Source organism: Cinclus cinclus, chromosome 5, assembly GCF_963662255.1.
Source record: "Cinclus cinclus chromosome 5, bCinCin1.1, whole genome shotgun sequence".
In the NCBI taxonomy this organism is placed as follows: domain Eukaryota; kingdom Metazoa; phylum Chordata; class Aves; order Passeriformes; family Cinclidae; genus Cinclus; species Cinclus cinclus.
The window spans coordinates 59,275,093-59,377,435 of record NC_085050.1 but is presented as its reverse complement, the minus strand read 5'-3'; the positions used below and the strand labels follow the sequence as shown (position 1 = coordinate 59,377,435).

General features: G+C 38.9%; 1 protein-coding gene across 5 annotated transcripts; it reads right to left on the bottom strand.

Moving 5' to 3' along the window:
* Positions 1–18,189: 18,189 nt before the first annotated feature.
* On the bottom strand, positions 18,190–91,307 carry MAPK10 (mitogen-activated protein kinase 10). 5 transcript variants are annotated; one of them, XM_062493860.1, is made up of 12 exons: positions 91,236–91,307; positions 81,597–81,766; positions 64,818–64,947; positions 62,901–62,959; positions 61,783–61,921; positions 60,655–60,820; positions 57,344–57,415; positions 36,099–36,281; positions 33,709–33,833; positions 24,052–24,115; positions 23,470–23,547; positions 18,190–18,468 (listed from the first exon to the last, which is right to left on the bottom strand). In XM_062493860.1, exons 1-12 carry the CDS (start codon positions 91,299–91,301, stop codon positions 18,326–18,328), a joined length of 1,395 nt encoding a protein of 464 aa, XP_062349844.1. In that variant the 5' UTR covers positions 91,302–91,307; the 3' UTR covers positions 18,190–18,325. The 5 variants fall into 5 exon arrangements, with proteins under 5 accessions (XP_062349844.1, XP_062349845.1, XP_062349846.1 ...); XM_062493861.1 differs by having other exon boundaries at positions 81,597–81,822; positions 91,232–91,301; XM_062493862.1 differs by lacking the exon at positions 57,344–57,415 and adding an exon at positions 47,775–47,846 and having other exon boundaries at positions 91,236–91,301.
* Between the last annotated feature and the right edge of the window lie 11,036 nt (positions 91,308–102,343).

The following is a 102,343-nucleotide window of genomic DNA, read 5'->3' as shown; positions in this document are numbered from 1 at the left end:
TTTGAGTGTCACTATACATAAAATGTTACTGAGAAGAGAGGTACTTACCAAAAGAAAACCAGGGAGGACCAGGGCAGTCTATGATGTAGTTTGGAAAGGGCAAAAAAAGGAATCACTTTCAAGATTCCACTTTGTGGGCAGGTATTATTTAATTCTCAAATCCTTTATGGTTTTATCCTTTCTCCTTCTCGAGCAAAATTTAAGGAAAAAAGCAACCTGTGTGGGGATCTTAAACACTAAATACATTAGTCATCAGTAAATCAGCAGTTATTTGAGTTGTACACATTAACTCCCTCCCAACCCACTCCAGCCTGCAGCAGGGGTTTCCCATTACATCCCCGCACCTCAGCCTCCTTCCCTGGTGTAAATCGATACGGTGCAGGAGACTTCTCTGGAGATAAAGGACTCCTAGTGGTGCCCCACACGCAGCGTCCATGAGATCTGCTCTTGGAACCTAAGCATTCCCAGATCCAGGGAGGTTAAGTTCTGTGGCTTGTCCACACTCTTTCTCCAGGGTGCAGATGAGATGACTTCACTCTTGGTTGCCTTCTCAAGCCATTTCTTTGCCCAAGTAATTCTTGCTGCTCATGGGTTTGCAATTCTCTGCAGACTTGTTTCATCTTTTGACTTGACACATTCTGTATATTTCCATCCACTGGCTCATCTCTTTCCATCTCTCTTCTGTCCTTCTGGGGCTGGGAGTTGCTTTCACCAATGGTGCAGCATCCACTTTATTTTATACAGAGAAAATATAATTTTAAAGCAGTTTTTTTTGTTTGTTTGTTTTTTTGAAGTGCATTAGTCTACTCCAATGCCAGTGTCATTTGTCTTTCTCTGTAATACTTCTGATGTTCAAATATGGTATGAAGTGTAGGAAATATTCTAAGAGTTATTCTGTTTTAGAGGATGGAATTCAACGTGAATTTTCTCTGAAAGGAGATATCCCAAGTAAGTTAATTTACTGATACTGCCACAAATACACTGAAGGCAATGGAGCTGCACTGATTAACTACGCCTGCTAAAATTCTGATTGACATCCTTGTTACCATTGGTTGTGTAATTATTACCCAAGAGGATATTTTTTATGACACTGCTGGAAAGCCTTCTATTAGGGAATGCTAGCAAAACAGCAATCCAAAAGCAGGTGTCTTAATGTACTTGCCCACTTGTAACTGGCTTAACACTGCAGACATTCTTTTCTGCCTCAGAAACATACTTTACTGCAAACCTGTTCCACAGACACTTCAAGTCAAGTAGTTAAATGTTCAGAAAAAGAAATCTGAAACTCTGCTGATTTTGTTCATTTTGTCTTGGGAATGCTGCAGACTGCAATGTATTTCTTTACACAGAGGACTGCAGCATCTGATGTGCATCTGTTCTGGTCTGAAGGAAACAAAGCAGCTCCCTTTTCACGTTGTTAATCTTTTTCATTGCTAAAGCAAATAATTAACAAAAGCAGACAGTTTCACAGATGCATTTGAAATTAGCATGCTATTTAATCTTTCAGTCTAATATTTTGCTGTCTCCATGGCTGGGTGTTAAGCCTGTTTTATATTCTATGTAATGTGCTTCAAGTACTTGCAGTGAAGCTGCACTTTGTTGGCACAGGTAGCACACCATTAACATGGATGCTGTGACCAAAACCTTGGTCTCCTTCCAACTCCAGAAGAGGCAGCTTTCTGCAATGACCCCATGGTTCTGTAATGATGTTTAAATAAACAGAACGGTGGGGCTGAAATTCCAGTACTATTCATACAAAATATTTTCATGGATGTATTTCCTCTGCACCCTCTTTTATTTTCCTTGTAGTTAAATTTACCTGCAGTCTCTTGCTAGTTCCTGCGTGCTTTGGCATTCATGAATGAGTTAATAGCAAATCCCTTACCTCCACTTCTCCATTCTGTAGGCATGCAAGCTAACTTTTTATAATTTATAATGAGTTCATGTCTGACTTTACCGATTCTTAAATGCAGGGATGTCCAGGCAAATTTATTTCAGACTATGTGTGGGATAATAAAAGATGTATTTGCATTATCAGCATAAAAGAGTACTTTAATGTACATCTTAGTGTTGTTATTTGCAACCCCTTTGACAATTTCTTATTGCTGATAAAAACAGGTAGGGAAGAGGGAGGTTATTGCTTTCCTGAACATGATTTAAGTGGAGTTGTAGGCATCTTGGGAATTTTAGCTCCAAATGTTGGCGACTGAATTTGCAACTTGTTTAAGATAGTGCTCACAGACATACCTGTTCTGATTTGCAGCACTTCTAACTAAGAGAAGTGGGGCATCACAGGGTGCTGTGGATAACAGAGCCATTATACAAATGTACAACCTTAAAGTTGTGCTGCCTGCACCAATAATTTTGTAAAAATCTAATGCTGATACAGAATGAGTTTCAGATTTCCCTTAATAAAACCTGGTTTAATATCCTGGTGGTGTTGAAACTTCAGTGAACTGTTGGAAATGCTAAGTATTTCATTTATATCTAGTTTCCTAACCAAAATTACAAGAAAAAAAATGACCAAGATAAAATATGGAAATAACATTTTTTCCCCTTTTTTTACATTAGAGTATCTACTATTTTCATTCTAATCAAATCTACCATTGAAAGTCACAGCTTTGTATAAAAAGTATTTATGAAGAATGTTGGGAGGAAAACCAAAGTGAGTTGTTGTTGTAAATGGATTTCAGTAATTGAAAAGCCCCAGCTGTAATCAAAGTGCTGTAGTAAGTATAGGCAATATTTTTATGCCATTCCTCAATATCAAAGTATTTGAAAATAAACAAAATAGAGTTGATCCTGGCAGTAAATTGTTTTATTCTTCAGTATATTACTTGATCTTCATTTATCTTGTAAAGGAAGTGGCTGAAAATATGGTCTCATGTCAAATTTTTTACCACAAGCCAGAGTATTCCCACAGCACGAAACTGACAATATCCAGTATATCTACTTTGGAAGACAAAGTCTTTTCTATTTGCTTCTCTGTTTTCCAGAGGGCAATTGCCAAACACGGCTGCACTTTACTTGATTATAATGATACTCTTGAAAAGCAGGACTTGAGAGGTGAAAGTGCATGAGGGTCCACACTATGACTGATTTCAAAGACTTGCTTTTATTTTAAGTCACATACAGAGTTATTCATACAGAGCAATTTTAAAATTTCAAGTATCTTTTTGGTTCTTCCTTCTAAAAAAATATAATTAGTTCAGGATAGAAGACACATCTAAGTAATTTCCTGAAATTATTATACTTTTCTGAAAATCTGGTGGTGGTTGGATTGCAGGGATCACAGAAAAAGATGGAGCTGTCAGACTTTTGCAACATACTACTGTAGAAAAACTGCATTTAACTCCTCACACCAGAAAAAAATCAGTCACTAGAGGTAAAAAAGAAAAATGAACCAAAACCATTTGAGCTGCTATTTATTTAGTTACATTACAGAAAATAATTACACTTAAGTCTCACCAGATAAGGAGTTTCTTTCTCAGCCTTTGTCTCTATATAAGGTTTGACCTTGATTCTGACCTTGTTCAGCCAAATCTCCTCCTAGACAATGAAGGAGGAGTTTTTGTTTGGAGAAGGGAGCCTGTGTGAGTGGTGCTAGTGAAGGAGAATGTACACATGAGGTCTGAGGTACAGAAACGACTGCAGCAAGTACTTGAATTTCCCTTTCTTACTGAGGTTTTAGCTCTGTTCTGCTGTGCCATCTGTGACTGAGATGAGGAGGAGACTGTAATGCATCTCACTAGTGAACACTGCTCCTACAACATTTCATCCTGAAAGGGCAAGACAAGATTTTAGTGCATCAAGAACATGGAGGGAAAGAGTAAAACTTCAAAGGGTACTTTATAGGATACACCTCTCATATTTTTTCACTGTCACATCAGTCCTTTTAAGTGCTATTTTAAGTCCAGCTCTGTTGAAGAATAGTAACTTTTTTTCCCAGCTTTAAGAGCTGCCTGCCTTAGTCTTTGAATTTTGAAACCCTCTGAATGGGTAGGTCAGAACCATGTGAATTTGTTAGGACTCCCACAGGGAAACCATGGACTAGTTCTTAGCCTGTGTGACAACAAACATTGCCGTTCCCACTACTGAACCTCAGGGAAAATATTATGTGCTAATTGAAACAAAACCTACAAGTCAAATTATTTGGCATCAAAGGCCACAACCCCCAAACCAGCAATTGCTCTCAGAGCACGCTACAGAATCAGAGAGCTCCTCTTGGCATGGAGAGGAATGATGGGGAATCCACTGCCTCTCTGCAGTGCAAAGCTATCACACCTGTATTCACACAGTGGAATAATGCTTTGGCCACTCCCAGCTCTCTCTTTTTCCCTAGCCTGATGTGCATTCCTGTGTGTAGCTGTTTTTAGGGGTAATCTTATACATGGTTACAAAAGCCTAAAGCTCCAAAAACACATGTGGAATTTAACCAACTTTTGACCTGGGCTGAAGGTGAAGTTCTGATTTGGTGTTATTGACAACCATTTCCCTACAGGGAGACTGTTTCCCATTAGCAGGTGTTGTTTTGTTCCATTATGCTCATTAAACTTAGTATTTCCTAAAAGAGTGATGACTGAAACCAGCATGGCTGTCAGGTATTTATTCATCAGTTCAAAATGCTGAACACAGCATCAGCAACCAAATTGCCTGTAGTGTCAGAGCTGTTTCAACCAGCTGCTCATCAGTCCAGTAGTGCATCAGTTCATTTGGCTTGATTCTTGCAAAAAAAATGCCATGGTGGTAGATTCATTTCTTAATACTACTGAGAAAATTGTTGTCCTCAGCAGTTAAAAAGAGTGGAAGAAAAAGAACATAAAATATCCTCTGAATTGCAGTGACCTGGGGCCAAGTTTACACCCTTATATCAGTGTTGTGTTGTAAGGGGAAAAAAAAAAAAAGCAAAAGCTATTGTGCCAAAATGTTTCCAAGGATATTTTCTCCAAACACCACACTAATTATAATGAACTTCTGCCCACCTACAATGTCATTTACTTTTCTAACTTGCCTTTGAACATACTAAGCACTGTGATACAACTAACTCACACACACATAGCACAGATAAGAGGTAATTCCTGCTTAAAGAAACACCTGACAGAAACTCGCTGCCTTAGACAGGCCTTGCTGGATTCTATTTTACGAAAAATTTGGTAAAGAAATATTTTTCATTTGGCTTTTCAAATGAATTACACTTTTCCAGTTAGTGGCTATGTCATTATTACTCTCACTGTTCTTCTTAATGTTCTTCTGTGAAGAAAAACAGAGAGTGCTCTTGTGTGCATTTACTGTGTTATGTACCTGTTCCCTGTATATTAACTCTAGACCACCTCAAACATCAAATCAATGACAACATGAATTTCTTGCATGGACTTCACTAGTTAGTGCAAATCATTAGCTCCCACAGCAAAATTGCAGTGTTGATCTTGTAACATTTTTTTTCTTTAGTTGTAATATACTTCTTAGAGGCAATGTAGTGAGAATCTGCATGTGATCATAATTTCAAATGGCTTCTCTGACATGGTGAAATGAGAGATGTGATAATTACTGAATGCTATTACCTTTAAGAGAACTCATTTCCTGAGCTGATGGAGTAGCCCCTAATAAATAAATAAATAAATAAATGCGCTAGAGCATAAAACAGAAGATAAAAAGCTGTATCACTTTGCAAAATGTGTGATTTTTAAAATGTTGCAATGTTTGCTCTATGTGGGAGCAGCAGGTTCAATTGTACAGAGCTAAACGAAAGTTTAGCCTATTTCTAGTAGTCATGGACTGTTTCCACTGCTAAAGAGATTGTTATAGAGGTAAGGAATAATTAATAATTAATTAATGTTAGGATAAGGTTGATCTCTGTAGCTTAGTGGTACTGGTGAGACCCCACCTGGAGTGCTGCATCCAGCTTGGGAGTCCTCAGTGCAGAACCTGTTGGAGAGAGTCCAGGGAAGCCATGAAGGTGAGCAGAGGGCTGGAGCACCCCTCCTATGCAGACAGGCTGAGGGAGCTGGAGCTGTTCAGCCTGGAGAAGAGAAGGCTCTGGGGAGACCTTAGAGCCCCTTCCAGTACCTAAAGAGCCCTACAAAAGAGTTGGAGAGGGACTTTTTACCACATAGTGCAGTGATAGGGTAAGGGGGAGTGGCTTTAAACTGAAAAAGGGCAGGTTCAGATCAGATATTGGGAAGAAATTCTTCACTGTGGGGGTGATGAGGCACTGGCAAAAATTGCCCAAAGAATGCCTTTGTGTTAAAGTGGACATAAAAACAAAAAAGAAAACAAATGGAGCATAGATTTGAAAATAGCTCAACACAAAGAAATTTCCCAAAATGCTAGTGTTGTCCAACTGTCTTGCTGCCTGATGCTGAGCTCTCTAAAGGGAATAGAAACATGCTAACATAAATTGTCTATTTGGATGTTGCTTTGCCTGCTCTGTTGAAGAAGTTTTCACTATGTAATTTCTAGTTGCTCACAGACCATAAAAGGCAATTGTCTGAATTATTTTGGCCTCTTACTTTCAGGACTCCAAACAGTTTTGAGGAGACTGAGGGTGGATAAATCTACCCACACCCCCAGCTGGTTTAGCACTACTCTCTTCTACCTCTCAGTTCTGCTCACTTGACCATCTTTCTTGTTATCCCTGTGCTACAGAGAGCCCTTTACACTCAATCATACAGAAAAACTACTGGAAAGGGAAGAAAAAAAACCAACAAAAACACACTGAAAAAGCAGAATTATGTGTTGCCCCTTAACCTGGAGCATTTAAGAAATGCTTCAGACGATTAAGTAGACAATGAGCTGTCCAGAGTCCACCTGGCTGCCGAAGAAATCCAACAAACAGATGATTTACAGGCTGAAGAGCCCGCTGAAGTTTGCCCTTGCTGGAGCCTAGAGTACATTTGTGCCTTTAGGTGTCACTGTTCACCTGTACCCTGCATCCTCCTCACTGACGGGAGCTGTGTCTGTGCCACACCAGCCGAGTGAAGAAAAATCCCAAGGCTGCTCTGCTGCTGCAGCTCCACAATGCCACATTCAGAGGAGCAAGACGAGTGCAACGCAAACCTGAGATGAGGGATCTCATCTAACACAGAACAGAAGTTAGGACAATCAAGCTGGTTCAGTAATACCGCACATTCTGAATTTTACTTTTTTTTTCCCCCTTCCCAGTTGCTGGATGCTCCTGTGAATTGGCTGCAACACAGTGCAAACTTGATGTACAGTCACAGTCCTGCTGGATTTAGTGTCACACAGCAGTGGAAGTAAATATTTTGCAGCACGTGTGTGTGATAACTGCTTAGAAATCCAACACCAAAAGTGAAGGATGGCTTGGTGGTCCTTTCAGTTTGTTCATTCTCATAATTATGGCCAAGAAGGGAAATTAAAACAGCCTTCATGTATTTCAGAAAACGGATGACAGTGTTGTCAGATGAATTATTTTAGCATGTTGTAATTTGTTGTGTCCACTAACCCTCTCTTTTGCTTGTGACAAAATGACAGAAAGCAAAAATTGATGAGTACAACTGTGCTGAAACTTGACCAGCAATCATTCCACTGACCCACCTACAGCATGGTCTTGTGTTGCAGTGTTTTTCAAGATGTTACTTTTCTCTTTTATGATGAAAAACATGGGAGTTCTGCACTTTGCCAAAAATTAGTGTTTTCCTTTATGTAGAGAGTCACAATAATCCTTCAACAAGCTGGCACTGCAGAAAGCCATGCACTAAAACCCTCAGAGTACTCAAGATTTGATAACATAGCTGTACTTTCTGTTGCATGGCGTTTGGCTTTTGAAGACGAATTTGGGCAATGTTCTAACTGCTTAGAACTCTGAAATCAGTGGTATTTAGACATTAGGTTTGACTCCTGGACTATTTCTCATAATGCTTTTTGATTTTAAAACCAGAGCTTCATCCTTTAATCCCCTCAGTGACATGCTGGACCCTACAGTACTTTCAATTTTACTGAAAAGAGCTTTTGCCCATACTCTGAATTTATCTGTGTTCAAACCCTGTTAAGTCTGAATTGAGGATGACATTAAGAAAGAGTCTCCATTCCCCCTGAACACCCATACCCACAAATTTTCCCTGACAGACAAACTGCTCCCTGGAAAACAGATGTGGGTTAGGCACATTTAACAGCACCTTGTGCTGAGATATTTCCAGGATTTTCACTATTAAGGCACCTAAAAATATATAATATATAATAAATATATAATATATAATAAATATATAATATACAATAAATATATAATCTATAATATATAATATATAATATATAATATATAATATATAATAAATATATAATATATAATATATAATATATATCATATGATATATTATATATAATAGATGATATGATATGATATGATATGATATGATATGATATGATATGATATTTATAACATATTGGAAAATTATTAATATTTTAAAAAATAAGAAAACAAAAAAATGAACATTTATTCTAGCTGTGATTTAGCATTCTGATGATACACTTAAAACATATCCTTTTCTTTCTAAGATGATGCAACTGAATTGAAAAAATAAGATTTTTTTTATAAGATTATATCCCGATAGCAGGGTTATCATCTAGAGGATGCCGAGGACAAACCCATCAAAGCACAGGCATAAATGTATCTTAGAAGGCAAAAAATTCCAGAGGTAATCTTTCTGAACATTTGTTGATGGCAAATCAAGACACAAAGACATTTTCATAGGATCTGCCATCAATTTGCTAATTACTATCAGCTTAATCTTGTAACATCAGACATGTCTGCCTAGTTGGCATTAACAGCAGAAGGGGTCTTTGTACAGTTTTTTACCTCATCTACACCTTAAGCAATTAACTGCTCTGGAAAATAGAAAGGGTATTTTGCTGCATCAGCTACTTCTTTGTAATTTCTTCCTCATGGGTTCGTAAGTATCAAAAATAATTTCCCTTTTTTTTTTCCACTGGTAGATGTGGAGTAGAGTAGGGAATAACTTCACACATTTTAAATTTAGCCTGGAGGAATGTTAAATGTCCCCCATTGTTAGTACCAGGCTTATGATGCAAGAAAAGCTAAAATCTTCCAGACAGCAACAATCAACCATTCCCCATAATGGGACTTAGCAAAAGCTCAAGTCTATCCATTAAATACACATATTCAGAAAGAGAACTATTTTATCCAGGACCCTAATTCCTATTTCATATATAAGTGCTCCTGGATTGGGGCAGAATATCATACGGAAGAATGAGGAGACAAACAACATTTCTTCCCAACAGTTGATTTCAAAATAAGACAAATACATTAGGAAATTGGAATTAATTCACCAGCTAAACTTTCTCCCCGGCTTCTTCCATTGTGTAGGAAATCACATCTTCTTGGAGGCCAAGCAGTTTTGCAATTCAGGCTGTAAGCTATGCCATTAGCAGAGGGGCTGGGAGAGCATGTTGAAAAGCAGCAGGTGTCTCTGTATTTACTTGGAGAGAGCAGCGGATGGAGAATCATTGCTTTCTGAGCATCAGCACACAGGAACCATAAAAAACTGAACAGCCTTCAGCAGAGGGGTCCACAGGAGAAGCAGAACTCCACCTCTGCCATCAAGCCAGGAAGCCAAGTGCCATGTGCAGGTGACAAACACACACACACACACACGCACACACACGCACACGCACAGTCCCACTCGCCATGAGCTGCTGTGGGCTGCTCTCAGCACCGTGGTGAGTGTTCATCAGCCACGTCAGGGCTGGTCACTGACCTTCATCCCCTTGGTTTGCCTCAAGCACAGAGGGAGGGGGTGTTAGCAGAGGCACTTTGATCTCCTTCCACACCGACGATTCCACGGATCTGCCGCGGGCCTCGCACCGCACGCGGGGTGTCCAGGCCAGCACACGAGCTTGTGGGGAGCTAAATCACACTCACAGCTCCAGATCTGGATTTGGTGATGTACAAATCACTGAAATGTGGCCATAAAAGTTGTGGCTCCTGAAAAGGGCAAACCCCTCAAAAAAGGATGACCCTTCAGTTGTTTCAAAGGGTACACAGTAAAACAAAAAAGTTGGTCCCTATATGAAATGGGTTCCCCCCCTCCCACCCCCCATTTTGCAGCAAGAATCACAGAGCCAAAATTCCCCAGCCACTGCAAACCAGAGGTTTCTGTTAGATGGTGCAGCTTGGCCAATCTCTGTACATATGAACTGGGATAAGAATAGCAAGTCAGAACAAGAGTACTACTGTGCATAGTAGGCTTGAAACAACATTCAAGTACCAACAGCTGTAAGATTTTCTTTCCTTACACCTCTTACAAGGTGCTTTAATTCACCCTTTTCTGCAGCTCCTGCCTTCAAATTGTTTTGGCAGAAGGCTGTTTGGGATTTTAATTTTCATCTCTATACATGATAAATCCAAACAAAAAAATTTCCTTTGTGCATTATGGTTTGACTTGCTTGGAAATGTTACGGACATAGCTTGCCCATGCAAGAATTGAAAAATCAGGAATGTTTTCCAAATGATAGCATCTCTCTCCTATTTGTTTCTTTTATCATCTAAAGGGAAGTGTGTTCAAATTTGTGAAAAATCAATCTCCAAATACTAACTCTGCAATTGGTATGGGGGTTTAGGGATTTTTTTTGTTTTTTGTTTGTTTTTCTTCTGGGTTTGTTGTTGTTGGCTTGATTTTGGTTTACATTTTTTAATGGGGGAAGAGCTGGGAGAGGGACTAGGTTTTACTTGGCAGATTTGCTTCATTCGGACCAGTTGTGTCAGAATGAAATTTCCCCCACTCCCTCCAATATTCTTAGGCAGTCAGCCAGAGGAATAGACTCCAGAGCTACTCAAAGACAAAATGTCTGAGTCTCATATGTCTTAAGATACCTTTACATTTCTGTAGTGCTGTAGATGCTTCTTAAATAAAATCCACCCAAAGAAGCACTGAATTCAGAAACCCTGGCAACATTAATGTGTTTACTGCTTTATCTGTGTCCCCTAGAAAGGGCTGAAGGAAAAGAAACGAAGCCAGGAGAACTGTAGGAGCATTCTTTCCACCTTCTTCATTGATAGCCTTCATGCCATTCAAATAGACTCCGAAATACACTACTTTAATTAGCAAAGCTTGTTTTAAAGTAAACAACACAAACACTCCTTATAGGACAGTCACAGTCTCCCCTGCTAGACATACAGGCTTTTTGGCAAGATCACATTCAAACAGCATGAAATTCACCCATGGGCACAGTCCCAAGAAGGCCCTTGCACCTCTTTAACTTCCATTTAGCTGCTCTGGATAGGAGCGAGTGGTTTGTGGGATAAGGACAGTTTTCCTCCAAAAAAAAACCAAAAAACAAACAGATGGTCCAAATCCACATCTGTTAAGATCATCAGTTTTACCACTATAAGGTCATAAAGGTGTAATATAGGCGTCATGCATAGAGAGAGTACATACCATATTTCAATTGAGTCCTGTCCCTGAGTGACTTTGAGCCCCCATGAACGCACAACGAGCCCGCAGCGGAACCCTCGGTCGCTGCCTCTGCCGCGTTGTGCTCTTCCCTGGGAATGCTGCAAAGTCATTCAACAGACAGGAGTCAGGACAGCAGTGAGAAGAGTATCCTCATGAGGAAGCTCTGACAGGATTCCTTTTGACACATGGGAGAACATGAGAGTCCCATCTTCGTTCAGTAATTGCTAAACAAACAGAAATCGGAAATCATTAATGGGACATTGACCCATAAAACACTGATCACCGAGGCCCTGTTCTGCCCTGTGCCACACACAGGGAACAACAGACGCTCAAAGTAAACAGGGTAAGAACAAAACCATATGGAAATAATGTTGGTTCCTTAACAAATGTCTTACTGTAGTCCATTTATGCTGACTGACACTGGTTGTTCTTTTCAGTTATAACTGTGCAACAAAATCAGACATGTCTCATCTTCCAGTCTTGATAATGAGCTGTTGCTGTTGTTGATTTTCTTTTGTTGGTCAAGTTATTTAATTTTTCTTTTATTTTTCTTTGTTTTTTTTTCTTTTTTTTTGTTTTGTTTTTTTTTTTCTTCTTGTTTACATCTACGTTTATCAACACTGATACATTACAGATCTTGTTAGTTATATTTTGAAGTCTGATCATGCAGAACTACAGGCAGGTGCAACTTAGATCTTATTACAGGATGGACATGGCAAGGTGAACAGTTGTTTTTGCTAGTTAAGTTCTGGAGCTTTGTTACTGTTGTGGCTTAATGTATACTGGCCATAAGTCCCACTTACCCAATTTACTAAATATACATGATTCTATATGTACACTGAAACTTCCAGCACCCTCCTTTATCAGCATGTGACTGACTCAGGAGAAGGTCAGAGGTCAACCATATTTAGGCAAACAGCAGCCTTAATGTAGAAGTTTTTAACAGAAATAGTGTGTTGGATTATTACATATTAGTTACAGTGGAAGGAAAAAAAAAAAACATACAACTATTTACATTATAAATATCTTGCTTTCCAGAAGACAAGAATGGCCCTGTTCAGTGAAAATTAGCAAAAGAGACCTGTCTGAAATGATAAGTATGGTAAGGATAGATCTATTTACCAAATTGACTGTATCTTCTTTTAATATGTGCTTTTCAGCTTTTCCCTCTCAGGTAAAAAGGCACCATTAGCCTCCGTTGAAATTTTTCAACATTCTTTTGTCAAATCAAATCCTCTTTAAAACTCAAACTTGCCATAAGCCAACGAGCCTGAACATGCATTAAGTTAAACATTTCACTTCTTGCAATTAATAGTTGATTAAAAAGCTCAAACCAAGAACAAAAATGAAAGAAAAATCAGGCCACACTGGCAAGTTTCTAATACATGAAGCAGATTCCACTAAATTCCACTGGACAGGTCGGTTTTCCAGCTCACTGGTGAAGATGACACATTCACCATTCCCCTGCATACCTCAAGCATCTTACCAATTAAGACAATTACATATTCATGTAATATTTAAACCTACTGCACAATTATTTTCTTTTGTGTGTGTGTGTGTTTGTATGTGAAAAAGATCACCTTGAGCTTGCAAATAGTTAACTGTGTCCTTTGTAAAGTGGTGGAAGTTCAAATAAGCACAGCCATCAGATTCTTGAAGATGTGTGATTATGTTACAATTCCTCTCACTATCCACACTGGGAACCTGGATCAAGCACGAGTAGAACAGAGGTTCTAAAAATCCGTATATAAACCCTCTTTTCCCTACACACACATTCAGAAGTAAAGAAAAAGAAAAGTCTAAATATAAATTGAACCACCAGGTCAGACTTTTAAAAGAAAACTAATTGGTCCCTGCAGGTTTTTTTTCTTATTGCTCTCCCTGGAAGCACAGACTTTGTTGCAAAATGCCTTTCATGTTTGTTTTTGCATGTTTGAATTCACACAAAATTTTAAACTCTCAATAAGCATGAGGGAAGAAATATAAATAGATCTGAATAGAAACAAATAGATCTGAAATGAAAATAGTTTTTGATCCTTTGAACTACTGTGAAGCTTGTAATATATATGTTTGCATTGGTTACTAGAAATTACTTTGAATTAAAATATTCCAATTCCATTTTACAATAATTCCAGCATATTCAAAACACTTTCAATAAAAGTTTGGGAGGTTTTCCAAAAGTGACTCTGTCAGGCAGTTCTAAAAATTACTATTAGCATGTTTTTCATAAGAAAATAAATTGGTGGGAAAGAAATCACTGGTGCTCACTGAAAAATTTAGAATACAATCCAAATCAGTTAAGTACTATGACTTTGGGAAAAGTCCCTAAAGGCACTGCAACAGGTCTAATTTCTTCAGTATTGTTATCCCAGAATTAGAAAGTAAAGCAGTGTATATGAAGACAAAGGAATACATAGTAACCAAATTGCTTATAAATTTGGAGGAGTGAAATAGTGACATGATCATCTGTCTTGTGTAACCTTGGGAGGCCAATGCTGTGAAAGAACTGGTGATTTCCAGAGGAAAATCATCAGTGCATTAGGGCTTAGAAAACCTCATCAGGCTTTCTGTAGCTTTGTTGTTTGGGATTCTTTGTGGTTTTTTTATGGTTTTTTTTTTTTTTTTTTTGACACACTACCATACTTGCACTCCAAGTTAAGTCTGTTTTATGTAACGCAAACTTGCTATGATTCATGGATCTATTTGTGCCATGGAATTCTAGATAGGAGGAGGGAACATCAACCACAATACAATTTGCATAAATCACAGTGATCAACTCAAATATCTGAACTCTCTGAAGATATATTGTAATGGAATATAGTCAAAACTCACAAAATGCTATTGCAGCTACCAAGTCAGTATCTGAAGACTGTTTTTAAAAAATTACCAAAAATTTTGGATTGAAAATATACATAACCTTGCATCATCTTGTAATAAATCAATGTCTCATCTTCATTTAAACTCAGCAGTGAGAAAGAAAATGGGAGGGTCTTTTAAGAGCTGTTCTGACTGATTCCTTTTCTTTTTTTCCCTCATACTACCCCAAAGTTCTCCATCTGAAAAAAAATAGCAGGGATGTTTTGCAGCAACTTTCCTCTCTACGATCTCAATGCAGCTAGTGCTCTGAGCAGCCACTGACAGATAATGCTTGTGCCATCCTTCTCACCCTGCTGATGCCTACATACATGACTTAGGTGAGCCACTTGGGACAGAATTTCCTTGGGTATTGAGGCATTTATGATACCAAGAGGCTCTTAGGCATATTTTCAGAAATGCCAAGGTGTCCAGCTGCCATTCAGGATGATGTAGGTTGTGCCATTTCTGGCACAGGCTCTCTGATAGCCCCTTTGGTGCCTAAATACCTTGGAACACCTGTCATAGATCTTTGGTTTCCCAATTTCCTTCACTTCTTGCAGTGGTGGCAATAATGCTTACAACAGCAAACCTCAGAGAATTAAGTGAAAATTGTTTCTGAAGTATTATATTTAGTAATATGTTAAGAAGGTCTAAAAGATCAATGGCAAAATTAAGGAGAGCATCTATCATTATCAAGCTGAATAAAATTTTGGAATACAGGGGAACAGACTTTAAGATGACAGTATCACAACTTCTAGAATCAGGGAAAAAAAAGTGGTTTCCCTTAAAACAGCCTCAGAACATCATCACTATGATCCTTTCTTCAGGAGTACATGTGATTGTAAGGTATCAGCTGACAGCACCAAATTCCTGGCACAAAGCAAAACAAAGGATGCTATTCCTGCTTGATGGTCGCTACTTCAATTTGGACATAGAAGGACTGGAATTGTAAAGAACTAATGCTTTTCTTCATCGATTTTTTGTTTTCTCTAGTGTCCAATGTGGACAGCTCCAAGTCTCCTCCCCCAGACAGAGCTTCTCATGAAGGAGACAAATTTGAGAACAAAAAGAGATGCAGCAATTCTTTCAGGCCCCATTTCAGCAAGGCACTTAAGCACATGCTGATGTCGATCACTACTGAGCAAAGGACAAAAGCACACGCTAGTTAAATTTTTGTAAGCATCCTACAGTCTCCATGATATGTTTGAACAAGCTCTGGTGCTTAGCAGAATCAGGTTAAAGCTGATTATGTGACTCCTGTGCTGTGAGTCCATTCAGTGCTGACCTAAGGACACCTTCTGTGGTGACTGTTTCTCCACCCTGCACTCATGAACCCAAACAGGACTGAATTGTGCCATGGGACTAAGATTACAGATTTGCCTTCAAGAGATGAAACATGGGAGGTCTGCAGGTCTCCATCTGCTATAAATGGCTTCTCTGCTATTGCCTATGCCACATCTCCACAATATCACTGACAATGAACTGGAATTGCTCCAAGTTTCTACAGTCTACACTGGTGATATTTTTGCAGTTTTGCCTTGATGAAACTTAGCTTTGCTTAACTAATACACCCAAATGGTGCACACTAAGGAATGTAAAGTAGATAATAGTTACCTGAATATTATTAATATGTATCTATGGTGAATTAAATCTGGAGGTGATATATTTAATTATTGCTAAGAAGTCACCCTTGGTGATATTGCCTACATACCTACAGAACTTTGCTGTTAACCTTTCAATACTTTTATGATCATTGGCTTTGGAGTGAGAGTTACATCACTCAATAATGACCTGATGTTTCATGGCTTAAGAGAGAATATTGCTAAATATATGTAGCAGTAGTAAATTATTGCTTTTAAATTACTGCTCTGAGTTTTTAGAACACTACCAACCTAATTTTATTCTCAAAAAAAAATTGATAAAAATCTACCAAAAATATAACCACAGAAAGACCCCCACTTCCTAAAGCAATTCTGATACAGCTCAGACTTACCAAGTCTGATTTTAGTTTGTATCCTCTTAATTTTTATCTCGCCTCCTCCTCACCCTGGTGAGAAGTATTTTTCTTCTCTTTCTCCCCTTTGAACAAAATCTGTCTTGATACTAATCTTTTTTCCTATCACAGAATGGCAGGCTTGTAAGCCACCCAATGGAACTGTCCTATTTTGGTAGAATTTTGAATACAAAGGAATTAGTGAATTTAAAATATCCACTAACATAGTCTAAACAGTTTCTCTCTCTGTCATTTGGAAAAGCATTAGAGTAGGATTTAGCTCATTTTAGTTTAGATGGCATATATTGGTGAAAGGACAGATGACTTGGATTTTAGTTAATTTCCAACTCAGATAATGACCTTGGCAGTGGAAAATGTCAATTGTTGTTTTGGATGGAAAACTATTTGGTTGTTCTGAAATTCTGTGTGGAATTTTGTCATTCTCTACTAAAACCACTTGCTGTTACTTATCACGGGAAATCCTCTGCTTTATTACCTGGCAAATTCAGTTTGATATTCAGTCACTGTTGGGTTCTTCCGAACTTGTCCAAGCTGCCCAAGACTCCTGGCTGCGACCCTTCCAGCCCAGCACATGAGCTGATTGACCTTTGATTAACCTTAGCTGTCAGAATATAGGAAAATGAGACCCATGCACTCTGTGGTTCTTTTCCATGTAACACAGGTGCTAAAACTTCCTGGGGAGTCCAATGATCTGTCACGAGGAAATGAACAGCCAAAAGCACCCAGCAAATGTCTGTTCTCTGAGTAGCAGAAGTGCCTGCAAGGGAATGGTGAAAAGGGAAAACAACCTCTAAGCTGCAAACACACACTAAGAGGGAGTGGGCTGCAAATATCCTTTCTCTAGCTAACCTAATAAAGATCTAGACATAAAAAAACCAAGTTGGTGCATGTCCTTTTGATCATAGTCTGCTCAATCCTCAATCCTGTCATACCCTCTAATTTACAAACATACATGTACTTCAAAATAGCGAGCCTATCTATGACCTAAGATGATAAGTCACTTAATATTGACAGAAAAAGTTGCTTACTGATACCTTTCTGGGCTTAGACATGCATGAAACCCCTTCATTTTTGTTCCCTGTAGCTTGCAAAGATACATGTGCTTCCTTCTAACCCAGTCTTATCTTGGCATATCTGCTCTAAAAATCAGAACAACAAGTCTTAACATTCACAAACTAGCATTTTTTTCTATGAAGCTTTGTGGCTTCTTCTTTCAATAAAACTGGTAATTATTCCAAAATATATATACAACTCTCAGCAGAAATTTGGTGCTACATCTTCAAGTGTCTGAGGGAGCCACAGTTCTTTGTGGTTATTTACACTTCCACAAGTCCTCATCCAGTATATGCAACCTCATCAACGAGCAAACAGATAGAATATGTACTGTAAGATCCCATATGTAGTTAAGCAGTTCGCCTGGAATGGGCTATTTATAGTTGTGGAATGCACACTAAGTGCCTGTGCAGATGTGCAGGCACACAGCTGCATGCACTGCCAGGATTCTGTTGGCACGTGTCTGTGTGTGTGTGTGTGTGTATGTGCTGTTTGTGTGTGAGGAAAAATGCATGGAGAACCCTGCCTGCCTCACTGGGCAGATGGCAGAACAGAGAGTGAAGGCAGACACACACTCGTAGGGTGGAGCGTGGATACTGCACACCTTGTCATGCCAGTGTGAAAAAGACAGTTGCAGGTTGCTGGTTTTGCAGCCATTCGTTTAACATCTTGTGGGGAGGGGGGGTAAAAAAAGGATTTTTTCAGTTCCTTTTTTCCTTTCCCCCCCCAGTAAGCATCACTGGAAGAAGACCAAAGCAGAGCAACTATAAGTTAAATACACACTTGAGCTTAGCTGCATTACATAACTCTGTAGGAGAAGCAGGCTGAAAAGATTTTTTTTGTTTGTTTGTTTGTTTTGCTTAAATCTTTGTATTTTATTTCTCTTTCTTTTCATCTCTTAGCTCCCATATTTTTTTCCTCCTAGGTTCCATCATCCTCTGAAGAACGCTGGGTTTCGCAGGCAGGCGGCTAGTCACCTGCAACAACCGAGGGGTCCCGCAGAAGCTTCCAGGCTGCTGTCCGTGTCAGACGCCAGGGTTTGATCCGTGGACATGGATGAGATGTCGTTGACAGATGAGGATGGAGGGAGGCTCTCACTGCTGTTCACTGCTGCACCTGTGCTACGGAAACGAGCACCAACGTGATTAAACCCGAAACCCCAGAAGGTGTCACGTGTTAAAAAGCAAAGGGGGCTTAGCTGGTGGTACACAGACTATTTTATACAGTGGCAAACCTCAGCAGAGAATGGGACATACAAACTTTAGACATTGGATAATATTAAATATCTTACCAGGAAATTCTGTCCCTCACCAGTCTGCTTTGGAAAGTTTACAGCTCATATGGTGTTTGACACCCTGCTTCATTCTAGCCTGCTTGGAGTTCCGAAACACCCAACAGACAGAGGCATGCCAGGATCATGCAATGTGTGATCAAAACAAAACCAGACCCCACCTATTCCTCCATATTCTTCTCATAAAACTCCAGTTTTCTTAGTGGCAGTTTAATAGAGTGGGTGGGATTAAATCACCCAGTGGAAATGCAGAAGTGGTTGCTTTCTCTTTGCTAAGGATTAGGTGACTAAACCCAGGATTTCAGCTGTGACTGTATTTTTGTACATCCAAGTTTACCTCGCCTCTCTAAAATGAGGATGGTACCAAATATTACACAAAAATAACTTTGACTTTATGAAATGAAGAATTAACCTTCCTGAGTTTATCATTAATGCAACTGAACATTCATCACAACCCTGAATAATATCAGAAGTTATCTGTCTGATAAATTCAGACAACTGAATGACAAATACAAAGCCATGTAAAGAATGTATTTATTTTACACCTATGACTGCTCAGCTGTTACTGCTTATTAACCTCAGCTCAAACTAAAGTTCTCAGAGTAGCAAAAATCTGTTTGGTTTTTCTTTTTCCACTGACCTTCAGGTGACTTTTTCTTTTTTTTGTGCTCTCTATACCAAAATCATCACTGTCTTCAGTTTGAGAGGGATACATTAATTCCATTAAATATTCATGACAATAAAATGTGTAATTTTGTATGATCTTGCATAACTGGAAACTACAGCTATGCAGGTGACACAGGTCTTTGTTCTGCAGATAGACGTCATTTCATACTTATGTCTGAAAAGTGTGCTCAGCCAACTTTTACAGACTTTCATTTTCATCAAAAGGCTAGAAACTAACATCTATTATCTAGTAAAACTACACAACTCATATATTCCTAATACAGAGATTAAAAGTTATCTCTGCAACCTAGGCAAAACATATGCTGCTGTGGGCAAAAGGAAAATATTTTTGTCACTTTCCGTTTGCAATGAAAACATTACTTTGAGAAGACAAGCCACCTTACCACGTATCCAATCACTATTCTATATTCCTCAGCTTTTTCTTCCCTTTATACACATCCACTGTAAATATGCACAAAACAGAGACAGATGTGCTCACATTTAGAGCTCCAGATGGACACTGCTTTCTGCTGTTCTAGTAGTATATTATGGCATCAGAACCAACCTTAAATTAATTTACTTTCCTGATACATTTGGAAAATAAAATAATTAAGTTTTTAAGTGCTACAAAAAGACAGAGCAATCTTAATGAAGTCTGACTGGTGACTGCAGACTGCAATCCTCTGCCAGAAAACGTGTTTTTCGAAGGGTTATTCACATGGACCTTATCATCCAGTACAATACTGTTACTTCATGTTTACATATTATCTAGTCATGTGGCATTTTGTGAAAATACTAATCAGTCAAGACAAGTTCATTTATGTGTTGTCAAAATATGACTGAATTAATTTATATTAATGACTAAACAATATCTTACCTTTCTAAATGGTTACCATGCTGGGCAGAAGCCTGCCATTAAGTCATGGAAACCATCCCAAGAATTAAATAGAAAGAATTCCAGTAGATTCAATCAAGTTTTGATCAAACTATTGCTGTGCAGTTTTCTTTGATGAATGTGCACTCAGCTAGGCAAAGTAACTGAAGAAATAGCTGCAGAAACTCTATGGGTAAAGGTTTTGTTACATTCTGTCCGATTCAGCACCACTGAAATTCAATAAACCCTGCTATGCTCTTCTCAGCAAGTATCAGTGCAGCCCACAAGTTTCTGGAAATTGCATTTTTATGGCTATTCCCAGCTTTCAGCACAATTCCACATGACACAACACACAGATGTCATAGTTGCTGCTGCAGCCCCAAAGCACCCAGACTCAGAGAGTATCCACAAAAACAAATTAAACCACCCTAAACCCCAAAGACAGGGGGTAAAGAGCTCAGGCAGCACAAACCAGCACCTGGGCAGTAACACTCAGAAGCCCAAACAAAACTGTCCCAGTCAGTAAGGAATGCTCCATTTGCTGTGCTCAGCACCTGCCTGGTGCTACAGCAGCTTGCTGCTGGAGGGATGTGTGCCAGGTGAGACAGTGCAGATATGACAGAGGTGCACTCAAAAGAGATTTTTCTCTTTTGAGCCCCATTTATGAAGTTTTTGTTTGGCAGGATCTTCTCACTGGCTGCGGGATTGAGGAAAAGTGCTAAAGGTTAGAGCAGGTGAGGAACAGCTCCTGAGATCTGTTCCTGGCTTTGCTATTGCCTTTACAGCTTCTCCTTTAAAGCATACATCAGCTTGTTTGCTTATGTAAAGAAGAGATTCTTTCCTCAGAGGGCTCCTGGGTAGAGCTATTAAATAGCACCAATGGACATACCTGTGAAACTTCAGCTGTAAGGTGGTACAGATCTGGGGGTAAAAAAACTGAAAGGAGAACTACAGCTTTTGCAGTTTTCAAAAAAGCCCAGAATCTGTTTTGGGGATCTGCTCAGCTTCTCATAAATTATGTAAATAGCAACTCTTGGTATTGAGTGTCACAGTGCTTGGCAAGTCCACCAGCTGCTTAATTTAGAGTCTGCACATGACAGAAGAGGGCTGGTAAAGGTAGTTCCAGTAGTTCCTGGGTGATGGCAAATCAGACAGCAAGTAAAAGCCAGGAAAGGAAGAATAAAAGCTCCATTTTCACCTAGAAAGGGGAGGCTAAAAATAAGCTGCACTAAGATCTGTGCTATTTACTATATTCCATACTCAGAAAGGACAAGACAGTTGAAAATGTTATGTATGAAACTACAGCTGGGTAGTGAAGGCTATGGGAGAGTGTGAGAGGAAGTTAGCATGGACAGAATTTAAGTTTAAATAATCTACAGCTTTGTATTAAACTTTTTTTTTTTATGCTGCTGTTTGATAATAACAGAAACACTTTTTTTGCAACGGCAGAAGTAGCCTCTGCTGGGAACAATTTTTGACACTGCTGATTTTGTTCATTGAACATAAGCATAAAGGGCAAGTACTTGAGTTTCCAAGCTGATACGTTGTACTAACCAGTTCTTCACATCAAAAGAGATTGACACCCTGATACACAGGCACTCTAAGTGGCCCCATCAATGAGCAATTATAATCCCTGGTGCTGTCAGCTTCAGCAGCCTCCCCTAAAACTGTGATCAAGTAATCATGGAAACTAATCTCCAGCTTGCTTGCTCTGATTATTGATAGAGCACTAAATCTCAGCTTTCTGAATTCTTGCCAAGAACACCAGCCAATGAGTAGAGTCTCTGTCATTTTCCTTATGCTCAGAACTGGTGTTTTACCTCTTTCTTCCATTGTTTCATTCTGCTGAAAATTTAAGTCAGGCACACAAAGTGGAGAAAACCAGGAAATCTACCGTTTCATGAAACAGCCTAGTCTGAGAGCAGTTTTTAAATATTTTCTGAACTTGTTGGTGCCTAAAATTGAAAAACAGTCAAAGGGAGAGAGCAGAAGAAATAGTAGGTAAAAAATGAGATATTCGTATGTTTGAAAATGTTTTACATAAACAATAAAAGCCTTCCACATGGCAAAAACAGATTATGAAATAGATAAAGAAATCTCCGTGTAGCTAATTCCTGAAACAAGCAACTACAGTGTTTCTTAAATCAACCTACAACCACAATTCTGTGAGGGAGAAAAATTTCAGAATGAAGATTCATGAGATAATTTTAGGGCCCCAGATTTCTTTTCAGTGGTGGCACCGTAGTTCGGTAAATTAAATCTGCAAGTTCAGTTCTTTGTTTGCTACTTGGCAAGAACACAGCGGATTGTTTCCAATATATTACTTCATCCCTGTCAAAATCCAGGTGCAGGGCTTGTGCTCCAACATCACCACGCAACACTTTATTAACTCCCTCCATTATCGCCATGTTTCCCCTTGTCCTGTCAGTTACCAGCGATGCATTCTTGTTCTAACATTACCTTGGCTCAGCAGCAAGTGAAAAATGAGGGAGAAAAAAAAACCAACCAAACAAACAAACAAAAAAACCAGCAGAGGACACTGAGTTAAATGACTGTACTTTGAGGAAAGGCAGTTTTACTTGTAAATACTGCTGGAATGCTGTGCTCAAAAATCTGGGCATTTCAAATTTGCCAGTGAAACTGTACCTTCACAAATATGTATTTCTGTGTACTATACAGTTTGCATTTCTGTGAAAAGACTGCTGATGGGAATTTTACTCAGAAAACATTTAGTTGTGATTTCTTGTGATATTTTGTGACAGGACTTTAAGGGCCAGTGGCTGAAGACAACTTTCCCTTTTCACTGAAGTGTCAACAAACCTTGTCAGCCAGCTGCTCTAATGTGACTGGACTTCTGAGAGGATAGACTACCAGATTAGTACCAGACACCTACATGGGGCAGGTGTGCAGTGTTGTGTGTCCAGCAGATTAACGTGTGCTAACATCACCAGTTTTGGTTGTTTCAACCAGCAAAGTTTCGGTACACTTATCCACCCATAAGCAGTATGAAAATAACTAGTGTGAGAGAAACCTCCACACTCACAGGAATACAGTCTGTAACCACAGACAACACCAGCATAACTATCTCTCAAATAGCAGGAAGACCGTTTTTAAAGTATTATATTAACATGACACAACTAATAAAGGTCAACCCATTAGAAGCACTGGATCTCACAGAAACTTCATTGACCTACATAACTGCAAGTGTAGCCTAAGCACTTGAGCAAAGTCCATCCTCTCTTTGCCAGTACAGAACACGTCAGAGCTATTCAATGGGGCTGAGTACCTGAAGGAGAAGGCTGTCCTTTTACTACGCCATTTTTAGTCTTTTCTTCAGAATTCATTACTTCTTTGTAGATGAGTTCTGGAAGAGAGAATTGTGACAGCTACTGACAGAGGCCAGTGCCTGTGACCAGGAACACAACAGCTACCACACCCTGCTATAGCCCTGAGCTCCCTAAGTCTGCCCTGCCTTGGATTCCCAAGTCTGACAGCTCTACTCACCTAAGACCTCTCTCTTCCATTCCCCTCCCCTCCTCTCATTTCCATTGGGAGCTGAATTGAGATAAATGGGATTCAGCCAGAGCAGGAGAATTGTTTAATGCTGCACTATCTAGAAGAGAAGCAGCACAACAATACAGCACCTTTTACTTTGGCTAGAATTCTGATGCATTTCTCTGCTGAACAGTATTCTGTTCTCCAGATGATATCCTCAGATTTCATTGAAGAACTGGCATCCACACCTCCTGTGTTAACATAAACCTATGTAGATAATGATAGCTCTCATAACATTTTTCATGTTTTTGCTATGTTTTTGCTATTTGTCCACTAAAATACCCCTTCCCATGTTATTATGAACTGCAATTACCTTTCCATTCCTCGATTGTATGTTCCCTTTCATCCAGCTGTTTATCATATATCTGAGGAGGAGGCTGCAGGAAAGAAACACAGCTGTTTAGTCAATTGTCTGTTATACTGCAAATAATTAGGAATAATTACTTAATTAAAGATAATCTCTCCTCTCCCTCTTTGCAATCCATCCTGTACATGCAAAAACATCTGAAGCACATTTGAATATTAAGGAGATTAACACTTCTGGAAGCAAACTCTTTTTGAAGAAGAAATCAACATACTTCTCTGTTTTCCTTTCTCAAAAAGGAGGCATAGCTGCAGTGAAATAAAACCCAGATCAACAATGTCATTGTGCTTGTACTGAGCCCAGAAGCTCCACACCCAAATTGTTTGTATCAGCAGAGAGGTACTGTCAGAATACCAAACAAACACCAGTCTTGATTAATTAGTAGTAACATTAACAAATTAATTTTTAAGTTGCTCTTTGGATTTGCTACTTTACAGACTTCCCAAAATAACCCTAATTTTTAACTAAGTCTCTCTGCCACAGTTTCTAATCCACATTCCAAATTATCAAAATTTCCAGTATACATATTTTTAAGTAACTTTACTTCGGACAGAAATATTTCTTTTTTTTTTTCCTTTTTTTTTTTTCTTTTTTAATGTTGTGTTTCTTTTAGTTGATGGGAATGTCAGAGAACCAGCAGATCCTGGAATGTGCTGAGAGAAAGGCACCTGGAGTTTCAGGGAGTCTGAACACCTGATTTCATTAGGGAACTAAGCCATGTGTTCATTACCATTCCTCATCCTGGCTGCTAAATACAGCAGCCAAGGAAGGCAGAAGATTCTCCCCTCCTTCCTTCTACCAAGAAGCTCCAGCATCTGAGGTAAGAGTACCTAATGAAGATGGAAACAAGATCCACAACACTCTTCTTGCTCATGCGTATTTCCTCTGACTTCCATTTTGGGCACTTGCTATTGTGTCCCCTTCAAAGCATCCTCCTATTAAATGCATATTTACCAAGTTGTTTTCTTGAATCACTAAGAATTTAGTAGTTTTCTCTTGGGACTCTAACTCCATCAGTTCATTAAGCCATTTGCATGCTACAAATACAACTGAAAAAGTAATAGCTCAGTGACATGATATGGACCAGGAAAATTACATGATAGCTGAACTGGACAAGTCCACTGCAAACAAGGGAAGTTTCCCCAGAGTGACATTTGTATCATGGCTGAAGATAAGGGAATTAGGTGAAGTAATGGGTTTCCAAGTCCAATAGCTGAGAAGCTGCTGAGGAAACACATGTCATGAATTAAAGTGCCAGACCTCAGCACAGTTTCCCAAGCAAGGTAAGACACAACTCTGTATGAGTCTGAGTCCCAGACCAGTACAGCTGCTCTCTTATTCAGCACAACAACCCTTCTCATTCCTTTCCAGTGAGCCACCAAGACCATCACAGCCTCTGGGGATTCTGTGCTCCTGCTGACTCTGTTGTTAGAGAGCTGGATGCTACGACAGTACAGGCAATCCTCACCACTGACCTGTGGGGTGTGATAAGTGAGCTCCACTCCTCCAGCTGAGCCTGCTGGGCTCCTGCTCAGCCCCTCAGCCAGCTGTGGAGCATGCATTTCCTACTGGGAAAAGCAGAGAAAGCCGGCCAAGCCAAGAAAATTGAGGGGCTAGGAATTTCCAGGAGCAGCAGGGGAGGAGTTTGGCTGAACTGCAGTTGAATCATAGTGAGAGAACCACCTCTCCTCTGCCAGGTACAAACAGAACAGACAAACCAAACTGGACAACAATATCCTGAAAACAGCTTTCTAAAAGCTTTGGGGAGAAGCCTACAAAAAGCATAGGTGGGGGTAAAATTACTTTTACCAAGTATTAACACTCTTTTTACACATTCCATGGAAAAACTTGTATTTCTCCCCCAGATGGAAGTAAAAGGACAGATTCCTTCACTAACATTCCCAAACACACATTGTAGAATCAAAAGGAACAAGTGATCAGATGCACATACCTGTTCTCAATTCACACAACCACAGAATCTTTGGAGTATTCCTCTTCTAATTTACTAAACTGGGGTAATTGGCTAACAAGAAACAAGAAAATCAGCAGTAATCATTGCATAGATTAATACACTCTGGAAACAAAGGCATTTCCAAAGTGAGAGCCCAGAATAATCTCAGTCATTGTCGAGCTCCTATTTTTCTATGGAGTGAAACAAGGGAGAGCATCCAAACTGTCCTTCACACACTGCAGGATGCCAGAAGCTGCACCTGCACAGCATTCTACTGCTCTGCCAGTGCTTACATTGCAGACTTTTTACTTGTGAGTTAGCAGAACCCACAGCTATGAAACATGGCTCTGGGCAGGCATGAGGGAGCCAAGGATAACAATTATTCAGCAGGACAGTAGCATGAACAAATCCATGCTTTTCACAGAGGCAGAGTCTGTAACCTCTGTTAAGCCTGTGCAGAGCATAGCAGAATGGAGCTCTGCTGAGAGGCCAGGCTAGCACTTCACACTGGGAGAAGTGAAGCTTTCCCATCAAAATTCCCTGAGTCCTCACCTTTTCATTGATTCAAGGCACAGAGGTGAACTGAGAATACCAAAACTATTTTGAGAATTTATTTTCCCACAATTATCATTAATTCTTATGAAAACCACAAAGCTTAATACACCATTGTTATCAATAGATTGCAATCCCCTCTAGGCTGACCAACCCTTTTCTGCTAACTTGTTTGTTTTGTGGCTTTTTAGAAAAACAATTTCTAAAATTAAAGGGAGGATGGGAGGTTTTTAAAGATAATATACAAGTATTGTCAAAGCAACATAACAATCCGAGAAGTCACCATACCCATGTCCTCCTGGGCACCTGATTTTAGCCTTGGTGCAAAGCTTTGCCTAAAATTGACTTTGCTGCCTAAATCAAACACCTTAGGAAATGACTGAGTTCATAACCAATAACTTCCCATGCGGATGCAGCTGCAGTATTATAGGCATTCTTATAAATCCTTCATACTGCACAAGCCAACTGAGAGTTACATAGTTTATTTTGTTTAGGTGTTTTGAAAATTAAAAGACTGGATGTGTGTCCTGGTTTGAAAGATGGGTGTTTGCTAAGGAAAGCAGAAGCTTCCCTTTGGACTGAAAAATGTGATCCTTCCTTCCTACAGATTATTATGATTTTGTAATTAAGGGAGCTCTCAGGCAAAGATATGGGGATAGGAATAACAGTTCTTTACTAGTATAACTAACAAGACAAACAAGAACAACAACAGCTATGAAAATGTGGATGGTTTAGTTGGTAATGTGGTGTTAGGTCACAGGTTGGACATGATGATCTCCAAGGTCTTTTCCAAGCCAGTGGATTCTGTGATTCCGCAAGTCTCGGAAAAAGTATAGAGTTCAAGTAGCATTAAATCAAGGCAGGGTGTGGATCAATCCTATGGGTGGCAGCATCTAGCTTCAGTTTAAGGCAGCCATTTTCTCCCCAAAACAGATTAATTTGCAAGCAGTTGTATTGGCAACAATAACAAAGAGTAGAATATATTTTCAGATGCGGAAACAAAAGAATGAATTACATATTTCATGTAGATACTAAAAAAACCCCCTGTTTTTTCAATGGGTCTTGGCTCTTCCATTTTACAAATTGATTTTCAAAATACTTTTGCATGAAATGTAACATTCATTGGGCATAACAAAAATTACCAAAAAAACCCCAACAGGAAATATCCATATGGGCCTCTTTCTGGGAGAAAAAAAACAACAAAACAACAAGAGAACACAAACCAAACAAACAAATAAGCAAGACTAATCTAAAAACAAACAGAAAAGCAAAATACACAAAGACCTTGGGGTTTTTGTGGTTAGATAAACAGCAGGAAACTGCTGTATTTGTTGAATACAATTCCAATATCCAGAGAGGGGAAGCTTTTCACTAGAGAAAAAAGCAAAACATATGTTGAAACCAATGTATTCCCACTTTCCCAATGCAACACAGATTGGTTTGTATGCCACTGCTAGAAAGCAAAGGGAGGGGGCTGAAGCTCACACTCGAGGGAATCCTGCCATCTCTGTCCCTGCCTCTGCAGAGCCAGTGCCAGCACAGTGGAGACCTTGGAATGAGCTGTTTTTAGAGGGCTTGGCAGAGAGTCTGCATTGTTCCCAGAACTGCAGGGTCTGAGGCAGTAGTTGTGGAGCAGCACAACAAGGCAGCGATGGAATTAGCAAGATAATGTAGATAAAAGAGGGACTGGAGGGTGCAAAAATTAATGGTGTGAGGTTAAACGTTTTGTTAAATAGCTTAGATCCTTATAACAAGTGAATATAAAAATTCCTTGGTGCTTTGCTACAACCTAAATTGTGTTACTGACACCATTCATATATTTATTTTTGCAGTGCAAGCCCAAGTACACCAGTGTGCTCTCACCAGAGGTCTGGCAACTCTTTATCTACAAAGAGCTTGGGATTTCACCCTGTATTGCCAAGGGATTCCACAGTGGGCTAGGGATGATGTCAGCTATAGATATGGAAGAAGAGATGACTCTGGGCCCATTTGTTCCTTGGAGCTTCTGCAGAGACTTCTGGAAAACTCCACACATGATGTGCATCAGTGAATTTGCAGACTGAGCTGTTTCTGACCTTAAAGACGCCATGCAGCAGGAGTTGAGATTACTCAGCTACACACAGATGACTGAACAGCTTGAAGATTCAACAAGCAAGCTGGAAAAAGATAAAGTTTGGTTCCAAAAGGAAAAAGAAGAAAAGAACATCCTCTTTCTTCTCTAACCACTCCTCGTAACTGACACTAACAAAGATTTTTGTAGAAGCTGTGTTCAGCTTCCGTAATCAATCAGCTATGAATGGATAGACGTGGTTGACTAGAGGAAATATCTGTGCTTGTGCACAAAGCAGAGCTGCACATGTCTTTTGTGAGAGAACAGATGCACCCCATCAATCTCTAAGGAGAAAACCAAGCCCTGTAACTGAGTGCTACAAAATGTGGCAGCTCATCGAAGACTTTCTATAGACAACATCTATACAGAGCTGAGCAAGAGAAAAGCAGAAAAGATACACAACCTGACAACCTTGCTTTTGTCATGTAGTGAAGGTGACACCTTCTTTGAAGTGTGCTTGCCAAGGCCACAGAGCTCTCCAAAGTTCTTCTCCATCACAATGGATGCTTAGCACTCACAGGTAAAGTAAGAGGCAAGAGATTTTCTTTTTTTTTTATTCTGATAAACTATGAACCTTAAAATTAATTTTAAAAATTAATATGTAACAGTTGGTGATAGATAGTTGATATGGGGCTAAGGCAATACAGCAGAAATTTCTGTCCTGGACCTCAGACTGAGAACCATAAACCAAGTTGTTTTCATAAGCAACACTGGAAACAGCATCACATTAATATAAGGTAACACACAGATTGGCATGCACAGCATAATGAATGGTAATTCCCAAGTCAGCCCACTGTGGATGGTCCTAGATGCAGAAATACCCCAGTGAAATACAGATCCTATGAAAATAAAACCAGGAATGAAAGCCATGGGAGTTACAGTGACTAAAACCCCACAAAATCTATTGCTGCTGTAAAATACTGCCAACATAGAGGAATGTTTGAAAGGACTATTTTTAACACCTGATCTTTCTGTTTCAGAGAAATCTCTCTTCTAATGGGTGGCTCAAATCAGATAACAAACAAAAATTGCAGTTCAAGAAAACTGGAAACAGGAAAGTTCAAGACAAATTTTGAAACCGGTTAATAGAGAATATCACATAATAATCTACAAAAAAATTTGCTACTAGATTTGTTGCCATGAAATGGAACAAGTTTTCCCAAGTAGAAATCAATATGAGATCACACATGCATTCAAAAGTTTCCAAAATGGAATCCAATATGACATGAACGGTTTATTTGAATATATCAATAACAAAAAGGAAGAATTTAACTGTGCTAAAGCAATGTGTAGAAGTCCATTTTATTCACAATTTGATAATTTCGGAATAAAACCCAGAGACCTGCAAACATTAGTGCAGATATGAAAAATTAAATACCAGATTTGGGATTTACTCACAAGTCATCTCAATGAAGGGTAGGAATGTAGAGCAGCTTCAAGAAAAAAAAGGCATCTGGGTAATTGAAAACAGTCTCAAGCACAGCATTTTCAGACAGGAAAATAGAGAAGCTAATATGTCATCAGGGAGATAGTGAGATTATCTACAATAAATGGGATAGTCTGCATGTACAGGCAAGAAATATTGGAAACCTCTTCTTTCCTAAAAATAGAACAAGAGCAATTTGAGGGAGAAAATCTATTGTGTGTGCCATTTATTCATATAATACTCCAAATGCTGTTATATAGGTAAATATCCTAACATGAAAGTAATAAAGATATTTGTTTAAACGTGGATCTGAGACAGTTTCTGCAAAAAAATAAGTCTTCCAGGAGAGTCTTAAACTAAAGAATAAAACAGAGAAGTGAGGTCTGTAAATTCCTATTCAGATTGTACAATAGATTTCCTGTGTAATATTAGTTAATAATACTTTTGCCCTGTGAACTCTTGTTTCATTAAAATTTCACATTTAAATTAGGTGTGAAGATTGATAACAGATTTCAACACTTGGGAATTCCATGCAACCCAAGCCATACATTAGCTGCATATTCTCCTATTTTCTAAAAAACACATATTTTAGTCATTGTCTGAATACAGAAATTATCTTAACTGTAATGCTATTCAAAATATTTTCAGAACAGTTGTGTATGCTGTGGAGAACCTAACACTGTGACTTTCTTATCAGAGATACTGCACCAAGCTACATGTGCTTAAAAGAACCTGGCAAACTACCTATGTCAGACAGAATTCCCTGTAAATCCAAAATCCACAGGCAAGCTCAAACTGCTGTGCCTGCTTCTAGCTGTGAGTGTGATGCTGTTCCAGAGCTGTTGAGGGCTTTGGCTGTGGTTTGTCTCATGCAGCAGTTCTGTGGGAGAGCCACAGCACTGTTTGAGTAACCTCCTGTGGTTGGTGAATAGCAAGTCCCACATCTAATAACAGCCCGTCCTCCTCTCTGAGTCAGGGAATCACACTTGGCATTTAGGGCCACCCAGAAGAGTTTAATGCTGTGACACATTGCAGGGGAAAGGGTATTGCATTCCTAGCACTTCCCATTTGTGCACAGTGTTTGCTCATTAGAACGAGACATCACAGTTTTATTGCCCCCACACAGTCTCTGAAAGACCGTAAACTTATAACAGACTTATAAAAAGGGACTGTAACTGTCTCACTAGTCTGCTTTTTAACTGGGTAGGGCTGTTTTATCTGTTCCCCTCACATTTATAATGCTGTAAATCTGAGCCAGACACAGAGGGTTGTTACCTCCAGGTTAAACTTTGACACCAAATTCTCTGCTTATTCCCTGAGCTGGCTTCAGTGCGCTGCATTGTCTACTCCAGTGCGTGCTGACGTTTAATGACCTTGCAAAAGCTCACTTCAAAATTCCTGTCACATTAAATGCTTTCAGGTACCTGTCCTCTCCTGCTTCCAAATTAAACGGATGATGTACAACAGATGCCTGGCTGCTTTTGATGAAGCCATTTACTGGGGAGAAGGAGGAATCTAACTTGACAGCAGAAGTTACCTAATTCCCCCCTCCCCAGTACTATACTGGCTGAAAATGTCATCTTGTTTAATACCTCTATATCCTAATTTCTGTTATCCCTACTGTACACAACTATTGATAGTGGGAGGAAATCTGTCTCACGTTGCAATATGGGAGGAGAACTTAAAAAACCCCAAAACATCCCACTACCAAACCTTTAGTAACCAACCTACATGATGAAAGATTTCTGTGTAAAAGTGCTTATCAAGGATTTTCAAGTATTACAAAAAGAAAAAAAAAAAAGGAGTGCAGTGAACATGAGCAGATGCAACACACTGCAGGCTTCTAAATCCCAGTGGAGAAACCAGGAAAAATAGTGGGAAGTTAAGTGCTATGCAAGTGACCAAGCACAATTCTGTCACTAATTTTCCCATTGCTTTTTTGTCAGGTTCCCTGGCTGCACATTTGCAGGGCAGTCTGTGAAAAAGCAGGGTTGTCTCATAGAGCCTCACCATGCTGCAAAACCAACACAAACGAGCCCTATGGCCATTTTTAGGCTTTGAAATGTCATTCAAATACTACTTCATTGTTCAGTTGCACCCTATTATAACTTCTCTGGTTTTGTTCAGTATAGTCAAATTCACAGAGTCAGATTATTAAGTGAATGAGCAAAAGTATCTACCTCTCAAACAGCTAATCTGTTGGATGTTTTTAGATGTCTTCTAAGTCTCACACCTGCTATAAACTTGGGAAGATCTAACTAAAATATATGAGATGAGTCACTTCCCCATTGCCCATGGCATGCTTAATGCATAGCAATAGGAAATATTTACTGAATTTGATCCTAATTCTTCTGCAACTGTAACAGGGCAGATATCTCAGTGGAGTACTTGCTGGAGAGCACTCTTCTGAGCAAGAGCAGAAAACCATCAATATCCCACAAATATTTTTTTTCTAATTTTTCTCCAGAAAACAATTAGAAAATTATTTACAGCTGACCACTGAAGGTGTGTCAGAGTGAACAGATGGATATTTACAGTTTAATAAACTGTTCATTGCGGGGAAAAAAAAAAAAAGACTTCCAATTTAACTTTCCCTCTGAAAATGAGACTGGCAAAATGAAGCCCTATAAAGCACTCCTAAATAACATCCTCTGGAAAAATCACATGCACGGGAAATTTGATGGGGGTTTGAACACATCATTTACTTTTGAAGTTTACTGCACTTTCAGAACACTAAACAGCAGTGATTAAATTTCACAGGGTCTTCATTTCCTATGATGGCTAAATAAGATTTCTAGAACTGTTTCCACACATTTCCCACAGAGTATTACAGACACCTCTCTGAATTTATACCTTTACCCTTTATACCATACCTCTGATACCATGTCACTGAAGTGCTGACAGATTGCACTCATCCCTGTTAACACCAGTCTCACCAAGGCTTACAGAGAGGTGTCTACAGCATGACAGGATTATAAGAAAAAAAACATTTCTGTTTGCACACAGTGTACATGATACTGTACATTGAATCATAGCCCAGGAAAATACCTGAGCTTCATTTTATGGAAGTATTTATGTCCTGCTAAGATTTTTCTGAATTCTGATTTCAGGACTTTTAAAAAAAGTTTTACATTTTCTTTTCAGAATCCCAACCATTTTTTTTCTAAATTCTCCTCCTCTCTACATGTATCCTGGAACACAAATGTAAAAAGTGATGTTTGCTGTCTTCTACAGGGAAAGGTTTGTAAAGAAAGATTGTATATTTTGCCAGATTGAGTTCTATAGCTAAAAAGGTGAGCTAGTGGAATCAACACCCTTTCTAGAAGAAAGCAGAAAATGGCCTCATATACTTGAAGTTTTTTTGTTCCTTCCATCTATTACCAGTTAATCTAATAAAGAGAGATATCCTGTCCCTGCAGATCTCATTTCACATCAATCCCCCGACCACCAGCATCCCAGCATTGTCTCTTTACAGCATGCTCATTATGGTGCTGCTGTAAAGCAGCAGGAATCCCTGAATCACATCTGTGTTTGGCATTCTGAAGGAAGGAGCGCTGCCTCACTTACCGCCTCCACCTCTGCTGGGTCGTACCAGACATTAATGTATGGATGCTGTAATGCTTCATCTACTGATATCCTCTTGGCTGGATCAATGACCAGCATCTTTGATAAGAGGTCCCTGGCTTGACTGGCTGGAACAAGGAAAACAGAGAAACACAGCGTTAGCACAAAACAACCACTGCCTCCAGGGTGGGTTAGTAGGGGTACGAAAGTAGCAGTGGCATAGCCCCTTCAGAGGTTGGTTGTGTATGTACTTCTGCTCCCTTGCCTCCTCATTGCAAGAGCTCCTCAGTAATCATCAGATTCATTAGAAAGGTGGCAAAACCAGGGCTGACACCATAAGTTCCCAAAATAGCTTTAGTGACATTTTACATGTGTGCAGATTCCACGCAGCGGGCTGAATAATATATCCAAGAAAAATATGCTTGATTAATCTGATTAATCTTAATCTGATTAAATAATCTGATTATTGTTACCAGGATCAGAGCACAAAAGTTCACATAAAGAAGTCTAAAATCATGGCATCACTGAATCAAAGCCTGAAACTTACAGGCACTCTTAGACTGGCTCAGAAAAACATCCACACTTCTCTGGATGTTTTAGAGATTTTCACCTAACCTGCTGTGAGGCGTTAAACACTTTAATGAGGCATAGAGACTAAGCTAATCTTAAGGCATCCCCTTGGAAGCAATAATTTCAAATCTCTAGCCTTGGCACCATAGTGATATGGAAGTGTTTTGGAACTGCTTGAGTCTTGTTTGTCCTACTTAATGAAGTTTAAATCAGTGGGGCACATAATCCTCCACTACATGTACATATATATATATATAAATATACACACACACACACACACACACACACACACACACACACACACATATATATATATGCACGCACATTGAATTTTACATTGCAGCATTGATTTATTTTTACCTCATAATATTTTCCATTGTGCCTATCAGGCAAACGGGGCCACAACAAAGCCAAAAATTCAGCTTTGTATTACCCAAATGGATTTTTCCTAGTTGGAGTTTGTAAAAATATAATACCATCTCAACCCACACAAAAAATTATAACAATATATATTTCCATTATTATTATTAACCATGTAGTGTTCTAAGATCTCGGATGCACACAATTATTTGATGTGTAAGTGAAAAAGACAATGAAAGGAAAGAAGATCCAAAGAAAAATAAGTGCAAAAATGCTATTATACATAATAAAATATTATTATATAGGTATCTCATCATACATGGGTATCTAATTAAACCATTAACATTAGTTTATGGTGAAATATTTAGGCAGGGCATGGGATGATACAATGCTGCACAAGTAGGGGTTTCTGAATGCACTGTTTCCTGCTTCATGGCTATATCTTAAAAACTGGCATTCAGGATGCTCAAATGTACATGCTTTCTGTATCCAAAAGACAACACACTGTTTGACAGTCATTTCTATATTCATTAGCTGCAAATGCAGGAAAATTCCAATATTCAGTTGTGTCGTGGTAGGAGTATAACATTCTGTGTATCCGAAAGCATCTGCTCGACCTTTCCTTTTACTCCCTGAGCCAGGAGAGCAGCTTGGCTATGAAGCAGTTTTTAACTGGAAGAAAATTCTGGGTCGTGTAATGACATGCAAATTGCAAGCAATTGAAAACCATTAGATGCCACTGTGGTGAGCAGGCTCCAAGGACTGGAGTGGTGCAGGGCCAACACACAGCACAGGTCTGCAGGGGCTCCAGGGCTGTGGACTAAACATGCAAATAATCACTTTCCCATTGAAGGTCAATGCCCCGTTCAAGTGAAAAAGGACTGCAATATATGATTAAAATCACGGCAATTTTTTCTCTACAGGGGGATATCTAGCCACACTGTAATTAAGTTAGTTTTCTACTTCACATATCTCAAGTGACCCACAGGATTTTTTCAAAAGAAGAAATCAACCTCAGTGGACATTAAACCTCGGCTGCTTCATTTTGGCTGATGTTGATAATACATTTGTATATTCTAGTAAAGGTAGAGCTATGAGGTAGGCCTTTGGCTGAACTGGTATTTTTCACCTAAAAATACCCAATGGAAGTTCCACTGTTCTTCTGTGTTACAAGTTTCAGAATAAGTAAAGGAATACCTCAAATCCTTGTGGCACAGGATCGTCACATGGAACACCATGGGAATATTCTCAATGCATCAGTGATTTTGTTCCCTTGGCTGCCCAAGCACCAGGATCTCCAAAAGCCATTTCCAAAGCCTGCCTCTCAGCTGAACAAAACCCATGCAGTCACTGGTCTGCAACTAACTGCATTAAATGGAGTGCAACTAGAGGGAAGAAAAGTTGGAAAAGCCTTCATTCCCTGCAGCTGTTGCACATGGACCACATCCCTTTGTCAGACATACCTTTGAGTTTGTTGTGTTCTGAGTCCGCTGGGAAGAGAGAGTCTGGAAAAAGTTTGGGGAAAGTGAGGCCAGCATACTTGGGTCTGTTCTCAACATAATTCCGTACTGTCGGCTGCAGCTTCTTCATGAATTCCGGACAGGGTGTTCCCAGCTGCTCAATAACTTTATTCCACTGATCAATATCTGAACACCAGTAGTTAAGGGAAACAAAATACAAACCCCCCATGTAACCTCCTGACATTTCTGCTTGTGTTCTCTGAGAATCCTCAGATCCTTCATAACATCTTTATAGTCGCTATCTTTCCTTCTCTTCTCACTATTCTTCCAGGTCCTACAGCCTGCAAAGGGAAAAACTCTCTCACACAACTTCAGGACATTGCGCAGTTCTAAAACCATGACCACCACAGAACAACACACAGATTCTTCTCTTTGGGTCAACACTTGTTACCATTTTTTTTTTAACTTGAAATCCAGTGATTTGCACTTCTTTTTTTTTTACATGCAGGTAATTGTCACTACATCAGCTTGGAAGAACAACACGTGCACCTGCCTCTCTATTCAGTCTGTGGAGAGGGAGACCCAGACGGCTTAAAGAAGTTCTGCACAGGACAGAAATCTTCTTCTACTCATCTGCTTTGCACTTTACTCTCTCTCCAATACCTCAGTTGATGCTAATTTTTTCCAATACCAGCCAACCCCTCAAAAACAATTTGTTTGATTTTACAAGAATGCACTGGGACTCATTTTCTATAGTAAAATGATGCAAAGGTGTAGACAGATGTTTCTCAGTTAAACAGAAAAAGTGACAGCCACATTGCTAAACTGATAATGACTGATGAGAAACAGGTTTTAATGCTTAAAAAGAAAGTGTATTGCAGGCATTTTTTACTGAGCTTTTTATTTATCAAGGTGTTGATATTTTAGTTTTTTTGTGCTAACATTTAGGCACCTGAAAGGTGTTATGTAGCACTTTCAGCCATGTTCAGAATAAGTCTTACTGTTTCACCAAAAAAGCAAATTATCAGTAGCATCTCTACATCACACTAATTCACAGAACTAAGAACCTGATGACAACATGGGGGAAAAAAAAAAAAGAGGACTATATGCAGCCATGGGTACATTGATACTAAGAAATATGATGGAGTTTTGTTAAGAACACACTGGAAAGAAAAGGCTTTCAAAAGACAAACATTCAAAGCAGTTCAGCATAGAGATTTCTTTTTAAAAAAATATTCTTTTAAGTTATTACTGTCATAAGTGTCATAAGTGTGGATGAGTTTTCCAAATATTAAGACAGATAACAGAAAAAAAAAAGTCAAGCACAAAACAGTTCTTAGTTGCAGCAGCAATTTCAGATATATTAAAAAAGTATTTTATTTTAGAGAAATGGAAACAGTCTTTTCACATACCTTGGAAAGTAAAAACAGACTAAATTTGGATTTACCTGAATTAGCTTATTTGAACAAGAAAAAGCAAATAATTCATTAAAAATTTGTAGGTTTACTAATAAAAAGTGTTTCAAGGAATGAAAATAATTTAAACATATGCTTTAAGAATTCCAAAACAGTGTTTTGAATGGTTTTCTTTTTAGCTGAAAAAGGTTGCTAGAAATAGCAGCGGTCTGGAAAGATTTTTCTGAATACCTCTTATTTTTTAAACTGAAGCGAAGATTTATGTAGAAAAGCCCCTCCTACACACCCCCTGCAGGTTGTAAGTAGCTTATCTTGTTGTCCATGAAAAATATATTTTTTTCAACAGAAAACTGAACAATTGCAACAACAGCAAATTTACCTAAGACTACAGCTGCTCAAAGAGTACCCTCAATATTTCATAGAAAATAAAGCGGTTTGACATTTTAAACTTGTGGTCAAGTCAAGACACCTCAGTGATTGCTGGCTGGACTGCTTCAGAAGCAATTCTCTCTCAGGAACTTGAGAGTACAGAATGTGTAAATGCTTTGCAGAGAAGAACAGAGAGTGCAGAAATAAAGATGCTGTTAGTTGTGCCAAGAGAAGCTAAATGGCTGAGAGAGACAAGCTTTAAAATCATCACTGGAAGCATTACCTGGGCATGTTGAGGGAAGTGTTTGATAAACAGGGAGGGCCAAACATAGGACTTGCTTCAAAGAAGGTCACCCCTGTACAGAGCAGGTGAACCATCTCCCAGGCATTTAGTGAAGGCCAAAGAAAAGATGGTCTTTGGGATTACAGAATTATGTGGGACTTGGACACACTGGAAGGGAAGAGGTATTAAGATGCCCTAGACATGAGCAATAAGGGAAAAGGGGTACAAGAAGTTCCCAGAACAGGACCAACGTGATGGGAACCACTGTCAGAGGGGATGGAGAAGGGAGAAGGAAATTCCACAGACAACAGGTCAGCTCCCACTGCACACAGGTCTAAGCTGACAGAAAAGCTCTCACTAAGAAACAGCACACAAGCACACTACCACCCACACCTGAGACATTTTGAGATGGAGTCATCAGAGCAAAAACGAGAGCCAAAGGCAGCGGAACTGGCAGAGCCACCATGTTCTGCTCCTTGACTGAACCTGATTTGCAGGATAGCACTGGACCTTTTGCAGCCCTGCTCTTACCAAGAGCCAAAAAGGTCAGGCTTTTGGTCACAGCAACCTCAGGGACTGGTTTTGAGCAATGAATGATCTGGATGGGTGATTGTGTTTCTTTACTGTATTTTTTCTGACTTTTGTTGTTTGTTTAAATAAAATACATTCATTTGCTCTGTACCTTTACATGTACACACACACATACATACACAAACTGACATGAAGGAGCACTCGGGACTGTTTTTGTCCTGATAATAGCAATAACAAGACCCTGCTAAGTGAAAGCAGTTAGATAATGTTTTAGTCAGATGGACACACACATGTCCTCTCTAGTAATGTTTCTCCCCTTACCTAGACCTTAAAACCACTGGATTATATTCTGAGGTCCAATACATGAAAATGTGCAAGAATGTAATAAAGTTCTTGCAGAATGCTGGTCAAGCTCCATTTCACTGTAATGCTTTATGCGGTCACCATGTGTGATGGATCTGTGATGCACCTGGTAATGAGAAGTTGTACCTATTGTGGTACAGGATTTATAAAAAAAAAAATCTTGGGAAAAATCTGAGGTCTACACACCAAAGCAAAGAAACAGCTTTCTCTAGCTGTCAGTCAGCATTAGCTTCAGCAATTCTGCAGGAAATAAATGTTACTAAAGGACCGTCCTAATGTGAGTCAAAATCTACAGTAGTTTACGTTAATCAATTAGAGATTGTAATGATTGATGTTATTGAAAAAATGGTACTAAAAGTTAGTGATCACATAACTCTGACATCAGTTTTCCAGGAAATAAAAAAGGGAAAAAAAATCCTTAAAGTAGAATAAAAGAGGACCCTGGTTTTCCCCTTGAAATTAAGCAAATGTTAGACAGACTGACAGTAGGAAAGAATTCCAACCCAAAGCTCTGCAAAATGACAAAACGTCTGCTTAAAAGCTATTTGAATCAGTTCAGCTGTCCATTGCCCTGAGCAGGATCAAGGAAAATGTGTCAACTATTCACAACAACATCTGTATGATTTAAGACTGAAGAAGGGATCTAACCTGGATTTATTGGCTTGCCTCTGGCACTAACAAAATGGCATTTAGTAACATTAGGATGGCCATACAGAGTTACAGCAAGGATTTAAGAAAACAGATCTAAAATGTGTATCTTCTGAATGAAGATTTATCACTGAGGTCTCAGGTTGCCTCAAGATCACCAAGCACCTTTTTTCTTTGCATCTTTATACTCTCCTAAGCATTGTTCTCCTTTGCTTTCTAAATACTTCATTATTTATTTGGAAAACAACATAAAGCTGAACTGCAGATTAAGTGACAGATCTTTCTAAAGCAAAGGCATAAAAATTCTAAAGGGAAAATAATATCGTGAATGAACAATAAAGTATTTCTTTTGAAAAAATCAGATTCCACAATGACATCATCTATTTAGAAGCACAGGCTGAAAATGTACCTGCATTTAATTTTTTCTGTGTGCATTGATGCAATATAGTTCCAAAGTGTGGATTAAGAGCCAGTGTTTAGTTCATTCAGTCGGTCTGTAAACCTCAGACAAATTCCTGCAAATTTCCAAACAACTATAAGGAAATTGAGTTTGGCTATAAGAGAAAATTTACAATACTTCTCTGTCTCAACCAGAAAATATTAAAAGCGTTTCTACAGTGTACAAAGTAGTAGCTTGTGATTAAAAAAACCAAACAATTTAGACAGAATGAATTATTGTCTTCCTATCTAGCCTCAAAATCACAACAATTTTTCTTTTTCCTTCTCATGATGTGTCTGTGTAAATCACACTCTTTTTTGAGTGAATAATTGTATTTTGTTAAGTTCAACAGCAAGGTTTTGCAGGAGGAGTTAATGTTTGCCTTAGGATGTTTCAGTTGTACTGCAATACAAATAACTCAATCTCTCATGTTTGTTCACCTCTAATAGAAGCCTTTTTCTAAAATCCTCCTCAAGCAGTATCTATGGACTGTGATGTGGGAAAGATGAGAAATTCTGCCAGAACAGCTGTTTGTAAGAGAGCTGTTGGAATTGTGCTGGACAGGGGTGGTGCTGGAGGCAATCCTGCTTCCCTGCCCAACACACTGGACTGCACTTTCTCCATCTCTCAAACAGCAACTTCTGCACCAGGATTTGCTCTTTCTGGATAAATGTGCTGCTTCTGGAGATAATTAAAATTAGGACACGTCAAATTTTGCTTTTCTTATGGTGGGCACAATGAAAACAAAACAGACACAGGATGTTTTGTTTGTAACAGACAGATGGGGAAGATCACCTCTTTTCAATCCCAAAATATCGAGGGAACCACCTTGCTAATTGTTTTCTCCTCAAATCTGCATATTCCACCAACAAAAACTAACTGCTCCACAGATCTGCAGTTCCCTCCCCAACACCAAACCAACTTTTTTTCTTTTTTAATTTTTAAATGGAATCTCTCGTTTAAAAATAAATCTGCTAAAAAAGACACTAACCTGCTTCACTGTGGGAGACATCAGTGTGACATTCATATTTTTTCAGTTCCACAATTTACATATTGATGCCAACACAGTTCACAAAAAAAAAACCCAAAAAACAAACAAACAAAAAAAACCCCAAAAACCCCAAACAAACAAGAAAACAACCACCCACACAAAAGGAATTGAAAATGGTACCATCTGACAAGACAGTAACTATAAAGCATTTTCTGTTCCAAGGTGAACACTTTGAGAAGAATGTGGCACTTGTAAAATGAAATACTGTTCAATGTTCAGATACTAATTGTTATTTATATGGAATAACAGAATGTGGTGGTAATAAAAACTAACACATAGCACAAATAAATTACTTGAGAAGATTATCATTGATCATTCAGGAGTTGGGAGATAGCAGCGCTCATTGTGCAGATGTCATTAACATTTTTGGTGCCCATCTATGACTCCTTAACTAAAATTTTCAAACACTATTTTTCAGCCGCTATTTCATTCAGTTGCTGAGCACCTGTGCTTACACAGCAACAAGCAAATCATAAAATCATAGAATGGTTTGGGTTGGAAGGGATCTTAAAGATCATCTCGTTCCAAGTCCCCAGCCATGGGCAGGGACACCTTTCACTAGACCAGGCTGCTCAGAGCCCCATCCAACCTGGCCTTGAGCACTTCCAGGGGTGGGACATCCACAGGTGTTACAGCACAAACATGGCACAAGTGTTTATGAAAGCCACCAAGGAGTCTGCATAGGAAGTAGGATCTCAGTGATACAGCACAATCCTAAAATCTTTCTGTTTTTACTGTTAGTGAAGTCGGTGTGGACTCAGTTTGCTTCTGTATCTCAGGTGTAGCTGCAACAATTTGGATAGGAAATCAAGAATAGATTCCTCAAGCTCAAAACAGAAACCAAGTTCCTGGAAACTTTAGGGTTGCTCCTCTGCCTGAATCAGAAAATAGAACCATTCTGTGTTTCCATCAGTGTAATTATTCAAAAGCTTCTTTTACCTTTAGGAGTGAGTTTTTGCAACAATTAACAGTTACCCAACTTCCCAGTGTTAAAGGAAAGACAAATTTTGGCCTTGAAGTTCAAAAATATTCAACAATATACACCATTCTATATATTCATGTATTTATCAGTCTACCAGCTGACCTCCAGCAACCCTCAGCTCACTAATATTTCACAAATATTTTGCATCAGCTCTTTCTCTACATTTCCTCTGTCATTCAAGATGTGGAAGATGTACACATCACTCAAAAGATGGGAAGTCAGCAAAGAGATAAGGCTGAATAAAGTGAGAAATAAAAAGTCTTCATGAGAAAATATAATATGCAATAGAGCAGTTGTCAAAATGTATGAACTGAGTTGTATTAATGTATAGGAGCAAGCGTTCTCATTTTCCTTGTATTTATGCACAGATGGAAGGTTTTCCAAGATAAAATTATAAGCTGTTAGCACAGTGTCAAAATTCAAACAAATTATGTTTAGTACAAACATTTCTAAAAGAGTTACATTGCTGTACTGAAAATAATTGAGTAGGCACTGGATAACCTTTCATCTGTCTAATAGTGCTGGGAGTGGTTTTTCGCAGCCTGGGTACTCATGTTTTTGATGGTTTATCCACAAACATCACTGTTTCCATGGAACCACTACTCATTCAGCATTGATGCTCACAGAAAAACCACACAAAAAAAAATATTTTTCAAACAGAATATAATTCTCATCTTGGATTTAAAGCAGAATTAATTTATTGTGCAAATACACAAAGCTGCTTTTCCTTAAACTAAGGAGTTTATGATATCTAACTGCCAATAATACCCTGAAAATCACAAAATGTTGTTTTGCTTATTGTTGTAACCATTAAATCTGTACTTGTTTTAACAGGTAAGACCACAGTAGACTTCTGTGAAAAATTTCTGCAGCCTCTGTGTCTTTTTCCATCAGTTCAGATTTCCTAACAAAGAAAAAGTACAAAAAATTAGTTCTTAGAAGGTTTGCTGGAACAGTTTTCAATAACCAATTCTCTTATGTTGTCAGAACAGTCCCTGCATCTTCTGCACAAAGCAGAGAAAATCTTAGTGCAGTTATTGAGATCTTCTCTGATGCCTGCAAAAATTTTGCCACTAATCCTAGAAAGTACAAACCCATCTTTTAAAGAGAGATTATGGCCACTGCTATAATGACTTGTGTACAGATATTGCTGGACTTTGTAGATCATTCTGACTCAATACAGCAGCATTTGTTTATGGAACATAGACAAAATGTTTATTGAAAAGTATTTTCAGAAACGATCTTAATTTTTTTTTGCTGTGCATTTCACCAGCAATTCAGACCAATTTGATGAGAAGTTTGTAAGTAAATTAACTCTATGCCTGAAAAGAATCTATCAAAAGGTGAAACTATTGTTTCAGAACATGAGCCTTGAAAAACATAATTTTGTTTTTGTTGAAATGAAATGGCCAGAAGTGTGGATTTAAAAAAAGAGGCCTTCAAGGGTACTGATGGCTCATGTATTTCTGTCTATTTTCTTCATCTCACACTGCTCATGTTCTTCAATTTCTGAGCACTGCATCTCAGCTCAAGCTCTGAAGGAGTGTTTCAACTCTGTGAGAATCTTTAATGAGCTTGGTTACCTTCTGAAATTCAGTTGTCCTTCCTGAGCTCAAAAATGCCCTGTTTATCTCCTGAATTCCACAATATGGCTTTGAAGCTCTGCCCAGCATTTTTTTTCAGCAGCTCAGCCGAAGTATAAGCTTGTCAAATCTGTTGATGGCTGGAGAACTTCCTCTACAAACACATCTGCTGCTGCACCTGGCGCTGGCTGAAGATTCCAAGAGCTCTGAGAAGAGTGATGCCTAACAACTTCGGGGAGAAATTTCATATAATCATAGAACTATTTAGGTTGGAAGAGACCTTTAGGATCATTGAGCCCAGCTGTCAACCCAGCACAAGACACCACTAACTCCACAGAAGGCTGCCTGGGCTGCAGTGATCATGCACTGCTGGAGTTTGCAGTCCTGAGGGATAGGGGTCAGGTGAAGAGTAAAGTCAGGACCCTGAATTTTTGGGAAACAAAGCTCCAGCAGTTCAAGGAGTCAGGCAATAGGACCCCATGGGAAACTGCCCTCAGGGACAAGGGAGCAGAACAGAGCAGGCATGTATTTAAGGACACTTTCCACAAAGCACCAGAGCCAGCAATCCCCTTATACTCCAATCCCTACAGCATGTGTGGCGTGATTGCTGTTGTAGAAAAAGGCTGCATAAGCTTGTGCAGGCATATACTAAGAGCAGCTGACATCACATCTCTCCACTGAATATTACTGAATATATACTTGTCTCCCTGAGCTTGTTCAAGTACAGGATTTAAAGGCACATTCATCCTTGTCCGCCCAAAATGCCTTCAGTGGCTAATAAAAATGTGTAGCTACACTTTCACAGCTCGCCAGAGGACTAAGGCACCTTTCTCTCTCCTCCAGATCATTTTTGCAGCAGTGAGAAAAGGTTAACATTCTCTCTCGTAAAATCTTGAGGAGAACACATGGAACAAGAGTCAGGCTCACAGGTACAGCCAGCTTGTCCCACTGCCCCTGAGGCAACACAAAACACCATGTCCTTGCTCGAGGCACAGTCAGGTGCAAGCTTCATGCTAATTCCTTTTTGAAAGCAGAACTACTGCTGTCAACATTGAAATGAAGTTTTCATATGAAATTAAAAAATAAAAAGGAAAAAAGGAAAAAGCTTTGGCACACAATGAAGTGCATCACATTCATACACCAAAAATTGTGGCGAAATAGTAAAATTTCAAGGATCAGAATAGGCCATGAGGATTTTGGACACTGCAAATCATTCTTTACATCTGGGATTTTGAAAGGGAATAGAGGTGGGCTCTGCTCTCAGCTTCACCCCAGTGATTTCAGTGAATTCAGATGGATTACACTAGTGGGACAAAGCAGCAGCCTTGCTAAGCACTCCACTCTGCACTTACTCAGAGGCATTTTCTGCTTTTCTGCTTCTGAATTTTGCTACTGAAATTTTTAAAGCTAGCTGAATGGACTATTTAGTTGTGTAAACAGTAACAGCATCAAATGACCTACACTCCTTAACCACTGGAAAATGGAAAATACTAAATTTTGCAGTCAAATATATGACTGACAGTGCATTTCTCATGAATATTCAATCTTTTAGCTTCAAAACTGCTTTTCATGGTTATTTATGCATAAAAATTGACACAAATTAGTATTAAATACTCTTCAAATCACAGTGTGGATGTGAAATGAAGCACTGCCTGTTAAGAAAAAAATTGCTGATAGCAGATTCTGGTACACTGCCAGGCTTAACCCATTTTATGTCAGAGAGGAAACTTTTTAAAAGAAACGGATGTTTAATTACTCTTGCTCCTGCACTTAAACACTTCCTTAAGTAAGCTGCCCTCGAGCTCTTAGGGCTTATAGTCCCTGCTGATGGAATTATCCAGCTGCCCAACTCCATCACCCGTCTGAAGAAATAATCTCTTTTACAGCAATGCTAAGCATTTTCTGCGCAGGTTTAAGGCAGAGGATGCCACGAGGTCATGAATCTCAGCAGGCTGGGCTGGAGCTTGCAGCTTCCTGACTGGTTTTCAGCTGCACAGATGGGCAGGAGAGCCAGAACTGCTGAACCCCTGCTCGTGGCTGCTCAGCAGAAGGGAAGTGGTGTGGGGGGATGGATTTGGAGGGGAGGAGGCTTTGAGGAGAAGCCTGAAAGAAAGCAATGGCATCGTTCTCTGTCCACAGAACAGGCACCCATGGAACAGCAGAAGAAAAGCAGAGAGGTACAGAAAACACAGAGCAAGTTTAGCAACGTATCATAAATAAAAAGGAAAACGTGAACTCAGTAACAGGCCAATCCCAAAGAAATCAGCAGCTGGTAATGGCAATTTCTGTGGACTTACTGCAATAAGAGATGGCACACAATGGTTTAATTATAGAGGCTTTGTGCAAGTTCTTTTTAACAAGCGTGCAGCTGTAACAAAGAAACCAGTTTTGAAGTGCTATTTAAGACATATTCAATTCTTTTTGGATTTGTTTGGGGATATCTTTAAATGTTAGGTTATAAAATGCAGATCTATGAACAAAAAACCAGTTCTGACTACAACACTGAGGGATGCTCACCCCTACACTCAAAAAAGTCTGACTCCACATTGACAGGAAACAGAAGCACAGCAAATCTGGAGCACAAATCGGTGCTAATGATTTCCATTAACGCACTGAAGGGAAACGTTTGCTTTCACAAAGGCAGAGGAGATGTGCTCCAGATCATACAAAGACACAAGGAAAGTGTATTGCTCATTTCAGTATGGATATGCTCACCCAGAATTTTGGACAAAACACAAATTAGAATCTTACTAGGTAAGGCTGTGAAATTAATGATATAATTACCTATTTTCATTTCTTTAATGCTCTTCAGATGATATTTTTTCCACATTTTGATAAAAAATATTGAACCTTTAAACTGTAAATGAGGTCAGAAGTGCTGAAGTGAGCTGGTAAGTATGTGTATGTACACACACAAGTCTGCATGCACACCTACTCAGAGAAGGTTACATAATAATGCCTGGAAATTCTTCTGTCATCTAAGTACAGAATTTAAAATAGAAGGAAAACTTGTGCACAGGCCATGTCCATTTCTCATATTCATGATCCTGTGGACAGTAGAAGACTGGAGTTAGATCAATTATGTACTGATCTCAGTAATTTTTATGCACAAGAAAGTGTTCCACAATCTGATAAATAATAAAGTGCTTTAATAAAGCATGAAACAAAATAAGAAATATGGCTGCCTCAGCCCTGAGTGTAGGATGGTCTCTAAGGAAAACAAATATATTCCTAGTCTGCTTGTCCACTGCTTTAGGGTGTTTATCTGTAAATCACTTGTTGTTGATGCCAAGAATATATTCTGCTTTCACATAATTGTTCCATGTACCTAAATAAAAGATGGCAGACCCAAGTCCATTACAACAATTTCCCAAGAAACATACAAACTTATGAGTCATTAAACTAGCACCAAGTGATAATTTTAACCTTGGGAAGCAGTTGTGCCCAAACGGAAACCATTTCCTACTTTTGTATTTTAATACCACTTGAATAGAAACTAAACAAAGCAAATAAGAAATTCTATTAGTCTATTACAAATAAGCATTTTTATGATTCATGTCTGAATTAGTCAGAGATGCAGAAATGCATGTGAAATGCAGAACCTCTTACATCTCACCCTGAGGTAAGCAGTGACTTGTGCCTACCCTTCTACCAACTTTAAAAAAGCCCCTCATTTGTGAAATACACTCCTCCCAAACACACACCACCAAATTAATAAAGAGACACTCATAACAACAAAACTGTGGTCACTGGCTGCAGATGATTCTGATGAGCCGTGTGGGATGTTGTTTTCCATCTCCTCACACTGTACTTACTGTGGTTTTCACCTAAGGCTGCTGCTGAGAGGCAGTAATGGTTTGTTGACATTTTGGTTTGCAGGGATTTTGCAGTGGGACTTAACCCAGCTCTTTAGGTACAGAACAGAGGCATGTCAGCACTAGTCTAGTGGGAAGGGGCTGGAAGGGGAAGGGTTGGAAGTACCTACTGGGGCCAGCGTGGCTGCTAGGAAGGATACGATCAGTGCCAGGAAACAACACAGCACCTTTAATCATTTCTCCCATGATGCACCCTACTGACCACATGTCAACTGAAAACAAAAATGAAATGAAGGTAAACAAGAAAACAGGAACAGAACAACAAATAAATGAGAAGACTTATCCAATCATGCTATAGCACAGCACCTGCAGACACAGACCTGCCTCTTGCTCTTGGAGGCTGCTTTTCTGCCTGAGCACACAAGTTTCATGACAACAGAGCAGGCCTGAGAAAAATCGACTCCAGCAGTTTCCTTTACCCCAGTGTGGATGAAAGACAATGCCATTAAATACAGAAACCCAACTGAGACCCGCAGCTGGCTACTGTGTCATAATACAACTTTGTAATTAAAATTTACCAATTAATTTTGTCTTTTTCAAGTTTCCATTTGTATTCATTACCTAGGTTTATGATGCTTTGTCTTGCAAATGAATGCTAGTCTCTGTATTCAATAAGGATATGCAAATTGCTATTCCTTTATCATTCCAGCTACCAGAGATCCATGCATATTTTCACAAGCTGAACTGCCAGAAACCACAAAAGGAACTTGGATCCTTGTGAAGACATATCCGCTGCTGATTCGGGGTTATGAATAGAATTTTTGAGATTATTCAACTCCAACAACGCTTGCTTTAAGGCCTGTTGGCTCACTTCCAGCAAATCATCAGTGAAGCCAGCAGTCCATCACAGAGATCTTGAGAATCTCATAAGATTTCCATTTGCCATGATAGGAAATGGTGACTTCTAAATAGGCCAGTTGAGACACAGAAGTGCTAAACTGTACCTTCTGCACTGAAATTCAGAGAAAACTGGGGGCCTGTTTACCTCCTACAGGGAAGAGCAGTTCAGCTGGGTCAGGCAAAGCTCACCACAATTTACACGGGAGCACAAGATGAAAATCAGATTCCTTATATCCAGCACAGGATTAAGGTGGCTTTTTCCCCCATAGTGATTCCATGTAACCACATTACCTCTGCTGTCCTTGCTCTATGGTAAGTCATAGGGCATGAAAGCAAGCACAGGGACAGACTGGTGTCTCAGGGCCAGAAACTGGGGAAAAAATATGAAAGCATCATGCTGCTTGGTTAAATTTACTCTTACAATTTCATATTTAGCAACAGCTTAAAATGCATTTGACTTTGAAGGCAAATGTCCTATCTGAGGAAATCTTAGCATGCCTGGGTCTAAGGTTCCCTTGTTGCTTTATTTAGCATATGAAAAGCTTCAACACTACACAATAAATCAAAAAACAAAAAAGAAAGAACTAAAGAAAAGGCTACTTGTTTGGAAGCAATAAGCAGACCTAGAGATGCAAATTATTGCTGCTTTCATCACAAGCTAAATGGCATGCAAAATATCAGGAAAAGATAGAGCAAGCAGTTGTTTGTTCGTCTGTTATTAATTCCTTTTTCTTTTCAGAGGCTGCCTCCTGACATCACCGCTCTATGCTACCCTCCACAGGGCACACACACAAGTTGAACTAGTGCCTTACTAAACTGCAAACTGTGTAAAATCAGAGATGATTATTCCCCTCTATGCCTGAGGTTTTGGGAAGGAAGCTCTTTGAAAATTTCCAAATCAGAAGGAGAAAAGATAAACACCTAAATATAACCAGTGTCCCAAGACCCTTCTTGATTGCTGCCTCTTTTTCAGTTCCTGAGGCAATTAGAAATGAATCAAAGTGGAACCAGGATTTGGCTGCATGTTAGAAGTAGTTAGTTGGAGGTTAAGAATTTCAGCACATACAGCAGCAGCTGTCAGAAGCCCCAGTCAAGGCACTGAGACCTGTGCAAAGCTCCAGAAAGGCCTGCAGAACAGAGATCTGTGCCTTGATCCTCTGCTTCCATTAGTCCAGCATCAATCCAGATGTTGCAGTCCAAGTAATTTCACTTGTGCAAGAATCAGAAAAAAGCCAAGCACACCACAGTCTCCAAACACCTGCAGTGAGCTCCAAAGCACTGAAAATCTACACCTGGTAAAAGTTGGGGGTTTTTTTATTTTTTGAAACGTGAGACAATCACAAATGCTGGCAATGCTACATCAACACATGGAACATCCCTAAGCTTTAATCAAGGGCAGGCTAACTTCTAGTGACAGACCCCTGCATGATTCAGGGTAAAGCTTCAGTTTAGCAACTGTTTGTTTTGATGTTTTTAAGATCATGTGAAACAGTGTTAAATAATTTAGCCTATGACTTTTTCAAGACTCTGAAGTGAAACTGTTGAGATTTGGGTAACCCTTGATGGGAAATCCACTTGTCATTGGAGTATCCAGGTCCTGGATCACTAGAATTAGGGGATTTTTAATGTGTTCAGGCTCTCTACAAACCAGATTATTACACACTCTGGAACACATTCTTGAATGTGTACACATACTTCAGAATATGAGTAAACTTGTCAAAGACAACAAATGCCACCCTGGCATAGCCAGCTTGAACAAAAGCTCACCAGAAACTACACGCGTGTTTTTTCCTGAACAAAAAAAAAAAAAAAAAAAACAAAACCAAAAAACCAACATTTTAACCATAGAAGAAAAGAAATAGAAGCACAAAATCTTCTCTGTGCCATCTTCTGGTTCTGATTCCCCACCAAACAGGTACTTCCTGACCCAAATGAGTGCTTTCTCATCCTTCCAGATTTCAGATTCCCTCCAGCAAAGATGCAGAAGGGTCAGGAATTATAGAACCCAAAGATGTTTCTATATGGAGAGGACCCAAGTCAATCTTTCGTAGAGACATCCCTGGTAAATCTACATTCTCCTCCTGCAAATCTGCAGGTTCTCTGGGACTTCACAAAACAATGAGAGGGAGAATTTGTAACTGCCCTTGTTCAAACTCCCACTGAGGTGACTTTCCAGTCTTGCACTCAGTAAGATCAGGCTGTCATTCAATGAAAATTGTGACATTCAAATTAAATTTCATTAAATGCAAGACACAGGACACTCCAGAGACCAGAGATGCAGGCACAACTGAATGAACTTTGCTGTGTTTGCCAACCTCATGGGCTACTTCACTCTTTCTTCCCAGAGCACTGGTGAGAATACCATTCACATTTGTAACAGCTCCTGTTTCGGTGGTGCAGAAATTGCCCCTCTGCCAACTGAAGAGATGTTCACCTCCTCAAAACTGACTGAAGAAGATAACGATAGACATATTAATGAAGCAAATCATGATACCTGATTTTACTTGTGTGACTGTAGGCCAAAAGACTTAGTACACAACACTGCTCGCTTGCCAATGGCTAAGGTACAAACTCCACTAAAATATCAAGGCAGCTGAGTACACCTGTGGTAAGAGCATGCTTCTCTCTCCAAATTCTCCTAAAATGGAGAGACACCCTACTGGCAGGACCTTTCTTTACCTCCATCTCTGTTTTGAGTACTCCTGCAGATCTGTACTGATGTCTGCTCTGAAGAACCATTTCTAGGCCCCTACTTGAATTCTCAGAATGAAAAATACAGTAGCCAGTATTGGATGCTGTACCTTGTTTTTAAAGGCTTTTCTGTCATTTTTATTTAATAAAAAACAAGGGCACGGTTTATAAAAATACTTGGTAATTCTCAGTAATACATGGACAAAGCTACTTTTTTTTCCCCCCACATGCTCCAGATACCACATCTGCAAAGACTCCAGACCTGCCAATGCCAAGGGAAGTCTGTGATGTGTGGCACTCCTAATGACTGTTGTGGAGATGGCTCTTGAAAAGGATTAAAACCCTCCCCAAACCTCCAAACCCTTATCTCCCTCAATTCTGGATAAGTCACGGCAAACTCCCAGTTTTCTGACATTCCAATTTCCTTGCTGAGACCCCAAAACCCTTCCCTTTGTTAAATGCTTGAATTTCAATATGTTTAACAAGGGCTCCCTCAGCACAGTATCAGCTCAATCCATTAAGATTTCTTGAGAAAGTTTTTCCTTTCTAATTTGAAACACCACTTTCCACATATGTTATGAAAACCTTCATATGTCTCAATAACAGTAATAAGGTTTCTAAGAGTTTGAAAATTGCCTTACTGACTTCTAATTTTCTTCCTGACAAACACTGTGGAATACAGGTGCTCTCCTGACAGATGCTATATGGAACCAAAAGGGAATTGCCACCATTTTGCAAAGGTGAGGCTTCAAAACAACTTATGAATTCCTGTCTTTTTTTAAACTTCCTGTGAGCCAGTGGGAAGCCTGCACTGGAGAAGGCTCCTGCCTCTTAGGCTGCAGTGCCAAACGACTGCTATAAAAAATGACTGTTAAAAAATGACTAAAATAGCCATGGGAATCCTGAGGAGCAAGCTCAAGAATGAGTGGAGGCACAAGGGATGACTCACACCCTTTCCTTTCTCCCATTTTCTTTTGGATATGACTATACAAAAAAAAAAAAATCACAGTAAGAGAGACCAAGAGATAATCTTGCCAAGGAATGTGAAACACACCACACTGTGTCTAACAGACCACAGCATTGAAAACCTGCTTTGTAGATCTTGCATTTCCTAACTTCAGGTCCTCTTTTTAGCTTCTTTTACATTTTGATTTTGAAGTATCTCTTCTCAGGTCTCAAAGAGTATTCAAGTACACTTGTGTTACCTCTTCAAGGAGGAAACCCACAGCTAGTCTCTCTTGCTACAATACAAACAGATAAGCAGATCATTTGAGGATACCTGTATGTTTTCATATCTGGAACAGAAATCACAGAACTAAATCACAGAATATGCTGAGTTGGAAGGGATCCATCAGGATCATATAATCCAGCTCCTGGCCCTGCTCAGCACACCCCAGGAGTCACACCATGTGCCTGAGAGCTTTGTCCAAACACTCCTTGAACTCTGTCAGGCTGGTGTTGTGACCACTGCCCTGTTCTGGTGCCCAAGCATCCTTTAGGTGAAAAACCTTTTCCTGATATCCAACTAAACCTCCCCTGACTCAGCTTCATGTGATTTTGAACACGCTCCAGTTCTTTGTTTTGGTCCTGTCCAAATAGCTGCATGCTCTTGACAAAAGGCACTCCAGTACTGTTTCGTCCACAAGTTCTAAATTCTCTGCTCAACTGTTCTAGTCTGACTTGGCTCAATTTAGCAAAGCTGCCATCAAGAACAAGCTGACTAATGCCACAGAAAAAAACCCAAAATATTTGAGACCATCCAATTCTCGCAGGTGCCAGAAAACTCAACCAAAACTTGCCTTGGTAGAAATTCATACAAGGCAGCAGTGCACCCTGAAAATTTTTAAGGTGAATGATGGGAAACAAGCAGTGGATCATCTTTACTCTAGCACCTGGGATGCAGTCCAAGAGTCACATAGATGACAGCATGGGGGTTTCATGCTAAGTGCAAATTACACTCTAAATGGTTGGGTTATCGACATCTGACTTAAAAAATAAAAATAAAAAATGGCAAGAGCCAAATCATCCTCACATCTACTCTGAGACCTCATGGAAACAAGGTTTCACCTCATATGACCAAACTGTAAGACAAATCCTGAGTCCAAAACCAAATACCAAATACCCAGGGAAGAATAATACAGGTCAACAAAATCCAAACTTAGCCATCAATGCCATCGTAGCTAACACACACTTAAGCAGCAGCCTAACATGAACCAGCTGATCTTACCTGGAAAGTCAGGCCAGTCACACTTAGTATCTTTTAAACAATCCTGATGCTAGTTGCTAGTTCTGACTTTAAGACAAAACAAGCCTTAAGAAAATACTACCTGGAACAAGAAAAACAACAGACTGCACTTAAGAAAAGTGCAGAAGTTATTATAATGTAGTTTAAGAAACACCCAAAAATTGCTAAAATTACGCTTATGAATCAATGCAGATGAAATGTAAAGACAAATTCTGCTTAAGAGTGGTGGAAAGGCAGCACCTTCACCTAAAAGACTTTCTTGATGCAAACTTTTTTCCTAAGGCAACAGAACACTTCCTGTCAGATGTCAGAAAGCATTTCTTAATCCCACCACTCTCAAAGACAGCTGGTGGGCAAGGGAGTTTTTGAAAATATGGCCACAGAAAACATTAACTGTATCTATTAATGCTGACTTCTTTTCACAATTCCTTTTGGATGTTGATAATTACATAGAAGAAAGTTGGAATTCTTCTCTCCTCCTATTTTAATGGTATTTTCTCTTTTTGACTGTTTTAGACTTTAGGCTACTTGCAGTAGGAATTCTGTTCTCCATATTTACAGCGGAAATTAAGGCCTAGCCAAAATTATGACACTTGGCTATTATCACAATATATTTCTATGGCTAAATCACTGTTTTACTTTGATCGGCTGAAGGACTCACATGCGAAATTGCTATAGTACCATCCTCTACATGCATCCTTCTTTTCAGGACTGGAAATAAATGCTCTGATCACTTTATTTTCCCCCCTAAGTCACGTGTGCCCCTAGGACATCACTGTGGACTTGGCAGCTCAGATCTTAACAAACCTGTCTCACCTGAAAGAATTCATTCATTCAAGTTTTTCCTTCATTTCAAATAAAAAAACCCAAAACCATAAATGAATTTTCAATCCTTAAATTGAAATCTTCTGAGATTTTGAAGATTTTATTACCTAGAGCTGAACCAGCAATGGGGAAAGCCCTGGGTTTTTTTAACATATTTCCAATAGCATCCAAGAGTTCAGACAGTTTTTAGCTGCTCACATTATTTCTGATTTAACAAAAGTGGAATAAGCATCAAAGAAACATTGAGCAAGAAACTCAGAAGTGAACTCCAAAAGCTTACTGGAACTTGCCAGGAATATTTTGGTTTGCAAATCCATCTGGAAATGGATTGAAAGGTGGCTTTCTTCTTGAGAGGATCTGATTTCTGACAAAGAAGTTTCCCTGACGGTATTTTGAAATGTCTGCCTTACAGACATTGTCTGAATAACAAGAATGAGGGTTCTGCCAGGCAATTTGTACCCAGTACTCTCCAGGGCACTGGAGGCCCTTACTTGTCTGAAAACCAACAGTAGTCTATCCAGATTCCAGAGCTTTCTCATGGCAGCTTAATGGAGAGTTTCTTGTTTACGTAGATTAAAGGTTCTGGAATTAATTTCCTCCGTGTTTTAATTTCCATAAAGACTTTAAAAATTAAATTTCATTTCACACCTGCAGCACCTGAGTGCAGCGGTAACTCAGTGCAATGGTTTAGGTGAGATTAAATTTTAAAATATTTTCTTTCCATAAAACATGGCAGCAGCTGTGAATTTTTTCTTAGATGTATACTGTGCCATACACAAATATTCCTACTCCAGATTCCAGAGAGTTAGCTCATATTGATAGCAAGTGTACACAATAGACAGTCTTTTGAATGATTAAAAGGAACCGATATTTTTGATTTCTATACAGACTTGCCTCTTTCAGCTAGAAAATTCTCTGCTGGAAAGCCTTAAGTAGCCCAAGGGGAAGTATGTACTGTGCCTCTGTGAAGTTTACCTGCAGATGCACAAATGTTTCTCCAGCTCTTCCTGCACCTGGGAGGGAAACTAGGTGTGCTCATCAACAGCCATGGAGGGGTGGGGAATTATATGGACCCATACACAAGCCAGGCTTTCCAACACTGACAATTCATTCGTGGGTCACACTGGTTAACACATGAGTACCAACTTGGAAATGAATATACAGGTGTTTTTTTTCTTTCTTTTCTTTCTCTTAGTTTTTATTTTTAAGTTTTAGTTTGTTTGTTTGTCTTGTGGGGTTTTTTGGGTATTTTTTCCTTTTTTTCCTTTTCATTTTCTTTTAGTCTTCCCACTCACCTGAATAAACTCACATTAAAGCACAGTAACAATTGTAACCTGGCCCACATACATTCTATTTCAGGATAAGGGATTTCCAATTACTTAAAAAGTAGAACTATCCCACAATTTGTACAATATTTGCTGCATTTGTTCAGAAAGTCAGTTGTTATTTTCAACTGATGCTGAAATGTTAAAATATATTTTTAAAATATTTTACTGCTATCCCTGAATACAAAGCTGTCATAAGAGACTTTCCACAGCCAGACAGAAAAAAGTAATTCTCATGTTTGAATGATTTTTTTAAAGCTACACTTTAAATTATATAACAATTACATTTTTTTCTAGAGGTGGACAAAAGAACATCTCTCCTAATTTTTTGTTGAAATTGTAAAGGAACCCATTAACCACATTACTATGCCTTTATCCTGAAACCATTCTTTGTTTGAATTCTAGCTGCTTATCAAGTAAAATCTCAGACTTCTCTCAGAAAAGATTAAATGGAAATATCCTCAGTACTTACAGCTGAACCTCAAATGTATTATAGATAGTTTAGTTTTTTTTTTGTTTTTCCCCTCTTCCTGTAAGAGTGGGAGCAGTACAGTGCTGCTGTCACCCCCCCAGCAAACAGGAGGAACCTGCTGTCCCTCCATCTCCCTGTCAGTGAAGCAGAACTGCATCCTCACTGGGCCACCAAGCAGAGCTCAGCTTTCAGAGAAAGTTGACAGAGCTGTGAAAACAAGACAGGAAGGACCCAACTTTGACAAACATGACAGGAATTACTCAAAAGTCAGCAAAAAAATAATTGCTTCCATGGGTACAAGTCTGTGAAAGCTGAGTTTTCTTCCCACCAACTACCAGTGGCTGCTGATCTCAGATTTTCGTGGTGCCTTTCTGCTAACTAGCTGAAAATAATATGCCTTTTTGTTTCTGAAAGTGAAGATATGTTATGTTGCTTCATTCTATTCTGATGGGCAAAGCACACTTACATTTCCAAGCCAGCAGAGCAGGCTTAGCCTGTGATAAACAGGAGGCTAAGTAGAGACCTCCTCTTTTGTTTTCATTTTCTAATATTGCTTTCACCACCTTGGAAGGGGTAAAAATAATATCACCCAAGACAAGAAGAACAAGATGGTAGGGAAATGTAGTTTAATTGATGACACAGACCTCATGCAAGTAAAGGGAAGTTCATTTTTAACTCAAGAGAATCTGATTTCAGGCCAATTTGGAAACCACAGCAGATAAATGGTTACCTTAAACTGGGTGAGTCAAATTCTTCACTTTGTTTAAAAAAAAAAAAATGTTGTATTGACTCAGCACTGAGCCCATACAGCATTGAGATGAATCCAAAACCATGATGCATTAGCAAGCAAAAGATTATGATGTCACCACAAATGTTATGAAGTCAATATTTCCAAAACATAAAAGCAGAAAAACAGATTTACAGGAATGAGATGGGCCAAGTTAGGAATTTTTTCTTTTTTTCTTATTTTTCCTTTGAAGAATAAATGATAAGAATAAATAAAGCTGTCCAATTTGCCATTATAATGTTTGTTTTCTATGTTGCTTATTAACATGCTGTAAGTAGTATATAAAATTGAATGATTACAGGTTTTAGAGTAACTTAATTGACTGAAATAATTCTGTGGATCTGTTTTTCATTTTCAATTTTGTGCCTATCAGTAGCATGCTATTTTCATTTAGCCATACCTCTGGGATTCAACTTTCTGCTTCTATCTTTACAGCCCTGGTATAGTCATTTTATGGTAAAAGGGATGGGGTGGAGGAGAGGAACAAATAATAGGTGAAGCTGCAGCAAATGGCACAAGGATACAGTCCCTTCCTGGAAAGAGGATTTTGTGGCGAACCATTTCTCCCATAATGCATCCCACAGACCATATATCCACTAGAACAGCAGAGACAGGGAAGTGAAGAAGGAGGGAAAAAAAGCAAAGTTAACTACGACATTTCACTCCTAAAGGAGGGGAAAAAGAGCAGGTTGATCAGAACAGTACAGTTTGTTTTGTGGTTTTGTTGGGTTTCTTTTTCATGTCTCACCAAAAGCTAAAATAAGTAATTAAATAAATAAAAGCTGTGTCAGTCAGCTCAACAGCAGTTAGTAACAATAGTGGAAAAAGTTTAAAATCAACATTTTGGGTAAAGGTCCAGAGCTAGCAAGTAAAGATCAAGTAACAGCTGCACAGACTCATGGTATACAATGAATTTATGGTTAAAAAACATCTTTTTTTTTTTTTTAGGGGAATCCCAAAACAGACAGATAATTATAAAATGGATTAAATCCTACTTGCAGAGTTTCTAGGCTTTGTTCTCCAGCACTGAGGCTCTCTGCAGCAGATGACAAGAGGTTCCAAATGGAACTGCTCACACAAGTAAAGGCCATATGGACAAATACCACCCTTAAAATTTATTTAAAACTCTTCTTTCAGCATCTGTACCTCTGTCCTATCTATAGGCACCTATATAGGTGAATCTGTCTGTACCTCCATACCCAGAGAGCATGACCTGTGTGGACTCTGTTTTGTACTGTGTAGGTACTCAAAATAAATGCTATAACAAAAGCTCTAAAGGACAAATATCAACAAGACTAAGAGCATTTCCTATTCCCAATCCTGCCTTCAGCTTTTAGATGAAAAATGCAGAGTTATCTTATCTGCTTGACTTGGATAGGGGTTATTTTTGCCCTTTAAGTCTTAAAAAAATATGCTGGATAGATAGTGACACAGTACTCACAGGAAAAAAAAAAAAAAACAAAAACAAACAACAAACAAACCTGTCTTCCATATGTAGAAGAATAAACTGCTTTGAAATGCTTTAAAAGGCTATGTTGTTTCTGAGCCTGAAACTCTCATTTTCTGGTCATGTTTGACCTACACAACCAGTTTTCTCTTTTTCTTCCCCTTTTTTAACCTTCAAAAACAATCCAAACCAAACCAAAGAAACAAACAAACAACTCATTTCTTGGTAAACCAACAACAACAACAACAACAAAAAAAAAGGTGAAATGTTCCACTTGGGAAAAGGAGGGTACAGGTATCAAAGGCATGGGACAGCAAAAGCATGCCTGAGGCAGTGGCAGAGTTTTCTTCCTAGTGACAGTTTCAGGACCTTCCATACAAGTGCAGCAAACTGGTGATAATTATGCATCTTTAGCCAACCAAGTGCAGAAAGAAAATGAAAGCAGTGAACAGTCCTTATACAGGCAGTGTAGGTAGTCAGAGGGGAAAGAAGTCAGGGAGCTTCAGTAATGTGGCAGCATTGGCCAGAGCAGGGAAGCAGAGAACAGCCCTTTCTGTTGACTTCCTTGGGAGCTGGGTCACAGCCTCCAAGCAGAGCAGCTCCTCTGACAGTTGAGCTTCATGTTCAAACATTTTGTTTTCTTCCTCACTTTATTTTGGCTTTGTCCAAGTAAGACAAGATCATTCACCTTCAGCCAGACTCATTGCCCAGGGAAGTCAAAGGAAGTCTCTGTGTTAAATTCAACGGGCATTTGATCAGGTCCCTTGGATGTGGCAAACATTAGAACTTTCCCAGCTGTGTACTTCATCACTAAAGTGTGTCTAAATTTTTCTTGGTGCAGTTTTAATAATGTGAAAAGCAAATGCTCTCTCTGTCATTTCATGGAAAATAACAACAACAATAATCCTAATCATCTACTAAATGTCTGGAGGGGGGAAAAAAACAACAAAAGAATTTATCTGACAATAGAAGAACTCTGGTTATTGATTAAGAACTATCTAAAGAGTGTTAGTTCAAATTTCTAATGGCATTTAGCAAAAAATTTCAAACAAAATATTTTAAGGAATATTATTCCTTTTATTTTCCCCAAAATTATTTAATGATTATAACAATAATAATAATATAAATAATATCTGCTTTTTTAGACTTTTGTATTAAAATTTATGCTTTAAACTCATAAACATTACAAATAATTCATACAGGGACTTGCTAATTTCAGAAAAGGTTGTATGATTACGTTTTCAGTAGTGCTGAACTCATGGAATCAGCTCCCAAAATCAGCTTTACTGCCCTTCACAGGATGAAGTTGGCTCTTAGTAAAAGTCCTCCTGCAGCTCAGCTAACCTCCTCAACATAAATCAAGTAGCACACCTTTTAACAAATACCTGGTCTTGTCACATTTTCTGTATTTGCCATCAAATGACTCCTCAAACAGACCAATGATACCTTTGACAGCAAAATCTGAGCCATAGATTATTCCCTCCTTTCCTGCTGTGTCTACCTGCCTGGCACCCATGCAAGTCTCAGTTTTGTTACAAAATGAGAACAACTTTCAAAGTTTTCTCTTCATCTTCTGCAAAATTTGAGTTCCTCCTTACCCACTTCTCTATAGCAAGCATCCCCACCTGCTTTTCACAATATTTCCAAGGACCAAGATCTCTCTCATAACATTCAGAGCACTATCCTTTCTACTTCTAGATATTTACTTCTAGGGAGATTACATACAAATTATATGGGGGTTTTTTGTGGTTTTTTTTTTTGGGGGGGGGGGGAGAGGTTGTTTGTTTCAGTTTTTCCTTTTCTCTGAAATTCTGCTTTCCATTAAAAAAAAAAAACCCAAACTCAAATGGCAAAATTTATACCTAGATCTTGACGAGATGAAACCTGTCAGCAAAACCTGGGATTTTGTTAAATTTATCATGAAGAGGGAATTAATTCATGAAAATCAGATTTAGCTCTGGATTTAGAGAAATTCTGGAAGAGCTAGGATTTGCTATTTCAGCTGGTCCTTGTTCTTTTTCCCTCAAACAATTCAGAGATCCAGACTCAAATTTAGAACACGTCACTCTTTCAGCAATACCAGTGATACCCATATTGTTTCATGGCCACAGAACACAAAGATATTCTGGTCGAAACGAGCTGACTGTAGTTGTAACTTCAATAAGAACTAAGTTTCCTGTTACTCTGCAATCCCACACTGATAAATTCACCAGCAGCGCATCCCAAATACATTCTGTAGCGGCAGTTCACAACCGCGAGGAACTGCTCTAATTCCAGGTGTCATTTCCCACCATGTCCCATTCCTGTCCCTCCTCTGGGTCTCCCTGACAATGGTGGAAGCAGAGCTTGCCCCTGAGGTGACCCGGGGCACTGACACTGCAGCCCTACCGTTCTCCTTGTAGCCCATTCCCAGGATGACCTCCGGTGCTCTGTAGTAACGTGTCACCACATACGGGGTCATCATGAAGCTAGTGCCTGCAGTCCTGGCCAGTCCAAAATCCAGAATCTTCAACGTGCAGTCAGATTTTACTACAATGTTACTTGGTTTTAAATCCTGCAAAAGACAGCGAAAAAACTCTCATGTGACTGTCCTTTATAAAACCAGACACAGCTATGATATGGTCAGATACTTTGGGTCACCCTTCAAATAATCTTTCCCTCTTCTGGCACAGTTACTATCAGAAATACTTGTAAATATTTGGCAAACCCTTGCTGTTGTTTCTCTAGCAAACTGTTCTGCCTCAGCACGCTGTAGGGCTTTACCTGGATAACAGGAGCCTACTGGTGTTAAATTAATTGCATTTAGCAGATCAAGAAACTGGGATTAGTATCCGAGCGCTGTTTAGATTAGATTATTTTCTCCTAATGCTGTGAACCTGATAGAGACATTCCAACTGCACATGTGGAGATAACTTAATGCTTCATTTACAATAATTAAACTCATCCTTTGCTGGATGACTATCTGGAAGCCAAATCTATAACCCTCTGCTAAACAAGACATGCCAAGAAAGGAGATCTTTATAGAAAAAGGAGATCTTTATAGAACAGCATCCACTTTTTAACCCACTTTATCAGTCTTTCTTTTCTTTAGGGAAACTTTTTTTTTTTACCAAATTGGTAAAAGCACCTTTCCGTAAAGAAGCTAAGTCAGGGTATTTTAATCCATTGAAAATTCCCTCCTGCTCACACTGACATGACTGATCCTCCTGCTATCACCATCACAAATCCACAGCCAGGTACCACATCCTTACCAAGCACAGCACTGATGTGTAAAAGCAAAATGAGAGGATGCATTTAATATAGACTCAACAGTCTTTCCATTTGTTTCAGCATGTGTAAATAATGGCAAATGGCAATTCCATATCCCCTGACCTCTGATTGTGGCTCTTATGTTTATATTCATTGTACTGGAAGACAGGGCTTTGATCCACAAGTGCACAAGAGAGTCAAGGGGCATTCAAAGTCTTTGTGAGCATTTCATATGCTGACTTAAGTTTTGAGCCAAAGGCCCCTTACCCTGTGAATAATCCCTGCAGAGTGAAGATGCTTGATTCCACAGAGCATTTGGTACAGAAGGTAAGACATTCGCTCATGGTCCAGCTCCATCTGAATGACCTGGCACAGGTTGGCATCCATTAACTCCATTACTAGGTAGCTGAATGGAAAAGCAAAGCCATAGGATTATTTTTTTTGTGTTGAAGTCAAATCACAGCATCATCTCAAATAAGTAACAATGCTTTTTCTTGCTTCAAAATTCACTTTATTTCTGATGACTGGGAGTAACAAAGCTGGAGACTGGGCTTACCTACCACAGCACCATAGTGGTGTTTGTATCTCACTGTAGAGACACCACTCTTCTAGCATATCAGGAAAACTGGTGGATTATTTGTCCTTTCTTGGTGCATTCCCCATGACAGAGACTATACTCTACATGGGTAATCAGGCAGCACCACACTGAAATGCACAAAACCCAGAAGACCCACAAGCACCAAATGATGTAACTGCTTGGCCTTCGAATACTGCAAGGATGGTTACCACAGTACACATAGGAATCTGAGAGAAACAGAGGTGTCTGAGAGGGTAAAATATGCATCCCCAGGCAAAATGACCCCCAAAATCCTCCTAAGATTGCATGACTTCACAAAATTCTCATGAAAATTAACTGGTTACTGCTGGTATCAAACTACAGAATAGGAACTCATTTCCGTGCAATGTCTACAGAGTATGTGAATAGACAGGAAAATAAAAGGAGAGCAACAATTTAAAACAAAGAATACTTAAAATTTCATTCACAGCAGATTCATACTAGGCACAGTAGTGATTATCCAGCAGGGAAAGGTTCCAACAGAGATGCTGATTGTCTTCTACACCTACCCCTAGCTCCCCAGGCAAATAACATTACACAGACAAAGGTCATATCACAACGAATATGAAGCTTGGTGTTTTTCACCTGAAAGTGTCAAAAGAGCACTCAATATGAGAATTCAGAATATTTTTCTACCCATTAGACTCACACTATCTTTTTTAGAGGGGGCTATAACCTTTATATTTTGCTGAGTTATTGCAATCAAGGTACACCATGATGCCCCACACATCCCTAAAGCTTTAGCTTAATTACTGCCCCTGTTACTTACACATCCTGGAACTCCTCCAGAGATTTCTGTGGTGTGAAGACATTTAATAAACTGATAATCTGAAAAGCAAAGTAAGACAAAAGAATAAAGAAAAGTGATATACATAATCAGTCGAACCAGTCTTGAAGTGTGTTAAAGGACAGTTTTATCACTGCTCTATTTATATTAACACTTCTCACTTTATGGATCAGTAAAAAATTGGCAACATTCAAAATAAAATACAACGGATCTCTCAGATTTCTCCTAGGTTCATTTGAAATCATCTGAAAGAAGGATAATCAGGGACAAAACCAAGTGCTAAGGGTGAGACCTTCCTCTTAGTTTTGGAGTTCCAGGTTTAAAGATCAACTTCAGTTCAATCTGAGCATAGCAGTCTTTGTGCTACAGCCAGAATTTTCTTATTTATGAGGAATGCTAATTTGAAGGGACAAATAATCAAGGACCATCTTATTAAACAGTAATCCTTTTTTTCTCTCTGACATGGCCTCAGTTCCTTTGAGGGCACATACATGCACATGCTGGCTGACACCAATTCCTTTGTCAGAGGTACAACTTTTCAGTAGAAGCACTTTGAAACAGAGACACCCTGAGCAAAGACATTTTGCATACTTCAACTCCTTTTCTTCTTTCTCTTTTTTGGTTTGCATTTTTGTTTGTTTGATCTTAAACGGGCTGGGCTGCAGACACTGGTAAGACACTGGTAAGAATGTGTGGAAAAAGAATAGAGGAAACTACGTGACCTCACAGATCTGGATTTCCCCTGTTTTCCTTCTGTGCAGGTAACAGAGGTTGATGACACCAGCACTGCTGCCATGAAGGCAACATCTGAACATCTCCCTTCCCACTTCCATCACTTCTTTAGGTTTTCTAAGAGAAATTGTTCAACATTTTTTCTCTTTACTCCACATATTCTGATTGAATCTTGCCTCTGCAAAGGTGCCTTTACAATCCTCTCCTCCCTTTGCACTTCTCTATACAGACAGATTAAAGCTCTGAGCCAACCTGTGTGATGCTGTCAGCAGCTCTCATGCACCATGTTTAAAATTATGCATTTAAAATTAGTGCCGCTCCTGCTGCCCCTCTGCTCTTCCAGTCCATTAAAAATTTCTTACTCATCCCTGCATTTTCAAATCCCCATTCATTGGGCTGGCTGAGGGGAGCTTTCATCAAGTCCGTAGGGAAGAGACAGGAACAGTCCTGATCAATACAGTGGGAATGTAAGGATAAATCAATGCCCAGAAGTGAGGCAGAGGACACTGTAGTGTCAAGTCCTGCAATTTGCCAATTTTGATCCTTTCCTTTTCCATGTGAACTTGTCATTGAGAACAAGTGCAAAATCTCCCCTTACATCACATTTTTTAAAGCTCATTTATGCTTTGCTTAAGGAGAATCATTGCAAGAGCTGAGGGATGGGTAAACACTGCCAACTGCAAAATTCACACCCAATGAAAAGGAAGGGGAACACACATATGGCAGCAGGAAATCATGGAGGAAAATGAAATGCCTGGAACATCCTTTTCAATGCAGTGTGGCAATCCTACATATTTCACTACAAAAAAGCAAGTCGATACAGTGTCAGGCAGATAGTTCTAATTGGTAATGGTTAAAATTAACATACAGCCCTGGAATAAAACTTCTGGTGAAGCAGAGGAGTATTTTCATTTATTATGGATACTAAATGATATACAGTAGATGGTGCAAGAAGTAGGAAAGTCTGAACAACCCCAATTTGGCACAGCCTTTAAATAAGCATGTGGAATACCCTCAGTCTGTCCTGTGGGCATGTAGTACCAGACAGAGTGTAGCCTTTGAGCACAATATATTTCTAATTTCTTCAATTTAATAAAGGAGCTCAACAAAACAATTTCCTTTCTAACACAGCAATGCACATACCATTTCTCCTGCTTGAAAACTTACATTTTTATGATTCACACACTTCATGAGGACCAGCTCCCTGTAAGCTCGCTTGGCATGAGTTTGGTTCTGAAATGGTCTGCTGAGCTTCTTGATGGCCACGTTTCTGTCAAGGACAGCATCATATGCAGCACTGCAGTGGTGACAAACACAGGGGTTATGCATCCTAGAGGGTATCCAGCACTTCTCATGAAGTGAACCTCAGGTTCTACCATTTCTTTTTTATTTCCACTGAGAAAAATACTGGGCCAAAAGAAGGAGAGAGTTTCTAGTTCAAAAAAAAAAAAAAAAGAACAAAAGGAAACACGTAGCACCACGTCAGCAGAAGACAGCATACACCACTACTTCTGAACTTCAGTTCCACTGGTAATTAACACTAATTTTCAAAGGGTGGGGGGAAAAAATTAAGCAAATTCAGATAAAAATATAATAAAAACTGGATGAGAAAGAAGTTTCATAAATCAACTCTCTGTGTATGGCTACAGCAGAAAAGGCTTTTGCTTTTTCTATGGCAGTTCAGAGCACTTTCACAACGTAGCTCAATGACCAAGTGCCCACTGATCCAAAATGAAGTTTGTGTTTTCCTTATGATATTTCTAATGGAAACAAATTATTTAGTCATTCTTTGAGACCATATCATCCAATTCCAATGACATAGCTAGAAACACAACCATTTCACAAGGTTTTTTTTACCGTCTCCTGATAACAAAAAAATTTGTTACATATGCACAGTTACAGCTTTTGAAAATTACGAAATATATTGTTTGCAAAGTGAAGTTTTAAATCTAGGGCCCTAAAATGCTCCTTCAACTTTTAAATATTTTTCACAACCTTCAGCTATTTTTATAAGTGTTTCCTCCTATGCAATTGAAACACTTATTTTGGTGGTTCAAATCTGACTACATAAATTCTGACTATTAAATACCACAAAGCACACTAAGTTCTAGAAGCATTCCCATGTGGACAGCATCCTCAGACCCTCTTCATGATTTTTCCTTTTACCAAGAGAGAGGAAAGGCATGACATGAGTTTTCTGCTAGTCCATGAAAAGCAACAGTGTTTTTCCCAGGAGATAAATCAACCAAACCACCCATTGTTCTAAAAATTGCTTTCTTAAGCATAAAGCAAATATTTGGAATCCTACGATTTTTTTTCTTTACTCTTCCTTACTGCAGACATTCAGTGACAGAGGCTAACTAACCAAGTTGAGCAGAAAGAATGCAAGCATCAGAAGCCTAGCCAAAAAGCTAACAAAAATGTATAGCTGTACAAAACAGGTAAGAAAATGTTGGCAGTGTTTGTCTGGGAACCCACACAAGAAGAGAAGAATCAGAAATACTGAATTTGTGCTGTCTGCATAAATAACATACCAAATGCATCCCACAAATAAGAACAACTGTTTGCTAAAGGTGATGAGGAGTTTTGCAAAGATTGCTTTTAGGACTCATTTAGGAAGTCTCTTGAGAGTGGGTCTAGGGAGGTGATCTTTCCATGGCCACATCTGGAATTCTGGGTTGTACTCCAGGCTCCCCAGTATGAAAAAGATAAAGGCTGGAGCCATTCCACTGATGAGCCATGAAGAATTTTAGGGACTGGAACATCTCTCACACAGGGAGCAGCTGAGTGAGCTGGAGTTGTTTAGCCTGGAGAAGGCTTAGGGTGGATCTTATCAATTTTCTTAACTATCTGCTGGGAGGAGCAAAAAGAAGATGAAGCCAGACTCTTCCAGTGGTCCTGAGCAATCTGCTCTAGTTGACTCTGCTGAACAGGTGGGTTGGACCAGGTGTCCATCATCAACAACTCCAACATCATCCATTCTGTCCATTGGTAACAATTCTTTATTCTCCTATTCATGAATAAGACATGTAACTTTCATAACCCAGCTAATACCCTGCTAGTCACATGCATAAACAAAGGTACTGCACTCACCAGTTGAACCATACAAGCAGCAGATTAGATGAGAACACTCTCCAGCCTGACTTGATTTCTCTCTGGCCACAGAATTTCACTCCACTAAGCCTTGTGTTGGGATGTGTGATTTACAGCCTAACAGTATGTAGCAGAAAGCAAACCTCTTGTAGCAGCTGTCAGAACTGTATCTCTCCTGATGTAGTTCAGCCACAACAAGGCATTATAAAGGCCAAAACTAAAATGCCCCTTAATTCCATTAAGAAAATATTGAACAAATAAAATGCAAAGCCGAAAGATTTAAAAAACCAGGATCTTTCAACAGTTAAATATTCTGTCCCTCTTGTTCATGGACATAAACTGCAAATATACTTCAGCAGACAAATCTCAGCTGAGTCATATTACTTGATCACCCAACTTGTTTTAGGATGAAAAGCCTATGTAAGGCTCATTTGAGATGTGTAAAAGTACTGTGAATAATTTTAATAATTTTTTTTCATATTTTAATCTCATTAGATACAAAATTACTGACTAGGAGTTAGAAAACAACAAAAGTTTGTCTGGACAAACATTTTCCTTAGCTTCTGATCTCTGTTTGCTTTTCTGAATTTTTTCTCTCTGTCAAAGCAACAGACAAAATGATCAATCTAAAATCAGAAAACCAGAGGCTTCTTAAACACTTGGCTTTTATGATCAATCCCTGGTCTTTGTATACCACAGAAGAATTAAAGTAATCCTTTGTAGAGGGATGTTTACTTTGAGACGCAAGGATCTTGACTGCAATTCTATCATGGTCTTCTATCAAATGGAAGGTCCAGCTACTTGAAGAAGTCAACATGTAAATTCATTGCACTGGATGAATGCACAGCCCTGATGGTTTTTTTCTGTGCTGACCAGAAGGAAGCTTTTGTTAACAGCCAGCCAACTCTGCACTTCACTACAAGGAAATTGCAGATGCCAGGTGTAGGTCCTCTCTGCTGCTTGCCACACAAAATCCTTACCTTGGAACACCAAGGTTAGTATTGATGATAAGCCTTAAGACAAACTTCAATCACTGGCAGGAGAGTGACTCCAGGGATCAGGAATGACAGAGAGAGCAATGAGTGTCTGCAAACTGTGAGGAAAAGGCTGAGTATGAAAGTCACTCTTAAATCTCAAATAAGAGACTGGACTTGCATCTAAAAGAGTTTCTCTGGAAACTCTATCATAACACCTCTTGTTCAACTGTGAACTTATTTTTTAATTTATACAGTTTCTTGATTTTATAGCAAAGACCCTAAATTATCCCTGGTCTTGTAATAAAATGATAGCTTTACTGCAACATGAACTCAGAAAAATCCTCAAAGTTTACTACCACGTCTCTGGCAGCTGTGCAGACAGAAAAGGCAGTAAATAAACTCTTTCCCTATAAATTCTCTTTACAGTTAGCTTGACATGGTAAATGTTAGTGCTAAAAATGCCTTTTAAAACTGTAAATAATTTGAAACAAACCTATTTAGCAGAGATAAAAAAAAATCAGTGAATATAAATTCATGACTACCAAGAGACATATGTGATTACAGCTATTTAACAAGGCATTTTGCTGACTTTGACAGGAAAAAAAATGAAACTCCTCCCAGTCAGATTTACACAAACCCAGGTCATCATTCACCTCTAATATTCTGTGTGAGCTCAGACTGTAATCACCAATGAGCAATGATCACTTGTCATGTACTTAGAGGACCAGGCATTCATTTCTTTACCTATTTTGAAAGGAAATGGAAAACATTCTAGTTTCATGTCCAAGTTTCTATTTCAATAGGCACTTAACAAATATTTAAAATTATTCCTCCCATCTTTTTATCAACAGGGAAACTTAGCACTTATCAATACCATTATAGTCCACCCCAGAACAGACTATTAAACTCACAGAAAATGTGTATTTTTAAAAGTCAACTGTTAGAGATGGGCTCTTAGGATAATAAAGGACAAGACAATCTGAAAATCACATTTAACAAGAATGCTAAAGATGGCTCGTCCTCAACCACCAATCACCACCAATATACAGAGTGGAACACCTTCTACAGAAATGCTCAGATACACATCTAAATGGATATGCACAGATAGATAAAAAGAAAAGCATAGATGTATTCATGTATAAATCCTTTCCACAGCAATTTCTCTGTCTTCAAAGGCCTTGGTTTCAGATAACTCACTACTGCAGTTTTGAAGAAGCCATTTATAGGAACGACAAGAGCCAAATCTTTTTCCTGTATCAAGCAAAACTTTTGTAAATGTGGTTTATGAAGCTTTAACCGTAGAATGTTTCCAGTGCTTTACCTTCTCTGTACTTGTGGTCCCCTTTCAGCCAAGTACTCCAACAAAAAAGAGTGAAAATGTTCTTTTGCTTTAAGCAAGCTTTTCTAAGTGTACTGTGGTAGGGCTTTTTTTGGTGGGTTTAGTTTGTTTGCTCCCTACATTGCCCTCATGAATCAGTCCAAATTTTAGAATGAAATTAGACTTTCTCATTCTTAACTTTTAATTTTCTCCTCTTGACATATAACTTCTGAGTTTCTAAAGGCAGATATTTATACAAAGAGTGCATATTCTGCTCTTCAATAGTTACTTTTAAACAGAAAAAGTTATTAGACTGAAAACTCCTCTCCAGAAAGTATATTTAAATAGAGTGAAGGTTTTCCATTAAACAAGTGGAAAAAGAAAATAATTCCATACATGCACCAGGGTGCAGAAAGTTTCCCCCAAGCAGTACAAGTCAAAGGCCACTATAACAGAAAGCCTTTAAATGTCCTTATTAGGTTTGGAAGCAACCCTTTGTGCTGAAAATCAAATAAAAAACCAAAAACAAACAAAAAAAACCCCCTAAATACAGTACGACCATACTGAAGAGTTGCAGAGCAGTTGTCAGGAATGGCTGCTATACTCTCTGTATCAGTTCTATTCCCTCTGAAAATGCAGAGAAATTGAGACAATGTTCAGAGCTGATGCTAAAGAAGACCAGTACAGTTTCATAATGGATGACTGCTGCACTTCTCTTGTTGCCAGTTATGGTTCCAGCTTGTTTTTCTGTGTGTTTCCATCAGCTCAAAGCTCCTTGCAAGCCAGTGGAAACAGATTAGAAAACATAACCAAGCTGCCTCACCAGCTGTAACAGAATTCATCATTTTTCTTACTATCACCAGATTCCAGTTTCACAGAATAAATAAATCAGTTGCCAAGGTTTTCCATTAAGTTCCTCATCACTGCAGAGTTTACTGATTGGGTTCAAAAATGTTCCTTCCTGCACTGCACAGAAACGTGATCTATTTTGTTGGATCTATGTGTTGGAATCAAGTAACATGAGAGAGGACTGAAGTGCCTAAATTGGGATTTGGGATTATCATTCCAGTCCTTGAATGAAAATTCAGCATTGCTGTCAAGATCAATAGTGAATTCTGTAGTGCTGAAACTTCAAAGGTTTGCCACTAAAACTGGAGAACTTTAAGAAAAAATTCAAAAATGTATCTCTATTTTTACATTTCAGTGTTTTATCAGAAGAACAGCTGGTCTCACTCATCCCCTCCCTCGCCCTGCTGCCCAAGCTGCTTTGGATGCAGCCCACGATGTGTTTGTCTCTCTGGGCTGCCAGTGCACTTGGCTGGGTCATGTTCAGCCTCTCACCCACCAGCACCTCCAAGTTCTTCTGGGCAGGGCTGCTCTGGATCTGTTCATCCCCAGCCTGGTCTGATCCCAGGCTTGCCCCAACCCAGGTGCAGCATCTTGCAATTGGTCTTGTTAAAGGTCATAAATCCGCAAATTTGAATTTGATGAGGTGCTTTTGATCTCTTAGTCATTAATGAAGATATTAAACAACCCAGGTCGTAATACAGATCTCTGAGGGGCACCACTTGTCACTGATGGCCATCAAGACTCTGACCTGTTCACCACAATCCTCTGGATGCACGTGTCCTTCCCTCAGATCTATCTCTTCCCATTTTAGAGAGAGGGATGATATGGGGGACTATGTCAAAGGCTTTACAGAAGTCCAGATAAATTACATGTGAAATGCTTCCCTTGTTCCCTGATGGGGTCATTCCACCACAGAATGCCACAGGGCTGGTCAGGCAGGAGTTGCCCTCAGTGAAGCTGTGCTGAGTGTCCTGAATCACCTCCATGTCCTCCATGTGCCTTAGCACAGCTTCTAGGAGGGTCTGTTCCATGATATTCCCAGGCACAGAGCCGAGGCTGACAGGCTGGTAGTTCCCAGGTCCTGCTTTCTGCCCTGTTTGAAGGTGTGTACAAAGTTTTCCTTTTTCCAGTCACCTGGGACTTCACCTGACTGCCATGGATTTTAGAATACCATGGAGAGTGTCTTGGCAACTGCATCAGCCAATTTCCCCAGAACTCTGGGATGGCTCTCATTGGGTCCCAGACACACACATGGACATTCAGGTTCCTCAGTGGTCATAAACCTGATCTCTGCTTACAGTGGGAGGGACTTTGCTCCCCCAGTCCCCATCCTGCTGTCCCTCACTGGAGAGATGTGGGAAGAGAGCTTGCTCCTGAAGACTGAGGGAAAAAGATGAGTTCCTCATCTTCTCTCTGGTAGGGGTGTCTATTACCTGGCTCAACTGCTTACATGCAAACACAGAGTCCAAGCCCATGGTTCATCCAGTCCCTTTCCATAAAGGATTAAACAGTGTCATTGTCATATCCATAATAGTCCAATTTTGAGTCTGTAGTGCTCATTCTTTTTCAACTACTACAGTCATTGCCTAAAATGTCAAAGCCAAGCAGCCCTTTACAGCAAAGATAAACTTGGAAGCAGAATTCATTCATAATTCTAAGGACAGTTAGATCTGAAAAGTTCTCTGTGAAATCTATTTCACAATTCAGTCATGCTGAGAGAGTTCTTATCTGCCAAAATCTCAGATGGAAGAGTCTGAAAAAGGGTGTTTGAGCCATCACATATAAGACAATGTAAAAAAAGCTGCAGGGATAAAGGAGGATAGAACACTTCTTTGTAATAAACATATTTACAACAAAATTTAGTTATCTTTCTGATTACATGAGCTGGTGATGCCTTAACAAGCACCCTTTTGTACCCTACCAGTTATCAGTTGTGTATCATATTGATGCAAGATAAAACTCTTCCCATAGTTATTTTCTCTCGCAAAGACAGTGGGGATACACGGATACAGTGGGAAAGGCAATGTGGAAACAGCTATAAATTCACACATTTCCTGGCACACCACTCAATGGGCTCTGGTTCAGTTTGCCAGGAGATTAAAATATTCTGGAGGATGCTGAGTATGGAGCATGTTTACATCTCATCCGCATGTGCTCTGCTAATTCTTTGCACTTGGCTCTGAAAGCCACTCGGCTGTTCAATACTTTTCTGAACAGAACTGTAAAATAGTACTTTCTGGTCCTGAAGTCTCTTGTCACTAACTCAGAACACAGCCTGCTAGCTGCCAGTAGCTTTTGTTAGCTGCCAGCCTAGGAAATTCAGCCTGGGCAGCAAAAGGCGCCAAGTTTCTTTTCCATTCTGCTTTAAAAGGGCTCTAGACCAATACGCTTTCTCTTGCACGTGAAGCATGTAAGAGATGGTAACTTCATGGTTTCCAGAGTATCCTACACTACTCACTCTTGGTATGCTCAAGGACTTACCAAAGCCAGAGCAAAGTAAAAAAACTGAAGAATGGACCAGAGCTGGGGGTGCTTATCAATATTCAGTGGCAGGAAATGCATGGGCAAAAGAAGCTCGAGTGTGATTTGAAGGTAAACCATATTAAGTAGATGTTAGTCCCACATCTGGAGAATGGGTGTCAGACACTGAATTTGGCAAAGAGATCTGACATTTACTGCTCTGAACTCAACAGGGAATGTAAACTTTGGACAGTTTTCAAGTTTGTTAAGCAGCACAGCCAGAAAAAATCCAGTTTCCTTGTTTAACAGCCGTTTAAAAGACATGGGAAATAATGACACTGAGGCAGATCTGTGCACCTGGCAGAAGCTGACTCCCTACCACATTCAAATTGCCAGTCACGTGACAAACCTGCTATTTTTTGGACCTACAATCTGGAATAGAGACCAGCTACTATCTTACTATTACCCCCTCACAACCTTGCTTGACAAACAGAACAAAAGCTGTCACTTGGGTGAATAAGAAATGCTATTTCATGTTTCTTGCTGCATTTCTCAAATGATTAAAAAACAAAATTCAAGCATGAAATAAAAGCGTGCTGCTACCAAGCCTTCACCTACAAAGTGATAATCATGGGAGAAAAAAAGTAAGAAGTTTAACTCTAAAAGGGTACACAAACTCTAGTTTCTCCAAATTAACCCTGCAATCTCTACAAGGCTACTCTGAGCAGATAAAATTAGCATATTTCACCTGCTGCATAACAAGCCACAGTGCCTTTTCTAATGGGAAAAAAATAAAAATGTTAGGTGAACATAGGTAAAACTTTATAAAAGGGAGGACATGTAAACTCATGGCTCAGGCCTGATACTTCAGCTAAGTAGAAAAGGACTGTGGGAAAGTGGCTCAAGTGAATTAGGGGTAGAAAAATAAGTTATATAACCATTACACTTTTCACATCATGGTGTAGGGTGGTTTGTTGAATCACGTTTGTTATGATTTAAAACTATCTAACTGTTAATTGGCTAACTGCTTTAAAAGGCCTGGTTTTTGCAATAAAGGGGCTCTCCTTTGCACCTGCCTGGGGACTCTGCACCGCTACAGACCCTCACCATACAATGAGGTTTTTGAGTTGCCATGTTACACCAGAAATTTCAAGACACAGATGTGTAGACAGGGTTTTAAAACACTGTATTTGAAGCCAGGAAAAAAAAAAGATAAAAAACCAACCAAACAAAGAAAAATCCATACAAATAACATCCACAAACAAAAAACCAAAAAAACCTCCATATCCTATTTTTTCACTTGCAAAGGGACTCTGTATTTGAGTTTTCCTACTTTGTGCTTCCCTTTCTAACTATCTGTCTCTATGGCAGACTCCTGCCCATTCTGGTGAGTTTTCCCACTCATATGCCAGTCATGCCTTGCACTGTTCACAAACTACACCCAGGCTTCACCCAGTATATCTTGTTTCATCCTGTCTTTCTATCTTGTACCAACTTCTGTTAAATTTTTTTGGGCTGTCACCGGTTTTTATGATTGTCTAAGGACACGTCTTGAAGCAAAGCACAATATATTGTTTTCTGTAATGCACAGTGAAAATCTGTAGACTCCATTAACATCAGAGAATAAATACCAACAATACACGTTGACATAGAAAACTGAATTACCTGAGCTACATTTCCTTCCAGACTGGTTCCAGTTTTTCTATTTCTGGTTTCATTGCTTCTTTGTTTTGCTGCCTGCCCTTTTATTTAGGTGCTCTGTCCTATTGCCCTACCTCCCTGATTCCATGTGGCCACAGCCATTCTCCTGTCTCAGGAGAAGCCCCTTGGTCCTAAGAGGGAATAGAAGTGTTTTGTGCATTTGGTCTCATGTGAAACACATGGTGATCAGTGGTGATGATGCAACAGTGTTCATTTCAGTGGGGATAGGATTTCAGGTGAATGTCATGGAAGGATAACCCTGGAATCTGTTAAAGAGCAGCTACAATGCACTGACAGTAGTTAAAGCCAAACCTGGTTTTCCAGGAGGAGCAGAGAGTCTTGAAAAAATCTGTCATAGTTATGACCCAGCACAAATACGAGAAAAGGGAGATCTGTCAGTGACCAAAAGAAAGCATTTGACAGTGCAGGAACAGATATGTACCTGACTTCTGTAAAGAGGGTTTAAAAACATCACTGTCTGATAGCGAAAAGTGTATATTAAATTGAGTTTCTACCAACCAAAACAGAAAGAGCTTAAGTTTCTCAGTCATCGGTTCCTTCCCTGCAGACACAGAATTTACAAACAGCTGACACATTTTTTAATGGCTCCAAGGGGACCAAAGATCCAGCCACAGCTATGAACAAACCTGCTCTATGCCCAAGATTTGTACCAATCCAGCTGAAAACCCTGGCTGCCAGCACTCTCAAATGAGCCTGACCCTGCCTTCACAGTACTGAATTTGTGACCAGGTAAAGGGAGCGCTGCTGCCAGGGTTCACAAAAACAGATTGCACAGAAATGGTTCCTTCACAAACTTACTTACTTTTTTTCCCCCATAAACTTGCAGAGTATAAATATGGAATTGATTTTGCTTGCTTAACTGTTGTAGCCATGGAAACCATAAGGGTTCTTTAAGGAGAAAGGAATGAAAAAAGGACATAGAAATATAGGCAGCGTATTTTAGAGACAGAAGACATGGTTTCTTTGCCAGAAAAGAATACAGTGCCACATTTTATTACATACCTTTTGTGATTTTAAATTTTAGATTTCTCTGTACAAGCAAAGGGAAATGAAACAAAGAAGATAAACATTAAATACATGGTGACTCCCTGCCTGCCACAAATCTCTGCATTCTGATAGAAAACGGACATTACAAAACAAAAACAACAAAAAAATATTGAGAAATATTTTTATATGTCCATTTTGATTTTGTTTGCTTCTTTCTCACTTATAGGTAGTCATAGTAGATAGAAGAAGCTGCAAAAATTAAAGCAAACAATGACTCAAACACAATCCATCTGTCCTATTTTTCAGATGTAACATATAGTTTGTCACATGGCAACAGTTCTCTGTGATCCTAACAGCATTTCCTTCCTTATCCAAGCTCAGTTCTTTGCTGCAAGAGCACTCCAAGACATGGCCTCTTCCTCTCACTCCATATGCAAGCAAACTGTCTCTGGATATGTGCTAATATGCAAATTCTAATAAATCAGATTAAGAAACACAAATCTGACCAACTTAAATAAGCACCCCCACTCTATATTTTGGGGGTCAAAAAAAAGTTGGTTTGGTTTTTTTTGTTGTGTTTTTTTTAAAAAAAAAACAACCAAACAAAAAAACTCCCAAAAACAAACAAAAAAAGGGAATCTCTCAGCACCTTAAAATTCACCTGCTGGTGATCCAGATTCCAAATACAACAGGGAAATTTGCTGTCTCTCTCAAGAATCAAGGCATCAGAACCACAAAGCAGAATGTGCTGCTTCAGATGTGTACCAAATTGATGGGCAACCAAATAGACACAGTTTTTGGTGTTTCAAAGCAACAACATGCCAGAAAATTCAGAGAATACCACAGTGTAACTGCAAACTGGGAGCTGGGGAAAAATCCTGCAGCGTACAAACGAATGAGTGAGGTTTGAAGCTTGTTATGAGTTTGCCTTCTGGTATTTCAACAAAAAATTCCCAAAATGGGGAAAAAAAAATCTGGAAACAGTTTAAACTACTAGTTCCTAGAAGGAAAAAAAAATTAAAAATCATCATGTGTTGCCATTGTATGAGATTATATTAGCACTGGGAAATATGGCAGAATTTGTTTGTACTGTTATGCTTATTTCACTATCAGTACAGCAACAGCTCCCAGTGCAAAGTGACAGCTATTTCCTACATTCCTCTCACAGAACACACCTGTAAAACTCTCTAAAAGTTGTTTTCAAAAACCTCCTTGGGAACAGGATGTCAAAGCACAAGCACACGACAGCATGATGAAGAGAACACTGGCTGAGCTAATGGACACAATTTGAAAAATCTACAACAGAACAGGATCAGTCTGCAGCGCCAGCCAACAGAATGTGAAGCACAAAAAGCCTGCAAAATGTAACTGGAATGAAAGCAACCAAACCCACAACATGTGCTCAGTTCTGGGGCTGACAAAATTAATGCTGCCACTCCCTTCAGGGCCACTGAAATTCTAGGCATATCCAAATACATTGTTCACCCCATTTTGCCTCTGAATGACATGTATTCTTTGTTCTCCTCTTCTGAGGAAAATTAGTGATTAATCTCACAAAGAGAACACCTCTGAACTTCAATGGAACTATGCCAGTTTATACATGCACAAATGCTCATCTCTATCAGGGAATACAGTACTTGAATTCAGTGACACAAAGAAATCAAAACAGTACTAACTGGGAAAGCAGACCACGATGGAGAAAAATATTAAAGTCTCAAGAACTTGAATACACCAGTGTCCAGCTAAAGAATACAAATAAAATTGTGTATCAGCTGTAAGACACTGATATGACCACTATTCTCTGTGTTTTTCCCACTGCACTATAGCAAAAGTATGAGCTTGGAATTGATTATGGTCAGAGGCATCAACTCCTTTCTATAGCTTTTATCATTATTCCCACTGCAATATCCCTTGAGATCCTTATATCCAGTCCAGGAGTCAATGGTGCTACACAAAACCAGAAGGACAGTTGTACAAAAGAACTTAAGTGTTTCTGCATCTTGTAGTGGACAATACCTGTCACCTCCAGCCTTTGAACATTCTGAGAAGTGGTTGAGTCACCATCCCTGGAGGTGTTGGAAAAGATGTGCAGATGTGGCACCTGGGGACATGGATTAGTGATGGACAGTGCTGAGGGAACGGTTGGACTCAGTGATCTTAAGGGTCTTTTCCAACCTAAATGATTCTGTGGTGCTGTGATTACTTTAGGGAAACAATCAGCAGATGCATAAGTTACAACAAGCACCACCATCACCACAGGCTGATCTGAAAGAACTCTGCACTCCATAAGATTCAACCACCAAATTACAATAAAATCAGCAAAGGAGAACCTATGGTAATATTAGGCAACATAGCAAGCTATTTATTGTACTACTGGCTCTACCTATTACAGGGAACACTAAGAGACTCTGCTGAATCCTTTAGGTTCAGGGTCAAAAGTATTATCAAACCACTAATTCAAAGAAAGATATCTGTTGCACATTTCCCAATTTACTACTTCAGGAATATATTTACAGCCTCCTCTATATCTGCAGATGAGGTGTCTTTCTAAATTTATAATGCATTCCCTGCAAAGCTCTCATAAAAGCATAATTCCTTCTCCAATATCCTCCTCTCAGACATTATTCACACAGAAATTTCCTGCATCAACGAGACAGAATAAAGCCCTTCCCAGCCAAGCCCCCTAATCCAGCTGACACATCATTAGACCACAACTCAACATCATGCTGCATGAAAGCTTGTGCTCACTTTTAAGAAAAGACCAAGATAAAGGATTTCAGCTGAAAGGCATCATCAGACCCATTTATTTGATGTTCACCCAGACAACTTTGTTTCCAAAGCTATCACTTTTCTCCTGATGATACAGAGAGATATAGCCACCATGTGGGCATAAACCAGGCCAAATGTCTTCATAAGATACTGGTAAGATTTTAATTACTTGTGTCCTCAAGCCTGTAAGTGATGTCTTCCCTATCTCCCTTGGAAAGCTGGACTTCACCCTTGCTTCTATCATAAATTCAAAAACTGTCAGAGGCCCTTCAAATTGCTTTTGAAATATTTCTGTACAACACCATTTTTCTAGACATCACAGACAGTATCAAAAACATCATAGGCAACATTAAAATGATAGTTTGCAAACCGCAGCAGAAAACCTAGAGATCAATTACCTTGCTTCCAGGCAAGAAGCATTCATCTAAAACATAAAGAAACCCCCACTCCAACATCAGCACATTTCTGTTGATTTTGTGGAACATGAGAATTCCTCTCCATCCACCATCATCCACCATGCACAAACCCAAGATGAAAGTGACCTCTCTTTCTCAGCCCCTTGAAAAATAAGGTAGGTGTCAACTCCCTCCTAGCGCTGCAGAGGGGTATCAGCTACTTCTCTCAGCAGTTTAAGTGGCAGATATCCAATTAAACTCAGAAAACAGTTTTCTGTTTCTAGGACAGACTCAAAGATTAACTAGTGTGGTTACAAGCTGGTGCAGTTTTTACAACTGCAGCTTGGTCTAATAAACTCCAAGCTGTGTTTCAGCGATGCCCCATCGTCACCATGCCTGTAATAACAACATGATAATGATGTGCAAACACACCCTTTATAGGCTTCCTCACAGATGTCAGTGTGATGTACAGACAGCCTACACTTTATTAAAGAGCAGTGTCTGCAGGGTGAAGAGGAGCTTCTCTGCTCAAGAGATTCCAGGCAGTTTGTTTTCTTTCCTTCCTTCGGCTGCTAAAATAATTTTGTGAACATCGTTAACACAAAACCCATTGAAAGAGCCAAAAGATTAATTTCCAAATATCCTGTATGTTCTATGTCTGTAGAAATACCACTTCCTTACTGAGTTTGTAATTATTTCACGTGGGCACAATTATAAGAATCACACCATACGTTTTTTTCTTTTTCATGTAATTCACTAAATTATCATCTCCTGAAGATTTAATATCTTTATTACTTCCATATCAAGAAAGTAATTTTTTCTTTGATGCAATTTTCAGCACAAGCCCGTGGCATCAAGTCCCTACTTCTTTCATAATCACATTCCTTGCTTCCTGTGGCTGCTTCTATTCTATGACATAAATTGTTTTTCACTCACATTCTCCTGCTTATCTTGAAACCTTTTCATCAGACTGTATGAGGAAGATTTCAGTATTCTGCGGCTTTGCCTAGGAACACTGCAACACCTTCCAGAGCCTGAAAAACATCAGGTCTCTCCTCCTAGAAGATGTTAACATTCAGTAGCTATGCTCCAACACTCCATAAAACCAAGTGTTACTATGCACCAAAGCTGTCTCCAGTGGCTGGGCAGTCAGTTGTTCCACTCAGTAACAGGGAGTGTCCTTACCTACAGTTATCCTGAAATAAAATCCAGAAACTGTGCATGCTCTGACAAGACTGAGCCTAAACCCCTCCGTGCCATCCTACCTGTGCCTGCCCTTGGCAGAGGGAACAATCAGAAATCACCCATGTGCCTTCTACATTTCTCCTAATTCTAGCAGCAAGGGACAGAATTGCATCCCAGCTCTGTGACAATACTTGAACAAGCCATATGTATAAACATGAGTATAAACAGAGCCACTGAGTCTGAAAGAAACGATGACCTAGGTTTTCCCCACTATTTTCAGAGGCACTCCTCATGGCTATTCCTTGCAAAGAAACAAGACAAGCAGGGCAAATTACTTCCCCCACAAGAGCAAGCTGTGCTGCATAAATACGCAGGTTTTCAGTATTTTTTTAAGTTAATCAGCTTTTTCTAGATGTAACTCTATTTCCATCAGAATACTTCTAAATAGAAGTAGAAACTTATTCTAATAAAGTTTTCTGCGTAAGCTTATTATTAATATTAGGTAAGGAGAAACACAACTGAAGATGCTTCTCATCATGTATTGTTTTGTCTTAGCTAAACTACAAATATTTATCTCCCAATTGTTTTTTCATTAATTAATCATTCACCACTGATTTTTCATGCTTTGCTGATGGATGGTTTGTTGTATTTCTGGTAAATTATGGCTTATGACGGGCAGCTTACTACGTAACACAAACTAAGAAAAAATTGCCCATTATCTTCCCCATCTATTATCTAATACTTCTATATCTGTATCATCAAAAAAGGCCTTTTATAGCCTCTCCATGCTACTCACCATTTCAGGGGATTTGTGTTAACTTTGGCTTGAACTTGCTTGTTTTCCGATTTGATTTTCTTTCCTAAGAAATTCTTAATTTTTGCTGTCAACTCTTAGTATGAAATTAAAATTCACTGCATGCTTTTGATTTTATTTAGCTTAATTTCTGTATTTTTTTGCTGCTCACAATTGATCATTACAGCAATTCAGTTGCAGAGAAGTTCAATGAAAACTGATTTTCCTCTGAAACAAATAGAGGATAGTAAGGAGGAAGAAAAACTATCTTTGCTTTATATGGAATTGAACAAATAGTGCAAAACTGATTTCAGTAGCACTGAACCCAAAATATGCCTCTTTCCCAAAGCTGTTTTAAAAGCAACCTTGAGTTCTTTTGTGTTTAAGATAAGGAATATGGTACTTGGCCATTTAGGTCAATCTTTGGACTTGCAATGTCTCAAAGTGTACTAAACATTGTAAGTGATGGACTGGGACCTAAGGATGTGCCGTCAGTGTTGTTACACTGTCAATTATGGTGCCAATGCCAGCAATGCATGGAAAAACCATTTGCTACTAGGTTAAAGGAACCTTTTGCTTTACCATTGCCTCCACCTGTAAAGTAACACATATCAAATTCTGAAAAAAACCCCAACCAAACAAAAAAAAAAAAAAAAAACCAAAAAAACAGTGACAGAGATGACAGATGGAATTAAGACTTCACCTCTGACCAAGTTATGGATAAAAAAGATTGTTTTAGTTACCTAAATGCCTCATAATTAAACAGATAACAAATGCCTGCACAGAGATGCTTAAAATACAATCCACAGAAATTTAAAAGCTGTGTCTAAAAACACAGAGACAGAAGCCACCCAGGATTCCACAACTTTTGAGCATGCTAAATTCAAACTGCATTGTTTAGGAGAGCTACTGGATTTTTCTTTTGTTCACATTATTTACATCACTAAAACATCACTTTTAAGAAATAAAGGGAACATTAGCAGTTACCTCGATTAGAAAGGCTTCCACCCTGAATATTTGAGAATGCTATGGGATATGACAAGCTTCTATATTGCTCTCAGTGACTTTTACTGTACAAAGACTAAAATTACAGGCTTTACTTGGGATATTATTTGCACTGCCTCTGGAAATAGTGCCACAGTTGTCAATTAAGATAAGATCTCTCTCCCGCTTTCTTGCTAGTTCCATTTTGCTGTGTGGAGGAACAAACCCAGTGCTATCACTCTCACCAGCTGGGGCATTTACTAGCAAACCACTGGGCTCCTTCTGCCTCAGGATGTCTGTTGCCTGACTGCTATTTTTGCAATTTTAAACAATGGCTGTGGCTGGCAAACTGTGAAGAGATGCAAAATGCCAATTCCGTTTCAAAGCGTCGTCAGAGAAACTGCTGATACTCACCAAACTATTCCCTGAGCCCCAGAGCCAATAGGTTTCAAGTTCTGGTAGCGTTTGAGGACTGTGAAGGTCGAGTCACCAACTTCCACGCTGTAGAACTGGTTGTCAACTTTGCTTTTGCTCATGTTGTAATGTTTGGCAATGTATGACACATCCACTTGTTTCCCGAATCCCTGTTGTATAGAAGAAGGGAAAGGGAGAGGGATTGGTAAAAAGAGAGAAACCAAGGCTGGTAAAACATCAGAATACTGATAAAGTACAGTCAGCCTAATTTTTCAATATAAATTCTCATCATTTTTGGCTCATTTTCATAAAGACTGTATCAAAACTACTTTCATGCTGGAAGTTGCCATAAAAAGGCACTGATTAAAGAAAACCAGTGAATTCTCCAGCTGATGCTTGTGGCACAGTTACTGCCAGCTACTGGTCTCTGCCTGCCATCACTCCTGCTCCATGACTACTGGATGATGTGCTCGTGCTGATTCTTCCCTCGTTTGTTTCGCAATTAATTTAAAATAAGGTGACTTTCATCAGTGAAGAAGTGGGACAAGAGGCACAGGAATCAGGCTCTTCATTATGGATCAGACAGAGCAAGCAAATGTATTCCCACGAGTGCTAAAACTTTCCCTGAGCTGTGATGAAGGTGATGAAGGAGATGAAGACCTTGAGAACCTTTCAACAGGGCTTGCAAAAGAAACAGAGCAGTTAATGAGAAACTGTGATCCAACGTGGCTCAGTATCATGGAGATTCATTCAGAAGCTCTGGAGGTCTTCCAGAGTTCTGGGTTCCTAAGGGCAGGAGGGAGAGTTGCTCTCATGACCTAACAAATGCAACAAAGACCAATATTCATGACACAAAAATAAGAACTGTAGCTAGCACTGCACAGTAGTGCTCCTCCCCAAAACTATGAAATTAAAACCCAATAATTTTTACTAGACTTAAAAAACCCTCCCTCAAATTTGTAAAATTACTATGCAGCATGTTACATTATAACCACTTTATGACTACTGCTGAGCTCAGTTCCCTATGGGCTATGGAGAAAATTTATAGTAATTTGAGATAAAAATCAGAATTAAGTGCTTGTAATTTAAGATTCTATAGTACATGATGCTGAGCACAGGACACAAAAGCTCAACATATTATAACGGATCTGCCCTAAAAGAGTTGACAGTTCAGTTCTGGAAGTCAAGACATGCCCAAATGCATTCTACAAAGGATGAACAAAATCAGCTATGCCTCTGTCTATGCCTTTTTTTTTTTTCTTTTCAGTGCTCCCAAACACAACTTATAAATTTTCTTATTTGTTCTCTTATAAATTTCTTTCCTCCAAAAAATCTGATAATGTATTACCATGTGTTTACAACGTGTTTATGGACTACTAAGTTGAAATTTGATGGAGCTGGGAAAAAGTAAAGTTGATTTTGACTACATTACTCTTTCAATTAAAAAAAGACATCATTCCAGTGTTCCAAAACACTGGCCATTTAAAACAGGTTACTGACTTTGCAAAGAATTTGGATTTTAAGGTTTGCCTTGGAAAACTTATCGTTATTTTTCTGTCCATTTTCTGACTGGAAGGCTATTTGGCACTGGACAGCATCACCCTAAACACCTCATTTACAGCCTTTGAAACATTTTAATAAATGCAGCTCTTCCTTCAAACACAAAGTCTCATCTCAGGAGGCCAAGTGGAAACTTTGCATTAACTTGTTCATCAAACACTGTGAAGGGGAGAGCAGGGGAGGCCTTGCCCTATTATAGACACTGACACAGTGCTAAATTGAAGCTTCCAGAGACTGAAATGATTCCAAAAGAGCTTTGCATTTTTCTCATTGGAAGACAAACAGGCTGCACCTGATTCACACAGTGTAGCCTTAGTCTTAAAACATCTTCCATTCAGTGAAGAGAGATGCATAAATTTGGCTGTTCTGCTCAGGTGTTGATACCAGACCTGGAATTGAGAGGTTTTTTGGGTTTTTTTAATAACGTGCTTCTGATTGACAGGAATTTCACAGCTCCCTCTGGCTAGACAAACACGTTTGGAGCGTGTTTTTTTCCTGATGTCACTATCAGAACAACACAGGAAATATCCAACATTAACACCCATTACTCTGAAACCAATGTTTATGTATAAAGTGTCAGCATAAAAATTGCATTCCTGAGTGATCCTGACTCACAGCCAGCTCCTCTGGAAGTACAGATAGAGTGAATTTTTTAAACAAATGGATGACTGTGTTGAGGCTTGGATGAGCCAGGCCTGACACAACTTGTTTGTGTCCTTGCTCCCAAGACACCTGACAGCTCATTGTGTGGTGTGGAGCTCCAAGGGAGCACATATTTGATCACTCTATAGTGAGATATATAGAATAAAAAATTACTTGCTTTTAAGTTAGCCTGACCGTGTGAACTGCTAGCCTCAGGAAACTCATGCTGCATACAGTGGGATTTCTGAACATCTGTGGTTCCAGCAGCTGGTTCTTTTAAACCCAGAAATGTCTTAAAAATCAATTAAAACAGCTCAGAGGAACCACTCTGTAGTACCTCAGTTATATGGATAATTATTATATCCAATTGCTTCAGTCACAGCAATTAAAGTTGGGGACCCAGAAGACTACAACTGATAAGAAAACTCAAATGTCCTGATGAGCAGCTCTGCTCCACACAGCACAGACCATTCCTATGACAATCTGCTCCTAAATGTGTGTGAAAGGGAAAACTAAAGACTCTTTTATTTTTCACTGAATATTTTTTTCTTTTTAGAACAGTATCTTTTTCCTTAAAATCTGTGCCCCATAACATCTTTGATATGAAACAAACATGAAGCATTACTTCCAAAATTCAAGGCAGGCTGATTTAGTTTGAATTTTACTTCAAGCAGAATGCTTCCTCTGAGTGACAAAAAACCTTCAGCTTTGTGGACAGGCCAAGGTCCAGGTAATCTACTAAGTTGCCTCCTCACTTTAAACCCACACTGCTAAAAAACTACAAAAAATGCCCTACTCTATATTTTCTAATTTTTATCAAAGCCTAAATAAGCAAAACAAAGGCATACTAAGGTTACTAAAGCCCGAAGCACTGCTTACTTTCATAACAGGAGATGAATGATATAACTATCCCTGTCATGATGCTGACTTATATTAAATCCCTAAGTCAATGAATTAACAGCATTATTAGATTAATCACATTTGATCAGATCCCCAAGCCAAGCTGACACATAATCAAGAATCATCTCTGGTTGATTCAACAGTCACTTCCTAAGGAGGACAAGGAAATAGCAGTTTTGTTTCACTCCAATATTAAGGTAAAAAATCTTTTCCTTTTAGCAAGGAAATTCACACTCTTTATAGAGCATGTCAATGTTAGTTTTAGTTTCAAACCTTGATGAAAAGGTTCTTCTCCAAATCTTCAAATTCTCATAGCTCATCTTAAAGAAGCCTACACACTACATTTTGCTCTTCTCCTGTTACATCCTCAGTGCTCATTCAAACCCTTTCCAGGAGCCTTGGTCTTGTTACAGATATTAATATTCCCCCAGATGCCCCCTTGTATGCCACTAAACTATTTCAGATTCAGGTTTTACTGCACAATGCTTACAAGTCCTGTACAGGCAGCTTAAGTTAAAGCTTCTGTGTGGCACCAGAAAAGAACCCAGGGCTAGGAGTTTCCAGTATACACCATTCTGTAGATGTACCTAACCATAAACTCCTTTCAAATGTGACTGAGAACAACATCGTAAGGATTAGCACTTCATTAAGGAATACACGGGGGAAGGAAGTTTATAGATACACATTGCAATCAGGATATCACAGTAAAAATGTGTAGGTCTCATATAGTAAAGTGAATTCCAGTGAGTTAATAAATTTTCAGGTGAACTTCAAATGAACTTGGGCAAGCTACAATACTGAGGCCCCAGATTAACAGTAAACATTGCAGGTGTGAAACATCTAAGTTTCTCAGACCTCTGTGTAAGATGAAAGATTATTCCTCAGAGCCAAAGTATGCATGGAAATGCCATTTGTTCTTAGTTTCCATAAACATTTGGACAAATGAAATTACACTACTTCAACGCTGATAGGAACTTGGCTTTCATTTCATACATACAAAAATGCATGAACCATTATTTTCACCTTTCAGTACCTAATTGAAAAATTCTAATGCACACACACATTCACCAATGCCATTCTCTTTCCTCCATACTGAAAACTTAAGAGTAAGAGAAGTGAAAGTTTCTCAGCCCTGAAAACCTAACTCTCCTTGTTAGCTCACTTGAGCACATAGCCACATTCGCAATGATGTTTGCTTAGTAACCTGACAAGTGAGAAAGAGAAAAGAAAATAAACTGTCAAGACTCAAGCATTTGAGATGAAGGAAAAAGAAATTCTCACCATTACAGTTTAGAGAGCATACATTTTGCTTTTAAAGGACAAGTATTAAAAAATTCAGTAGAAGTCAAATAACTTACTGCCTCACATAGAGCTACAAACTGTATTCTTTTCCTTTCTTTCCGAGTACAGGGAACAAGAGTTAAAAAGCCCAACAGAAATAAAATTATATTATTTTCTATACTATAAGGTGAATTGCTTCCTGATATCCCATTTTATTTCTCCATTTCTATCCTACAGAATAACTATACTTATTATATTTTACTGACAGAACTTTGTTTCTGAACACCATTCCTTCTATTATTGACGAGCCTAAAATATGGCAATTTCTTGCAGCTCAGCATCTCATACATTTCAGCTTTTATAAGTACAAACCATGCTAGCAGCAATTTAAGGCAAATTGCTCTCCTTTGCATCTCCAAGACAGTGAGTGCTGCCACAGATTCTGCTGGCAGCATCAGCAGAGGGGAAACTTTACCTTCCCTGTCTGCCCACAGAAATCCTGGCAGGAGCAACCCTTCGAGGGTGCCACGATGCAAGGCTGCTGAAATCCATCAAAGCCCTCCACGTGTGTGTAAATGCAGGTGAGTGAAAGAATCAGATGGAAGAATGAAAGGCTGACTCCCGATTTGCAGCTGGCACAGAGCCCAGAGATGAGCAGGATGGAGAAGAGAGGATGCTCTGAGCCAGACATCACAATGGCTCGCCCACATCTTCATCCTGCCTCAGACAAAGAGACTGGGATGGACCACAGCACATTTCAAAGGTGGATGCCTTGTGGTCCCCCAGGATGCAAAAGGATAATATCTTAAAACTACAATTTAACCTTAAAAGTCAAATGTTGTATAGACTGAAATTCCTGAGTATGGTAAAACCTTCAGTCTTCTGACCAGCTCTGAAAATGTGCATTAGAGCCAAGCCTTGCTCACCTGGGTGCATCTGCTAAGCCAACAGCATTATGAATGTAATGGCTAAACTCCCACTTCCACAGCTCTAATTCTCACAGAAGTTTCAAGTGCCAGAATTCTGGCATGAACATGAATTTGCTGAGCCCTCTACTTAGAATTTAATGGTCACAGGTTTTGCTGTGCAAATCTGAATGGCCACAGAAGCTATCACTTGAGAAATAGAGTATCTTTGCATAGAAAGATCTACTAGATTAATTTGTGTATTCTATACATGACACATTTACGGCAGAAATTTTATCGATTTTTTTTCTCCATAAAGCCAGACTTCTCACTTATTCTGGCTCTCCCTGAACTCAAAAGTCCATAAACAGTGGTCCAGTCTCATAAACAGGGTTTCATCTTGTGTGTGTGTGGTAGAATGTAATATTACTGATTTTGGTCTTACCAGCCACATCACACCACATTTCTCCATTCTTCCACCTCATTCTCCTCCTGTGAGCCTTGTATTAGTCACCCATTCTTCCTGTGCTTTGAGTGGGATTTAAAAGCTGATTTCCAGCCTTCTTTTAATCTCCCTCCAGGTGCCTTGCCCCCAGAAAGGGGGCTTTCTGCATTTAGCCTTTCAAGTAGACAACAGACCCCTGCAAAAAATTCAGCCTTGATTCATCAGTGATTGATCTTTTTTTTTACATTTGCTTCATTCACTCTATTTCAACACATCATATTAAAGCATTTTATTAAATGTTGTGTAATATTTCTAAGTTGTGATTGTTTGTTTTTTTTTTTTTTTTTTTTGTTAGGTTGTTTTTTTTTCTCATAGCTGTGTTTTTTTGTTTATGTGTTTAAACACTCTGTCCTTGTTCAGGCTCTTCTAACTCAGATACCAAAACCCCATCAGCTTACCTACTCTTACCTAGTTCTGATTACACACAAAGCAGCAAGCCTGCCTTCTCCTTTTCAATTGTATTTACTCAAAACATGAAGCAAAGCACTATTTATTTATTCTTCTCTTGTCCTCCACATGTTCACTGAGCTCTAAGTACTTTAAATTCCTTCCTTCTTACAGGCACCAAATTTTCACCGCTCATTTATAACTGTGGTACCATGTATTGCTCAGAAGTCAGTGTGTCCCAGAGGTGTGTCCTTCATTCCGGGCCAGACTTCTAACAGATGAGCAATTTGTATCACAAGAAAACACTACTTCAAAAGGCTCCTCATCCTCCTGATGTCTGAAGAGCTCAATGCTCACACACAGGTGACATCCAGCCCTGGTCATCACACCAAAGAAGGTTGGAAGGACTGATCAAGAAACCCTTAAAGAAAAGGTTCCTTGAGACTGAGGTTTCTTTATGGAGAGGAACCAAATCAGTGGTTCAAATGCAAAATGTAGCCAAAGATACAGGAGAGAAAGTAGATTTCTCAATAGAACTATAATTACAGTATTTGATGTGACGATAATAGCTAATGAAAGGCTTCTCCCTTTTACAAATAAAGACAGTATAGAGCTAAATAATCACACCTTCAGCTAGAAATAGACAGCTCTTGACCTATGAAGTATCATTTTATTCATAGAAATCTAATATATCAATTGTTGCTAACTTTTGAATACCAATTAATCTCCCATTGGATAAAAGGCACAATCATAGGACACACGATATATAGAATTGGATTCTAAATAAAGGTATCCCATATACCTACAGTTTAGGGAACATGTAAATTCTGACAGACTATACATGTCTGATACTGATTTAAAAAAAGATACCGAAAGACTAAATGGAGAAAAAATATGGATGAAGAAGTCAGTATTCTTTTGGAATTGATAGATATTGTTAATATATTAGTATTAAAATGGAATGTCATATTCTACTCATGATACACTACTCTGCATTACCTTGTGCTACAATAAATATGTGTAGGGTCCTACAGATAAAAGTTTGTGGGTGATACCAGCCTTACAGAAGTCTAATGAAATTCCACAGGCCTTCTTGTCCTACTTTTCTATGATGATAGAAAAGCAGATGTGCTTTTCCTCAGCCTTAAAAAAATTCATGTTTCAGAATGTGAATTGGCCACCCATGTCCAGTAATTCCAGACTTGGTTGTTTTTACACTGCAAACAGGGTAAAGGGCTGGGGAGGTATATACATACCCTGCTTATGCCCCTGTGTGCTTCTCAGGAAGGGCCATTCTGTTTTTTCCTTAAGTTGGAAATCCTTAAAATTCTATTCCTGCTGAATTAGCATTTCATTGTACAAAACTAGGATGCTCAGTGACATAAGCTCTATGTCAAAGAGAAGAGCCTTTAATTATGTGTATGTCACTTTCCTTCAGAGCACATGAAGCTATGCCTTTCAGGACACAAATATATATTATAAGAAAAATTATATCCCCAGTACTAAAATAATCAGGATTCTCTTCAGTTTTGGAGCTTTAAGAAAGGCACTTCAGCACGAACACTTTGGAGAAAGTCTGCAGTGAGGCATAAATTTCAAATGGAAGCAGGAATAAGAATGGAATAAACAATATTACCACCTGGACACTATTTGTAGTCTCTAAATAAAGATCTGGATGCTTGAACCAAGGACAGAGATATAATCCCCATGCCATTCTATACAAATGAACAGCATCCAAGACAGGTCTTAATGCAACCAGACACTTAATTTAGAGAGTGTTCTTGCACGTAGTTCTAGCTGTTATTTGGATCAGGGCCTATCTTTATGGAGAGAATAAATTAACATGAAGCTTAAACCAGTTTTTATCCTCAAGAGAATCAATCTGAAGGCCTGAAGACCTTGAAAAGGTATCTGTGTGATAAGTGCTTGAAGGATGGGATTCTGTTCCCTACAATGTCAGGATAGTATCTCTTTGTATGTACTGAGTGGATGATGCCATTCTGGGTACCTGCTGCAGCCATTGAATAAGAATTAATCTCATTCAGTGATAAAAATGCATCCAGAATGGTCTAAACAAAAAAAAGAAAGGAGAGCTATGCAAAAACCTTCTATTCTCTATATACAGTGAAAGTATTTTTTGATCAATAACACTTTTCTCATACAATCTGAAGAAAAAAACCCCTCTTTTGCAATTTTTGCAATTTTTTTTTTTTTTGGAAGCGAACTGTCAAAACAAGACAAAAATACTACGTTTGACAAAGTTGTCAGTGGAAGAATTCAGCCAGTTAAACACATGCACATGAAGAATGGGTGATAAAAAAGAAGTCAGTTAAGCAGTTTATCAAACTGAATACCCAAGACCCATCCTAGAGCTGATGATTCCTAAGTCCAGACTCAACCTTCTCAGCAGAATTACTATTTAGTGTCCCGCAGTTAAAAAACATAAAGCAAAGTTTACAACACCTGTCACTGTCTCATGTCAAATGCTTACACACAAGTAACAGACCTTTTTTTCACAATTGTGCTTCCACTTGGACTCCATATGTGTTATAAAAGAAAAAAAATAGTGTTTATCATAAATTCATTTCTAAGAATGCTGCATTGTTTTCAGCCCCAAAAAGTGAAGAATGTCCCTAATATCTCTCCAGTTAATTGGATTACTGATGTCCCATCCCCTAAAAAAACCTTAAAACTATGAAGAGACACAATTCAAGAACAAAACACTGTTCAGAAGTGAGCAAAAAAGTCATCTTTCATTCACAAGTGAAAATTATGCACACAGATCTGCAACTAAATATGTTAACTGAATTAACCAAGAGAACCAAAAACTGGATACATCAATAAGCTTTTTCTTTGTATCAAAGATTTAGCTTCAGCTTTCTGGGCTTCCATACATTGTGACCAAACAATTTCAAGGGTGATGTAGAAATGCAGAATTGGCTTTAGTGAAGTCTCATGGACCAGCTCCAGGACCTGCAGCTCCAGGACCTCAACAGTTCATGGTGTTCAATGGGAAACAAGACAAACACCACAGTTTTAATTATACTACCTTCACTTCCAGTACAGGAAAACAGAAAATTATAGTCACAGGCCAGAGTGTAAAAAGCTCTGTCTCTGAAGAACAGACTAAGATAAAATAGTTTTAATTTGCAGTTTTTCTGTTTGAAAACCGTGACATTATTTTTCACTAAAAAACCCTCAGAATATTAACTGATACTTTATCAAAACAAAATCAAAAAATCATTAAGACCAAATTACAAAATAAACTTGAGGGCAAATAGAAAAGTAATTTTTTGTGATGGATTTCTCTATTATTTTGTATCTATTCTCATTTTTATAACTAGTTATTTGCAGTAAGCTGCTGAAACTCACTTATAAATTTCTCTTATTATAGCATGTATTGCAAAAATGAAGTACAAGTATATACTGTACCTTGTTTTACCTGTAAGGAACACACACCTGACAAAAGGCAATCTTCACATCCAGAGTAGGTTCACCACAATAATACAAGAAATGGCGGCTCATAAATACCTGCAATTAAAGAAAAGTAGACATAGAAATCTTGTCTGGCTGCAGATGTGCAAGTATAATGCAGCTCTAGCTTCATTTGGATTTTAAAACCAACCTGATTTGTTATCCAGCTTGTGAAAGCCAGAAATGTCGTAACACTGAACTGTAAAAAAAGCTTTAAATTCTTTCCAATGCCTGTCAAGGCTATGGCCCCAAATATCACTTGGTTACATCTGGGAAACTTTACAGTAACTGGTGCCATTAATTCAAAGTTTACCATGTCACTTGCATATTCTTACACCACCACCAACACAAAAATCAGGTCAATAATGTTCTAAACAATGTGGGAATAGAGGACACTTATTGTTATGGGTAGGAAAAAAACAAGTCCTAAGTTGACAAGTATTAGGAAAGATATAGAAGAGGAAAGACTAGTTACATCACTGTGTAAATTCATCCACTTTGTGAACATCCCATGTAGTTCTGGTTCTGGTCCTGGTCCTAATATTCTACCACTAGAAGAGCTACAGAAAAGGTCAGTAAGAAGGCTCCAAAGCACAAAGAGATTCTTTACACGAAACAACTGCATGGACTGGGGAGATATTTTTTTTTAGCCTAGAAAAGAACTGTCTGAGTAGGAAATATGCTGGAGATACATAAAATGAGTGGCATACTGAAAAATGGAAACACCCTTCCAGGTTTTTTTTCAAGTAAAGTAAAAGTGGCACCAAGTTATGCTATTAGAGTTAGAATCAACAATAGGAAATAATTATTTAGACACTGTTTTGTCACAGTGAAACTCTGTCTCATGCTGCTGTGGAAGCCAGAAATCAACATAAGCACTAATATAATTAGGCAAATTCACATAAGAAGAAATCTGCTGAAGGCTATTAACCTCGGAAATATCACCCCTGACTCAAGACACCCCTGAGTCACAGTCTGCCACTCCATGCTCAGCCTATTTCTGTATTTCCCAGGCATCTGATACCAGCCCAGGGAGCCATAGACTAGACTAGACAGGCCTCCCTGTGCACCCCATTACAGCTGTTTTAATTTAGTTCCACAGCACCACATCCAGCTCTCCCTAGTCAGTCCTGTCCCAGCTACATTCCAGCATGGCACATCAGTGACAAACACCCACAGCAATGTTATCAGGCTGAGATAGGCAACTATGTCACAAGACTTTGGAGCACATCAGTTCTTCTGCATGATTCCACAAAACCACAAAAAAAACCCAGCCAAACACACAAAACAGCAACAAAAACCTGTTAACAGCACAATGAAAAAAATTAGCAGCTTTTAGCTAAAATTAGGTAAGTTATGTAGAAATTAATGTGTTTTTTGTTAAATATAAGCTCATTGTAAAGACTTAAAAATAAAACAAAACAACCATACGATGATCACTCCATAAAGATAAAGTTATGATTCTGAAACATTATGTAGCTACTTAGGGCATTTGTCTTCAGCAGGAACAACTAACTTCAAGTGTAAATGGCACTAACAAGACTTAATTTGGAGTAATTTCAACTCACACCAATTGACCAGGAGTAAAGAAACTACAAGAAAGTATTCTTGCCAACTTCAATGCATCATGTGCTCCCACATGTGTTTAATTTTTAATGAATGAATATATGAATAATCCTGTTATGAAAGCAAGTTTATGACCTTTTCTGCATCACGTTACAGTGTCTGGGATTGCTGTCTCACTGCCCACTGAGTCATTACCAGAGTCTTATATTCCACAGAGGGTTTATAATGGTTTATATTAAAACAAAAAAAGAAGAAAGGAAGCTTTTTTTTAAATGCCAATGTTTTCTGGAAAGCCAGCAGGTAATTACATTGTCATGCTGCAGACATAATCACTGGCTGTATGCATTACATTGCTATAATAATGACTGAAATGTCAATAGCTATGACATACCATGTTCAAGACAGAGCTTAATGATGGAAAGTGAAGAAAGGAAGGGAACAAAATGGGGGGAATTTGGTTTCTCCCTGAATTTGCCGTGAGGGTCTATTGAGAAGACACACTTTGCATTATGTATGCATTACCAGGCATACCCAACTCCTCAGCTGTCCACAGGAATTACTGTGACTGTTAATAGTCACCTTGGGCACAACAATAGACTGGTGAGTTTTATGAACTGGAATACATTTTAGAATTTATGATGTTGTCCTTGTGTGCAGTTAATGCTTATAAAATAATAGAAGCATGATATGTTCTAATGGCCTAGATCAATACCCATATTCTTCTGTACATGAGATACACTGCATGAATCACTATGGAGTTCCTCCAATTGTACAATGGGAATGAATGCCACATTTCCACGGCACAGAAAGGTGCACCCAGCACAAACCAGACTTGAGTTCATGTTTTAAAGTGTTTCTTGAATTCATACAAGGTTCCCTTTGATGCCATGTAAGTAATCATGCAGGTATGTAACTTCTAATTCCTTCAGGCAGAAAATATATTCACACACAGCTGCACAGATCTCCTTGATCACGTCTCCTCTGGTGCGAGCTGACACCACATCACTAGAGATGTTTAAGAAGTGTCAGAATAAAGAACTGGCCTGATGCTGAGATAATTGTGTTACAACATAAAGCAGTTATAAAACAAGAAGCTGCTGAGACAAACAGCATCACTCACCAGGGACTGGAGCTTTACATGAGAGCATAAGCATTCCGTATTTCTTTACCCCACTTCTGACACTTTACCTTTTCAATATTGAGTGAAATCACCCAAGGGAGGAAGAACTGGGAGAATAGAACATTGCTGATAGAATAATATACTCTGGGAAGCCAGAGACTGCAGTAACCAAGGAGAAAACATGTCTGTGAAACACCCAAGCCACAGTTGGGTCCCAAATCATCACGATCAAGGCATCAGTACCCCAGAACCCATAAAAGCACACAAGACTCAGCAGCAAACACATAATGCACTTTCAGGCAAAGCAAAACTAGGAGGCACTAAAATCAGGAGCAGGAAAGCAGCCATGAAGGCAAGATAAAGAAAATCCTGAATATCCTCTGAGCTGTACAATCACAGCCCCCAAGGGAACTGCTGACTGCATTCACTGAGGCTTGGTCTTTACCTAGCCTGCTGCTTTGCCATCCTCTTCTTCACTCCACTCTTCATTCCTTACCGAAAGGAAATTGAAATTCTTCAAAACAGAATGTGGACTAAAAACATGCCCAAATTTCAGGCATAAACTTCTCTTTACCTACAGTGCTCCTATCAAATCTTACTTTTCTGTTACAAGGACTTTTTACTTTTAATAATGGTTATCTGTCTCTCCAGGGGTCAGGAGGATTACCTAATTACTATTCAAACAGCTCTTTGAAGACTGAAAGGATTAAATCAATACTATTAATGTAATTACTGAGAGCAGAGAAGAAACCTTGCAAAGAGAGAAGTTAAAACAGACTAGAAAACCAACAGTAGCTGCAGTTCTCAAACATAGCCTCTCACAGGAAACCTCTCTGCTTGCCCTTGAATTCTTTCCTCACCCTCAGTGCTGTATGATATTGGTACCCAGGGAATGTCTGGGCAATTTGGCCAAGTCAGATTAAATCTTTTGGCCTAGGAGTGCTGTATTCTACCCAGGCTGCACTATCCTTCACTTAAGTGGCTCCTGGATCATGGACAGGGAGACTGTGTTTGCCTGAAGCCTAAGAGATGCAAACCTCAAGTCTAAGGGCTCTTTTATCTGGGAAAAGCATCACAGTCACTTCCTTTTGAGAAAATACCTTCGTGATGGTTTCTCATCCCTGCATCCCCTAGTCAGCAGGTAAGTCCCTGATGCCCAGTGGATAGTGCCTTGGCCTGTCACAGTATATTTACAGCCTTCTGTGAAACCAGTATCAATTCTCAAGAAAGTCCCACTTTTTAATTCAAAGAGATGAAGGAGCCAGCTGCCCTGCTGCAATACTGCTTTCTTCATCACAGTCCAGGCAGGCAGGGCTGCTCACTTCACCCCACAGCACAACCATCTGTGTCAAATGCACTGATCCAGGGCTAAAACAAAGTTCTTCATGAGGAAAAACTGCAGCAGCTGTTGCTGCACTTGAAATGAATATTCCAACCTAGCCCTGCTGCTGTTCTCATCACCTCCCATGCTCCTGAGACTACACTTTGAGTGGTATTTACATGCCTATGACAAAATAAAATGGAAACAAACGCTTAAATTCCTAATTTAAAAAGTAGCCCCACAAGGAATAAAAAAAAAAAAACAATTAGAAGTGCAAGTTCCGATTTAAACAGTAATCAAGTGGCAGCTGGAGATAAAGTAGAAAGAATAACTTGTATGTAAAATTTCACTAGATTTAAACCTGGCATAGCATGGCTGCAAACTGGAATGTTGTAAAATAATCACTGGAAATTCAATATCTATGCCAAGTCCCCATCAATTGTGATAATCCCAATAATAATGGGAAGCAATCTATATCTATGACAAGTAATCAAATCCAGGATTTCTGTTTATTTGATATTACAACCCAAATACATGGCATGTGCACAATGGCTACAGTGAATGTGCTCCCTATCTCCATTGAGACTTGTAGTTCTCTACTTTTGTTCTACAAAAGGAAAATTAATGAACATAAAGATTCAGGGAATGAAAAAAAAATCATGAAATAGCACTATTACCTAAAGATTTTTTAAAAACCCATTATGTCCTACTTCAATAAGAGGGGGCAATTGATCAATTCAGTTGTCACTCAAAAACCTTCTTTAAAAACACTAATGTTCAAAAATTAACATTAATTAATTATTAATGGTTCCTGTTTTGAAAATGAGTTTGAATAATTTCATGCATTTCCAGTACTGGAATTCATCTCTCCTTCATCTGAAAAGAAATACTCTCACCACAGTATAAGTTCTCTGAAGCTTTCAGTAATGTTCTAATTCCTGTAACTATATTTTTCCTTTACTGAAATATAGCTATTCTGCTCTGTATAAACAAGAGTGTAGAAAATAATGAAGACCTGAACAAATTTACACTGCATGACAAAGTGTGCCAGGAGACAATGGCAATGTATGATCCCCAAACTCCTACAGAATTTCAAATTTGGGCTCTGACATCTTTAACATGCTGGATCAAGAAAGAAGTACTGCAATTTGCCCACATTTTTAATATGATTGCTGCCAGTTATAATAGGGATATACATGTTCAAATATCCTAGCAAATTGATCTTCACTTCAGAGACCAAATCTTTAGGCTTATCAGCATTTTTTATATAACTGTTTTCTTTCAGATCTAATGTACAGCACTGCAACAGGAGACTGCTTAACAAGAAGCCTCAAGACACCTCAGAGGATAAATATGAACCAAAATTTGCAAGTTGATTAATAATCAACTTGGAGGAGAGTGTTTCTACTGCAAAAGAGTGCTTTTCTGTTGTGTCTGCGCTCCCATTTTAATTATTCTTGAAATAACCAGGGAAAGCAATGGTGAGAACAATGTAATTATTAAGGTTATATCCCAGCAGCAACAGAACACCTTCCACTGGGAAGAGAAGTGATGGCATGTTAAAATTCACAAGAATCATGCAAGTAGCTCTAAAACGGCTGCTGGAAGAGAAAAGAGAGTGAAAAGGAAAGAAACAATTTTGGAATAGCATTGAAAAGGAAATATATACAAAAAAAATCCCCAAACAAACTGAAAAGACAAGGGACTGATAAGCAGATATTCATAATGATCACAGCTCACATGCAGAAGACAGGAACAAATGAGCTCTAAGTCTGGTCTTGCTACCAGCTTTCAGATTTTTCTCCAGCCAGTTATTACGAGGCAGAATTTCTCACCTGATTATATTTGGTCTAAATGCCCAAGTTATACAGCCCAAGATATCACATCCTGAGGTAATACTTACTGTTATGAACAGGTATTATGAGGAAAAGAGCCTACTGCAAGATGCTGCAGCAGATTAATTAGTCAAAGTTTATGATGATCTTGTCATAATCTCCCATATCACCTTTTCAGTTGCAGCTGAACATCTTCACTCCCCAAATAAATCCTAGCCTCTTCCTACAGTTGTGAAATTGAACTTCGATGTTGGAAGCTGCTCTGAATTTGCATAGGATGAACCTGGAGGGGTAAGTGTGTGAGACCGTGGCTACTACTGTCAGCAAAAAAAAAAAAAAAAAGAGAGGGAAGCTAATTGGAAATAGATGAGCACAGAAAAACACTGTGCTCATCTGCCTCATATAAGATAACCTTTAGCACAATGGTGAAATGATTTTCTTCTTTTTTGGGTGCATTTCTCCTATTTTGGCATTTGGTTTTAATCTGCTTCCTCTTTCTGAGGAAAAAAAAGGAAAATATAAAATAATTGAAGTAACTCTCAGCACAGCTGAATGAAAAATTCTGCCCTCTCAGAAATTTGTTTTTATCTATTAAAAAAAAATAAAATCAATATAAAGCTGTTCTTCAGATAAATGTCAGTGGCAAAGCTGCCTGAAGCTATGTACTGAATCACATCAAAACTATTTTTTAATACGCTCTCAAGTCAGCCTCCAAACCTAATGCAAATTCAGTTACATTTGCCTTCAATACAGATGTCCCTGGCACTTAATGACTGGTGAAAATGACCTATATTTTATGGAATACATAGAGAAAAATAATTACTGTCTGCATCAAGCAGCATCAAGAAAATTATTAGATTTGAATAAAGAATGTATTTTAAATTTGAATAGTTAGGAATTAATTTTTGATTAGTTGAACTGTATGTCATTGGATCTCATTCTTACAAGCTGCTCTGTTACACGTTAACCACCTTATTAATGAAGGGTGCTTGTAAAAGGAATTAATATCCCAGCCAAAATCAAAATTATAACTTTGGGGAAAATGTATGAAAGGCCAGGGCACTTAGATCCTGTTACAGATTCTATTTCAGGGTGCCTTTATTATCTGGCACTGTAGTAAACAGCAATTTCTGTCAGTTTAATTCAAATTAGGGGAAATATTTACAGGTTTGGTCACTTAAGAGTAAAATATTACGCAACCAAAATAGTATTAACCATGCTTTTACTTATTTGATAAAAATTTATTGCATTCTTCCAATGCTCATCTTTCCTGTATCAAAGTACACATGATGGAGGTAGGAAAAGCTGTTCAGGACTGTGGAATAACTTGCTCAGCTGCAACATCTGTATTTATCATCACACCTCTAAAAGAGCTGTGTGATTGGCCACTGAACTGAGCCAGCTAATCCACACCTCAAGGTTATTCAGGAACAGAGCCAGAAATCACTCACCTTGGAAGGGACCTCAGGACACCTATAATCCAAACTTTCTGATCCAAACAAGGACAGTTTCTTCATTTATTTGCAAAGTTAGAGTGCTCAATCCCTGCCTGGGTTTGTATTTCCATATTAATACAGTAGACACACAGCTAAAACCACTCTTACTATAAAAAATATAAGAAGCTTAGTTATGGAGTGCGAGGCTGCAGCCATTGAGCAGATTACACTGTAAATTCTGCAGCTACAAAACATCTTATTTCTCAAACAACTAAAATGCAGATTCATTTGCTTCTGAAAAGCTTTTCCCCCTTCTAATCTTTAACATTTGCAAATTTTAATTACTCCTATAACAAAACACTACTAGAACAACTCATCTCCAGGATGCAACCAGGATTTATTGCAGAATCTCTGCAAGATGTTAATATCAAATGGCAGTTGCTTATTGTTTTACACAATACAGAAAATATTTTGATACTTTCTGGCTTCTTTTGATTAAAACCTTAAATATATGAGAAAAAAAGATCTCAATGGAGTAAGAAAATGCCCTGTGTTTCTGATGATCAATAGCTGATTGGAAAGAACAGATTGTCTACTGCTGGACTGTAGCCATTCACCTATGCTGCTGTTGTTTGGAATGTGTCACACTAATGTAGAATGATAATAAAGAAAGATAAGATAAAGAATAAAGAATGATAACAAAGCAAGAAACACCCCTTTGATTTAGGCAGATACAAACCCAGCAAAAGTGGGTGTTTCCTTGCTCCAACCTAGCTGTAGATAATGCTGGGTAAAAGTTCTTCAAAGCATAAGGGATAATAATGATAATCATTTATACACTGAATACAGTTAAAGTTCCAGAGTATCACAAAACAATAGGAGATGAGCTATTTAAAGAAAGCATATCTGCTGCTGCCAAGGGGTGTTGTTGCAAGTGCCATTGGCTTTTCCATATGCAAAACCAGAAATACAGTAAGTGATTAGTGCATAATCACTGAAGGCTATTGTTAGTTTCCTATTATACAGATAACTGCAAAGTAGCACATTAGAAAAAAAATTACGGTTTTGTGAACTTAGGCTGGACAGATAAGGAGCGATCAAAACCAAGTCACGGTCCTTTTAGGTTCTTATATAAAAGTAAAACAAGGAAAAGCATGCTAAAACACCAAAGGTAATCACCACAAGAAAGTAATTTCTTTTCTTTGGTTCTCTTGTTCTGTAGCATTGGAACAAAGTGACTTTGATAAAGTCAGGGGATAGGAATTTCTTCGGCAAGTCAAAAAAAGGAGCCAAAGAGGCAAAGTCTGCAATTTTCTAGACAAACCATCTGGGAAAAGAAAAAGCAGGAACCAAAACAGGCTATTTCCTAATTCCTCTCTCCTCATTGCCTCTCAGAGACACTAGCTCATACATCTTTCTGACCGCAGGGAAAGTCTCCCTGCTATGGGTAAACAACAATTTGGAATTGATCTTTCAGGCAGAGGCCCAGAGCACCACTTCAAAGCATGGGTGCCTTCGGAGTTACACAGAAATGCTGTAACTGATTAAAGCAGAGCTGAAGCACAGACGTTTTAGACAAACAGGTGACTCTGCCTCCCCCATTCTTGAGTTGCTGAAGAAAGTTTTCAGAAATATTTGGCTCTGCTGGGGAACAAAAGTTCAGAGCCAAGGATAAAAGTCTTTCAAAATCTGCACAAACATGTAAGGTCCAACACCTCATATGAAATCAAGATTTTCACGGGTACTGAATGTAACTCCAATGTTAGAAACTCTATTCTTTCTTGTATCCCAATGCCCCATCAGAGCTGGGAAAACAGGCAATAACTATGGGTGTCTGGCCCAGTAAGGCAAGGAGGCTATGGACAATAAAGGAATAAGTTTAATTTACTTGGCTACACCAGACAGATTGAAGACTTCTCTCCCCCAAAATTAATAAGGTGAGGTATACCCCAGCAAGAACAAGCTGAGCATCCTTGAGACAATCTTTGCCACCAAAACTCTGTGGTGAGTAATGCAAGGAAGCACTTGAAAGAAAGACCAAAGGAAAACTTAAATGACAAACTTATGTATTACTTTGAAAGAATTTGGACTGGACAACCCAAGATGAGTATCACAAAGCACACTGACATGAAAAGGGTGAACACATATTTTCCATGAATAGTTATACTAAAGAACTTAAGAAGTACAAGAACACAACTGTATCCGACTTTTGACTCCCTAAATGTAAGTGCAAGAATAAATCTCAGGGTCTTCCTTTTAGAATCTTCCTAGGCAATTTTTAAAATGCTACAATGCATAGCTAACTCTTCCTATGATTTTGGCTTCTTTTTCAGCTGCGACTCAATTACCAGAGCTCCTCCACAGCTATAAACCCTCTGATGTCCAAAGTGCCAAGCCTTCTTTAGGCTCACAAGAAAATAGCAAGATAACTACTCTTCATTTTTTCCAGCCTTTCACACTTAATTAATTCTATTCCCTATAAATCATTAACCCATCTGCCTGATACCCATCCCAGTCAGACTACAAACTTGGAGTGCACAAACACTGCACATTCTGCAAAGCTCTGTGCACACAGGCTATCAGATCAGTAGCAATAATAATCACACCCTTTACATGTGTTCATAATGCTTATGGTCATCTGAAGAAGAGAAAGCTCTTAAGGGGGATAAAAACTCAAATGCCCTTCTTGTTCTAGGAAAATCCCAACCATTTAGTGTGTGTGCCCAAGGCATAAATACTTCCCATTGCTCCCATGGGAACAGTACAGCTTTACATTAGTCTCAGTGGAGGCCCATGCTTATAAAGCACAACGCAGCCCTTGCACAATCCTACTGGAGCACTGGCATTCACTGTCCTAAACTAGAAACGTAAACATGAATGAAAAAAAAAAAAAGTAGAACTCGGTCATATGCCAGAGCTCTAGAGTTTGGGATTAAGGTTTCAGGGTTTTACCATGGATTTTTTTTTTTTTGGGCGGGGGGATGGTAGCCTTTACTGAGGACTCAGCAGGGGATCATTTTCTGCCTCTGAAAAACCTGTTGGCCACTAAAATCCCAATTACACTCAGCTCTTTTCTTGCAGCAGGCAAGGAGTTATGCACCACAAGAAGGCAATTGCAGCTTGAGCGAGCGACAGACCAGCTAATGTAAGGGTAGCTGGAGTCACCTTCTAGTGCTTTTATACTTCAAATGTATATTTATACTTTTATACTTACAAATGTAAATTCTCCTGAAGTAGGCAGAAGCTACAGCACCTTGCTTACTTTAACTCTGTTCTATCTTCTAGATTTCTAAACAGGTATGAAATATTATTAAAAATATGTATACATACAATATAAGAACATATAAAATATATTCATACATTTCCTTGTTCTCTTGAACTTTGCAAAGGCCACATGTCCAGAAAGCACAACCAGCCAGCTCTGATGCCTGCTTTTCAATACCAAGCCGAAAACACTGCACTGAAAGACACTAATTCCCTGTATCATAAGATGGTTTGAGCCTTCATCCTAAACAAGAACAGATGTTCAGAGACTCAGATATGACTGACCCTAAGTGTTTTCCAGTATCCTTTCCAGCTCCCACAGACACTAAACATAAGATAAATCAACTTAAATCCAACTGACCTGACAACATTTACAAGGAATTATCCCAGTGTGAAAAAGCTGACTGATTCCTCTTCTCCATTTCAAAATGGCAGCGTGAACTACAGCAACATGCAATAAGTGCCACGAAGCTGCTCTGCACAAAAATTACTCTCTATCCATGGAAAATTAGCTGAATTTAGACATGAAGTTTTCTTCACATGGTTTCCAT

Coding starts and splice junctions, on each gene's coding strand:
- MAPK10 (XM_062493861.1), bottom strand. CDS start 91,301: ATGAGCCGCCATTTCTTGTATTATTGTGGTGAACCTACTCTGGATGTG. Junction 57,416..60,654: donor AATGGGCTACAAGGAGAACG/GTAGGGCTGCAG, acceptor CTGCTGTTCTAG/TGGATATATGGTCTGTGGGA. Junction 23,548..24,051: donor TACAATCGAGGAATGGAAAG/GTAATTGCAGTT, acceptor TCTCTCTTCCAG/AACTCATCTACAAAGAAGTA.